Raw genomic sequence first — 144,179 nt, 5'->3', positions numbered from 1 at the left:
TTCCAGTTTTGTCTGGTCTCTCTACTTTGGAATGACCCTTGATCTTTTTCCAGTAGATGGTCATCCCATTCGAGGTGACCAGATCATCAATGTTTTGAATTAACTTCCCATGTTTCAAGGGTTTGTTATTAGCACATAATATGCCTCTGGTTTTCCAATTAACCAGGTGCTCCACGAACCCGTTCCGTACATAATCAGAATCTGTGATTATGACCAGTTCGTGGAGTTGATGTTGGACAGCAGTGAGGATGGCTTGATGCACAGCCATCAATTCTGCCACCTGACTACTTCGGGGACCAATTTTGTATCCAGCGGAGGGTTCTGGGAACTCCTTCACCCATGCATTCCCTACGCCAGCCACCAGTTCTTTCTCCCCGTCGTTGTCAACATGGTAAGAGCATCCATCCACATAGACAGTGGGCATTCCCTCACACTTGTCCTCTTCAAAGACTTTGTGTGGGGAATTAAGGTATGCCTCCGTGTTGTCCTTGATTTTTAGACTTTCGTCCTTGAGACAGTTTTCTCTGGCACAATCATGCGAGTCAGCCAGACCTTGCGCGAGGGGACTCTTCTTGTTTTGGCCATATCTGACCTCCACAGGAAAGCCTTGCATTGACAGAATCCAGGAAGTAATCCGGGAATTATTCACATTTCCGGCCCGGATTCTATCACTTTGGAGATATTGCAGAGGCTGGTGTGGAGTCTCCACTATGATGTGTTCCCCTTGGATAAACGGGCGGTAATTCTTCAATGCCCACACCGTTACCAGGAGTGCCTTCTCACAATCGTTGAATTTTTCCTCCACAGAGGATAAAGTTTTGCTCGCATAGGAGATTACTTTATTGACCTTGTCATGCTTTTGGTATAATACTGCCATCAAGCACGTATTAGAGAACCCCGTCTCCAGGAAGAACTCCTTGTTTCTGACAGGGTAAGCTAGGCAAGGCGCTTGTGAGAGGCTTCTTTTGAGTTGTTTTACTGCCTCGGCTTGTTCTGGACCCCATTCCCACTTGACCCCCCCCTTCAGGAGATGAATCAGGGGTCTGGTGATCTCTGCGTAGCCCTCAATGAACTTTCTGCTGTAATTAGTCAGTCCAAGGAGGCTCCTTAGTTCCCGCAGAGTTGTGGGGTCTTTCAGTTTCTGAAGTGCTTCCACTTTCTTTTCCTGGGACAGAGACCCTGAGGAGTAATCTCATGCCCCAAGAAATTAACACAGGTTCTACACCACTGTGCTTTCTGAAAGGAAAGTTTTGCTCCGGCGGCCCTCAACTGGGTCAGAACATAACGGATCTCCGCTATGTGTTCCTCCACAGATGAACTTTTGATGAGGACATCATCTACATAAGCCAGGTTACCCCTTGCACCCAGGTCGGGCATGGCCTTGTGTAGGAAAATGTTGAATTCATTGCCGGAGTTGAGGTATCCGAAGGGAGTCCGGGTCCATGTGTACTGCTGGCCCCCAAAGGTAAAAGCCAGCTTGTATTGGTCCTCCCTACTGACAGGCACAGTCCAGTATCCATTGGTCAGGTCTATTGCAGTGAATACCTGTGACCCCTGGATCTGGGCCAGCCCTTGGTCAATGTAGGGCAGAGGCCATCGGGAAGTATGGACCCGTTTGTTGAGCTCCCTGAGGTCGGCGCAGAGTCTCCACTGGCCGTTTGGCTTCAATATTCCCAGCACCGGATTATTGAAAGTGCTGTGGACTGGACGGATTATTCCCTGGGACTCAAGGTTCTTAATTATTTCAGTAAGGGACTCCATGGATGCGAGAGGCAAGCAATATTGCTTCACAAACACTGGAGTCAATCCAGGGTCCGTGGGGATTGTTGTTGTGTGGATGTCGGTGCGGCCACAGTCATATGAGTCTACCGCAAAGAGATCTTGGAAATCCAAGAAAACTTGTTTCAACTTTTGCTTCTGTTCCAGAGTCACACAGGCATCAGCTAGGTTGACTCTCTCTTCCACCATCTGCCTGAAGCCTGGAAAGACTTCTGGTTTGGCTATCTCAGCGGCCTCCTCCGGCTGGGTGGAGAAATCCCTGGTCAGAGTGCTGATTTGGACTGGAGGCCTCAGGTGGGAAAGGCAACACTCATGGACCTGGAAAATCACCTCATCCCTCCTGAAGTCACAAGTCACATCTTCCTTACCATAGGGGCAGGAAGTGTACACCAGGAAGTTCCCCCCATGCTGGGTAAAAATCCTGTCTGGTGTTGTATTGTCCTCACTGTCACTGTCAAAACAGTCCTTGGGGATTGGTCCTAACAGTTCATTTCCTAGATCAATGGAAAAATGTCGGTCATCAACCGCCATTCCAATAATGGTGCCTGCGGCTAGAGTAATACTCTTTAAGTCGCTGTTATCCACCTCTATTGGAATGGTGTCATGTTCTATGTTGACTAATGGAGTTGGGTTTACCCCCAACCCTTGCTGTTGGAGAGAAGCATTTAGATGTATATAAGCATCAGGGTTTTGCAAATATTGTCCTCTTAACTTTCACTTCCAAGGAGAATTATCGGGTCCTTTCTGGGATGGTGACTCCTCTTTAATCTGAATTTCAACTGCATAAGGTAGCAATTGAGCTGACCTAAATGCTTTTTCTGGATCATCAAAGCCCATGGGATTATCCGCTAATCGGGACCAAGCTTTGAAGTTTATTAGGTCCAAACTAATGGCAAAGCGATTGGGAATGTCACTGCCTAAGTAAAAAGCGGCAGTGACGTCTCGCACGATCCAACAATTGTGGACTATGCTCTTGTTGCCAATGGAGATTTTGAGCATACACCTGCTTGGCAGGAGATGTTTGGAATTGGGTGCTTCCAGGTCCATTTCCCATTTCTCTATCAGTTTGAATGTGGGAATGGCTGGATCTTTTGGGAGTTGGCGGAACATGGCTTCGCTGATGAAGCTCTTACCGTTGTTCACACACACTCGAGCGAGAACAGAGTCCTTCCCATCATTTAACTGAACAGGGATGAACAACTGCTCTCCAGTTTGCTGAATATCAGCCAGGCTCTGAGCTGATTTCACATCTTTCTGGACTATAGGAGTGGGAGTTTCTGATTGTGGATTGGTGAAGAATTTCAGAGTGTTTCCTTCCAGTGTGGAATACCACCTTAAACTGGAAGGAAGGTTGATTTTCAGAAATAGAGAGGACCCCCCATCACCAGTCTGTTGTCCTACTGCTATTACTGTCACGTCGGGAGTTTGGTTGTTCTGGAAGTGAAATTCTACTTGGTCAGATTTTTGTTCAACCATGTGGCAGGTGCCGTTTAAACTAACATGGTTGACACTCTGTTTTAATTTTATTGGTCGGCTAGTCTGGGTCCAGAGGACCTTGTTTACACAATCTATTAGGGGTGACAACCTTCTCAGGAGGTCATTCCCTAGTAAACAAGGGGTGCCCTCTGGAGTCACTACTATGACCGGGTGTTTCACCTTGTGTCGCCCAATTTTAATGTCCAGGTCTGCAGTCCCCTCAACGGGAATTTCCTTCCCGTCAAAGTTCTGCAGTTGTCCAGGAAGAGAGGTGAGAGGAATACAGTAATTCTCCCCCCTTCCTGCATTTAGTTCATCAAAGGCCCTTTTGGACAGAAGGGTAGCTTGGGATCCAGTGTCCACCAGTGCCAAAATTGTACCCTGCCCCTGTACTTGTACCGGGGCATAGTATCTTCCCTCCTTCTCCTCAAGGGGGCACAGATAATGCACATTTTTGGACAACTGGTGGGCTAACTTTCTGGTTTTGGACATGGCGAGAGAAGAGATTTGGGCAGAATTCTGTGGAGAGCCTTGGGAATCTGAAAGAAAAAGTTGGCAACTGGAGATCAGAGCCATTGTGGGTTCCCCTGGTTCCGGTTCTGGGCCGCCCCCCCCTTTTTGGAGGCAGTCACCAGGATGGGTTTGAACCAGGGGATTTTGGTATTGTGGGTTCTGGGATGAGATGATGGGCGGCGGTAGCTCAGTCTCCATATCTCCCCAGTCTGGATTGGAATCCCTTGGGTCCCATTTTTCTTTGGGAGGAGTTCCCCCATCTCTGAAGGAGAAGGTCCTTTCCCCAGGATCCTCTGAGGATCCCTCTCCCTCAAATTGGAAGATCTGTACCTCCTCCACAAAGTGGGTCTGTTTGGGTCCTTTGTTTCTCCTACCCCCCCCTCTGCTCCTTGGGAGGCAGGCTTTCAGGGGTAGGAGATTTTGTTTCCGGTTCCTGGTTTTCCAGAGGCTGTTTACAAGTTGGGAAGGAAGCTTCCTCCAAGGCTTTAGACCCCCCATCCCCTTGTGCCTCCTCCCTGGGAACCGGTGTGTTATCGGGGTGCTGCCCCTGTCATTGTTCTGGAGCACCAGGTCCAGAGTTTGGAGCATTCTGCGGTGGCATGCTCATCTGAGGGTTCTGTTGAGCCCTCAGTATGGTACCCAGATCCCGTGCCATATTTTGGACCTGGCGCTCTAACTGGGAAACCCGCTCAGGCTGATACGGGGCTCTATTTTCTCCCCTGGGCTGATCCCGGGAAGGGTAGCTATCCCTTCTCTGGTAGTACCCCTGGTTGGGAAGATTTTGGTACCCCTCCACCCTTGGCCTCTCCTCTCCCGGATTAGGTTGTCTGGGCTCAGGGAATTGGGGAAAGAAGGGTGGAGGATTTTGGGGCTGGAAATTGGGCGGATACCTGGGGAAAAAGTTCTGCCCAGGATTTGGAGAATTTCTGCCCTCCTGGGGGAAGTTAGGAGGGAAGTTCCCCGGGTCAGGTACTTGGCTGGACCCCCCCCCTTGGGCTGGGGGAGTCCACACATACCCAGGATTGGTCGGTTTCCCTTGTAGCGGGGACTTACATAGTCAGGGGAGCGGGGGACCCCATTTGTGGGACTACCTCCTCGATTCCCTGTCTGTGACTGGCCCGAGGGCCTTCTGGGCTGTGAATTATTAGGTGCAGGTAGGTTTTTAGGCCCCCCCATCTCCAAATCCAAAACGGGAGTGACCTTTACCTCTGCCACCTTGGCAGCAGCAGGGGTGCTGTTGGTTTTGGGATTTTTCTGGGTATTGCTTTTATTTTCTATGGGCTTCTGCACCTCATAGATCCGGGTAGCCTGTTCAATGACCCAGTCTAAAGATCTTTTCTCATGAAAATCTCTCACAAGCTGGGTCATTATATATTTGGGCAAGGCATGGAAAAATGTATTGACAAATTCTCTGCTGTCTGTGCGCACCCTTCTGGAGGTCTGCGCAAAGGCACGTTTCAGTTCTTGCACGAATTCTTGTGGGGCCTGATCCTCCCCACATTGCAAATTGTAGGCTGCCTTGCGAGCCTCTTGAGGAGTTCTGTGAACAGAAAAATGTTTCAAGATGGCCGCCTTATAGATGGACCATCTTAAATGATTTTGGTCCTCCAGCCCCGCAAAAAAAAACTGGAGTATTCTGGTGAGAAGGTCCACTTTACATATTGAATACAGCTTTGGCTGTCCTTCAAATGGAAAGTCTCCATCATTTGCTCGTAAAGCTCCAAGTGTTCCCAAACAGAATACTTGGCGTTCTTGTGATAAGCCTTGATGACACTCCTTATTGCCTTTATTTGCTCCAATGGGTCCTTAAGCAAGGCCCTTTTTGCCTTATTGGCCTTTTTGGTTCGGGTAACCCTGGTCCATTCTTCCTCTGACTCAGAGGCACTGCTTCCAGAGGTTCCTGTCTGATCTTCCAGGTTTTCCCGGATTCTGCGAGCCTGGGATTGGCTGGCAGAAGGTGGGGACCTGGTCTCCTGTGTCCTGCAATTGAATATCACACTTAATCTGAGCAGTAATCAATAATGGATAGTCTGGCACTAGCACACTTCTTTATAATCAATGATGAGTGGTTATAGGATGGATAAGATAGCAACAATACTTTTATGGTTTCAAATGGATGCAAGGTGGAATGAAAATGCAGTACAGAAAAAGAACTTGATAGGGTTTCAGCAAAAGACAATGTAATCACTTTCTTGGACAATTCACCCCCCCTTTTATGCAATGTAAGGAGATGAAGATGAAGATGACACAGTTCTTAGAAATGCAATCAAATGAAATTCAGTTCAATTCAGCAAGCTTAGACTACAGAAGTTTGAAACACAGGCAAAAGGCTTTGAATATGATGACAATGCAGTGAGAAATATGCTGAAAATGCTTTTAATTCCCTTCAGGAGGTTAAGGGTGAGTGGTATCTAGTTAATATGGGTTCAGGCTCAATCTAGCAATGATTCAGGGAATGTTCTTAAGAGGCAAACGAAATTTAGCAGTTCAGGCAAAAGGAGCTATCTTTTTACAAGTAAAGAAATCGGGCCACATCGCAAATCGCGGCAAAATTCGCGAGTGCGAGAATCGTGATTACGGCAGAAGTATAAGAAGTAGCAAGTCGGTTCTGAGCTTTTTGAAAAGCTGAGATTCTAAGCTTTCAGAGGAAAGTTAAACCAAGTTCCTAGCACAAACGGTTCCAGAGATACAGACGATTAAAAAAAGGTAGTTTTTCGGATTTGAAATTTTAAAAGTTCAAAGCGACAGGTTACAGCTTGCAGCTAGAAAATGACAGGTGACAGCTTTGCAAATGACAGGTGACAGTTAGGAGACAGTTCTGGTTAGATTAAAATAGATTGAATTATATTATTTTAACTAAGAGATTGGTTCTGCACAGTTCTGCTAGGTACTCACAATATATTTTGAAATAGGCCTCCCCACGGATCTGGTCAGGTTTTGGACTGGACTCCGGTTCTGGTCTCGGCACTTCACAGTGTTCTGGGTCAGCTCTCTGGTTCTGCTAACAGCGGTCTGGGTCACTCTGGATCTCTGGCCTCTGGTTCTGGATACTGCTCTGCTTTCTCTGGGTACAGCACTGCTTCTGGATCTTTCTGCACAGCTTTCTCTGGACCCAGCGCTGATCTGCACGGCTCCTGGATGCTGCTACCGCTGTTAGGTTTGCTGGATGCTGAGGCCTACTGAGAAGAGTTCTCAGTTTGTGGGTTTAGGCCCTTGCTTTGAGTTCTGAATCAAGTTCTTTGGAGTTTTAAAGTCTAAGTGTTGAATCTGGTATCTTCTGGATGTTGTATGTTCCGGCAGAGCGCGTTGCAGCAACTGGATTTGAATGTCCTCTCTAGCTTCCAGTGGCTCTTTTTATGTCTTTTGGAAGTGGGTGTGTGTGCAGCATCACTAGCCAGTCCCTCTTTCAACTGCCCATTGGTCAAGCTTTCCGCACTGCTTTGATTGGGGGAAGGAAATGTGTGTCATGGTGATGCTGTAGGTTTTATGGGTCAGAGGATCCTCTTCTGGTCAGTTTGCCCACAAATCTATATTTGACCTAAAGACATATTTCATAGATACACAGTGGTTTGAAATTACATGCACCCATCACGTATCACATGAGGTATACTCTGTTCAAACTCTGATGTTTCTAAGAGCTTGCATTCAGAAACGGCAACATTTTGCATTTTTTAACTGGTTTTGCAATATTGGTTTTTCATTAAAAAGTATACACATATACACGGCCTGTCCATACATACTCCAGTAAATTCCCATGTCTCTAGCTTAAACACAAAGTCTGTAGTATACATAAATAGCAGGGTTTTGCCCCAGAACATCACACAAATTGGAGTTTGGGCTTGAATCGAAGGTACATTTTTTTAAATGAAGGCTCTCAAAGTTATACATTCCTGTCATTTGATTACAAAGAGTTATCAGTGTTTCTGTAAAATAGATATTTTGCTTTCAATTCAGTTCTCAGAGTGTTGGAGTCCGCCTCCAAGACTTGGGTGGGTCAGTGATCACATGTGTCTTCTGGCAGGCAGGCCTTTGTTGACAGGAAACAGTCAAAATCAACATACTCTATTCAAGTGCAAGAGCCTATTGTGTGGTATCCAGGAGGCTCCCAGCCAGTCTGCCTTCTATCAATCAAGAGGTCATGTGAGATTCTAACTCCTGGTGTGAATCTCTGGAGGTGAGAGGTTTCCCAGCCTTTGGCCTGTTAATTAAATCAGATTGTCTTCTGGGAACAGCATGTGGTTAAGATTTTAATTAACTCCCAGCCTTTGATGTAAAGGCCTCTCCTGCAACTCCTGACATGCAGTTTCCCTGTCAGAGTTTAGACCGCTAGCGCCGCCCTCAGTCAAAAGCGGGTACTGCATGCAATTTTTTTTGGATCAGTCTTGAATTCAAGCATTTCAAACAAGAGATATTACATGGAAGTATATTGTCCAGGTTCAACAAATGGCATTGGTGTAGTTCTGCAGTAAAATAATTTTGTGCCCATAAATTAGCCATGTTTGACCTGAAGAAAACGAATTCCCACCAGTTATGGGTTGCTTTTGGCAATCAGCATTGCCCCTTTTACAATGGTTTTAGGCTCTGTGCCCTTCTGTGCTCACAACATAGGCAAAAATGGGTGGCAGCCTATTCTTCGTGCATTTCCCTGTGCATTTTCTGGGAAGTTCTGGCCATCATGATGTTTTCCATGCCAGTACTGCACAGTTTTTGTGGTAGGGCTCGGATGCATGGGTAAAAACATCCCACAATGTTGAAGGATTTTCCGAGAAACAAAATGTTTTTTTTTACTGCTGACAAAAGGTCAACAGTGAGGGAGCCAGCATTCAAGAGATAGGCGGGTTAGGACAAAATTACTGCACTGAAAGTTCTGACCTACTCAAAAAGTCTGAAAATGCATACCACCAAAGGTTCGAACACAGTATGGCGAGCGGAGGTTGCAGGGGACCCCCCTGCAGCTCAATGACTAACAGTAAAAAAAATAGAAAAGTAAAAAGGCTGCGGGGGCTGCAGGGGTGTCCCCCGCAACACTCTGCTCACCATACTGTACAGTATAGTGAGCGGGGGGAAGCGGGGGACACCCCTGCAGCTGCCCGACAAAAATAAAAAAAGGATGGTGAGTGGGGGTTGAAGGGACTCCCCCTGCAGCTCACCGACCAAAAGTAAAAAAAAAAAAAGAAAAACAAGAAAAGGAAAGGGCCCTGTGGCGCCGGTTCCCGATCACAGTGTGAAAGGGATCCAGCATTGCAGGGACACAGCGCGGCAGAAAGAAATGTAAGTAGGGGTGTGGGGTGTGGTGGGGGTGTGAGTGAGGCTGTGAGTGAGGAAATCTGTTAGATTTGTAATGGAAATGTTCACATGGGAAAGGTGCAAACATTTTGTAATGCGTACCTTTCCCATGCGAACATTTCCGTCGTGGGAAAATCAGCCACAGACAAATCACGCAGATCCAGATAGGCAATCTGTTCCAGAGCTGAGATAAGGAAACCAAGATAGTGGGCCTCATTACGAGTCAGCCAGTCCAGAAAAAATGGTAGTGGTAAATCCGCCACCACCATTCTTTCCGGACCAGCTGATCTCGAGTTCTGCAGGTGGGAGGTGACATTCCCGCCAGGACAGACCTGCGGGTTTAACACCACCCGCCTGCAGGCAGACGTGGAAACACCGGCACCATCACGAGATGGTGCCAGAGTTTCCACTTCCCCATTCCCATGGAGTCCTGTGGGACTCCATGGTAATGAGGATTTACTGAATTCCGCCTCCGGAATTACCGGGTCACCCGGGTTGTAATGCCCCAGTGATTCCGGGAATCACAGAGGCAGAATGGTAATACAAGTGCCGGAATTTCCAGCACGGTTACCGCTGGACTAGTAATGAGGCCCAGTTTGTTCGTTAGTTTGCACCTTATTGACACTGTTGATCACCACGAGTCATGCACCCCTACTGGGCAGAATACATAGTTTACAGGCTAGTTAGACAAGCTTGAACAGATCTAGTGCCTTTTACTTAATGCTATGTTATATTATTTAGATTTGTACTGAACACTGCTGTGGTTCACTTAGTCTCCAGACGCTCTGGTGGATCTGGTAGAGAGTGGTGGGTTTGTTTAATTGGAAGGACAAGAAATGTGAAGATTACAATGCTTTGTGCTCAGGATGCAGATCGGAAGTACCCTGAGCTCTGTGTGATTCTAAGCTTTCTAGGTGTAACGTGTAGGCGGCATCAATGTCTTTGACTCCCAAGGGGTGGCCGTGTGTCTGTAATGTAGGTTTGCATGAGCCAGGGGGTGAATATATCAGTTATAGTTAAAGGGTTTTATAGCTTTATGGAGGGATAGCTGGTAGGGCTTTTTGGGGGTTTTTGCAATATGGGTTTTAAAAGATAACTCAGCATCAGAGTAAATGTTAAGAGACTATGCACATAGAACCAAAGTAGGTGTCATCACAACATTGGCTAGAATCGGACGCCAAATCTTAAAGCGAATGACGGATTTGTCTGCACCAATTAAAGCAAATCTTGTGTTAATAGTGTTAAATTACCAGTTGGCTAATGCCACCCATTCCTCAATGGCAAAAAGGCATCTCCACAGACTATGGATGTCCGCCTAGGATGACACATGTAGATAAAGTAGTGTGATGTCCACATATTAATGCTTTTGATGGATGGAGACACTGTAATTGGCGATGGATTGCCCAGCAGCGGTGTCTTAGCATTGAAAAGAAGAGGATAAAGTATTAACCACTCGTACACATGCCAGTGACTAATAGAAAGGGGCAGCAGGGGTGATCTGCTTGTACTGATTGAACTTGTCCAAGCAGAAATGATTGAATCCACTCCAACACCATTGCTTATGCCTGGTCAGGCTAATACAATAGAAAGAAAGAAGTGTCTCCAATGGTCTGCTGTGTCAGATGTCATTGGGAGATACAGCAGCACAAGTAATCATGCACCCCAACTATTAAGAGCATAATGCATCACATAAAGAGATGGAGATGCTATGCCATGTTATGGGTGAAAATCAGATTTGTAGGATCTCAAAATGGCTTTTTCTTTTTAAGTAGTAGGCATTAGGTTGAATGCCAACTGCTTTTTGAGCAAATTCCCGAAAGAAAAAACAAGCTTTTTATAGGCTATTTTCTCAAAACTTACAAAAAAGGTAGCAGGCGGCCCTCTCTAGAAAGAACATGGCATGATTAACACTCTTAGGGTTGTTCTCACTTTGAGAGTCCGTAATCATGCAGACCAGGTTTTTTCAGCAAATAAATCCCAGTATGAGTAGTGTTGGAATTACGTTTTTACAATGATAGGCACTAGTAATACGTTTGGACTAGCCACCTCACAAAGCATTTGATGAAGAAATTAAAGCCATGAACTGTGACATTGCGTCGTGATTATCCAAGCTCTCAGTAACCAGATTACCTTGATATTATTCGCAGTGTTGTGGGGAATATTAGGAGACGCTAGTGGCTAGCTACAATTAAGGTACTGTAGCTTGGGCTAGTTGGTTATGGAGGATAAAGGGAGGGGCCGATGATCAGCACAATCAGTCAAGAGGTGGTTGGTCATTGCTTCTAAAAGAAATTAAAAAGAAAATTCCAAAATAGCATGCATAGGAATAATGTACAAATATTGGTATGTATTGCATATTTATTAAATATAAATTAAAGGGAAGATATCAATGGAAATTGGAGGGCCCAGCTTGCCCATTTAAACTGATAGAGATATTATCTTAAAGTGACTCAGCTATTGAAATGTGTAAATGGGTAGCAATTGAACTCAGCAAAATCCACATTAGAGATCTTGTCAACAATGTACACAGCATCTCCCTGTGCAAGGGCATTTCTTGTCATCTGCAGGACCTGACCTTCACAAATCACATCCAGACTGACAGATAGGGCTAACTGTCAGCCCAAGAGTGGTGCCCCTTTCCTTGCCACATATGCTTTAAGGGAGGCAGGCTGGTCTTTGAAACTCAAGGTGACATTATTTATTTATATGTATTGATATACAGGGAGGAACAATATTCACAAAATAGTGTACAATAGATAAGAAACTTAGATTTTAAATGAAACAGGGAGCTTCTAACAGTGGGGTGAGTTCCAGTGATATTCTGACCAGATTGTGGAGGGGATTAAATGGAACAGTCACTGGGAACAATGCATAAATGGACATTCATCAATTAAGGACAACCAACATTAAACATGTTTAAATGCAGGTAGGTGGCATGGCCAGCTGGGTAGGGATGTGACCATGATGGATGAAGTGCTAGAGTGGATGCAGAGGAAGTGAGGGACAGTGGTAGGCTAGAGGCGAGGGAAAAATAATAGCTAGAAGGTATATGAGAGGTAGGTTAAGATTGTAACTCTGAGGTGAGTATGTAGGCTTTTCGTTTGTTTTTTAACAGATCTGTGTGAGCTGATTCGTGAATGTATGAGTAAAGAGTATTCCATGCAAGTGGAGCAAGAAAAGAGAAAGAGCAGAAGCAAGAGGAAGCACTGGGAGGGCGAGGTGTCACAAGTGAAGTCGAAGAGGCAAAGCAGAGATTACGAGAAGGCTTGTAGAGTTGGATAGAGGAGGATAGATATGGTGGTGCCTTAACGTCAACAGATTTGTGAACCAGGAGAAGAAATGTAAAGCTGTCATCCAGCCTGGCCACGGTACGAGGAAGTAGGTGTGAAATGAGGGAGTTCAACCAGAGTCTTGTTAGCAAAGTTAATGGTGTTGTTGAGTGGACAGAAAGCATAGTTGGGTAGACCAGAGATGATGCTGGCACAGTAGTAAAGTACATTGAAGACAAGAGTGGTTAAAAGATGGTTGGATGTGTTGAAAAGAAGGAGGTGCCTGATATTCCAAATATTTAGGAGGTTGAGGTCAACCGCCATTACAGATGTATAGTTGAAAGTAGAGAAGGTGTGAGGAAGGTCATAGATGACTCTGAGGTATCTAGCTGAAGAATAATAGGGGAGGGTGCCAGGTGGGAACTGGATTGGCAGATGAAGTGATGAGGACAGAGAGTATTTGGCAGTGAAGGAGAGCACCTCGTTTTTGGTAGAGTTTAAAATCAGAGAGTATGAATCCAACCAATTGTTAATGTCAGAGAGACAGATGGAAATTTTGATAGAGCAATCAGAGGTGATTTAGGGAAAAGAGAATAAGATTTGGGTGTTTTCCACAAAGAGTTGGTATGAGACCCAATAGAGGAGGTGAGTGCCCCAAGAGCAGAGGTTTATAGTGTAAAGAGAAGAGTACACAAGACAGAGCCTTGTAGACCATCAACAGTTACAGGAGTGAGTTGAAGGGTGTTGTTGCTCCAGGAGACAGAGAATTTCTGAGGGGTCAGGTTGGATTCAATCTAGGCAAGGGCTCAATTGTGTACCTCAAGAAGAAAGTGTTTTAAGGAGATCAGAGTGATCAACAGTGTCAAAGGCAGTAGACAGGCCAATGTGAAATTAGGATAGAGGATAGGTTGGAGTGCTTAGTAGAGGCAATGAAGTTGGAGACATACATGAGAGCAGTTTTTGTGGAGTGACAGGAGCGGGTACATGCCTGTACAGGCTCTCAAAGAATGTGGATGTCTAAAAAAAGTGTAAGCCCATTGAACACAACCCTTTTGAGCACTTTAGAATAGTGCAGAAGGAAGAGACACGAGGCAGATGTTAGCCGGTAGGTTGGGGTCAGCCTTGATAGTGATGACTGTGTGGAAAGATTTTTATTTCTGGGTAATTTTTCCTCCAGTTGTGTACCCCCCAACTTTGTGCTGCAGTCTGAACACCATAGTCTGACTTTTGCCAGTGGAGCACAGCCTTCTGCTGCACTACACTGGGTTTTCGCTCACTTTATTATGGGGAAACTGACATGCTCTTAAAGACAGCCATTACTAGGAGACTTTGTTTCCCTTAGTCCTTTCCAATTTTGCAACTTTTCTGCAACATGTTACCAGTGCACAAAGGACCTTACAGTACAGTGCACTGGGGTCTTCCTTTCATTTCCAAAGGCCCTAGACTCCCTTAAAGGATTTTTTGGTAGAAGTACATATGTGCCTAGGACAGAGCTGGTGGCAGCTTAGCTTTTCGCATATTGTTAACCCTTGCTTGGCATACAAACTGCGTTTACTGCGGTTGGCACAAGCAGGTGGCCTGGCTCCAAAATGGCGATGTCAAGAGGTTCTTTTTTTCCTGTCCTTTGGCCATCTTGTCAATTTGCCTTCCCTAGGTCGAGCAGACCAGGATCAGTTCTTATTTGGTCATGCATTCTCCCGCACAACACCAAACTTTCGCAGACTTGTGCATGCCTTGTGTATGTGCCTCCAGGATGTGGGCTGGACTGTCTAGTTCCAATACACATCCTGGGTGCCAGAGAGTCTGGTGTGCTGGGAATGACTGGGACCACTGTGTTCCATGATTGGTCCACGTCTGGGCTGCCTGTATGTAAGCAGATCTCCAATTGGGTCCTCTTCGTTTTGGCATGAAGTAGATTCTGGATAAGAGAAGGCTCCAAACACCCATGCCAGTTCGATCTCATGAGTTCTCAATGAACCTTGGATAGGAGCCACGTCTCCTGAAACTACACAACAGAGTCGAGGAACCGCTGGTGAGCCATTGGAAGGATTGGCAACCTGAGCCTGCTTTTGTCCCACAGGACCCCCCCTTCTTTTCGGATCAAACAGAAGGTCTGCAAAGACGCTTTGACGCATTGGAATAGTGGGATCAACAATTCTCGGCACCTCTAATTTATCCTGAAAGCAAGCCATCGCAAAAGTGGTCCTGTGCCAACCAACAAACTGATCAGTTTGCACAGGACCATACCTCTGGAAACGTTGCTGTCTTCAGTAGACACTTGTGACTTTGCAGATCGCTAGCTCCTGGGTTCCTGGCACTGTCATGCCAAATTTCTTACACTTGGGGCCTCATTCCGAGGTGGGCGGTAAGGGATACTGGGCGCCGGTAAGGAGACCGGGGCTGATAATCCCTTACCGCCCAATTCCAAGGTCCCTTAGTGGGAACCGTAAAGGACATGTGGGGTAACCACACGTTCTTTACGGGACCCGTTAAGGGACCTTGGAGCTAATAACAGGCTCAAATGGGAATGGCATTTGGAATGGGGACTTACCGGGTCCGCCTAGGGCGGGATATCCGGTAAGTCCCCTCTCCACCAGACCCGGACACGATTTTGGAGGCAGCCATGGTGCTAATAGTGCCATGGCTACCTCCAAAGTCATAATGAGGCCCATGGCATTCCCATGTCTGGAATAAAGAGAGTTCGCCAGAGCCCAAGTACACACGGACCCTGTGTCACCTAGCCCTTGTGATGAACTTCGTGGGTGCACTGCTGCTGTGCCCCCCTTTGCCCTGAGACGTGCTGTAATGAAATCTAGTCAATCCCTTCAACAGGAGAGGAGAAATCAGCACTGTCCCGCCATGGAATCATCCCTGGAAGTCAGCCGCTGAAAGCCACAGAGACGCACAATTGGAGCATTTGAACCCACAACCAAAGTGGACTCGACTGGTGAAGTTTGGTCCAGAGTGTGCCTTTGGTCGGTGAATACTTGCAACCCTTACCGGTGGCCCCTGGTGCATCCATCCATCCATTTTTACGCACGATTACTTCTGTGTTAGATTTAAAAGGCCTTTAATAAATGTATATGTATTGTTGATATATACACCTGACTGAGAGTCATTTGTAGTTTCCTTGCTGTGTGTGCTCATTGTGGGCTTTCGATCGGCCTCAGCCCTCCTGAGACCAAGTCTTGACTGCCGCCAATGCTACCTTGTTTGGTCTGGCTTGGCTTGACCAGAAGGTTACCCTGTTCCAAGAAACTATGCTGGCCTTCAGAACCTCTGCCCACCAGGTCAGAGTTCAGAAGTTCATCTTAAGAATGACGGTTGCTGTTTTATAAATAGAGGGAATGCAACTGGAGTCCAAGGACAGGTTGAAGAGCTCTGAAAAGGGAGAAGCCACTAAATGGGCATTATGTTTGACTAGCTAAGGAGCAAGAGGGTCTGATGGGCACAAGAGAGGTAAGCCTTCACCAGTAGAGGTAGGACTTATTCAGGATTAGTGTAACTAAAGTGGCAGATAGAGGCAGAGGATGATGGGAGAGTAGGTGCAGCGTAGAATTTAGGAAGATGTAGTGTGAGGAAGGTCAATAGAGAGCCTCTAATTTTGGAAATGTTTGCAGCAAAGTATTCAGCTAAATTATTAACTGTGAGAGTGGAGTTGATAGTTATAGATTTAGGAGGAGTGAGGAGTGGGTTTAGGGTCCCCTGCAGTTGGCGTGGATGGTTGGAGTGAGAGTCAATGAGTGTAAGGCAGAATTCTGTACATGGATGACCACACCCTTCCCTTCAAACTGAATGTATAGGCAAGAGACCCCACACCCCTCAAACCGAATATAGATAGCTTATCAGGATGATCAACAATCCCGAATGTGTAAAATCAGATTTGAAGGGCTTAAAGGGGCAAGCAACACATTTTTAGGGTGACATATATTATTTGGGGTCATAATGTCTTATGAGATAGAAAGTATGTCAAGTAGTGCGTGCTTATTATAAATTACTAAAAATCTAGATTTAAATTGGAGCCCAGGGAAAGTTGGGAGTTGCAGATTGTTCTTCAGTATGCTGTATGCTGTATCCTGCTCTGCTGCAAAGAATAAACAGATAACTGTTGAACTCCAGTCTGAGTGTCCTGTTGTGCTTCAGCCTCCCTTTCCTGATCCCGGGGTGCCAAGACCTAGAGAAGGTGTTGGGATCTTCTGTTCATTTGGCGAGCCATAGCCATGAATCCTAAAATGATTTTTCTTCAGGACTACAAATCTGGAAATACAGGTACATGCTATCAGGACTGAGAAAGAGAGAGAGGGAGAGAGACATAGAGAGAGAGAGAGACAGAGAGAAAGAGAGAGAGAGAGAGAGAGAGAGAGAGAGAGAGAGAGAGAGAGAGAGAGAGAGAGAGAGAGAGAGAGGGAGAGAGATGGGGGGCAGACTGCAGGTGCCCACACATCACTAAAGGAGAGGGGTCTCACAGGCCAGATAGCATGGGAGGGTGCCTTGTCACCTGGGGATTGGAGGGGGCTATATTTTGGAAGTCTTCCAAGAACAATTATTTTACAGTTGTTTTTGGAAATCTTCAAGAAAACATATTTTAAGTCATTTTTCGAGGGTCTTCCAGAAATTATTTAATTAATTATTTAATTATTTTGGGGAACCCCTCTTACAATTTCTTTTTTTTAAGGATTGTTTTTGGTGGATCTTTAAGAAAAAATAATTTTGGCGGGGGAAATTAAGGGTTTAGAGTGTAATATAGTAGCTTTGAAGTACCAGGGTTTGGGGTAAAGTAACTGTTTAAGCAGGTGCTTAACACTTAATTATTTGCCAGCGATGCACTCACTTGTTGTGGTTTGTGAATTTACCCATTACACCTGAATATTTTTTCTCAGGAATCAGCTTTGACCTTCACAAGCTTTTCCTCAAGCCAGCACAGAAGCTGCAATATGTGCTGCATTCTTTTCTCACTGCTACCCCTACTTGTTCCCAAACTGCTTTCATATCTACTTCAAACAGTCTTTGCTTATGGCCACAGTGAAATATAATTACTGTTCCTGTTCTCACATTTTAAAATACAAAAACATCCTGTATGTGTGTGTTTATGTGTGTATGTGTGTGCATGCATGCAAGGATGCACTGTCTGTAGTGTAAAACTGCCATGCTTTGGAATTAACACAATGGCCCTCATTACGACCTTGGCGGAGAACCATGGTGCTATTAGCACCATGGTCCATGGCACTAAATTGCCAACTCCGCCATGGAGGTTGGCGGACTTACCGCCCCATTCCGACCTTGGCGGGGCGGTAAGTCCCCAATCCCCATTTACCCTTCCCCATTCCCATTTTTGCCCCATAGGGCATAATGGGAGTGGGGAAGGCGTTAATTACGGCACCGTAAATTACGGTGGCGTAATTAACAACAAGGTCCCTTAGCGCCATGGATTTTAACGCCTGCAAAAAGCAGGCGTTAAAATCACCATGGCGCTACGGGAACTCGTACTCAGGCGGTAAGGGTCGGCGAAGTTTACGCCGGCGTAAACCCCTTACCGCCTGGGTCGTAATGAGGGCCAATGTCCTGTCTGGATTGCACTGTATATTGTTGAAGAAATTGATATGTTTAATAAATAACCTAGAGTCAAAGAGTTTGTTGACCCAACAGTAAAAGTTTGTATTTTGTGGTTGTGTAGTAGCATATCAAAGGATTATATGTATGATCTCTCACCCTGATTATTTTTGATATAATACTGTATACCCACCTCGGCATATCAGGGCCTAGCCAGGAGCCCTATTTTGAAATTCACCCATGCAGATATGACAGAGCGCACATTGTACACAGGATGGACACATTTAAAATATAAGATGCTTGTTCTGCCTCCAGCATAGAGCCTTGTCTATGGACAGGTTCATTAAAAATAAAGACTAGAATGGTGAGAGTCACACGAGTTGTGGACAGGATATGTCAGATGAGGACAGGGAAACCTTCCATGAGGAGGAAGAAGGCAATGCATGTGGCCCTGAAGGGTGTTTTTCATTGGATAAGGAAGTAAGATGGTCGGCGCTAGACCTACCCAAATCTCGGGCGTCAGAATCATTGATGCAGCTAGCTCTACCTGGAGGGCAATCCCATAGTGAGATGGGGGACTCACCACCTTATGTCAACAGGTTAAGATCGCTGCCAGGAAGGAAGCGGTGCAGAACCATTGTCCCTGCTGTGGACAGACAAACAATATGGGATGAATGTGAGTTTGGGATCTCACAGTTTCCCTTGTTAGAGAAAGGAGGAGCCAGGCCACAGTATATATATATACCTTGACCACAGATTGATAAGGACAATTTAAGATGTAAAATGACAAAGTTTTATTTCTGGCACTGGGAAATGGATACATGAGTTAGAAAAATTCACAGGAGCAAACAGTGTTAACTATAGGAGACAGTAAAGGTCTTCTAACATCTATCCTGAGGGAGAGATCAGATGATGTTTGCTTGATAGTAGGATATTCGAGTGTAACTATGCAGAACATGGCTCATGATGGAGCACCATTTAATAATTGTAGAGTGGTAGTTTGGAAAGCGCTTAGAGTGCTGTACCCGGACACTTCAGACGTGGGAGCTATACTGATGGAAAAGATGCAGGAAGGGGATGATCCTCTTATTTACATTTAGAATTGTCAGGAGGAGTGTCGGCTGGAGACTTGTGAACATTGGAGAGAATCTATACCTGTGTTCTACCATGTATTACATCAAGGGTTGCCAGAGCTAGTACAGAAGCAGTGCAGGAAGTTAGTTGTTATGGAAGCAAAGCCATGGGCAGAAATTCAGCTGACCATTGCGTATTATTGCAGATTCTTGCAAGAGAAGAATCGGCAGAAGGATGATGTTTGGGAAGGTAAAGAAGCTAAATTAGTTCAGAAAGAATTGCCAAAATATACCAGAAAAGGGGTGAGGTTGACTAGTGACAAAGGGACAGGTTCGCAGCAAACTACATGCACGCCTCAGGTGAATACCCAAAGGCAGTGTGATCAAGGTAAAAAAGGATTCCTACCATGGGGTAAGGGGGGCTTCTGAGGTAGAGGCTTCCAGAATGATTAGCGAAATGTCCAGAGTAACTAGGAAGGGTTTCAAAGTATGCAGAATGATAGTTAAAACATGCAGGAGCAGCAAGTTAGGAGACCTCCTGTATGTTGGACATGCAGTATGTCAGGGCACCTTGCACGCATGTGTAGAAGCCAAGGAGTTGTGCAGAAGTGGACAATTCTCAAGAGGGGGGACAGCACACCCCCTAGTATATAGCGTACAAGTCAAGGAAGGATTTGCCCAAGATCAGACATGATATCAGACATGAGCGCTGGGAGTGCAGCTGGTACAGTAGCTTAGGAAAAGTTCATAATGGAATTCCTGCAGAGTGCAAGTGCAGACTCAGCAATATGCAAACATGGAATAAATAGTGACACACAGGAGTGAAGGTGTCATTTTGAAGGGAAGAAATTATCTTGCAAGAACAAGGTTATGCATGCACCCACAGTGGGAAAGCCTCATAGGGCGACTTGGTGTGTTCAGAATTGTTAGTGACACTAAGGGCCTCATTACACGGTAGGCAGAGAACCATGGCGCTATTAGCGCCATGGTTCATGCCGGTAAAATACCGGCACCGCCTTGGTGGAAAGGGGAATTACCGCCCCATTCCAAGGTTGGCGGGGCGGTAATTCCCCCTTCCACCATTGCCCTTCCCCATTCCCATTTTGCCCCATAGGGTACGGTACCATAATTAGCTCCCTGGGTCCCCTTGTGGGTTGGTTTTTAACGCCTGCAAAAAGCAGGCATTAAATTCCCCAACCCGCAAAGGGACCTCGTAGTAAGGCGGTAAGGATTTACCGGTACCGGTAAAATACCGGTACCGATAAACCCTTACCGCCTACCGTTTAATGAGGCCCTAAGCCTCAAGGAGTGCCAAAAATTAATATGGCAAAGGGAGAACAATTTTTGTTCTAGTGGTAGACATTAGGGCTGCATGACCATACAGCAAAGACTGAAAACTGTTGAATGATTATTAGAACAATTGAAGATTTTGTTGAAAACTATAAACACAGTCTTTTTGCCTAGTGATGAATTAGTAGTCTATGGAGGAGAGTGTATATGATTAATTTCTGTTACAATTGTCACAGGCAAATGATTGGGATTGGATGATAGAAACCTAAACATGATGATTTTGTTTAGGAGATTAAGGGAAAGTGTGTTTTGTTTTGGGAATGCACCATTTAAATATGGGTGAGTTCGTAGTGGCATGTACAGGGCAAGAGGCCCTATGAGACATTTCTGGTAGAAACCAGAGGTTTTTATTGTTGTAATGAAAGCGCAGTTTTGCAGATAGCTCTGTGACCTAGTGGAAAAGTTGTGAGAGTATTTCATGAATTAATCTCAGACCACGGATATTTACGAACAGAGAGGGGGGACAGATGACCCCCATACAATTAGAAACAGCCATAGCATAAGGGAACATGGCAAATGATCAGGGAATGAATAATAAAAATCGACCACAGAGGAGGACAGTGATGCTTCTCAAGAGAAAATTCCAGGTTGATTAAACATCACTAATGATGACATATTTAGATAGGGTTTACAGAGGGATGAAGTGGTGTTTCTTTAGGAACATCTCGCACTAAAAAGAAAGGAAACATTTTTTTTTACATATGGCAATAATGTAGTAGCATTCAGTATAATTTAAGGAGGATTTGGAGAGAGTGTCAAAATGTCAGGTGGACTATGGGCCTTTTTGGCGTGGGTCCAGAAAAATGAATTAGGAGAAGATGAAAATAAATAATTTACTTTAAACAGTATAGAAATAAAGAGCTCAGTTGAAAACATGTACGAATGAATGAACAGTAGAGTAACAGGGAGCATAAAATTAGCAAAGAAAAACAAATTTGGAAAATAAACAGCACCAATGAAGATAAAAGGCCAACATTGAAAATGTATGCATTGTATGTATGCATTGTAAAAAAAAAAAGAATGATGGGATAAATAAAGAACCAAAAGGGGTATGGTTGAGCAAAATTCAGTTAACCGTACAAGAAAAATGTTTTACAGAGCCAATTCAAGAAGAACATACAATGGTAAGTAAAATATCATTATTTAAGTGTATGTCGTGATATTGGTTTATTTTGTAGATGAAAACCATGGACCTTTAGTGAACATTGGAGGAATGTCTACATGGGATGATACAGTATATTATGACACAGGTAAGTGCTAGTGAATAGTGAGAAAAGGAAAAAAGAGGTAAGTATTGGTTCACACCACAGGGTGTGGACACACTGTTGATCATTATTAGGAGTAAGAGGACCCCGGTGAGTAACAGAAAAAGAGGCAGATAGAGACACAGGGCCTCATTATGGCCATGGTGCTCCCATAATGAAGGGTGCCGGTACGGGACCGGCACCCTTCATTACGGGACGCCCTATTACGAGGTTCCCTTGCGGGACCCGGTAAGGACGCCTGGTAAAACCAGGCATCCTTAGCAGGTCCCGCGAGCAGACCAGGGAGCTAATAACGGGCCCGTTTTTAACGGGCCCGTTATTAGCTCCCTCCCCATTCCCATTGAGCCCTATGGGGGCTCAAATGGGAATGGGGATGGGTTTTTACAATGAGGAATTACCGGGTCCTCCATGGTTGGAATAGCCCGGTAATCCTCATTGGAGGAAGCCGGTACTGGAACCCGGTATGGAGGCAGCCATGCCCTTGTTAAGGCCATGGCTTCCTCCATACTCATAAAGAGGCCCACAGTTTTTCAACTATGTAGCCATTTTTTCCCAAGATAGGTGCAAATAGGTGTAAACAGAGTAGCATATAGAATCAAGCATGGCCACCTCAGACAAACGCAGGACATAAAAGACGTCAAATAAAAGGTGGGTAACCTTTTTTAATTTTTGATAGTTGGCAGGATGCCAACAAGGGTAGATTTGACGAACATATAAGAAATGCTTAGAATAGGAAAACAATGTAGTTTCATGATAAAATAGGAAGGCATATAGTAGGAATTGGTGCCATATTCTAGAAAAACAAGGGAGGCTAGATTAGTGTAGTGGGGTAAGGAGGAGATAATGATAGCCATACCCCCAATCTTTACCATCTTCAGAAAAGACAGGGAAAGGCAGGGAAACTTCCAAAAGAGGAGGCATGGCTCTTATCTGCAGAGCCAACCTCACCATCAAAGAAATAGACAGCATCACTATGCCGTCAGCTGAACTACTCTCCCTAAAACTAGAAATCTCCGCCTCACGTACTATCACGGTACACCTTATCTACAGACCCCCCGGTCCATTAGGCACTTTTGAAGAAGACTTAACCACCCTCATTCTACTAGGCAACTTTAACTTAGGCTATAAAGACATGAAAGACTCCAATGCCTCCACCAAAGCCAACACTATTGTGGAAGCAGACCTCACTATACGGAATAACGGGCCCTCGCACTCTAAAGGCCACACATTGGACTGGGTCGCAGACATCAACTGCGTTTCCCTCATAAAGGCAATTGAACCTTGCATATGGACTGATCACTATCTGATTTCATTGACCATTTCAGACCCTCCCCAACCCAAATCTACTAAACCTCATGCTCCTCCTGCCCTCACCCGCTGCAAAAAAATATAACATTCTCGAACCTTCTCCCCCTGATCCAACCTATCACTAATCACCAGCCTGATCTCTAATCCTAATGATCTAGCTGACATGTACAATAACACCATCAACTCAGCGATTGACGCCACTGCGCCGCTGAAACTCACCAAATCTAAACCTATTGCCCATCTTAACACCTGGTTCACTCCCACGCTAAAAGCCTTACGCAAAGAGAAACGACACACAGAAGCCTGCTGGAGAAAAAACCCTTCTCCCCATAAGAAAAATCTCCTCACTGCCCTTACTAACAGCTACAAAAGACAAATCATTCAGGCAAAAAAGAGACCTTTAATGACAGAATCAAAAAAGCGAATTCGAATGCCAGGGAAATCTTCTCCATCCTGAGAGAACTAGAATCCCCAATCGCAACCATAGACTCTTGTACCAAAGACAAAGCCTGGTGCACAAACATTCAAAAGGCCTTATGCAACAAAATCACAATGTTACAAGACAAAATATTAGCCAAAAAATCTGCCCTCCACAACATTGCCCTCTCCACGCAAGAGACCATCCTTCAGGAACTTGCCGCCAACCAAACTAAACCCCCTAACCAATTTAGTTTTAGAGCCATTTCTATTGCGGAAACTAAGAACATCATCATGTCTCTTAAACCGTCTCGATGCCTTGGTGACACCTGCCTAGCCCCAATTATTAAAGAGGCTGCAAATGAACTAGCCCCTTTCATCACATCATTTATCAAATCATCGTTCAAAACATGCTCTGTGCCAACCAACCTTAAAGATGCCTGGATATTACCTCTCCTAAAAAAGGCAAACCTGGACCCCAATGTCCCAATGAACTATAGGCCCATAACAACGGTCCCGTTCCTCCTCAAAGTCTTAGATAAAGGTGCATATTTACAGATCCAATCTTATCTAGAGATCAATAATCTACTAGGAACAAGACAATCAGGATTTAGACCGAGACATGGAACCGAAACGGCTCTCCTTAGTCTTGAAAACCAACTAGACGAGCACAAAGATAGAGGAAACATCTCTATTCTCCTACTCCTAGACCTATCAGCTGCCTTCGACCTGGTAGATCACAAGGTACTTTGTAATCACCTCAAATCATCTGACACTGTAACATAAGAAATGCTTGATATATGATCCTGTAACATAAGAAATGTAACATATTTATGAATCTGTAACCCAAGATTTTATTTTTGCAAGTGCCCAGTTGCTTAACGGCCAGGTGCACTCTATAAATAAATAAACAATACAATACAATAATGCAGAGCAAGATGTTTATTGTGTCTCAAACAGGATAAAAATAGAGCACAGAAGAAAAATGACCATGGTCCAACGTGATTGGAAGGAAGGTGGTGAAGGAAAATCAGGAAGCCCATGCAGCAAAGCAGGAAGCAAATGTAGCAAAGCAGGTGGAGCTCATGCAGCGAAGCAGAATGAAGCATTTACAGCAGAGCAGACGAAGACCATTCATTAAAGCAGAGAAAAAGACTAAGGGCCTCATCACAAGTTTAGCGCTAACCCTGGAGGTATTGCCGCCGGGGCTCTTAGCCCTACTGCCAAACCCCCGGCGCTATTAGCGCCAGATCACGGGTTTGGCAGAACAGTAAGTCCCCAGTCCCCATTGGGCCAATTTGGAAATTTCCCATTTCCCATTGGACCCAATGGGGAATGTTCGGCACTATTACCGCTGGCGATAATAGTGCCGAAAATCTGCAAAATCGCAGCAGATTTGCCCCCAGCTGAGGTGGGGAAAATCCATCAAACCCATGATTTGGCGGACCCTTAAATGAGGCGGTAATAGCGTTACCACCATATATAAGGGTTACCGCCAAACTCGTGATGAGGCCCTAAGTATCAGCCCGAGCATTGTACAAGGTTAATGAGAAGTGTGATTATTTTGTGCACCAATGAGTCAGGGAAAGCTTATGAATTAAATGGACTGAAAAAAGCCAGAAACAAGTCTAGTAAACATGTTTTTGTTAGCAGCAAGATGAAAGGGTTTGGGTTAGGAAGAAACTTGACCCCCTTGCCAGTTCTCAAATGACTTTTGTCTCTATTTTGATTTTCTACAGACAACAGGTATCCCTGCCAGTGAAGTCCTCTTCTGCTATGGATGCGCCTAGGAGATGGAGAAGACGACAACATGTCTTTTTAAATATTGTTTTTAAAATTTGTTTGTTTGTCATTTATTAATTTTAGCACCTCTACATCTGAGAATTTCGATGTAGAGGGAAAATGTAAAAGCCCCCTGAAGGGATGAATACTTTTTGTAAAAAGAAGCCCATAAGATATAAGGGCAGAAACAAGACAGACAAACGTATTTATTGCTTAGAAAATAGACGCAGCTGAATATGTTTATTGTAAACAAACTAGGTCCCAGCAATCAGACAGCATACAGTAGGAAGAAAAGTAAATGTGTACGAAAAAGGGAGAGGATTAGTAGCTTTGGTATATAAAGAACCAAAATAAATGTTGAAGTTTTTTCTAGGCAGATAAACATGCGAATTTAGCTAATTGATTTTTTTCTCTATACCTACCAGGGTAATTTTCCATACACCCTGGAAGGCCCCATGCTGTAGGAACAATTGGTATCCTGCAAGGATTGTTTTATTCTTCTCATTAAATGCTCTTGAACAATCCATGTTTGTGATTTGATGAATATCTTGTTCTTTTGTACTTTATGTATTCATGATGAATGTTATGTCTTATGTTTTTCTTCAATTTCTTCCAATTGCTTTTATTCATTTTTGTCAAAAGTATAAACATTCTGATTCATTAAGAACTGTGCTTTCAACAATACATGTATTGTCAGTATACTCTAGACTTCTTCTTTGGTTTATCCTTAGTGACTAGCCTTTGCAAGCACTAGCCTAAAATTGATATGGAGATTTAATTCAAAAATTGTTTGACAGAATTTACGACTGTCTACAGTGTGAGTACCCGTTTGTCGGTTCTGTTTAAGAAGTATTTCTTGCTCCCACTCACGCTTGCACACAGGGGCACCCCATATTGTTTGTTATATATGAAGTTTTTTCTAGGAGGCAGGGATGTTCAAAAGGTGATATAATGGTGTTTGTTTAGAAGGCAGGAGGGCGTGAAAGACACACAAAAGTAGTTTTTTTTAAGGGTTAGGTAAAGAAGAAAAAAAGCATTGATGATAGAGATATACTTATTTTTCAAAGGAAACTCATTCCGTTTTTTATTACAGATGGATGAAAGAGGAGGTGTATACATTGGGAGATTGATGGCACTCAAACCTATGAGCAAAAAGACTGGTTGAGGAACCCAACCAAAACATGACCAGTTAGAATTTACCTATGTTAGAAAGAAATGTTTCTGCAAAGGCTCCCCAGAAAAAGAAAACAATTGCTGTCCGATCGACTGTTCCTTGGTAACATAAAGCAAACTAATTATTGCCATATAAAGACAGTGGAATTCTGGCCAAGGTATTTAAAGGGCCTGGGGGACTTGCGGCAAAGCAGCTCAAAGGACAAAAATTATCAGATCAGGAAAAAGATCTGTGGGCATGGAAGTTTCCAAACTAAGATGAATCGGTGGAAGACGTGGCAGTGGTAACTGTACTGGTAAAGAGGAAAAAATAAGAATGTGTGTGGGGTGGACAATGGAGAAACAAGGCACCAAATGTTGTTATGTGGTGGGAGTGATAAAGAAGTGTGCAGTAAAATCATATGTGATCAAACCTATGAAAATGGGCTTGTGGATTTCCTCAAATGAGATACTAACTTTGATTCTCATAGTGGCCATAAATGACCTAATGTATAATTAGAATAAAGATAAACTGGGTAATGGAGGTGGGACTCAGATAAGAGTAAATAAAGGTACTCTTTAGGGAGACATACATGTTTAGACTAGGAGAATATAATGTGTTAGTACTGACGTTGTATAAATGTTTTTAGGATACCTCTTAGATTAACAGAAAAGGTTGAGTAAGACAGAGATGTGTCGGTACACGGAACATTCAGGAGGGTGGACATGATTGCACTGGTATATACTGAGCAGATGACTAAATACAATCCAGAGGAGGGAGTGTACAGGGACGAGCCCCCCTTTGCCCTCAATCTGAATGTATAGGAAATAGACCCCACCCTCCTCAAACCAAATATAGATCGCTTATCAGGATGATCAACAGTCCCTAGTTGCAAAAATCAGATTTGTAGGGCTTAAAAGGGCAAAAAACTAATTTTTAGGGTGACATATGTTGTTTGGGGTCATAATGTCTTATGTGATCGAAGTATGTCAAGTGGTGCATGCTTATCTAAGTTACAAAAAATCTATAATTAAATTGGAGCAGGTAATAAGTCCTGATCAAAAATAGGTCAATCCACCATTTTGTGATAAGCCAGGCATGGTCAGGCAATTTATAAGATGGTGGATTTCTTTTTTTTGCTAGTCGTGATGAGGTCAGTGGATAACTTTTTTCATAGACGTTCATGAAGAGGCCACTGGTGTAGAATGAGTTAGATGAAAACTGTTCAGACTGGGTCTGAGTGGCAGGTAGGCCACCTAATCACAGGCAGGAAAAGGGGTTGTACATTGATCATTGCATTACCTCACCTTTCTTGATTTTGTAAAAGGGGCTGGGAGCCCAGGGAAAGTTGGGAGTTGCAGATTGTTCTTCAGTATGCTGTTTGCTGTGTCCTGCTCTGCTGCAAAGAATAAACAGATGACTTTTGAACTCCAGTCTGAGTGTCCTGATATGCTTCAGCCTCCCTTTCCTGATCTCGGGGTGCCAAGACCTAGAGAAGGTGTTGGGACATTCTGTTCAATTAACTTTTCACTCTGTCAAGAAGAGAGGACTTAAGAGAGTTGCCGGTCCTCATGCAAGTGGGAATGTCTCCTTTTGTTCAGCAGCCGATGCATTTCTGTATGGAGAGAGACTATGAATGGGGTAAACCATGCTTGAGGATGCTGAGACATAGGGGTGAACGTTAGCAGTGGGAAGTGAGAGGAGAATTAGCATATAGTATGGATTGGAAGCTGGAGGAGGCAGTGTTAGTGGAAGAGTGAGAACTACAGTTTGGGGAGAAAGTGAGGAATGGCAGAAGGTATACATTTCCATTTAGTAATAGGTGAGGCAAGTGATATGATATGATATGGCATTTATAATGCGCCTATACACAAGAGTTTCAAGGCGCGACGAGGCAACGGAGGGTAAACAGAGAGAAGACAGAGACAACAATCCAACTAGGCCAGGTGACATTGAGATCGCGCAAGTGCAGGGGAGGGGTGGGAAGGGGAAAAGTGAAATGGGGAAAGTATAACAGTGAAATAAAGAGAATAAATAAAAGTGTGACCAGCTGGTGGCAAGAGCAAGGGTAAGTTCAAATGTCAAGTGCTAGTGTGGGTTGTAGGGATACAGAAACAGCCCCCGAGTGCAAGGGTTGCCAGTGGAGAGAAGAGGTCAGAGGGTGGAAAGGAGAAGGTGGTGAAAGCAATGGAGTTATTAAAGTAGCCTTGAATGCCTTCGTTGCACAGAAGTATAACCATGGCTTGATGTCTGCAGGCTTGAGGATTCCCACTGAGTTTGAGATGAGGCATACAGCTCTCTTCTATTGATCATATATTGTGAACCTGAAACAAAGAGAGTGTGCACTGCTACTGCAGCAATGGGATTTGTTTCCTACAGGACAGGTACTTGGAGTTTGACACCTCATCTCTTTTTTCAGTCATCACCATTCTGCCTTCAGTCGGTGGGTCCAGATCTTTTTTACTGATGAGAGCTACTTTCAGCTTGCCACACTCTGGCTTCCTATTTTGATCTATAAACATTAATGAAATTATCTTTTTTTGCCACAGGCAGCACTTATTTTGCCAGTGGCTTGGCATGCCCTGGAGATGCCCAGGGGTTCAAGAGAACCACGTCTGAAGCATTCCACCCTTGCAACAGTGCAGACTTCATTCTCTGATATTTGATGGATTGTAGCACGGGTGGTGCAGGAAGTTGTTTGTATTTCCACTTCCACTCATATCCCACTTTCAAGGGTTTTTCTAAGGACAGGGCCTTTTCTGGTGGAGTTGGGTTTCACATCACGTAAAAGCCATAACTTCTTTCTGATTCGCTTGTCTCTCAACCTGACCATTAATGTCTCCCTGAGAACTTCATTGATTAAAGTGCCGAATTCACAAGCCATTGTGATTTCATGCTACGTATTGTTCTATGCTTTTGCATTGGTGCTCGTACAGTGTGTAAAATGTATCTCGCTCCATCACTACACTGATGTTGGGTGCATAGGATTTCTTCAGCTGTAGCATTGCCTCATAAAATTCACTGATGTCTTCATCAAAACCAACAAAAATGGGGAAAGTGACCAGAACATATGTTATCCCTCAAAGCCAAAGCAGTGAATTCTGTGACCCTTGAAGCATCGAAGTATGTGGGAAACTCTTGCCTCCAATGTTTCCACAGAACCGGAGCTTCTCAGAACTTGGATGGGTGTTTTGTGTCATGCATCCTGAGAAGAATGACAACAAAGGGATTGTTGACTTACAGTCTTTATAGAGTCACTTGCTAGTGAGGACTGACTTATACATCTCACGTTTTGTAGAACAGAAATATTTACGTAAAAGGACAGGTATGCCATAACAGCAGGGGAGTTGCTAGGTCTGGAAAAGACCTGGGGCTACGCTGATGTCGGAACTGTTGGGACTGGGGGCTAGCTAGTTTTTTGGCTGTAGCTCCTGAGATTCTATCCGGGGCTACAACCAAAAGATCAGGGGCTATAGCCCCCTTAGCCCCCCCCCTAGCAACGCCCCTGCATAACAGACCTCTAATTGCATAAGAGAGGAACTGTTGTACAGGTTTCTGGGATGGGGCAAACTTCTCAGTTATAACATGAAGACTGCAATTGCGAGCACAGGCTAGCTCAGTTCAATTGATGTAAAGTCTGCATTCTGCAGGAGGTACTGAGGCCATGGCATCTTCTGGCGCCTGCCTGCAATGGTTACTGTGCAGGGAAAACTGGGGAATGCGCATAGCCCTGCAACATTATTCCCAGGGCATGTATGCATGGACTCTTGTGCTGGCAAAGTGGCAATTAAGGGCCAGCATGGGCATGAAGGGGGCCCCGCAAGCAGGAAGAGGCTGGGCCAAGAGGGCGCCGCTGGTAGCTGTAGTTGAGTTCTCGTGGTGAGTCCGGATTCCTCAGAGTCACTGCAGTTGGTCGGAGTTGAGAGTCAGAGTGGGAAGGAGTGCTCATTGCCAACTTCCTGTGACACTTCTCACACACTTCCTGGTGGCGCGAAATGCACAGGAAGAAACAGATGCACACCGGAAATGAAGTGCACAGGTTTATTGAGATGGAGGCACTGGGAAAGCTCTCTCCCTGCAGCCTCTGCCAGTGCACTGACATGGTGAGAACGCTGCCAGGGAAAGCCTTTTTCATTTTGGATACATTTTACTTTGAGAAACAGCTGAGACGCCTGAGTAATCATTGAATAATTTAGTAGTTAGTCCTACATTGAATGAAGACTTATTTTCCCTGATGTATAATTGAAGCGAATCTATGCAGTCAAAGTGATAATGTGCATGGCTGAAGAGATGTACAACATTATAATGAGCCATGATGATCTTCTGTATGCCAGCCCTTCTGTATGCGTAATGATGTCATAAACGTCATGCTCTTTTTAGTTTTTTTTTAATTGTATAACGATGTGTTAATGTTTTAGTAATTTGTAATATTGCTGTTAATGGCATATCCAATATGTGTTAAGTAAGGTGTTATTGGGTAGTTTCAGATATATATTTCCAACACTGCAATACATATCTATGTTCTCAATGTTTTGATAACTTACAATTGCCAGGGCTTATTCATAAATAGTAGCTTGAAGGAGTGTCGTAATTGCCAAAAAAAGCAATGTTAACATTTTATGTTGACATTATCGATATATTAGTCACGAATTATACAATGACTTGTCTGTGGCATTTCTCATTGAAGTCAGAAAGGGGTAGAGCGGGCAGGGCTGCTTATGGGCGCCTATCATTCACCTTGCCCGCCCCCCGTGGACTCCACATGTCTGCTACGGGTACTCACTGGGCCCACACTGGTTTGATTTTGCGAGCCCCACTAAGCAGCATTTTCGGTGTAGGCTGTGCAGAAAGCGAGGAAGCACATAGGGTTGAGGGTGCCAGATTTCAGAGGAGGTGGGGGGACATGGGAGGCACTCACACTGATGAACCCTGTGCTCACACCTGGAAGGAGCTCAACACTTGTACGGTGACATCGAATAGCCTTCAAATAAATCACTATAGCTGAGCAGTAGGAATGCTCTTACCATGAGCGTTTTTTAAAGACACAAAAACAATCTTGAAATAAGAAAGCAATTACCAGATATGTATTGGGATATTATATCATCGCGTACATTTTAATACAGAACTAAGTAAAAGACAAGCCTTACTTCGGATAGTATACACATAGAAAATAAAATATATGTTCCGCATCACATATTACCTTTTGATGTCTAAAATGGCCACAATTAGGTTTTGGTGAAGAAGCCTGTTCTCTGTGAAGAGCACATTGAATTTTGGGGTAAATCTCCTGATGTAAATGGAGCCTTTTTTGTCAGAGTCTCTACTATAGAAAACGTACATGCTATCTTTTTGTGCACACATCATATTTTTCATTTCCTACACAAACTTGAACGACTGATGTAGACCTCTTCTGTTGACACATCTTTAACAATGTATATAAGGTAGACTGTTAGGGGACTTCAGGAAGTTCAGCAATCCGGGAGCTTAGACCATCAAAGCGATGCTACCCAATGAAAAACAAGGATGGAGGGATGTCCCATGAGACGATTGAGGAACAATATTATTGTATTAACATGTGTACTGGGGTTACACGCCTTTGCAAAGGTGCTGAACTCTTTAAGGCCTCAATTCCTAATGTGTTAGAAGAAACCTACTTCCTTCTTTCACCACTTCTCCTGCATTTTGTTTGATTTAGGGATAGAACAACCAACTATTGTGCTGGCACAAGGCCGCACCTGAGCCAGCCTCCACCTGCCCTCATCTAAGCAGGTGGCAACAACTATTGCTCTTTCTCTTGGTGCCTTTGGGTAGCTGGAGGGTTTCAGTAGGATTGCCACCACCACCAGCACCACCAGGATGGAGCTTGTGACTAGCCTCTCCGTTCCCTCTTTCCCCCACTCAACTCTGCATGTGTTGCAATGGGAATCCTCAAATAATTCCCCAAGTCTGGCAAAGTGACAAGAGAGTACCCACTGATGGGGAGGGTCCAAGCTCTGGGTATCCCCCTCTTGCCCTGCTAGCTTCCTCGTTATTGCCTGGCAGGTCAGAGAAACTGACTGGTGAAAGTGCTACTATTGGGCAGATTGCCACCTGAGCGTTGCGCATTCGTTTCCTGTTTTTTCGTGTACTGGTTTCCCTGTCTCCTGGCCTGCAAGGCAAAGGTCGAATGGGAGCACTTCTTCCTCTAGGTGTCTAAATAGGGCACTTGGCAACTGTGACTCGGTATTGAGACTTCAGGCCTGATCCATGGAATTTCTTTGCTAGGTGCAAAGTGACAAATACCCTGATTCATGGTACAGTGCAAAGTGACTTTTGCAAAGGGACTTTGCACTGCAAATATACACATTGCACTGTTCCATGAATCAGGGTTTTTGTTGGCAGTGCAAAGTCACTTTGCACCAGTGAAAAGTCACTTTGCACCGTGCAACAAAGTTCCATGAATCAGGCCTTTAATGTCAAATATAATTGTAGATTTGAACTTGGTGGAGTGGGTGTGCAATAACATGTAAGCACCTCACATGGCATAGAGGGCCTCATTAGGCCCCAAGACAGTTATAACTGAGAGGTAGACTGAAATGTTGTTTTCTTAAGATCTCTGGATCCCCTTTTGGTAAAGGGGGTGAGGGGGATTCTATTTCTGCAGGGCTTTTCAAATGTTCCATAATGTCCTACAATACTGGAGGAAGATCCCTTATTGTGCTGTTTTGTACCAGCGATCACTAGGATCGGCATTCTAAAATTACACAAGTTTCTGGGATTTCGTTTTACATTAACATTCCCTTAAAACCATAATTGGCAATGTAGGGCAGACTGACGTTGTGGAATGTGAACAAGTGTCTATGCTTAAGTTCCAAATGTGTTCGTGCTGCTCTAATTAGATGGACCTACTGCTCCACTGCCTGAGTTCAAAAATAAACTTGAGTTTTTTTTGTTAACAAATGTTGCTTACTGTTCATGCAACCACGCATCCTTCAGTATGACTGGCTTTGTCTTACACCTTGAAATATAACTTGCACGTTCACCCAAATCAAATGTAAAATGCTCAAGGATTTATTAAATATTGATGTATGTCTTTCAGTTACCAAGTGTTCTCTTTTTATGACCTAATGCTTTACCACGATACTACCTCGTTCACCACCAGCAACTGTGATGCTGTCCTCTGGCTGGCCTTAGGGTAGAAGGTGGGGTGGGCAAGGGGCTCAGTACCACCACACATTATTAAATGTTTGACCTGCTGGCAGTGTGTGGAGTATCCCTTGGCCTACCATATTATGATCCATGGTGCGCATCCAGGAGTGCACCGTGAGTGCTGGCCCGCTGTGGTCTACTGGAGGATTTCTGATACATTCTCGAGAGTATTTATTTCTTTCAGTTTGGACTTACCTGGATATTGCTTTAAACAATTTGATTAGTGTGAACTGTGACTCCGCCCACTTTCACCCAAAACATTAAAAAACAGAGGGCGCAAGCTTCTGCGTGTGCAAATCCAGCAGTGCACTGCAAGTGCTATTCCACTGTTGGCTACTGGAGGATTGCTGATCTCTTGTCAAGAGTATCTATTTATTTCAGTTTAGACTTACCTGGACATTCCTTTAAACAGTATTATTAGTGCGTGCTGTGACTCTGCCAACTTCCGCCCAAAACATTCAAAAACAGCACCCTCGCACTTCAGCATGCACACATACAGGAGTGCACCATGAGTGCTGTTCCGCTGTGGTCTATTAGAGGATTGCTGATCTCTTCTCGAGAGTATTTATTTCAGTTTGCACTTACCTGGATATTGCTTTAAACAATATTATTAGTGTAAACTATGCCTCCTCCCCCTTCCACCCAAAAGATTCAAACACAGAGTGCTTGCGCTTCTGCGTGCGCGCATCCGGGAGTGCACCTTGAGTGCTGTTCCGCTGTGGTCTAACGGAGGATTATTTATCTTTTCTCAAGAGTATTTATTTATTTCAGTTTGGGCTTACCTGGACATTGCTTTAAACAATATTATTAGTGTGAACCGTGACACTGCCCACTTCCGCACAAAACATTAAAAACAGTGTTCAGCGGTTAAGAGGAGAACAGGGTAGGATTATTTAATTATTATATCTGGTCTTGTTTTTTACAATAAATCTCATGCATGCTGTAAGGTGATACTAAAACGAATTGGCTTGCTGATAAGAATATTTCCATTTGTCTTCTGGGCATTCATAAAATATACTTGTCTTTCCTGGATATTTTTAACTCCATGAGCACGATGAACTCCATACCAGTCTGGGAACTGGCAATCATGTCGTACGCATACACATTAAAATCTACAATGCTGCAAAGAAACCCTGAAGGAGTGGGTGAACAGACCAATGGATCTCCTTTAAAGAAAAAATCCCTGGTGGAAAGAAAGTGTCCAATCCCTCGCTCACTCCCAGAACTTTCAGAGACTCACTCCAAATCTAGTGCTTCCGATATTAGAAGCTATTGCATAATGCCAGGGGAAGAGAAACATCATGTTCCTCGGCAAATGCTTAATCAATCACTACCCCCCATTATGCAATATCTCCAGTCTGATAAGGGGGAGCAGGAGATACTATTAATTAACTTCAAAGAAATGTGAAGAAAGCAGGGCAAATGGAGCAAGATGAGAACCCAATGATAATCAGGGGAGTTACGTTTACTGAGAAAACATTGGGAGAGCAGACTAGGGGGAGGATGGAAGAGCAGTTACAACCTCTCCTCACACTGGACACTACCCCTGTGGATCCTGTTCGGTCTGCAGGTTCACAAAGAAAATCCAATCTTTTCCCATTGGTGGAAGGCAATGGACTTTAAAACACCACTCAAACTGTAAAAGCAGCCAGGTGGTGTACTGCATCCAATGTCCATGTGGCTGCCGATATGTCGGCCAAACGATGCCGAAGGCAGGAACCAGGATCTCTGAACATCGATCCAGGATTCGCTGCAAACACTTAGCATCACCCATGGTAGCCCACTACATAGAGACCCGTCACACAGCTGACAATATTTTCTGGTGGTTCTTAGAAAAAGTCAATACTGGCCCCAATATCCAGACCAGACTTCTTAGGTTGGAAAGTAGGTGGATCCACAAACTGGATACCTTAGAGCACGGCCTCAATGAACTCCACAGTGCTCAGTACTAATACATTTTTACTTACATACACATACACACATCCGAGCCAGGACCCCATTAAGATCATCATGAGGTCCCCCTTCCGCTTGGACCATCTGGTTTGGCCCTGCCGGCTCCTCTGACTTTTTGCCTCCACCCCCTTTTTATTTGGGGGCTCCACCTGCGCCTTTCGGTCATTACGTTCAGAGTGCTCTACCAGCACTTTTGGGTTCTTTTCTGCCCAATCGGTAGACACCATGGCCCCACTATGATCCTGTGCCACCTTTGGATCATGATGCCAGTGCACGCACATTAAGTGTGAACCTCTATGAGGTATCTAATCTCATCACTTCCTCCCTTCTCTTCTTGTTTTTTCTCCCCCCTTTCTTCTACCCCCTTTCCTCCGTTTCAGCTCCCCAGTGCAGCACTTGCACTCACCCCTGTTTTTTTTTTACCCCCTTGGTCACTCATACATTGTGGCCATTAAAAGGGGTACGTTTAACGCACACTGACCTGAAGCCGGTGCGTGCAACATATTTGGACCCGCTTGGTCATCTAAACGGTGTTGCCATATAACGAGGCTTCCTTAAACCGCACGGATCCGAAACCGGTACGAGCATAAGATATCTCCCCATGGCTTTCGAGTACCGCTGGGGCTGCGCCCATCCGCATACTGTGTGGACCAATAGGGGCAAAGAATTTCTGCCGCCCCCCTCCATCCCTGCACATGATAAGCAGGAAGGGCTGGCAGCTCAACGTGATGCTGCACCAGCACATTTTGGAACCAATGAATGCGCGGCGTTTTAAGCCCCGTCCCCCTTCCTTCCTGACCAAGCAACTTCATGCTGCTTGGAGGTACCTCACTCCTGCAGCTACCTTTCTCGCAGCTGCATGACAGGAGCAACTATCACCCGCGAGCGGTAGCGTCTGCCTGAATGAGTGAGTGCACCTTGTGTACGGCACTGTTTCCTCTAACTATTCTAATACACTCTGAGATTACGTGACAACATCATGGCGGGATGCAATTTCTTTGACTATTTTTTTGGCCAGGATGTGTAGCCTGCTGGCACAACGCCAGTTTCAACAGTATCCTTTCTGAGCCCAAGCAACTTTCCGGCTGTATTCACATTACCATCACATGCCCCCAGGGCCTCCACACGCATTGATGTGAGAACTAACGTCTCAATCACCACACCAGTAAAGGTATTTTACACTCATCTATGATATTGTTACCCTTACCTCTGGACGCTGTATGGGCCTTTTTCAGCTTTCCGAACACATACTTTGTCTCAATCAAGTGGTTTCCAAATAACTTCCTTCCTCTGTTTCCTTTCCTTTCCCCTTCTTCTTTCTACCCCTCCTTTCTCCACAGCTAATCCATGCCTGAGTGGCCTAAACCCGGCAGCCACTCCTGAGTGTCCGCACGGCTCCCACTACTGGCTGGCCCCCCCTCTTTTGCTGCAATTTCTTTTGCTCACCAATGACCTCTGATGTTGAGGCATATAGGTACCATAAATGTACATTTCCTATTTCGACCTTATACTAAAAACCGCCCAATATGTTGCACGGCCGGGTGAAATCGTGCAGGTCATGAGACACCGATGCATGCGATACTGGATAGAATACCTTTACCACCTCTTCTATCCCTCTCACTGGTGACGTAGAGGTCACAGTAGAGCATTTTTTTTTAAATCAACGCACACACAAATATCTTTATGTGGCGGTTCTTTCCGTTTCTCTTTTAATATTTAAACAGTTCACATCTAATCTTTGACAAAGCTCACCAGTTATTGATAACGCTGGCATTCACTGCCTTCTCTTTCTTTTTCTTTCACCTTTTTTTATTTCCATGCTCTGCAGGACCTTGTTACTACTGCCCTGAGGAAGGCGGAATATTTTACGTTTTATGTTAATCTGTTTGTTAACTGCCGAATTGAAATACAAGGGAGGAGCGTGTAGGTTTTCATTGTATTCCAACATAAGAAATCCTGCTTTGAACCTAGTTCCCCCACTGCATTGGCAAATCTGATTCCAGAAAAAGAAGCTATTCCCGGGATAAAAACCATTTTATCGTTTGCACCTTTTGAATTTATTTTCAGATTTGAATTGTGTTCACCAAAGTGATGATTAAAAACGTGAGCAGCATAAGTAACGCTCAGTGCAATGAATTTTCCTGTCCACCTTTGTTTTAGCCTACTGTCTTTTGGTGTCTTCCCACATCCTTGCTACATTTCTTTTTCACTTCCTTTCTGTGTATTTCCCCTTCTTCTCTTTTTTGTCTAGTACCTTAGTCAATATTTTGATCCTTGTGATTATTGGGCACGCATTTTGAGTTGTTTTTGCTTTGATCCTCAAACTATTCGTAAACATTACCTGTTTGGCGTTTTGCCTTTTTTTTCACACAACTCAGTTATCAGTTGTATTCAATTTACTGTATGTCTTGTTTGAATATCACCAATTGTAGCTGTTTTACGTTTATGTACAACCAAATACAGAACCACTTCCGTATTTTTCAGTATTTCTGGTTTTTCATTCTCCTTTGTCAAAGAGATAGATGTGATGTGCTTTAATATATTTTCTGCAAAAGTAGAGGGGTAGCAGGAAGATATCACAAAACTGTACGAACCCGCTTGCTCTACAAACCCCTGGCACAGCAACACTTTGTTTTTATGATTTATACAACCTCTCCTCACTACTGACGTACAGGTTCACTTCAATGAGAGTCTTGAAAGACCGTCACTATGCTCCCAAGTTCTGCAGGAACTGGACACTTTAATGAGGGCAGAACAGAGCAATCAAGTATCGACTATTCAGGAATATGATTCGGGCTCATTGAATAGAGAGTCTGGTTCCAGGGCCCTGTCTCAAGGCAAGGCAATTCTAGTACAATAAACTCAGCCTCTGGAAATCCTGTTGGCTACCAAGACAACCCCTCTAAATGTATCGGGTTCACCAATGTTATATACATAGTCATTAAATTCTACATTAAGCGATTCATCGACCTCATCGATTTCTTTTGCTAACCCAACACCAAGGTGACACTTCAATCTGAATCTACAGCCCACCCCATTATTGGAAATTACATTAACAGCAATGAATAATGGTAAAATGGCCCTGACAAAATGATTCAAAACAATGGAGAAGAAATCTGATAAACAAAGAATACTGCTGAATACGCTTTCAGATAAAATGGCAGCAATGGAAAGGTATTTTACGCATGTGAACCATACCAAAACATGGAAATCAATGATCTCCAGGAAGGTAATCATTCTATAGCTATATTAAATAATTCTACACCTGACAAGATTCTGTAATTCAGGCTAAGGGACAAGAGGATAATATCCCCTATGTGAGTCATGACTCAGATATTTCTCAGAAAAAACAGAACTCATTGCTCCAAAAGTAATCAAACGACCCTAATCTGGATGTGCTAGATCAAGAAGAACCTTTGTTTGATACATTTACAATGCAAATAAAAGGGGAAAAGACAAGGTTCGCCTTAATACACTGTTTTTGAAAAAAAAACTTTTTTAACAAAATCATCAATCTTTGGTTCAATTAAGTTTCTAGGAGCACTGACTACTCCCCTACCCCCTACCCCCCGCAAGATCAGGGAATTGAAAAAAAGAACATCCAAACATCAGATTATGAAGCTTAAAGGTCATTCAACTGAAATATACACTTCGCTGAAAGGGATGAGGGAGAGGCAGGACACTGACCTGGGACCCCTATTGTCCATAACTCATATTGTACACAATTCATCACATGAAGAGGATTTGTTAAATTTTGCAACATATTCAATATCAAGTCAATTATGACAGTTCATTCTTACTATGCCAATGCACTCTTACCCAATCACACTTACACTCACTCAGAATGTATGGGGAAGAAAAGTTTAAATCACCCTACTCAGAAAGATTCTGAACCCTAGAACAAACAAGACTTTGGGCCTCATTACATGGTAGGCGGTAAGGTATTACCGGCACCGGTAAGGGCACCGGTGCCGGTAATCCCTTACCGCCCTACTACGAGGTCCTTTAGCGGGTCCCTTCCATAACGCCTGGTTTTACCTGGCTTAATGGAAGGGACCCGTTGAGGGACTTCAAAGCTAATAATGGGCCCGCTAATAGCGGTCCCGTTATTAGCACCATCCCCATTCCCGTTGAGCCCTATGGGGGCTCAAATGGGAATGGGGAATGGTTCCCAGAATGGGGACTTACCCGGTCCTCCAAGGTCGGAATGACCCGGTAAGTCCCTATTCCGGGAACACGGACCCGGAATGCGTTAAGGGGGTAGCCATGGCGCTAATAGCGCCATGGCTACCGCCTACCGCGTAATGAGGCCCTTTGTATATAACGAGACCAGGGTGAAACCATACAACATAGAGATATGGGTACTTATAGGATGAAAAATAGGGTTAGGCCCTACATAGACTTCGGAGGATCTCCTACTAAAAAGAAGGGTCTGAGTTTGGCTGGGGGGTCATTAATTGATGAAAATACTGCCTATATCTGCATATGAAAGATAGGCGAAGACAAGACCCGTCTGCAAATAGAACTAATGTTCTGACATTTATGGAGACAATGCCTGGTTTAAGGGCAATTCAGTCTATAGATATTGTACAAATAGAATTTATTGATCACAATGTGTTAGATAAAGAAATATTGGTGATCTAATCTAAATGAGTACCCGGCAAGGGACAATCAGAATGTTACAATCAATCTGATTGGCCCTCACCAGGGCTTTACCCGACGGGAATCCCTCTCCGGATGTTCCTTTCCTTTGTGTCCTAGGCCGGGGTGTGGCACCACCTCAGCCAATAAGGAGGCTCGGAATGGGGTAATCCCCACTCCGAGCCACTCCCCGGCTGGAGGCTGCCATCCTCCCCCACCGGGGAGTGAGACAAGTGTTTTCCTTTTCCCTCCCCCTCCCAAATCCTAACAATCCCCTCCCCACCCTCCCAACCCCACTTACCTTTTTTGTGGTCAATTTCGGGAGCGAATGTGCTGGGAACACTTCTGTCCCCAGCGCGTCCGGTCCCGATCCGCGAGAGGCTGCCATGGCGGGCATTTTTTTAAATTACTTTTTCCAATTGTTTTCCAATTTTATTTGTTTACCTTTTTCTATTCATTTTGACATTTTGAATGGCCGCATTGGAAAGGAAAAATGGACTCCATTTTCCCTTCCCTGGCAGCCATTTAAAAAAAAAAAAAATGTCTGTTCCGAAACTACAGACCGTTTCGGAACAGAAAAACAATGCTAGTACCCTGGTCTTGTGGGCCGGGGTACTTATAGAAATAAGCCCCTCGACACGGGCACATTACCAAGTCCGGTAAAGCCCAGAGGCCTTCATTAAGTAATGCCCCCGTGTCTCGGGGCTTATTGTTTAATTAGAGAAAATTTGTTGGGAGAAAAAGATCATTTTAAACAAAGAGAGTTTAGGCTATAGAAGGATACTAATGAATGCATATCGAAATGATGACACTGGCACAGTGAAGAATCCTCAGCCATGATGAATCCCTCCTATTTTTTTCCCTTAAGAACCTCTTGCCAAGGGGATGAAGGCAAACTTGTGAGGGAAGTTGTCATCTCATATCCCCAAAAGACCGAGGAAGAAACAAACTGCTCATGGCTCAACGGTGTCTTAAGGGGGAATAGAAAGAAGTCTCAAGATCAATGCTTAGCTGGTAGTCGAAAAAAGGACCATAAATTGGCCTCATGGAACACCAGAGTCTTTACCCACCTACAGTCAAACAAAAAAACAATTTACTTACAGACTTTGAAATTGTACTACTCTAGGAAGCCTGGCTCCTTAAATCACCAGTATGGGAGGACCATTCCGTCTGCTGGATTTCGGCTATTATTATTTGGCTATTAAGGGACAAAAAGCATTCAAACTAGACGCGATATGAACCTAAAAACCATGGGCGTCTCCTAACCCATTTAACCAGCTGAGGAAGCTCCTTACTCTTAAAATAAAGGACCACCCGCTAAAACACTTTGGGCCTCATTACGACCCAGGCGGTAAGTTACCGCCTGGGCCGTGACTTTAACACCGTGGCGTAAACTACGTTTACGCCATGGTGGTTGGCGGACTTACCGCCCCATTCCGAGGTTGGCGGGGCGGTAAGTCCCTAATCCCCATTTACCCTTCCCCATTCCCATTTTTGCCCCATAGGGCATAATGGGAGTGGGGAAGGCGTTAATTACGCCACCGTAAATTACGGTGGCGTAATTAACTCCATGGTCCCTTAGCGCCATGGATTTTAACACCTGCTAAAAGCAGGTGTTAAATACGCCATGGCGCTAAGGGACCTCGTACTCAGGCGGTAAGGGTCGGCGCTGTTTACGCCGCCGTAAAACCCTTACCGCCTGAGTCGTAATGAGGCCCCTTGGCATGTTAAATGTATATGAAATCCATTTATCCACATGAGGAAGCTCCTTACTCTTAAAATAAAGGACCACCCACTAAAACACTGTGGCGTCTTAAATGTATATGGAATCCCCAAGCAATTATCGATGATAATTTTATACGTGTAGTGGAGGCAATGCTGGACCTTTGTCAAAGTGACAGGAGCATTGGCACAACCTTGTCCTCTAGTTCTTGGAGGACAATCACATCCTAGGGATGCGTCAATCCGGTTTCAGTCCTAGGCATGGCACATAATCTGCCCTGCTCAATTTAAAAAATCAATTAGATATAATCAGGGACAAAGGCAAGTCGGTCACGCTCCTGCTCCTAGACTTATCTGCAGCATTTGACCTGGTCAACCACCAGATTCTCTGCCAACACCTCACTACTCCCGCTCATTTTTCACCATCAGCTACTGCCTGGATAGCATCTTTCCTGAATGGAAGAGTTATGAGGGTTTTCCCTGAGATCGCCAATGCCTCCCCCTCGCCATCACCTGTGTGGTGCCACAAGGCTCCTGCATCGCTCCCACACTTTACAATATCTTCACCCGGACCATTTTCCACATCCTAGATACTCTTGGCATACACTAACTATGCCGATGACACGCAAATCCTGATCCCACTCTCAGGTAACTACCTAGAAGACTCCAACACCTTGAACTCAATTTACTCCACAATTCAGACTTTGATGGCTGCCAATCACCTCTGTCTCAACAGCGACAAAACAGAAATCCTGATTGTTGGCCCAGCAAGTGCCCTAAAGAACCTCAGCAATCAATATTCTGCATTCACAATCGATAACTGATCAATTCCAGTCTCTAACACTGTAAAGACTTTAGGGGTCTACCTAGACATGTCACTCACCATGACCAGACAAGTCAATGCCATTGCCTCCTCGGCAGCCTACGTTACCAAGGCCAGACCCTTGCTTTCTAAAAAATAACTGCCTAACAATTGCCTGTGATATCACTGGCTCTAAGTTAGACTATTGCAACGTCCTATTCAATGGCACATCTTCCAAAAACATCTCTAAACTTCAAGTCATCCAGAATAATGCCCTCAGAGCAGCCTTCAACATTTCGAAAAGAGAGCACATCTCGAGTACTAGAGGAGACACACTTTGGTTCCTCATTCAGAAGCAGATTATTTTCAAAACATTATCTATTACCCACAAGTGCCTGTCCAACACTGCACCACCATACCTTTCCAAAGGAATTGCCAAAGTACAGTCCTCAAGACCTACAAGGACCCCCTACACCGACAAGCTTAGAGTTCCCAAAGTGTAAAGATGCAAAGCCGGAGGTTCCAGCTTCCCTTACCTTGCTGCCAAGCTCTGGAACGATTTCCCACCCTCCCTAAGGGCAGAGAAATCCTACTGCATATTCAGCAAAGCTTTACAAACTCAGTTTCTTACCTAAACCTGGGCTCCTCACCTCAGGCCAGTCGATCATGTTTCTCTGTATGTAACCATGCCTGTTCAACTCTAGCCTAAGATGTTATGCTGTAGGAGTACGGCCAGTGGTCATGATTCTGTATATTTACATTATACCTGCCATTAGGTCACACCTACTGTTCCTTTTATCTGTATGTGACTATACATGCGCCACACTAGCTTGTCTAGTGCTTCAGACCTGCAACAGCGCCTCAATGCCTTTGGGTTTTATGTGCACTTTACAAATTAAATAAATAAATAAAGTGGGTGATTTAAATATCAAGGGCCGGATTCATGGAATCTGGTGCAGGAATGGCGCAAGGGTTGGGCGCCGGGCCGGACCATGTGTGAGCCATGGCGCAGAAAAAATAATGCGTGCCACACGTATTCATGGATTTCAAGACACATTACTAGCCATCGCAAAAGTAACAACAAGCTTCACGAGGAACGCCCACAACATGTCCCCATACACACCAAAAAGCAAGCTAAATAACTAACGTGGCGCAACCCTCTGTGCCACCTCTGGCCCAGCATCCAGTACCCCAGCGAAATTGTGCGCCTCACCTTGCAATCCGCAGCCACACCCCAGAGAAAATGCGTGCCCTCCTTCGCAAGACAAGGCCACACCTCAGCAAAATCAGGTGCCTCACCTCAAAATCCCCAGCCACACCCGAGGGAAAATGCCTGCCCCTAATCGCAAGCCCAGGCTGCACCCGAGCAAAATTGCGGCCCTCACCTCGCAATCCCGGGCTGCACCCGAGAGAAAATGCATGCCCTACCTAACCAGCCCAGACCACACCCCAGCAAAATTATGCACCTCAACTCGCAAACCCAGGCCGCACGACAGAAAAAATGTGTGCCCTCCCTCCTAAGCCCAGGCCACACCCCAGCAAAATTGCGTGCCTCACCACGCAATCCCAGGCTGTACACCAGCGATAAGTCGGGCCCCCTCATAAATAGGTGCTACACCCCTTACAAATGTGAATCTCCCCCTACACCCTTGGCACCCATCCTGTCCACATACCCCCCTACTGCACATCAACCACTGTAGTTCAGACACCACCCACCGTCCCCCCTCACCTTTGACAACCCCACAGAGAGCCCCCTCCAGACTGGACACCCCCACAGGCAGCTTCCTCCAGACTGGACACCACCCACAGGAGGCCCCCTCAAGACTGGACACCACCCAGCCCCCTCACCTGTGACAACCCCCCAGGCAGCACCCTGACAGTCTCACACAATGCCAGTGCAATGCATGTCTGCAGCTGACTTGAACTTCCATGGTCTGACACCACCATGAATTGCAACACCAACATGTAGTCTGCAAATCTGACCAAGTGGAATAACCGGAGGTCCTTCCATGAGTGGAGCATCTACTCACACACCCTTCCAGGCCTTAATCATCCCCCACCATACACATGTGACAAGTGAATGCAAACACATATGCATGTTGCCCATGGCACATTGCCAAGGCATCAAAGCACAGTGATAGAATGTGTGCGCACGACAGAAGCAAACCTCCCAAAAGTTGTTGCAAGATCCACAAACAATGGGCATTTGTTTCACTGCCCGAGCATGAATGACTGGTGTGGCAAAATACCTGTCAGGGAATAATCACATGACAGGGCCATGCACGGGTGATGGTAGGTCAGTCAGAGAGAGCATGACTCACAGAGTCTGGAAAAGTGTGCTGCCACTCTGGAAGAGCAAACATGGCACACTACTGCATTCCAGTGGCAGAGGTTGCGCATTACATGAGAGAAGGCATTGTGTGACTGTACATGTTGGTGAACGTGTCTGCATGATATGGGTTTTACACAGCAATGATAAACTAATTTGCTATGAACGTGACCATGGAACACTCCCACAAGGAGCCCATCTCCCTCCACCCCAACCACACAGATGCCAAACACAGAGTGATGCTGCACAGGTTAATGCTAATGGAAAAATACTGTGCAGACCCAGTCATCTGATGGACCCAGCCCCACATGTCATGCACATGTGCATCCTGCCATCCTCAACCATCCCAGAAACAACAACACACAAGCATGCACACCACAAGACAAATGACTTGCAATGGAGAGATGCACTGGCTGAAAATAGAACTATCAAAGAGGCAGACACACAAATGAAGTGCACGAAGCATGGAATGTAACAAACAGAACAATGTAGTCGAAAGAAATATGTACAAAAATAAACTTGGAATGAAGTGCAAAGTAGTACATGGTAAGTATGTAATGAAATGAATATCTCATGCCTAAACAACTATAAATAATAAAAACGGGGAAGGGATGTCTTAAATGTCTGGGGAAAATAATAAATAAAGAAAGGAAACCTACACCTAAAGAACTATGTAACCAGGCAGCGGGCTAGTCCAACTCCTCCTCTCCAATCTCACTTAGCCTTTCAACCAGGGCTGAGCTCCGCGCTACATCCTCACTCCTCATGCAGGCCTCCATTCTTGCCAGGAGGACTTGCAGGGTCTCCAGCATTTGTGTCTCTATCACCTCAGACTCCTGCAAGTGGCCTCCAGGATGGCAGCCCGCATCCCAGCCGATGCAGTGCAATCTCAGCCCTGGCCAACACAATCCTTGCTTCCCGAGCACGCTGCCTCTCTGCTCCGATCTGCTGCCCATATCCTCGGAAGACATCCTGTCCCTCAAGTCCACGTGTACCTCCAGCCTAACACCTCACACCACACACCTGCCCCCTTTGGATGTTCTGCCCTGAAAATGTATCCCCCTCCTTGTTGCCACCTGCTGCCATTGTGCCCAGTGCCTGCTATGTCCGTATCTGGGCCGGAAGGCACCCTGGGGACGACTGGCGTACAGAGGAGGAAGACGAGGAGGGGGTTGCAGCAGTGAACATCCCTTGGAGCACAACACGGAACAGGCATGTTGCAATCCAGCTGATGAAGCAACATACCTCACTGTGATGATGTGCAAGCAGACTACATGTAGCCTGCACATCATCATGAATGATGGCGGTCCACCTCACCACACCCGTCTGCAGGGGTATCACATAGTCCCGGATGGCAACAGCAGATGGTAAGGGGGTGTAAGTCTGGGTGGGCACATCAGTTGACACCGGGTGTTGGGTCTGGGTGGAGGCATATTGGCAGGCGCATACTGCTGCATCCGATGGCCCAGGGACTACATTTTGAACACGCACCTCCCTGGTGCACATCCCCTGGGACAGGACTGCAGTAGGTACATCCACCTCAACACTCCCACCTGACCCCATGGGCTGTGCTGCAACAGCCACCTCCTTCTCTCCCCTTCGGCCAACCTGGATTTCTCCTGGGCATCTTCCATCATGGATGGCCCCTGTGTGGCATCACCTGTCCCCACCACTGCTGAGGAGTCCACTCCCATCTTCACCGAATTGAACATACCCCCAGCAGCCATGCCCGATGTCACAGGCGCTGTCACAGCCACATCACTCCTCGAAGATGTGCTTTCATGCGGGTGTGGCTGGACCCTGTACCTCTGCCTGGTGGAGACATACCTGCTGCCATGTTCCACAGCACCGTCCCACCCTCTTCATCAGATGCAACTGTGGAAAAGGAGACACAGAACGGAAACATCAGTGTACTGCACCAATTTGTGCGTGTCAACACCAACATTCACATGAACATGACTAGTCAAGAAAACAACCATCAACCTCCACACCCACACACATGGACATGCAATCCACATCCATGCAAACACATCCCTGGCCATCACTCCAGAAATTCACATCACGCTACTTGCCACTGTCACAAACAATCAATTGTGCATGCTCCAAACACATGAATCATTTCAACATGCTCATGTCAGCATGCCACAGCAACAGAAACATATTCATGTCATGCACACATCAACTGAGAGGCCCCAAACAGTGTAATGACCAATCACAAGAGAGTCCCGTGAACTGTAATCCCTCTACGTGACTAAGCCAGACATCCAAATGTGGGTGTAGCTTCGAGGCGCGAGTGATGCCCAGTCACACAGTTCCATCTTTGGCACATACACATGAACATCATGCATGCACATGTCGTGGGCAACACTACCTCAACTGTCACACTTGTCACACTGGCACATCTCAGACACAAGTAACATTGCATGTGCACAGTCTGAAAAGCAGCACTACAACACGCAATGCATATGATAGCTCATTCAAAATACATATCGTCTGAATGTGCACATGGAGAGCAATGTCTGTTGCAAGCATGCAGACATGGTTGCTGCAAGCCTAAGGGGTTCAACATGCAGCCATAGAACATTGCACCACATGGATACTCACAATTCGACTGCAAACGTTCACGTAACTCGCAGACCTTGGTTTGCAGTGCCGGGTAGAACTTCTCCAGGACCCACACGTTGGTATTTGACATCCAGCACCTGCGCGCACGGTGCCCCTCTGGGGTGGCACTGGGCTGGATTTAGCACAGGGCCTTTCTGTGGGTCCTGTATTTCAGGTCCCCCCAGCACTTGTGCATGGTCTTGAAGGTGCGAGATGCTTCCCCCTCCACTTTGATGGCATCTGCTATCTCATTCCAGATCTGCTGACGTCCTTCCTTGCCGCGTGGCATGACAGGATTGAAGAGGGCATCATAATGCTTCAGTACATTCTCCACCAGGATATCAACTTCCCAGGCGGTGAAGTTGACACTCCTCTGCCTCTCTTCCATGGGGTTGCCGCTCTGGTCTGAAGGTGATGGTGCAGACATGGCAACCCCTGAGACAAGTGTGGGTGGGCAAGATGGTCCTGGTGCTGGGTTGTGGAGCAGTGTTGATGCTATGGCACGGTGGGAGTCCGATGAAGCAACTGAGGTGGTCACAGGGCCAGGGACATGAGCAATGGCTGGACAGCAGGCACTCCAAACTCAGTGCAGGTGGGCAGCAGGTGCACACACTGGACAAGAAGCAGCAGACACGCTAAGTAGGAGGCAGCACAGGGCAGTAGGAGGCAGGTAAAAGGGCACAGAGGCAAGAGCATTGGTCTTACGTGTATTTCAGAGTGACAGGACTTTGCGTGTAAAAAATGAGGGTGGACACTTTACGTGACACGCTTTGCGCGCTGGCGTTCAGCACGCCCTAGTCACAGATACATAAGTACTTGTAGAAGCAACTCTTCCCGTGTATGTGAAGGGTAGGAGAACGACGAGTGGATTACTGTGGATTGTGGGGTGCCGCGCAATCTGTTCACTTCAGGGACCATGCAAACTTCTCATTTTGGTGGGGGATTTGCCTCTGCGCATACACGCATTTACTTTTGTATTTTTTTAGGCTAACAGTGAGTCGAATATGCATTTTTCCAACTCTAGGTGCCCCTGTGTATCACATACCTTGATTCTTACCTTTAGTGTAGCTTTCCGTGATCTGGGTATGCATTTTCTGTGCCGCTTTTTTTCTGTTTACAGAAGCTATCCTGGTCTTGCGTATGCATTTTTGTCATGTTGTGGGGTGCCTGTGCGTTACACATCCCGTACTTTTGACACCTGGGGTACTTTTGAGCCTTGCTGGACTACAGAAGTATGTCTTCCATCAAGTAGACTGCCCCCTCAATCTAACTGCCCAAGACAATTGCTTGGTGCACCTTCCATTTTTCACCTGGAACATGAGTGGGAAGGCCCCATGAGGGAAAGCGGGCATAGGTGGCCGGGGTTAGGGAACTCCTTTGGAAGCAGCTGTCCCAGCACCAAGGGACAAGGAACCTCCTGCAGAAGCAGCTGTCCGAGTCTCGAGGGTCCTGGGACGTGCAGCTGAAGCAGCTGTCCAAACCCCGAAGGGTAATGGACATGCAGCTGAAACAGCTGTCGCAGCCCCAAAGGGTAAGGGACATGCAGCAGAAGCAGCTGTCCTAGCCCCAGGGGGTAATGCCATGCCCCAGGCCACTAGTGGTCCAGCATCTGGAGCCCAGAGTGGTCCCAGCCACACAGGGTCAACACCAACACCACGTGGCAAGAAAGCAAAGCCTGCACATCATGAACAGGCTCAACCCCATGGCACGGCACAGGACACTGATACATTGAGGAAGAGGAACTTCCATGATGAAGAATTCCAGATCCTCATGGACTATGTGAACAGGCACCACCATGACATGTGCCAGCAACCGGGGAGCACACATACACCTGCTCATCGTATGGTGCTTTGGCAGCATGTCATGGATGAGATGAAAATATATAATAAAGGGCGCCTGGCAGTGCCCTGATATGCCATGGGGTGTAAATAGTAAAAATGAAAAAAATCAGGATTGAAGATCCAAACAGCAAGATTTTGGATTCATTTATTAAATCTCAAAAAAATAGCATATTGATAAGTATTTACTTTTTTTTTAAGTACAAAAAGACAGTGAACGGACAGGTTTTGCACTTTATCAATAGGGGGTACTTCTGAGTACCAACCTCTTCAATATGGAAGTTATATTCCTCATATTAGTGCACATTCTCTAGTGAACAAATGGAAATTTCAATACAAAGCCGAGTAAGTGCTGCCCATGACTCATAATGGTCCAAGGGTTTTGAAAAACATAACACAAAACAATGTGTATGCGGCAGTGAGAGTCAGACGCTCGCAAACCTGTCCGTTCACTGTCTTTTTGTACTTAAAAAAGTAAATACTTATCAGTATGCTATTCTTTTGAGATTTAATAAATTAATCCAAAATCTTGCTGTTTTGATATCCCATCCTGATTTGTTTCATGTTTACTATGGATGAGATCAATGCCTTAGGATTTGAGAAGCGCACTGCTGCTCAGGTAGTGAAGCGCTGGAATGACCTCACCCATCCCACCAAGTCCAAGCTGGGTGCCATCCTCGCCTTTGCTCTGGCAACTGGAGGGGGGTAACTAGAGGAGAAAGAGCTGACCCAGCATGAAGAGGCTATGAGCCAAATAATTCTACTGGAGCAGGTGCAAGGCTGGCCAAATTACAAGGGCACGTCCGGTGAGTGACCAAGATTGTGCATCCTGGGTCCGTGTAGTGAAGCATCACCAAGATGTATGATTGTGGTGTGCATCTGGCTGCATTTGAATGACTGCCATGGGTGAACCATGTCATGGTGTACTGACTCATGTCCAGAGTGGATACAACCTATGTGTTGTACATCAGTTTAACATGGCCGTGTGACAGTACTCATCCCCCACTAGCATACCCACCCAACATCTGCAACATGATACCACAACGTGCCCTCTTGTTAGTTGCATCCTTGATGTCAGTGACTCTGATCTGCTAGACATGTGCTTGTGTCTGAAAAATGAGTTACACTGCATGCCCTGCAGGGTTCAGATGATTATCTCTCACATGTATGGAGGTGCTTCCATGCTGCATAGAACATCCAAGATATGATATGATATTATTTTGTTATTTATAACGCGCATAATACCCAACGGTTTCTAAGCGCGGACCCGGGGATCGAACCTGTATTGCTGTCTGTCGTCTTGCTTCCAAGGCGAGCACATTGCCCCTGAGCTATTCTCCCGAGACAACCAACATACCTTACGGCATGTCCTGAGTGAGTGTTCATATGTCTAGACTGTGCACATCCCCGCTGCTGCTATGGCCATGAATCCTGAGTCAAATGGTTGTGAGGCCTGATCTCTGTTACCCTCCCACACTCAGAACACACTCCATGGGTTCATGCCTCTGTCCCTCTTGTGGGTCACTGTACATTGTTCCTATATCCAACTTCATTTTCTTACTCTCTCCACTTCACAGGCCTTGGCTAGCTGGTACTCTTACAGTCATACATCAACTGGGACTGATTCCCTTTTCCCACACTTACGGCATGTTCCCATTGTGTACAGTCCTTGTGCCAGGTCAACACTGGTGTGGCATGTGATGGATGCAAACTTGGATGTGAATATGTGTGTCCGCCTTTTGACATGTCATTTAAATTCAAGTCACAGAGCCACATGACCATGCCCATTTCATTGGTATTAGGCAACAGTTTATTGTGCCATGTGCCAGAATGTGCATGCTAATGACCCTGGTTGTTGGCAATGTGTCCACTGGCAGCATGGCCATAAGCATGGAATGTTGTTGCCAGTCTGCATATGCCATGATAATATAGCTTTGTGTACATAGTGTGTGGATGCTGTTTCTCTTGTGGTGACATGCCCTGCATTTTGTTGCCATGACAGCAATGTGATACTCATGTTTTCTGTAGACAGTTGCACATAACTCATCATGTCTTTTTCTGTCCATGTGCAGGTGAGGATGCATCAGATGCAGAGGAGGAGGAGGAAGAGGAGGAAGAAGAGCCTGTGGCACTTTAGACCACCAGTGGAGGACATGGCGTGGCAGGCCGTGAGAATCCACTGGTGCTACAGACCATCCTGAGGCTTGCTGCATTCAATTGTGACTCTTTGGACTCCAGTAGCTCTGATGCTGTGCAGTCCTCAATGCTGGCGGAGGTGAGTGCACCAATTGTTGGAGCATTTGGGGCCCGTGAGTCTGCAGGAGGTCAGGTGCCACCACAAGGCCAGTGAGTGGTGTCAGGGCCGTCTGTGGTGGTTAAGGATGCATGCCCATGCTCCCATGTATTGGTTTCTGGTCCTGGGGCAGATGTCCAAGGGAGGGTTGCAGTGCTGCAACCAGAGACAGTGGCATCAGAGCAAGGGCCATGCTCCCTTGGGTCAGGCAGGCATGGGTCCCGCACACATGGGGGACGTGTGCAGACTGGGCAGACAGAGTGGGAGCAGCAGATGTTACATTCCGCACACCGACAGGATGCTGCCTATGAGAGTTTGGCTGAGCGAATGGATAGGGTGGCCTGTTCCATGAACCCACCAGTAACACTGGTGGAGCAACAGCTGCAGGTCACACAGTCCACACGCTGCTCCCACAGTCTGCGCATGGAGGCCAACATCAGGGCCCAATGGGCAGATCTGAGGTCTCTGCATGCCTTGCTTGCAGAGGGTCAGGCACAAAGTGAAACCCTGACACGTAAGTTGTTGCCCCATAGAGCTGCAATCCGTGAGGAAGAGGAAGCCAGCAGAAGACTGTTCCAACAGGAGATGATATCATTGAGGAAGACTAGCTCGCAGGAACTCTGTGTAAACGGTGAGGCTGTGCATGGTGACCTCCAAGCCCTTAGTCTGCCAGTGAATTCATCAGTGTCACTCATGGCTGCTGCTACTGAGGACCAGGCCAGGGCACTACGTGGTGAGCCTCCAGCACCACTTCCACCTTGTGCTTCAGTGCAGGATGTTGGTGCCAGCAGAGACATGCCTCCCGGTCCACCATAGCTGTGCGGTCCATGAGCCCATGGAGGGGAAGAAGTTGAAATGCACCCTGCTCCTCCCCACTCCTTGGTGGACCATCCCTCCCCCAGTGCATGATGGACATTTTCAATTTTTCTTCTTTTTTTTTTGTTGATACTTTATTTCAACCCAGGCCCAGATGTTGGCATTTTATTTTTGAGTTGTCCTTTTCAGGTTTTATTTGTATCATTTGTATTATTTCTTTCCTTGAGGTGTGCTGTTGACATCTCAAGGCCAGGACATTTGCAGTGGTGGACATGCAGGCATGCATAGTGAGGTCAACTTGCATGTTTGTATGGTGGTGCACAGTATGGCATGTGCAGGTAACTATGGGTTTTGTGTTTCCTCGCACATGTGTGCTGTGTGAATGGTACTTCACTATGCCTGTTGTAATGTCTTCTCCCATGTTGTTTCAGTAATCTGTGATCTGGAAGTGACTGCTGTCCAGGGGGAGACACCTTGCACCCTCTGAGGTACATGCTCCCCATGCCCTCGACCAGGCACTGTCCCTCCTGTACCTAATTTGGAGACACAGTTCTTGGAGAAGGTAATGTGGGATTCACACTATACTGACGCAGTGAGCGGGTAAGCATAAGCAATGTCTTGCATGTTGTACATGCGTGATTGGTCACCATGTTTGCTGCATGTGTAACTTAACTAATATGTGCTTTGCATGATGCCATGCCGGTATGGTTATTTAAGTGGTACTTATGTCAATGTGTTACATACCTTGGTCATCTCATCTATGGCCGCACCTACTGTGGTGTTGTGCATGTCATTGGCCATCTCCAATCCAGGCAGTGTACTAGTTGATGCGGCATTTCCTTGGTCATCCCTCTCAGTGTCACTCTCGCTCCCTTTCTCTGTTGTCGTATGCTGCACTCATGGGTAGATCACAATCTATGCCGGGTCACCCTCTTACACCCTTTGGTGCTTCTGCAGTGGGTGCTCTCTGCATATTTTCTGTATCAAATCATGTGTTGTCATGGATGTACTTGTTGTTTATGTTTTTAAATTGCATGTGATTGCATTTAGGGGAATCATCTCCCGATGGTGTGCATCGTATGGAAGGCAAGTAGGTAAGGTGCAGGTAAGTGAAGGACATTAGAAGATGCTTGTGTGGTGTTTCCATGGGAGTCTTGCACTGTGTGTTATCACTTGGGAGTGGCTTGTATTGTGGGGCACCAGTACTTCTTCGTGGGTGCATATTTCACAGAGTGTGCTTCTGGTAAAAGGTCAGGGCATGTTGTTATTTCGATGGATTGGTGGTGCCATTGGTTTCATATTTACAATTGTGGGAGTTCAAACTGTGTGGGAATTTCATGGGTGTTTGGGAGTGGGTTGCATGGCCGGCTGTTTGTGGCCTGTGTTGATGGCTTTGCTGATGTGTGTCTCATAGCACTTTGAGCATGTGTAATAAGTGACACTTCACATCCCTTGCAATATTTGTAGGGTTATGGATTGATATGACATTTGGGCTCTCTTGCTTAGGGATCAACAATTATGGTGTGCCACACCAGTAACACGCCACAAACATGTGAACATTGATGCACATTTTTGGGATGCTATGTTGTGTACCAGCACATTATGTTTAGTGGTGTTGGTGCTTTCACATGCATTTACCATGCATGCTGCACCATGGTGTTTGCAGCTTCAAGTTGACCTCAGCTGGGTGCATGGTACTGCTGCTTTCAATTTAATGCAGTATTTGACCAACTGTATGCTGTCACAATGAAGTCTGAGTTGACCATGCACTTTTTGTTTGCATCCTACATTTAGCATGCATTTATCCTTGCTTGTTGTATCACATAGCTCTGTGTTGTCTGCCTATGTCTTCCATGGCAGTTGCCTCGGTGGCCAGCCTTCCATTCTGATCTCGGCCTCTGTGAATTGATGCATGAGCCTGCCGGGAGTGCAAGAGGTGAGTATTTGTGTACTTGCATTCTTGTGGTTTGCATCACAGCTGCACTTTACAAAATGTGCAGGGAACTTGCCAACCCATCCACACTATATTCTTACCCTACTCCTTCAAAATCCCTTTGTAATACACTTGGCTCTCACTTCTTTTCAAAAAGCCTGGACATACTGAGCATCATTGTCACATGCTCTTACAACACAACCCACCCCCTTCCACCTCCCCACCACCCACCTCCCCCTTCCTCCTTCTCCTCCTTCACTCCTGTTTCCCCTAAAGAAGTCACCTTAGTTGTGAACTCCATGAAGGTCTCTTCCAAAGAGGTTGGCCCATGCTCATCCAGAAACATCAAGGGCAACATCTCCTCTCTCGCTCCTGCTCTTTCTGATCTCTGCAGCCAATCGTTTGCTACTGGTTCTTTTCCATCCTCCCACAAGCACTCCCTTGTGCGCCTCATCCTTACAATACCATCTGCAGACAATTCCTGCCAAGCCAACTACCGCCCCTTTTCAATCACCCCTTCCTGGGGAAAATTCTAGAGAAGTTGGCCCTCCCCCAACTCAATGCCCATATCGAACTTGTTGCTGGTCTACATGAACACCAATGTGGATTCCAAGCTTCCTGAAATACAGACACTGCTCTCCTGAACACCCGTGAAGAACTGTCTGCATCCCTCAATTCCTAATCCGCTGCTGTCCTCATCCTCCTTGATCAATCTCTCATCTGCATTTGGCCCAGTGTACCATTCGATCTTCATTAAAAGGCTCCATGATACACTTGGTATCTCAGAGTGGGCAGTGGACTGGCTTTGTTCATTCCTAACCAACCATTCCTCCAAAACCATTCTGGGCCCTTGCTCTTCCGCTACTTCCTCCTCCACCTGTGGCATCCCCCAGGGCTCCATTCTTTTGCTCTGCCTCTTTAACATATACTTTTCCCTGCTGGAACGTGTCATTGCCTCATTCTCCCCCAAATTCTAGTGCTATGCTGACAACACACAACTCTTCTTCATAGTTCCTACTGACACACTTGTACCTTCCTTCATCCCTGACTGCCTCTCTGCCATCATGACCTTGTGCACTGCAAATGACATCAACTTCTATGCCAGCAAAACCTAGAGTCTGCCTATTGGATCCCCTGCAGCCTACTTCTTCCCATCAGTCTGGCCCTCTGGCCCTCATACAGGGCTTACTCTCTGCCCCCTCGTCTAAAGTTAGGAATCTTTGAGTGATCTTTGACTCCACCCTTTCCTTCATCCCTCATATTCTGGACATCAGCTCTTCCTTCTCAAATTAACTGTACCCTTCCACACGTTCCCCCAGAGACTCAATGTTATCTGAGTGCTCTGGTACTCTTCAGGCTACACTACTGCAACAGCCACCTCCTTAATCTTCTTTGGTCCACCCTGTGACCCCTCCAATTTACCCAGAATAGGGCAGCAAGATGTTTCCTTGGACCCAATCTCTCCTGCCCTACAAAGCCTTCACTGGCTCATGGTCTCAGCACAGATTAAATTGTAATCCCTCTGTATCATCCACAATGCTCCTGATCAAATACTCCCCTTTGAGACTCCTGCATTCCTCTTGCACCGGCTCCCTGCGTGTGAAAGGGTTTGCTATACAGATAACTGGTGGTCGATCAGTGTCTTCGGCGGACTCTCCTTCTGTGTAATAGCCCCACTCTCCCTGTGCATCTTCAGCAGGACCTCCTTGAATTCCCAATAAGCCTCAATACCTTTCTCTACTCCTCTTCCTTCTCCTCGATTCTTGCTTGTTAATCATACAGTAGTGTGACTGATGTGTGTGCAGGGCCCTTATGTATCCTCTGAGCCCTGACCCCCCACATCTCTCATCCAATCTGCCATCCATATACTGCACTTGCTCATGCTCAGCCTCACCACAGGAGGTTGCACTTACATTTTTCTTTTATTTTCTTAGCACTTCACCCCAAGCACTTCTCCATGAACACCTCAATACCATTTCCGTTTCCCCCTCCTCTCTACACTTGCATATTCTGAACACTCACAAGGCATAGTAGTTGGGTCTCCCCTCCCAGTTATTCTAATGATTTGTTTGTAATATCAATCATGTATCTCTGTTGTAATTCATAGTATACCTTCCCATGTCCCCACCCTGTTGCCCTGTGTGCATTTTGAAACGGTTTGGCTAATTGTATATGTGCCTAACAAGTGACCAATATATAACTTAATAAATAAATGTGCTCCCATCACGGTGTTCAGTGCATTGTCCAAATACTATGCATGTGATGGCATGCATTGTCATGTCATTGGTAGTCTTCCAGGGGTTGTCTGCTTTTTTGTGGTCTCAATTATCTGCATATGTGATGTATTCTCATTTTCATGCAGCATGTTGACTGATGTGTGTGTTGTGTATGTGCCATTGTCTAGTGAATGGGAATATGTGACATGCATATTTGCTGCATGTAATTGAGGGAGACATGCAGTGTGGGGATGTTGTTGTTTGTGGTTGAGTGTGTTTTGTGTGTTTGATTTGTATGCAGTGTGCAGGTGTTGCTGCATGTGTGGTGGGGCACATGTTGATGGTTGTCTTCTGAGTTGTTTTTTGCATGCTTTGTATGTCAGTGGGTGGTGCCTGTGGGATTTTAATTTGTGGGTGCATGGGTGTGTTATCTGCACTATGTTTCATTGTGTTCTTTGTCTGAAAATCCTTCCATCTGGGAATGATGGCTATTTCATGGGATGAAATGTGACTGCCGACTGCATGTTAAGGGGACAGGTAAGATATTAATTTATCTTGTTCATTATGCAATGGCTAAATTAGTTTACGCATGTCTGGATTTGGTCATTCTTGTGGGTCTCACTGCTTGTCACAATTGTTTAATACCTCTTGTTAACAGTTTTATTGTGGAAGGGGTTTTTTGTAGTCATGTTGCCATGTTGAGTAACATGTGGGTCAATACTGCACTGCTTTTCTACACCCCACAATAGGGTCATGTTTGTGCGCATCATGCACAATCTAGGACATGTGTGCAGATATTTGCAAGCAGTTGTTCTTGTCGTATTTTGTGTCCATGTAAATTGTTGAGGCCATATATGGCTTGCAGCTCAGACATGATGTGCCAGGATTTATCGATGCTTACACATTTGACCGATATGTTAGTCAGATCCGCCAGAACACAAGGGGACCACTACAGTGGGGATAGTGCACACTATAAATATACTTTTACATTACATATGGGATGGTTTTGGTGACAATGTGGTGATTTAATTAAATGGTTGGCATGGTGGTAGTGGTGTCCTCCCTCTTCAATGTGTTTCTTTTGGAAACACAAAATGAAATCTTTTAAGTTCTAATGGATACACACAATTTAGCACTTCCAAGGGCACTTTTTCACTGTGTTTTTGTGGGCACAGTGGATTGGCCCAGTGTCATACTTTAATGGCAACTGAGATTTAACGGAATTGTGTGCACTCCACAGGGGAGGAATTTGAGGTGAAATACGATTGCACAAGCTGGGTACTTGCAGCCTCCCCATGTGTCCTTTGCCCAGCCATACACAAGTGGTGGGCATGTAGGTGTGGATGGGGTGCTACCACCATGTCCACCGGGACGCCACCCTGTGTTGCAACATTGTGCAGGACACATGCTGCCACAATGATCCTGCAGACTACTGGTGGTGCATATAGCAACACACCACCAGAGTGGTCAAGGGAGCGGAAATGTGACTTGAGCATTCTGAATGAGCGCTCCATTATGCCCCGAGTTGCACTATGGGCAGTGTTGTATCTTACCTCGGCAGGTGTGATGGGGTTGTGTATGCCCGTCATCATGTACGTGTTCAGAGGGTAGACACTGTACCCTGTAGAGGTGAAAATGGTTGTCAATTTGATGACATTGTCTATTGGTCTGTGTGCAACATGCATGCATGTGCATGGCCATTAATACTCACCAATGAGCCATGTGTTACCATGCATCCCAGCTTTCAGGGCCCGGTGAAGTAGGGACATCCTGAAGATGTAATTATCATGTGTGCTGCAGGACATTTGGCAAACACTTCAGTAATGATGTCCTTGACATCACAAACAACCTGAACATTGATGGAGTCCCAGTGTTTCCGGTTGCCATAGATGTGCTCTGTTGCTCGAGGTGGACGTAGAGCAACATGTGTGGTATCAATGGTACCTAGCACTTTTGGGAAGTGTGCCACCCCATAAAAATCCTGGACCACTGCTTGCCTTTCTGCTGGTGTTCTGGGAATATAGGTATGCCAGTGGACAGAAGGACGTGCAGTTATTATTGATAACACCTGGTGTAGGCAGAGTGACTGCATGGCATGGGAGATGCCATTGACTATGACGGTGGTCCGCTGGAATGAGCCAGTGGCCAACAAATGCAGAACAGTGAGCACCTTTTGCAAGGGGCTCAGTGCTTGTGAGCACATGGTGGGTGATGTAAGGTCATCTTCCCACTCCGTGACCGGGTCTAGGATGATATGGATGGGGGCTATATCTGCCATAGACCTGGTCATCAGGCATCCCAAAAAGGCTGGTCCTTGGGTGGAAGATCTGGTCCCTCGCCCTCCTACTCTTCCAGTGGTGTCCTAGGTGGACTGCTGCAACAAATGGTGCATTCATCATCGCTGTATTGGTGCGTTTGTTGATCGGGTGTGCTTTTTATGCATTTGTTTTTGTGTGCACATTGATGTTTAGGCCTGCTATCATGTGGCATATGTGTTTGAGGATGTGCACGCAATTTTTTGGCGCACCGGCGTTCCCTGTTCAATTCCATGAATACGCTAGTTTTGCGTGCGTATGGGCGGTGCAATTGTTTGACGTGGAATGTCCATCGTAATGCCCACATTTTCGCTTCTTCTTCCTCATTCCACGTGTTTCACCCCCTTTTAGGTGGCTGCGCAGGCCAGGCCGGCCCTTCCCTTGGAGTATTGTGCAAGGCGTTCGTCAGGTCGCAATGACGTGTTCGACCAGCGAGGATTCCCGCAAGTCCCGGGTAAACCCAGAGCATTGTGTTCCATGTATCAACTAGTGGGGACATGAGCGTGATATTCTGTGCGAGTCCTGTTTTTGCGGGACACATTATTCCATAAATCGTGCCCCAAGTGTCAACAGATTAAAGGCACTCTTTTAACACCTAGAGCATGGCGATGGCTACAGCTATTGAAAGATAGAGGCTTTGTAATGCTAAATGGGGTTCCTAAATGAGATATCACCCTGCATCCAACGTGGAGGCGCCTCCCACAGATAGACATAATTGACTATGGGCTATTAGCACCATGGATACCCCCTTACCGCATTCCAGTTCCAGGTTCTCGAAATAGGGACTTACTGGGTCATTCCAACCTTGGAGGACCCGGTAAGTCCCCATTCCGAGAACCATTCCCCATTCCCATTTCGAGCTCCCCGTAGGGCTCAATGGGAATGGGGATGGAGCTAATAACGGGCCTGCTAATAGCGGGCCCGTTATTAGCTCCCTGGTCCCTTAGCGGCTCCCACTAAGGGCGCCTGGTAAAACCAGGCGCCCAAAGCGGGACGCAGTAAGGGACCTTGGATTAGGGCAGTAAGGGTATAGCGGCACCGGTCAACTTACCGGTGACCATTAACCCTTCCCGCCCACCTCGTAATGAGGCCCAATGTATTTGTCTGGTGGGCAGTCATAATTTCGAAAAAAAAATGTCGACAGACAAAAATGTCGACAAAAAAATGTCGAAAAAAAAAATGTCGACTTTTGTTTTTTTTAATTATATATTTATTTTAGGGTTTCGGGAGTAAAAAAAAGGGAAACATTTTAAAAAAAATTAAAAAAGAGGGGTTGGGGGGAACCCCCCCATTTCGAAAAAAAATGCATTGAAAAAAAAGTCGACATTTTTTTTTCGACATTTTTTTTTCGAAATTTTGACTTTCGACATTTTTGTTGTCGAAATTATCACTATGATCCTATTTGTATCAATATGTGCTTTCAATGAAATTATTGAATTTCGAGTTTCACCTCAGCAGACTAGCGGTCACAATATCTTTGTATTATCTTGGATATCACCAGTCACCCCTCTCCTGAGAGACACTTATCAGCATAAAGTGGAAAGTGAAGGTGGGAGAAACAGATTGAAGTGAAAGGAACAAAGATTAGAAAGGTTGAAGATGTGTTCTTGAGAGGAAATAGCAAACGGGTAGTGCTGGATCAAAGGAGGAATATGGGACGGTTTTTAACCTATTTAAGGACAAAAACTACAAGGGGGTCTCAGATTTTATTTAAACATAGACATGTCTTTGATGTGGACCTAAATCAAATGAAAGTAGGACACAGAAAAGAACAAAGAGCCCTGTTCCCAGGGCTATCTAAATTTATTTAAAGGGCATGTGATAAAAATAAATAAAACAAAAATATAAAAATTGCACAAAGTAAAAATTCTGCATTGTGATGGAGAAGCAATTCTTCTTGCAATACCCCTACCGCTAATGATTAACTTCATTCAGGAAGAAGACAGGAGGTCCAATTTTGGTAAATAGTTTGCCAGACAGGATAAACAAGACTCTCTGATACACAGTGCCAGTGATGATTTAGGAGATTATATACCTCTATCTTGGAAATATGCTGTAATTATGCCGATCTTTAAAAAGGGAGATGAAGAGAATCCAGGAAACTATCGCCCAATTGCTCTACTGGATTCCCCGGGCAAATTGTTTGCTCGTTTGTTATTAAAAGATCTGAAGAATTGGGCAAGAAAGTATTTGCATTTTGATGTATGTCAGTCCAGTTTTGTGTCAGGAATGGGGACAGCAGTACATTTATTGATATTGTCATCAATAAAAAAAACATGTTATCCAGGCAAACTAATCGGTTTACTTGGCATTTATAGATTTTAAGATGGCTTTTGATTCAATTACAAGGGACTTATTGTGGAAGCAGTTGAGAGAGGCAGGCTGTCCGAATTATATTTTGAGTTTAATTATTCAATTGTACTCCGAGATGTTTATACAGGCTAAGTTAAATTGTGAACGTCTACTATCAAGGCCAATTCCTACCCATCGAGGCCTGAAGCAAGGCTTTATATTAGCCCCAGCACTTTTCATTTTTTTCATTAAAAACCTTGGGGTACACTTGAACGGAACAAATTAGTTACACTGAAGGTGGGGAAGATTCCAATCTCGTGGCTCCTATATGCAGATGATTTAGTGCTATTGGATAAAACTCTGCTTGGCCTTCAGAAGAAACTACTTGCTTGAGAGCAGTATGCTGTGAAAAATGATTTAATAATTCATGTGGAAAAATCAAAAATGTGAATGCTGTTGCAAAAGAGAATGCATAGGAGGTCCTTATGCAGATGGCATACATCTCAGCTGCATCTCCAGATTGTTTCAGAATATCGTTACTTGGGATTGAAGATAAATGCAAACAGCCATGAAACCCCTTATAAACTGGAAGCAAGATTCAAGATGGAGCCAATGGCGGCTCAAGCCATTGTTGTCCATTAGAGATACAGGAAATGTTCAACTATCCCACTGATTACATTCTACAAACAAAAAGCAATCCCTATGGTAATCTATGGGGCAGAGACAAAATTAAGTGACAAGAGACCTAATTGGGAGAGATTGGAGGGATCGTATTGGAAAAGGGTATTGTTGCTCCTTAAAACCTTACACTTGCACATTATTTATTTTGAACTGAGTCTCCTATCTTTATGAATTGTAGTAACTTGGTGTATCTTAACATTTTACAGGAAATGTCTCATGAATGACCACTCCACCACTTCTTTATTGCCAACGCTCGCTCAGATTTTGAAAGATCAGTCAGACAAATCCTTTGAATCCTGGAAGAATGAATGTGTGGAAGTGATGTTAATGGCAGATATTGTTTTAGAATTGCTAATAACTAATCCAGATTGACACAAAAGGAAATTGTGGTATTTTAATTGGGGAAAGGCACGAGAACACTGTAATAAATACAAGCTGTCAGTAGGGGTACGTTTTTAATCAAATGGTCAATATGTGACATTGATTTTAATAGTTGTGAATTATTTGTTGTTTTTAAATATTCTACCAAGTGAAAGTAAGGAATGAGTTGTAATTTGGTGTAGAGAAATGTTTTAGATGTTTAGGAATTTTGAAGGGTTATTTTTATGTAACTGATGTAATTGTGTTTTATAAAATGTATAATAGAAGTGTTGAAAGGTTGAAATTGTCAGCCAAATCAATAATAACAAAACAAAAAAGTTTTAAGTTCAGCTATTTGGTATGGGTTAGTCACATTGAAACACCATATTCCCCTCATCCCTTCATGAGGACTCCAAGTGTAAGTGAGCTCATCTACCCACTTGAGGGTCTATGGTCCCATGGCCTTCAGAATACAGTCCAGGGAATTGCCACAGACTTCCATGTCCTGTGAAACATAATAGCGCAACAGGATATAGAATAATTAGTATATTGTCTGGACCAACAAGAAAGAAGGGTGTAGTGTTTCCAATTGTAAAATAACATGTTTCTTTCAGAATGCTATAGCTAATAAACCATGTAATGCACATCGAACAGTCTTCCTCCCACACTGTGATGGTAGATATGAGTGACAGATATGAGTGACAGTTTATCAATGAACCTGTGCTTGAGTTCACCATGGAGCACTGTTGGTTGCAGAGCTAAACTTGAAACTCTGAAGTAATCCTTCACCAGACTTCAAACAAATGCAGATTTCAGATGGAGGACAGCCTTAATAAAGGCGTTGACCCTATATCTCTAGGTCAAGAGGTGTGGTGGTGGGAGCGGCAAAGAGCCTTCGAACAAGAGGCATTCAACCAATCAGAGCCACATGGCCAAGTCCTTATAAAACTTAGAATCGTAGGGAGAGTGGTGTGGGTGGTTTTGGGAAGTAGAGAGAGCACTGCAGTGGGTTGTAGAGGACAGAGTAGAAGGAGGTGTTTGGAGAGTGGCAGCAAGGAGAAGGCAGAGAAAGAGTCCGGATGAGAAGAAGAGAATATGGTAATCAGCAACTGTAGGGGAAAGGTGGTGGCAGGAGTAAGAACTTATGGAGCAGGGGAAGCAAGGTATATTGGGGGATTGCAATATAGTACACGGTGGATCGATACAACACCAGGTGATAGAAGGAGGAGACTATTGGAGAGAAAGAGACCCAGGAGGGAGGTGAAGCCAATGCAGATAAAGATGAGTGGAAAGGCAAAGATGGGATAAAGGGTGAAGATGATATTGAGGGAGAGAAGGAAAAGGCACAGGCCCAATAACAGCCTCTCGGACTATAGCTGAGAAGGGTCATAGTTAATAATAAGTGGTGGAGAGTGAGGAGGTGCAGGATGAGGAGGAGGAGAGAAATATTTAGGAGGAGAGAACAGGAGATCCCCTTAGGCAGGAGATAATTTCAAATCTGTGAGCAGGCAGAAGACATTTGGCTGTTTAGGATTAGAGCTAGGCTCTTGAACCAATGAATCTCCACTTACTCACACCTGGCCAGAAACCTGGAGAACATTTGGGGGCTTGTCTAGCCTGCAGGTGTAGTAGGATCCTGAGGTCCAGGAAAACAGTTTTCTCCAGTAGGCAATGATGAGAAGGAGAAGTCCTGAGGCACCCAAAAGAAGGGTCAATCTAGAAGGGTGGGTGCTTACAATTCGAAGACAGAAACTGATCAAAAAACATTTCGAGAATGGGTCAACCAGACTGAGAACTGAAAATGCCACAAACGTTTCTTTTAATGAATAAGTAAGAGACAATCCCGTTGTTACATTTTTTCTGATTGTCGCTTAAATTGGCCCACTTGTGTACATAAATTCCTGTGTCTCACTCTACTATTGATCCTACTCTGCTCCACGGCATAGAAGAATCACTGAAACTATGTAAAGGCACCCAAAAATATCACTCTGTGTATTTCTGCTTTTTGCGTAACGTGGCCCTCTTCTGGTAGAACAGTCTGACCAATCAACCAAATGTATGCCAATACAAATAGAAAATGTACCGACAGATCCACGGCCGTCGGTGTCCATATAGTTCACCATTGTCAATGAACAGATTTAAAGTGTTGAGACCAAAAAAAAGGACACTCTGAGAAGTAAATCTTACAGTTAATTGTACAGAAGCTCTGTCATTCCAAAACAAATGTATAAAGACCTTTCAGTGGGTTACATTTATAAATACACAGAGAGCCTGCAAAATAGAGACTTGCATGCTGCTGAACGCTTTTTGTATGGAGTAAATTGCATTTACTTAATGAAGAGATAAACATTGCAAGCCTGAACTTAATATTCGTTGTGAATCCATAATGAGGTTAAAATGGAAAATGTAATTGTAAATTTCTTCTGAGTAAACACTAGAGGGAATTTTGCCAACCGCAGAGCTGATTATTTCATTTTCATTTGTTTCGTACAGCTATAAGCCCAATTGAACAGAGCTACTTATGGGATTTACATTTCGTTATACAAATCAAGATGCTTAAAGTCTGACTTAAAGTAACTACTGTGTCCTCAAGAAATGTTGTAACACATTTATGATGTCAGGTTGTGTCAACATGGGCCAGCCATATTTTTTCCTACTCCCATTTCTATTTCAACTGCTGGAAAATTACTTTTTGGTAAGCAATCTAAGGAGCACAATTGATAATGCAGGCACTGTTGTAAATTAAGAAGCACATAATGTACCTCACAGGAATATCCACAGTTGCAATAGCCTGTCCAGTTTATTCAATGTCCCCCAGTGTAAACAAGGCAAAACCACATCAAGTTATAAAATTAACAACGATTACAAAACACAACAATACATTTTCAATATTAATGGACTAGCTAGTAAAATTGTGTGCTCAAATGAGACTCTATTTTGCGTGTGATATTGCCATACCGTGGACGGTGTTGGCTACCTTGTTTCCTAAACTTGGAGATCGTTGCAAAATGGCACAGACAGCAAAACAGTGTTAAATGCTAGATCTGAAGGGCATCTAAAAGTATTATTCATCAGTTAGAGAAAGGGGTCAAGTCAAAAAAATAAAAGAGGGGGACTCATCAACAATCTCAATGGGATGCGACGTTACCAGAAATTAGCATATCAAGGTGACATATGCACATTTCATTACATTTTGCATAACCACCCAAATTGCACAGAATGAATGGCATTTGCCTTTCATAAAATTAACACACACAAAACCAAGAGAGAATATTTTCTTCTAATAGTGTTTATGAAAACGTTAAAAGGTGGGCATGTTTTAAACTCCATGGACCAATACAATTGTTTTCCTTGGAACTTGCAGTTTCATCCCCAAGGTCGGCTTTAATTCATAAATTCAAAGAGGGCGCTCAATGATTCTCATTTTAGCTGGGGGGGGGGACTGAGGCTGTATCCTCGACTTGAGCCGTGGTTATAGGTCAGGGTAGCCTTGACTGATACTTCAATAGGACTAGCTTACACTTCCATAGCACTGAAATCCATGGGCAAAGGTGTGGGTAAGCTCTCAAACTTTTCATCAATCTGCATCAAAATGGTCTAACACCCAATTATGGCTTTCATGAAAACCATTTGATTGTTTCAATTGGAATGTACTTAGTAAAATCATATAATTGGTAGGGAGAATTCTCATAAATGTGCTAATTCCCTTCCCATTAGAGACACCCAGAAAAGTTGCTGGATTTTTAGGATTTTTTTTCCTGGAAAGAATGTGAGGCTTTTTTCCCACTCTTGTATTTTGATGTGTATTTTACATTTGTGTTCTTCGACTTTGGAGTTTTAAGATAACTCAATAGGCATCTTTTCATGTGTGTTACACAGCACCCTCAATGCAGTGACACTGGGATGTCTTTTTTAGACTTCCCAAATGTTGAAATACCTTCTCTGGGATAAACTACTGTTTCCCAGAGAATATAAAGTGAAATTGACTTTACTAGTCTTTCCAAATTCCTAGGCCCAGCACACACCATCTTAATTTGGAGTGCTAGCGAGGTTATATAGTATCCTCTGTGTCTAAATACTCATGTAGCAGTCAAATGCTACCCTTTCCTATTGAAAAGGCTGGTGGCAGGGGTTTTACAACAAACTACCATGATTTTTCCCGACCGCGAACACCGGTAGCTAAAAATCACAGGAGCCATGTTTTTCAAGATGGCGCCTTAAGCCCCTTTGTTTAAACAGGTCCTGGTCATCTTTTTTCGCCCTTTCTTTTTGGAAAGGTCCTTCTAGTGTTTGTCTCTGCGTGCCAAACCAGGTTTGGTCCATTTGTTCATGTGCCTTTGGCGGGCTTCAGGACTGAAGACTGCCTCTGGCGTCTAAGTGCCTGGGGTGGGCAGAAAGTGAGGGAGGTGCCCGAAACTCCCTATGCTTAGTCCCCTAGGAGACCCAAATGCACTCTGGCGTGATTGGCTGGCTGATTGTCGGGCAAGGACAGCCACCCTGCTAGGTGAGTGACAGCTAGGCTGGAATGAATGGGAGACAACTGTTTAAAAGGCGCATCTCCTGGACTGAAAATCAGAGTCGACCAATGGAACGAAAGAACCAAAGACAAGCTGGAAGAGGATGGCTCTTCTCCTGGACCTTTGGTTTGCCCGGTGAAGCCCTGCTGCAGGTCTGAATTGTCAAAACTCCATTTCGACAGAGAAGCTCCTTCAAGGACGGCATCTTCCTTTGAGTTGGTGGGACCAATCAACTTGTAAGACACCTGGATACCATTCTCAAGGCTACTTAGGATTAACCAGGGAGAGGGACACCAGCTTGTGTTCTTGAATCTACAGCTACTGGAAACTGAAGTGACTCCATCTTGTTTGCTTTCTTCGACGATCCTGTGCAGTGCAGGAGTCTCCCTCTATGACTGAAGCTCAGGAACAGTGAGACCTGCAGGAACTGCCAGGAAACCATGACTTCAGCAGCATTTGTTTCTTCAAAATAAGGTACTGTGCCCATTTGATTGCGAAAACCTCTCTCTCGCGGTGAAAGGTTGTGGAACTCTCCCAACTTTCAGGCCTAATCAGCTTGTGACAATGATTATTTTTCGACAAAACTACTTCTAAGAACTTTTGCAAAGACTTTACTGTTTGATAGCAGAACATTCTCTTTCCCATCCAGAACACTAGCCCATTGACTTTGGCCTAGTCTATTGACTTGAATTGAACTCTTCTGGTGAACTGAAACCATTTTCAATGTCTACCAAGTATATGTAATCTATTCTACTACTTTATACCTTTTTACTTTTTTTGAAAGTTACTGAAGTGCCATTTTGCTCCCACTTCACGGGAGCCAAACTTGTTTAGAAACTTATTGGTTTAGTACTGAAGTATATCTGTGTATATTATTAACTTGCCTAACACTAGTTTCATAAATGATTGTGTAAATAAATAATAAGTGTTTTACCAAGAAACCTTGAGTATAAGTGTCCACTTGAACCACTGTGATTGTAAGTCCTCTGTGTAATATCTTGTACTGCTCACATTCCCTCTTAAGATAAGCCTGACTGCTCAGCCCTGCTACCACTAAACTGTGTAGTACAGACTTATACCAAAGGTTGGTTTTTGCTTACACCTGTAGCCCTAATTGTATGTTGTGGTCCCATAGGGAACTGCATGCAATTCTGTCTAACACTCATTACAAGTCCGCCAGTAACTGTGCCGGTGAAACTGGCAGGTTGCCACCGGACTTGCACATCATTCTGGCGCCTGACTTGCCAGAAACACTGGGGCATTATAGCACTGTCAGTCCGTGAAGTCAGACACCGGAAAATGTAAATGCCCATTCCCATTGAGTCCTATAGGAGACCACAGGGACCATGGAAGCACCGGCACCGTTAATAACGGTGCCGGTGCTTCCGTGAAACTCTGTGGGCAGGTGCCATTCCCCCCACCAGGTCTGACCCTGGCGGGCACGATGGCTCCACCCGCAGACTTGTAGTGTGCTGGTCCAGTAACAATGGTGGGGTAAGCTTACCAGCACTGTTGTTACCAGACCGGCACAGTTGTCTTGAGGCCCATTGACTTAAACAAGAAAGGCAATCCAAATTACACTTACAGAAATTGGACATTGATGAGCTTTCATGTGCTGGGAAGTTGGTATAGGGTAACCAAGCAGACTCTTTGCCCTTAACCTTCCATCAGCCTATGCAACTGCAGCCAGTGGTGAGGCATCATGGGATTTGTAGGCCTAAACGTTTAAACGGCAGAAAGCATCCCTGCAAAGCTATGCAAGACTGTAAAAGGGTTTGGGGTTAGGGTATAGTGAATCATTTAGTAGGGATGTTGGTGCTGCAGTAGTAGGAGCATGTGTGGGTGGAGGGGTAAATCCCTTAGCAAACACCATTTGACAAACTGTTTTTTAAACAGCAGAATCTGCAGTCCATTTTGCTTGAGAAGAATAATAACCGCAGATTCAGCAGGTTATATTGTCCAACAATTATAAATCATGTGCATTTTTAACAGTAAGTACCCTTGTGTCCAACTGGTCACAATCCTCAATTGGGGCGACCACGCACTGCATTATTTATTCTCATACAGTTGGGAACATGATCCCCAGCCCTCCGTCATGATGAATGACAGCATTATTTTCCAAATTGCACTCTATCTAATGCAGAACTTGCATTAGATAGTCTATCAAATGTGTCAAACTGTCGCCTGGTCTACTGGCTAACGGAAGAAGGGAAGCATACAATTTTGATTATTATTGGCAATATATCAGTTGTTTTAACTATCCCTCCATCTTTGGTACAGTGTATCCCCCAACAGATGTTAGGTTCAGAAATCCAGTCTCATCAATGGACTTCTCCGTGAACATCCCGAGAATAGCTTGGTATCTAGCAGTAGATCATATTCCATTCATGTTCATACTTTTACTCTCACCTTGAAGCAGAATGTGCGGATCTCATCCCACATCCACACTAAGGGAAGACAACCTGCTTGTACTTATCCACACCTAGCACATTAATCTCATGGATGTGAGAGTGTAGTCCTTGTGGTGTGTTATAAAGCTAGTGTAGAACCTCAAAATGTATTACACTGTGACCATAATTCAATGATATTTTATGATTTTGTGCACCCGCCCACTTCCATTCAGCGTTGGCATTTGTTGCACTAGTAGAGAATCTCACCTCTTTCTTGCAACTTCCGTTGTGTGCGACATAACATTTAACACTTTCTTATAGATCTTAGAAACCATCATAACCGAGCAGATGTGAATAGAAGGTGCATGTTGTAGGGGTTTATGAGGGATATTAATAAGGCTTGCAAGGTTATTTGTCTGGGCTGCTTTGGGCACTTGGCTGTGCAATCTCTGAAGAGGATGGAAACGGGTTATGGTTGGTGGAGAAACATGGTGATATTTACCTGGTGTACCACAGGCAGACTAACTGGCCCTTGGTCTGTTCCAGGCCCAAACAGGATCAAACAGGTGTTACCCTTTTCTTTGACTGTCGTTCACTTCATACACCCCTAGGAGGGATGCCCTTTGAACTAACAGCTAAGATGAGAGAAGAAGGGGCAGGCCTAAGCAGTGGGGGTTAAGTCATGTGACTTAGATTCACTTGCACAAGCTCACCAAGATACTTGCTTATTTGATGATCAAGCTTACTTCCAATCCCAGGAGTAGAGGTTTCAACAAGTTCCATCCTGCTCTTCTCCATTCCAAATTGGTTCCTGATGTGTTGGTGACTAAGGCCTTTGAATTGTTATTCAAAATAGTATTAAGGTTTCAGACTCACACCCAACAGGCTTTGTGTAAACTTGTATGTGCATGTGTATGTGTGTAAAGTGCTTCATTTATTGTCAATTGCTGATACCTGTATTCTGTGTTTTTATTACCTGTGTATTAGAATGTTTTACTGTTTATAATAGGTAAAGAAAGGGGAGACCAGTACCCAGGCAGCACGGCCTATCTACTTTTTGAAGAGGAGTCAGGATGGCCTACTCTTGCAGGCCACCTGTCTTCCTGGAATCAAAACATCCTTTCCAGCCAAAAGGTCCGTGGTAAGCAGTTGGAACCCCTACATTGCACACCTGGAAGGACCAGCTCTGGTCATCCTGACAGAGACTTCAGAGGACCTTTGAGAAATCTGGTAAACAGACCCTAGCATAAGCATCAAGACAAGGTGAATTAACTTGACCCAAATAGTGACCAAGCCATGACTTTGGAAGAAATCCATGCAGCAAGAGCAGCAAAATACAGGGTTGGACAATGTCATCCTGTGCCTTTCCATATCCAATTCTAAGCACATGCACCACTTTGTTCAGAATCCAATCAATAATCAACCCCTCAGTGTTTCTGCAAAATGTTTTTATTCCACTCACTAAAATGATAGTTCACTACACTTATATGGTATTCTTCATAAATATGTATTAAAGAAGGGTTTGCAGGAGAAAATCAACAGCCAAACATATTTGCAGTTAAACACATGGACATAATTTCAAAAGCAATGATACAATTAGAGAGGTTACATCATATTGATTCAATATAATGGTACATAAAAAGCTTCTTGTTTTCAGAGAGAACATTACTATTATATGAAGCCCCTGTAAATACCACATGCTAGTGCTACATTTCGTTAACGCTTCTGTTAAAATAAATGTGTCAACGCACTGTGTTTCAGCCTTCAGGTGGTGCAGCTGATGGTTCTGTCCCACAAAAAAATCATAATGCTCTTCATCAAGACAACTCATATCAAATACAATTCTTAATGGACTATCTTGTAAGCTCAACCTGAATTATAATTAGAGAAAAAACAAATGCAGATGGATATGGATTACTTATATACCCTGCATACTGTAGGAGAGAGTAGGAGGGATGCTGTAGAAGTAGGGATACTGTGTATGAGGGGCAGTAAGTGAGCCATGACATTATATGCAGAGGAGGCAATAAACATTATGTAGGCATCCAATAGTTAGCCCACAATGCAGATGGAAATGCACTTTCTTTTAGTAAGAACAATATAAAATGATCCACTTCAGGGTGCATAGGTCATCTGTCCAGTTTGCACTATTTATATATTAACCCAAACTAACCTCTAACACCTCTTCTCATTAATCTTTAACAAAGCAGTGCAAAATGCTTCAGATGACATGTCAAAATAAGATGTTTTTGCAGTGAAGTTAAAACATACAGGCAGAGTGCATTAGCTGTGATTTCATTACACAAGCTGCGAGGAAGAAGCAATTTGGAGAAGGTGCTATTTTGTGATGCAGGATCCAATTGTTACAAACATCTTTGGGAGGTTATTCTCTTAGGGAAGAAATGCCAACCAGCTCGGGTGTTGAGGATACGTCAGGAAAAAGGCAGGTTTTAGTGAGATTGACAGGGTTAGCATATACATTCAGGAGAAAGAAGGGGTGGAGGGAGTTCCACTGACAGATGAGCAAGTGACTGACTGGGATCATGCAATGCAGAGAGGCAAGATTTTCCCAGGCAGTAGACTGAGAAGACGAGCCGTAGTCGGAGAGAGGTTGTGGCCTTCTTCTGGATTGCCTGAGGGCGGCAGTTGCAATACTGCTGCATGCTGGCAGGACAACAAAGAAGGGTTGCCTGTGATAACAGCGCAGAAAGCATGCTCATATTTAATGTGAGTATATCTTTGATAAGTGAGGCGCACATGTGCAGATGTATTCTGAGACAGCCAGGGAAGTTTTATTTTTATGTAAAAGAATTCAGCACCTTTCAAATGTCATTTGGAGAAATTGCATTTTTATACGAAGCATGGTTCTTGCCAAATATTCATAACCCAAGGTTGAAGTGGGTGAAACTCACATTGTTTCATTGAGCTGAGTTCATGTTGACATTTCTCTCTTGCTGCTTATTTTTACTGAATTATATTCACATGATTATTTGTATAGCTATTCAATGTTGCTGTTTTACAATAAGTAAGTTCATTTATAAATGCACATTCTAAAAGTTACCGTGTGTCTTGATACATTATTCATGGTGCTCAGGTTGTGCCATTTGATTTACTGTGGGTTTTATAGATAGACAGATTGTGTGAGTGTGGTGGCTCGGCTGTGCATGCTTATAGCTGAGAAGATCTGTCAAAGACAGTAGTCCAGCCTTGTAAATAAGTTGCTGGAGAGACAGTTAGCTCTGTCAACAGTTCACGTGTGTAAGGCCCAGAAATCTGTATTTAGAGTTGAACCCAAATAGAATACAGGTAGCAGAGGAAAGTCTTGTCACATCATAGAGGGTATCATCAGAATAACACAATACCACTATAATAAAAAATAATAATTTGGCATTTATATAGCGCTACTTATTACCACCCATTGTGTGTGGTGCTCATTTATCGACCTCAGAAGGATGAAAGGCTGAGTTTGGCCGGCCGGGATTCGAACCTGCGTTAGCAGGCTCTGCACGGAGCGCTCTACTCACTGTGCCACTTGACCAGCTCACTGTGCCGCTTGAAAGTCCACTGTTGCCTACCTGATATTGCTCCCGATGGAAAATGCACATTTCTTCTAGATAGCAAACAACATGGTTATCAGGGGATCTATGTCCTGCCTATGTTCCTGCATTGAAACCTCACAGGTATCTGCAAACAATAGTGTCATTACTTTGTATAAGCCTGAAAGTCTACCATTTAAATTCATGGAAATTCACTCAGACCTTCATTTCATGTGGAAGTTTGTGTCATGAGCACTACTCCCGAGGAGCCAGGACTGGCCCAGCGCCCCCGGAAGCACACCCTTCTTCCACATCTCCAGACCCAGCAGACCCCTACAGGGGCCCTTTGGACTGTGTCTTGGCGCCTTTGGCGCCAGGCTCATAAAGGACTTCAGTCCCGGGCTCATATTGATAAACTGTGTAATAATGCTTGGGTGGACTTACCTGAGGCAGACCATGCTGCATACTTACCCAGAACAATCCAGTCTGGCTGAAGTCCCCAGCCATCAGGGCTGGGAGGAACTATTTCCTCTTTTCAGGAACTCTTTTCTTACCTGGGTGGGGCCAGTGGAAGAACACACACCTGAAGCACTTCTCTGCTATTTAAACCACGCCCGATGGAATACACGTGCTTCGCGTTATTCTGCATCAGCAGCAGGATGCTCACTGAGTCGGCTCCTGCATCCTGGCTCCTGACACGCCCGCCAGCACCCGGAACACCTGCAAACAGACAAGAAAAGAGAAGGCGAGCATTAGAAATTACTTACCGACATCCTGCCTCAGCTATCCTACCTCTGACGATCCTGCAAAGGAAAGGTACAAGATTAGCAGCGCTCTAAAACGCTCGCAGCCGCGCCGCCTTGCCTTACCCATCCGTGGCCTCGCCGAACTCCACCGCGGCCACGACGCCGGCAGCATCTCGGCACCTGAAAAACAGAAAAAGACAGTCATTAGAGGTGCCCGCTCTAAAGCGGCCACATTTCTTCCACTTACGTGCCTCATCACGCGTGACAGCGGCTGTGTCGCCGGCAGCATCTCGGCACCTGTAAGCAGAAAAAGACAATCATTAGAAGTAAGCAGTCGCTTTCCTTTCACTTACCTTCCTCCACCACGGCTACGACGCCAGCTACATCCCAGCACCTGCATAAGAGGAATACATGGTGAGCACTAACTAAGCACGGAGAACAAATACTCACCAAGAGACTTACCAGCTTTAGGTTTCTGGGCCCCGGCTCCTGTGGAGAAAAGACACTCATACTTACGGCTACCGTAGGAGAGACGAAGGACACAGTCTCCGCAACTATTTCCCATCCAGTGACGTAACTGGATTCTACGCACCCCTGCACCTGAAGCAGGATGGAGAGCTCATCTTTACAATACCTAAGGTGAGAGCTCGCAGAAACCAAGTTGGGGGTCAAGAAGAGTGAGAAACGGAGATTGGTGGGAACACATATCCACCCCAGCTGGTAATCAATCCCTTTTCTTCCACCTGCAGAAAACATACTCTACAAGCCAGGCAATCCAAATTCGGAGGCCCCGTCCAGAGCATCTTCCGGGCCCTGCGCCTCACGATAGAAGAAACGGTAGCAGTCCAGTTCGGGTCAGCGTCTTTGTGGGAATCAGGTGAGCGTTACAGAACGTGAAGCCTACCAATAATCTCCTACCCAGGCGCTATGGAAACTTCTGATACAGATCAACTGGCCCAGCTACTGGGGGAATTAAGGGCTGAAGTTCATGCTGCTCGCCAGGAGACGAACGCTCTCAGGAGAGAGTTAATAGTGTCAAAGGAACGAACTGACGACCTTGCCAGACAGTTATTACAGAGCCAAGCGGGGCAAACCCCTCTGCCTAATCCAGGGGGGAATTTTACCCCAGTTACTTCAACCAATCCCGTTCAAATCAACCTACCTGGAAATGTGCCACTGGCACCACCTGAACGTTTTGCTGGAGACCCTAAAAGATTTGCAGTGTTCATAAATCAATGCCGATTGCACTTTCTCTGCAGGCCCGCAGCCTTCCCGAATGACCAGACAAAGGTAGCATTTGTACTTTCGTATCTTAGCGGCAGTGCCGCCGATTGGTCAATTCCACTGGTTACACAAGATGATCCAATCCTTTGGAATTTCCAAGCCTTCCAGACGAGTATGGACAGACTTTTTGCAAGGCACTCCCAGGGGCAGGCCCTGGACAATGAACTCCTTTCTCTACAACAGGGCAACCAGGATCTCTTAGCCTACATTGCATCCTTCAATAGGTTAGTTGTGGAAACTGGATGGCCCGAGGAGAAAAGAATCACGCTATTTCACCGAGGTCTACGCAGCGAACTCAAAGATGTCCTGGCCCAGGTCGTAAATCCACCTCAGGACTGTTCGGATTATATTGATTTGGTGGTCCAATTAGATCACAGGCTTCAAAACAGGAAGGCGGATCGATCCAGGTTTGAAACCCGAATCTTCACTAAGACTCAGAGCAACTCCAAAAGTGTCGATGGCACCGAACCTATGCAGATTGGGTTTGTAAAGGGCCCCTTAACCCAGAAAGAGCGTGACAGAAGACGGCAAATGCAACTGTGTCTCTATTGTGGGAACTCGGGACATTTCCTTCGAGACTGCCCTGTAAAACCACCTAAGAAGATCGTAGGAGCTTCCGACAAGAATTCCGAAAAGTCTGAGCCGGGAAACGACCTTGCCCGACAAGCGTAGAGGTCCGCTTGCCGAGCTTAAAAACCAGTTCTTTGACCTCTCACTTCATTATGCCAATGGTCCTCGTAAATCCGAAGCAGCCAGAAAGATTGCATGCAATTAAGGCATACGTGGACAGTGGAGCTATAGGAAATTACGTGGACCGCGAGTTGGCTTCCAGGATGAACCTACCTCTTTGCCCAAAAGCTGTTAAAGATGTCATCACCACTGTGGATGGGACTGAGATTGCCTCCGGGCCGGTAACCCATACCACTACTGAAGTGACATTACTAGGCCAAGACGGGCATCGGGAGGCAATAGTGTTCAACGTGATCAAGGCTCCGCAATTTCAAATAATTCTGGGAATCCCTTGGTTGGAAAAACACAATCCTCAGATTGATTGGCGAGCAAAGACGATAATGTTCCCAGAGTGTGCACAAACCTGCTATCTACGATCAGACATTGGCTTGCGTCAGTAACGGCCGACAGTTTGCAATTACCGCTAGAGTATCGAGAGTTTCAAGATGTTTTCCAAAAGGAACAGGCTAACACCTTACCGCCCCACAGGTCATACGATTGCCAGATAGATCTACTACCCGGTGCAACTCCTCCTTGCAGCAGGATCTACGCCCTTACCGAGCCCGAGAACCTTCACCTGCGACAGTACCTGGACCAGTACTTGGCCAATGGTTTTATTCGTCCATCGAGGTCCCCTGCATCCTCGGCTCTGTTCTTCGTGCCAAAAAAAGAAGGTGACCTCAGAACCTGTATAGACTACCGCGCTCTGAATCAGATAACGGTAAAAACAGATACCCTTTACCTCTGATCCCGGAACTCCTTGACCAGGTGAAGGATGCTTGCATATATACAAAACTAGACCTACGGGGGCTTATCACTTGGTACGGATCAAGGAAGGCGATGAATGGAAGACAGCGTTTCGCACTAAATATGGGTTATTTGAGTACCAAGTGATGCCTTTCGGACTATGTAATGCACCGGCCGCCTTCCAATATTTTATAAATGATGTCCTCAGGGAGCTCATTGACGTCTGTGTTGTCGTCTACATAGATGACTTTCTTGTTTACTCCTCTTCGGAAGCAGATCACCGAAATCATGTTAGAACAGTACTTGAAAAACTTCGCCAACACAAGCTATTTGCCAAACTTGAAAAACGTGTTTTCCATGCCACTGAAGTCGAATTTCTGGGTTTTAATCTGACACCCAAAGGCGTCCACATAGACTCGCGAAAGGTGGACGCTATTCTCAAATGGCCATCACCTACTTCTGCAAAAGGCGTTCAGAGCATGTTAGGCTTTGCCAATTTTTATCGCAGATTCATTCCAGAGTTTTCACGAGTGGTACAACCCATCCCGGCTCTCTTAAGAAAGAATAAACGTTTTGAGTGGTCTGAAGAAGCTGAACAAGCCTTCCAAGAGCTAAAAGCCAAGTTTACTTCTGCCCCAATACTGAAGCACCCACGCCCAGATCTCCCTTATATCGTTGAAACCGACGCATCCAGCTTAGCAATGGGAGTGGTCCTCTCACAAAGAGACCCAGAGACTAACCAATTACATCCCGTGGCGTTCTGGTCTCGAAAACTCTTGGCGCCTGAGGTTAACTACACCATCACAGACAAGGAACTGTTAGCTATTAAATCCGCCTTTAAGGCCTGGTGTCATTATCTCCTTGGGGCCAGACACACCATCATGGTGATCACCGATCATCGGAATTTACAGTATCTGAAAACCGTCAAGGCTCAATCCTCTCGACAGCTCCGCTGGGCCCTGTTCTTTGCCGAATTTGACTTTGTGATCACTTACCGCCCCGGCAGCAAAAATGGCAAAGCAGATGCTCTTTCCCGGATTGGAATGGGAGACACCATTGTCAACCCAGAGCCTGTACCAATAATTCCTGAACAAAGGATCTTGGGCCTGATTTCTTCACAATACATCGAGGACATTGAGGCAAAAGTTAAACAATTTCTGAACCCAACAGACTTGCAGAACTGGCTACAAAAAGGAATGGATTTCACTTTAAACAATGACTTGCCTTATTTCCGAGGACGATTATTCCTACCACACGCCGATTTGCAAAGGCAAGTAATCTCCTGCTATCACGTTTCATTGATAGAGGGCCACCCTGGCATTGCCAAAACAGAAGAGAAAGTGAGAAGACAATTCTGGTGGCCTTCGTGGAGAAAAGACATAAAAGAATTTGTGATGTCCTGTGGTGTGTGCGCTCAAAACAAGGGTCAAAAGAAAAGACCAGCTGGTCTTCTCTAACCATTAGACATTCCACCGTCTCCATGGCACACCCTTTCTATGAATTTTTTCACAGACTTACCCTCCTGCTCCGGGTACAACACTATTCTCGTTATTGTGGATTTGTTTTCCAAGATGGCCCACTTCATTCCGTTAAAAGGCTTACCCTCAGCTTCGGTACTAGCCAGAGAATTCCTTGAAAACATTGTCCGGTTACACGGATTCCCATCGGTACTAATCTCAGATAGAGGAAGCCAGTTTATTTCCCATTTTTGGCATAGTTGCTGTCAATTGGCTCAAATCGATGTAAGACTCTCAACCAGCCATCACCCCCAGACCGATGGTCAAACTGAAAGAACTAACCAGACTCTCGAACAATATTTAGGATGCATGCTACAACAGTCAGAGAGCAACTGGAAGGACATCCTTTGGATAGCTGAGTATGCATACAATAATTCCGTTCACTCTGGAACCGGGCAAAGCCCCTTCTACACTTTGTATGGAATTCATCCTCGAACTTCCAACCTCGATCCACCTCAAGATCTTGGAACACCCGCCGTGGATCAGTTACACACTGCTATTACCAAAGCCTTCAAAGAAGCTGCTGCACATTTACAACAAGCTAAAGAAAGGTACAAGAGAGGAGCAGATCAACACCGAAGCAAGGCCCCTCAATACCAGATTGGGGACCAGGTCTGGTTGTCCACCAAACACTTATCACTCAAAGGACCTCGCACTTTTAATCCCAAATATCTGGGGCCATATCCAGTTACGGCCATAATAAACCCAGTGGCCGTTAAACTAGGATTGCCAGCTCATATGCGAATACTTCCTGTTTTTCACGTATCGCTTTTGAAACCCATGCAATCTGGAACCAGACTAACCAAACCTCCAGAACCAATTCAAGTGAATGGAGAACCTGAATTCGAGATTAAAAACATTTTGGACTCTAAGATCATCAGATCAAAGCTGTTCTACCTGATTGACTGGAAGGGTTACGGGCCTCAAGAGAGGTCATGGGAACCCTATGACCACGTCCATGGTCCTCGTCTGATCAAGAAATGTCACTGAACCTTTCCGGATAAACCAAAACCCCCGGGGAAGACAATTTTGGGAGAGGCCTTGAGGGGGGGTGCTGTCATGAGCACTACTCCCGAGGAGCGAGGACTGGCCCAGCAGCCCCCGGAAGCAGACCTTTCTTCCACATCTCCGGACCCAGCAGACCCCTACAGGGGCCCTTTGGACCGTGTCCTGGCGCCTTTGGCGCCAGGCTCATAAAGGACTTCAGTCCCGGCGCCATAGGCGCCGGGCTCATATTGATAAACTGTGTAATAATGCTTGGGTGGACTTACCTGAGGCAGACCATGCTGCATACTTACCCAGAACAATCCAGTCTGGCTGAAGTCCCCAGCCATCAGGGCTGGGAGGAACTATTTCCTCTATTCAGGAACTCTTTTCTTACCTGGGTGGGGCCGGTGGAAGAACACACACCTGAAGCACTTCACTGCTATTTAAACCACGCCCGATGGAATACACGTGCTTCGCGTTATTCTGCATCAGCAGCAGGACGCTCACCGAGTCGGCTCCTGCATCCTGGCTCCTGACATGCCCGCCAGCACCCGGAACACCTGCAAACAGACAAGAAAAGAGAAGGCGAGCATTAGAAATTACTTACCGGAATCCTGCCTCAGCAATCCTACCTCCGACGATCCTGCAAAGGAAAGGTACAAGATTAGCAGCGCTCTAAAACGCTCGCAGCCGCACCGCCTTGCCTCACCCATCCGTGGCCTCGCCGAACTCCACCGCGGCCACGACGCCGGCAGCATCTCGGCATCTGAAAAACAGAAAAAGACAGTCATTAGAGGTGCCCGCTCTAAAGCGGCCACATTTCTTCCACTTACTTACGTGCCTCATCACGCGTGACAGCGGCTGTGTCGCCGGCAGCATCTCGGCACCTGTAAGCAGAAAAAGACAATCATTAGAAGTAAGCAGTCGCTTTTCTTTCACTTACCTTCCTCCACCACGGCTACGACGCCAGCTACATCCCAGCACCTGCATAAGAGGAATACATGGTGAGCACTAACTAAGCACGGAGAACAAATACTCACCAAGAGACTTACCAGCTTTAGGTTTCTGGGCCCCGGCTCCTGTGGAGAAAAGACACTCATACTTACGGCTACCGTAGGAGAGACGAAGGACACAGTGTCCGCAACTATTTCCCATCCAGTGACGTAACTGGATTCTACGCACCCCTGCAGCTGAAGCAGGATGGAGACCTCATCTTTGCAATACCTAAGGTGAGAGCTCGCAGAAACCAAGTTGGGGGTCAAGAAGAGTGAGAAACGGGAGATTGGTGGGAACACATATCCACCCCAGCTGGTAATCAATCCCTTTTCTTCCACCTGCAGAAAACTTACTCTACAAGCCAGGCAATCCAAATTCGGAGGCCCCGTCCAGAGCATCTTCCGGGCCCTGCGCCTCACGATAGAAGAAACGGTAGCAGTCCAGTTCGGGTCAGCGTCTCTGTGGGAATCAGGTGAGTGTTACAGATTGACTTGCATATTAAACATTCATCCATTTTGTTAAGTCAGGAGTCCCTCTAGGTATCTTCAGTTAAATCTGTTCTACAAATATGCATATACAAATTATTGTTAGTCACATTTCCTCCAGATTATAGAACTGTATCAAATTTCACATTAGATTAAATAATTTCCACGTAATTGGTGGTCAAACTCACCAACTGGCAGGGTCTTCTCGCTCAAATGACTACAGTGTGCTTTTCTCATCGGTGTAGCTAGCGTGCAGTCTGAAAGAGGATTAGTCTTGTACCATATCATTATGTAACTACGTCTGACTTTTCACTTTTGGCATGACCTTCAACACCTTAACAAACTAGCTGAATACACTGGCTATAAAGTTAAATACCTATCATCTGGACCATTATTATTAACTTAGTTACAACCATGGTCTTATGTTGACTTATACTGTGCAATGCTATCACCCAGGGCATTTTCCAGGTGCTCAAGTGGCTCTGCAAGAAAGAAGGCGGGTTGTTTAGTGAGGATAGAGGGATATATAGGTCCAGAACCAGGAGAAACTGGTGTCAGTGTGTGTTGGGTTGCAAGTGGGTTGATTGCATGCACTGGCTGGCTGTATCCATAAGGTGAGGCCCAAATCTTGGGATGTTTGTTGTAAGTGAATTAGTGTTATGTTGGGTGTGTGTTTGCGTATTTAATTGGCTGGTATTTAAGATTATGGATGTGCGCACTGGCTTGTTGTGTCAGTAGGGTTATGGTCCAGTGCCTGGGATTGTTGTTGTATGCGAGTATGCACATGTTAGTTAGGTTGGTTGTGTGTTTGTATGCAGTTTAACTGGCCTATGGGCGTGTATAGTGGACTGTCCCTAATTTAATGACATATATAGATAGCTACATCTTCTACATTGAAAAGACAAACTGGTCAAAACTCTAACTGATAGCGTATCATTTAATGCCTAAAATATTCCTTACATTCCATTACATAACTTCCATCAAAACCAGAAGTGGTTATAAGAAGTCGCACTGCTCTTCATCTTTGAAGTGACTCACCACACATACTGAACCAGTCATACAGTCACTTGTTGCACATTTAAACTGATCCCTTTATATAATCCAAAACAAAAGAACAGCAGAAGTGAAGACCTGGATAGTTGAGAAGGTGCTGAAGCTTTGGAGTGCAGAGGAGTAAGCAGAATAGAAAGGCAATGGACGCAGACCATGGGACACCTGTGGAAGTATAGAAAGAAATTGAAGGACGTGGCATGACACAGAAACATCGAGAGAAACCTACATATAATGAACCAGAAAACAGAACATGATATGATATGATGTATCATTTATAATGCGCCTGAACACAAGTGTTCCTAGGCACGACAAGAAAAGGGAGGGAAGACAAAACAAACAATCGTACTAGGCCTTGCGTCAATCACATCATGCAAGTGTGATGGAGGGGAGAAAGGGGAAGTGCCAGGGAGAGGGAAAGTGGAAGTACAATCAGGACAGCGTGGCTCTGGGTAAGTGCAAGGAGGCAGGGGACAGAAGGGTTGCAGTTTCAGCCCCTAACTGTGTGGTAGGCCCAGAGCCAGTGCAGGGGAGACTGATCAGGAGGAGCCTGGTACCCAGTGAGACTCTGAGGGTTTACCAAGCAACTAGTCGGTGCAGCAGCCAGGTAGTTCAGCAAGGGCGAGAGAGCAAGAAAGCAGAGTAGAAAAGGAAGGTCTTGAGCTGCTTCTGGAACTTCAGTTGGTTCAGCTCAAGTTCCAAAGGGGCAGGGAGGCCATTCCAAAGGGAGACACCTGCAGAGGAGAGAGATCTACGCCCACTTTCTGCCTGGAGAAGCGTCAGGCAATCTGAGAGTTTGAAGTAGCTGAGCGAAGGGCTTGAGAAGGAAGGTATTTTGGAAGAGAGAGTTGGATGTAGTGCAGGCTCCAGACTCAGAAAGACTTGTGGACGATGCAGAGGGTCTTGAACTTGATCCTTGCAGACACCGGAAACAGCTAGAGAGAATTCAGGGCTGTAGATATACGGTCCCTGGGATTGAGGCCAAGGACAAGTCTCGCAGTCCTGTTCTGGATTAGTTGCAGAGGGCGGAGAGTAAAGGAAGGTAGTTTGAGAAAGAGGCTGTTGCAGTAGTCCAGCCTAGAGAGAACCAGAGCTCTGAAGACAGTTTGCTTCTGGGAGAAATCAAGAAAAGGAAGAATACCTCTGAGGAGGTGCTACTGGTAGTGGGCCTTCTTGGCAAGGTATGTGATGTGAGCAGAGAACGAGAGAATGGCGTTGATGATGACACCAAGGTTTTTTACAGCACAGGAAGACCAAAGAAGAGGTCCCAAGGAGGGCAGCCTGAGTGAACGAGGAAAAGCAGGAGCAGGAGTCCCAATGAGAAAAATGTCTGTCTTACTGGCAATAAGGCAGAGATCGTTGGAGATTCAGCCAGCCTGAATCACGGATAGACAGTCAGGAATGAGTGAATGAGAAGAGTAGGCTGAGGATAACCTGAAAGAGAGCTGAGTGTCATTCACATAACACTGAAAGTTAGAGGAGAAGGTAGAGATCAGGTGAGCCAAAGGGGCCAAATAGACATTTGAGCGAGGATGAGAGGTTAGAACCCTGGGGAAAACCACATGTGAAGAGAAAGGTGGTTGAGAGAAAGGACCCAAGTTGGACCTAACACAAAAGGAGGGGGTAAGTGTCCCGTAAGCAGTAAAGGAGAGGGACTAAGAACTACACTAAACCAATGGGGTCCATACTGCTGTAAATTCAATTAACGGTTTGTTCGAATAGTGAGTTATTTGTAATGAGTGTACCACAAGGGTATCACTAAACCAATAAATTGTAGGCTGTTACAGACTCAGAAAGCAATCAGGGTAGTCCCGACGGGTACTCTGCGTCCTTCTACAAGACCTTTGCAGGGGTGCTGGTGCCGCAGTTGACTTACCTCTTCAACTCCTTTAAAGGTAGTGGGCAAATCTCCCCATCTATGAAGGAAGCTAAGATCTCCCTGATTCTGAAGGCGGGCAAGGACCCTCTCGAGAGATCCTCCTATTGGCCTATAGCGCTTATGAATGTAGACGCGAAAATATACACCAAAATCTTAGCGAATAGGCTGGAGGGGCTTCTCCCGGACCTGATCCATCAGGACCAGGCGGGATTTGTGAAGGGGAGGCAGACAGCGGACAATATCAGAAGGGTAGCCCACTTAGTGGAAAAAGCGGAAAAGACTAGTACCCCGGCAGCGCTTCTATCCTTAGACGCTGAAAAAGCGTTTGACCGGGTAGAATGGTCCTTCCTCTTCAAGACTATGGAAAAAATGGGACTGGGAGGCACTTATCTGCAGATGGTTAAGGCAAATTACGAGGGCCCTCGAGCGAGGGTGGCAGTAAACGGAACCTTATCCAGATCGTTTCAACTTCAAAGAGGTACAAAGCAGGGGTGTCCCTTATCAGCCCTGCTCTATGCAATATACTTAGAGCCCCTCTTGCAGGCAATTCGGGAATCGGAAAGGATAAAGGGAATACCGTTTGGGGGTAGGCAGCATAAAGTGGCGGCCTTCACGGATGATATGCTGCTCGCCCTGACCAACCCCATAGAATCGAGTAGGCAATGCAGGCTAGTGTTAGAGGACTTTGGGGAAGCGTCCGGTCTGCGCATTAATATGCATATGTCCGAATTAATGGATCTGACGTTGGCAAGGGAGGAAAGGGAAGAACTAAGGGGATCAATGCCTTTCGCCTGGCGCCCGGGGGTTATCACGTACCTGGGGGTGAGAATTACTCCGGCCCTAAAAGGGTGGTATGGGGCGAACTACCCCCCACTATTGCAAAAAATCAAAAAGGACCTCCTCAAGTGCGGAATCTCTGGATTTCCTGGTTGGGGAGGCTGGAGGCAATAAAAATGGTCACCCTCCCGAGGCTGCTCTACCTCTTCCAGGCTATTCCCCAGGCGGTCCCGGCCAGCTTCTTCAAGGAGCTCCAGGCGATAACAAATGAGTTTATATGGGAGGGGAAAAGAGCAAGGATCAGTAGGCAGCTGCTTACGGCCCCGAGGAGAAGCGGTGGGCTAGCACTCCCCAACTTCCGTCACTACTACGAGGCGGCCCAGCTAAGGGTGATCAGGGAATGGCTTCGGGAGGGGAAGCACTGGGTTGCAATGGACAGAGCGGTTACGCAGCACGAAGTGGGGGAGGTCCTGTGGCTGCCCAGACAACATCGGCCAGGCCATATGTACCTGAGTTCCATCACCAAGTTAGTCGCGGACAACTGGGACAGGCTGGTCCAACGTAAGGAAATCACAACCTACCCATCCGCATTCACCCCCATCTTTAATAACAAAGACTTCCCCCCAAGAGATGGAAGGAGGGGCATTTAGGAACTGGCGGGAGGGAGGCTGCCGGTGGATCCGAGACATGTTCATAGGAGGTGAGATCAGCACTTACGTAGAATGTAAAAGGGACTTCGCATTGGGGGAGGGTGAGAGGCTGAGATACTCCCAACTGCGGCATTGGCTCCTGCACCCCACACACAAGGAAGCGGCCACTAGACCGCCGACCCCTTTTGAGAAATTCTTGATGACCAATGATGGTTCGAAGGGCCTCATTTCTCAACTTTATAAGATCCTAGACGAAGCTACTCAGAGGCCGCAATGGACGTACATGGGGAGGTGGGAAAGCATCTTGGGCAGGGAAATAGAGAAGACGGAGTGGGAAAGATTATGGAGGAAGATCCCTAAACTGGCGAGAGCCTCACAAACCTGGGAAGCCTGGTACAAGATATTGTACGGGTGGCACTATACCCCAGCCCGTCTTTGTAGAATTTACGCAGGGTCATCAGGAACTTGCTGGAGGGGATGCGGTCAGGAGGGCACGGCGGAACATATTTGGTGGGGTTGCCCGAAAATAGCTCCGTTCTGGGAAGACATTAGACGAGCGATGGAACAAGTGTTTGGATCAGAAGGAGGCATGCCCCCGGAATGGACTCTATTAGGTTTGAAGACAGCAACAGCGATAGGCGGCCCAAGGGGTACAGAAAGAGCGAGGGTGATGCTCACCTTGGCAGCAATGACAATTATTGCTCAGAGATGGAAAAGCTCAAACGTACCGATGTTCCAAGACTGGCTACGTAAAGTCTGGGAGGCAGTGGCGATGGAATGGGCCTCCTATGCTATGAACAATGCAATTCAGAACTTTGCAAGTGAGTGGGGTGAGGTCCTTGTCTTTCTCAGAGGTGACTTCAGGATAGGCGCCCACAACGCCTGAGACTCCTGGACCTGGAATGATCCCGATCGAACACTTTGAAGGCACGATAAGGCACGCAAACCATGCGGCAGCACCAACGGGGAAAGGGGAGGATAGGGAGGGGGGAGTTGTGGGACATGTTATATCTGTTGAAAAATGAAATAAAGAATATTTAAAAAAAAAAAAAAACAATACAAATATTTATTTAGCAAAAAGATATAAATAATACATGAACAACTAAAGAAAAGCAATGTGATAAACATATAGATGCATTTGTCTATTAATTAGAGAGTTAGTTGTTGAAAACGCAAAAACACAAATATTGGTTTTCCTTCAATTTTCCTTCAAACTTTCCTTCAAAAGTCTGTTACAGCCTACAATTTATTGGTTTAGTGACACCCTTGCAGTTACAAATAACTCACTATTTGAACAAACCGTTAATTGAATTTACAGCAGTATGGAGCCCGTTGGTTTACCCAAGTTGGACATGGCAGGGTCAGTCCAGGATGAAGGAGGTCAACCACTCCAGCACCTGACCCGTAATCGCCTGGGTCAATTTATTAGGATGACATGATTGACTGTGTCAAAAGCAGAGGACCGATAAAGGAGGATGAGGACAGAAGGAAGACGGGAGTCAAGATTAGCAAGCAAATCTTCACAGGTGTTCAGGAGAGCAGTTTCCATACCCCTGCCTGCTCTGAAGCCAGACAGATGGTCATGGAGACAACCATCAGATTCATTTATTTTTATTTAATTTATTTATTGCATTTATTTTACGACGCCCAACCCGGAGTTGCCACCGCATAGTCACAGACATCTTGTACATATAAACACAATGGAGATAATAACATTTACAAACAGTCAAATACAGTGTCGGGGGGAAATTCTGCCGGGGTCGGCCGGACCGTCCGCAGACCTCCAGGCAGGGAGGCCCCAACTCCTCCCGTGTGTATCCCAGATAAGATGAGATAGAGTATGAGACGCACATAAGGAGCAAGGTGACTCTGCTGTTTATTAGACAAAACGGCAGGGATGGGTCAAGGAGCGCACGCGTTCGTCCTGACACACACTCAATTGTGGGGCTCGCAGGCCCTTTTTACTGTATTATGACGCGCTACTTGCGTCACTTCAGAAAGTTAACAAAAAACCTATCGCCACTCTTAATTGGATGTTCGAGTGGTAGGGTTAGTATAGCACACATATAGAGAAAGATATTAGTGGACAAGGTGTAGTCAGGTGGTATATCTGGGTTGTCCCTACAATTAGATACATGAAAATTGTTACATGAAGGCTCCTGAGGATTGGCTAAATGTGCTGGCGTCAGTGATAAGAGCCCCATGTTCTGATTGGTGCACCCGTGAGCTTCCCAGCCTGGGACCACCGTCGTTCCCAGCTCTCGGTGTACCTGTAAGTGGCAACAATGTTTCACTATGGGTACATGCAGACAATGTGAGGACTTATTCATAGCTAGACGGGGTACCGTTCCCACTGTTGCAGATGTCCATTGAGCCTTTCAAGTGTATCTGCCAGTGTCTCGTAGCGAGGGATCCAGACGCCTCTGTTCTCCCGGGTTTGGCATCTCGTCAGGTTCGGCTTGATCACGTGGGGAGGGACCGTGAAAGAGGCATAATTCTGCACAATTAATATTGTTTTTCTACTATGCGTCTGGTTTAATTTGTCGGTGTGACTTTAACGTTGGTGCGCGGAGTGCGAGGTTGCAACATCGTGCCTTTGATGATTTGCTCTTGGAACGTGGGTTTGCAACATTGCGACCTTGGCTGGTTGCTTCGCCAAGCTCATTCTGTAGGATCAGCAACTGACTCTTGTCTTGTTGATGTCCACGGGAGCTCTTGTTTGAGGCCTACTTTGGCCCGGTGCATAAGTTGTTCGTTTGGTGCACAGGTGCTTTAGGTTATAGGAGCATATAATTCCATAATCGGTATTGTCTTTATTATATTTCTCATCGTTGTACCTGATTTCAAAGAGAAGCGTGAGCAAGCTAGTAAAAGTTCATGACGCGTCTTGCGTTTCTGCATTCTGAAAGCCTATATAAAAATAATAAAGATGCACGTCCGTGAATATGCCTGTCGCCTACGTCATAGCACTGAGTATATTCTTCGTGTAGGTTGGTGTGGGAATGTCCAGTGTGTATATTTGTACAGATGTGCTTCCCGTTGTCTAGGTCGTCATGGCATCTCTAACGACGTGTAGATTTTAGTCTAGTTGATCCGTGCCGCAGGTGTCGGCATGGCCAGTGCGGGCTGTTGGGCAAGCAGATGGACACATCCGTATGTTCCTGTACCAGGGTATCTGGTCGTCTGGTAAATGGGCAAACTCTTCTCGTGGCGGGTGTTTGGGTCGTGACCCTCTAGGCCAAGCGCGAGAGGTGAAGGACGGGAGCCTGGTTTTCCATTCTCCCACTTCAGTCCCCCCTCTGGTCGACTTGTCGACCACAAACATATCCTTCTCGTTATCTCCTCTTACTCGCCATATCTTGGTTATTCCTCCGAGATGTCCATAGTGGTTTACATGATCTTCAAATGACCAATACATATATTCACAGGTACCCCCAGGAGTACAATATACCCATCTTCCTATGTAGCTCCTGGGGTTTCTTGGGTTCTCGGTCTTTACTGACGGTGGGTCTAGATGGTTGGTAATTATTTGGGTGCGCAGCTTCTCCCTTTCCTGTATAATTACACCTGTATGCTGGCCGTCATCTGCTGGCATCAAGGGGTGCATTCCCACCATTTCCAGCAATTCGTCAGTAGTGCGTGCCTTTCGTGCCTTCCAAAATCTAATTATGATCAGGGTAGCTCCAGCCAATATGGTACAGCCCACTATTATTTTCAGTCCATCTGACAGCCAGGATGGCATCCATGACCATAATAGTGAAAACCAGCTCTCATCCTTGTTCACACCATTGCTTTCATCCGTCATTTTGGAGTGCATCTGGGCTAATTGTGAAACTGCTTCTGTCAGTGTACCATTGTCAGCATCATTGGCAGGTATGAACGTGCAGCATGATTGTCCTATCTTTGCACAAACTCCTCCTTCCATTGCTGTGAGAAGGTCCAATACATATCTGTTCTGTAGTGCTACCATCCTTACAGCTCGCAGCTCCTCTTTTATTGCGTTGAACCCATTTACGTTAGAATTGATGGTCATCATCAGTTCCCATCTAGTTATTTGGAGCCATTTTGCGTTTGCGTAAGCCTGTTATCCCGGGTGTATTATTGAGGAGAAGAACATTGCTGCTCTGCTGAATAGTCTGTGTTCTGGCGGTATTGATGTTAGTGCCGTTTCCGACCTTCCCCATAGGTAATTTCCTGTCAGCGGCTCTCCTTGTCTTTTTCTTCTATTTAGGACAGTGTCATTACTGTTGGTCCTGTTCCCTTGCTCCTCCTGGAGTGGTGCAGATCTCTTTCTTCTCTTATCCCCTTCATTCATTCTAGGAAATTTCGCCACATCGACGTGCTCCTTAGGTACCACTAGTGATGGTACATTGACGTGTACCATTGTGCACACACCATTCCACAGGGGAGGCAGTGTATGGTATGCCTTTTCTCCACAGGCCCAATAATGATCCATTATTACTGCTGTTCCTGCTCCCCCCTCAGGTAACTCTGTCACACTTGCGCAATTGGTGTTATATCCTACGTCCACCTCTCCTTTATGCTGGTAACATACCTTGGGCGCAGTCAACGGTAGAATCGTTATTGGGTCTTCATCTTCTTCTACCCATGTGAGCATTGGTACATACTTGATCCACGTCGTCCAACATCGGTGATTGTGTGTCTCGATGGTTGAGATAGTTTCTTTTGTTACCATGTTGCTGCCAATCACTCCTATCTCCCAGCTGTTATCCAGATACACCTTTCCTGTTATCGTCAGTAGCGGCCTCTCCCAGCATCCTTGTTTACCCGGAATTTCAGTGGCGTACCAATCACATGGTAGATACTTCAGTGTTACTTTCTGTGTTTCTCCTTTTGCAGGGCCACTTGTTATATATTTGAATGCTTCAGCATGTAAACTGGTCTTGTGATAACTCAAGTAGGTCTTGAGGAAGTTGTTTTCATATGGGTATGAGTCTCGTGTTTTCCATGTCATGTGCACTACAGTTCCTTGAAATCTTCCTTTCGTCTGGAACAGTGCCAAGTATATTATGCACTGTGCTATCTTCTCATTTATTTCTGTGGCAACAAATGTTCGTGAAGCACTCATGGCGTATGGTATTAATGAGCAGACGTAGCAGCTATCCTCAGTTGTCTGCTTACCAATGCGGGTCATGTGTTGGTACCATATATTGTTTGTGACATGTGCTGAATCTTGTACATAACTATCAATACCTTTATTGTCTGAGTATGTGCTGCGTTTAATTCTATTTTTCTTTGGTGCAATATTACTACTACCACCTGACGTAACACCTGTTGCAGCAAGGAACGGGGGTATATTAGGTTTGGGTGCAGCAACAAAATTGATAGCACAGCTATACTGCCATACAGAAGCAGCCAAAAATCCGGTGATTATCAAAATCCCTATTATTTTTATTACAATTGCTAATCTCACCGGCATTTTGCTCTTACCTTGCTGCAGTCCTGGCAGCTTATTCTTGCGACGTTAAAGTTGCCCGCCTAAAAATTCTCAGAAATGCTCGTTTTTAAATGTTAGTTTTGTTTTGTTTAAGCTCTCCCTATCAAATAGTCATTCAGTGCCCAGGCGAAGAGCTGCTCCCACGCTACTCTAAGTGATTGGTCTCTTAAGACCGGCAAGTATGGGCGGAGGTGGGGCATGTAATATTCTATGGCCAGGAGGAAGGCTGTGTAGTAAACACGTACCCTTCTTCTTTTTAGGTATGTTGGCCTTTTTATTTCGTATACAAATTGGTGTGACAATTCTTCTGGGTAGTTATCGTCTGGGAGTACCATCTACGCCTGGACAGTGGACTTTGTTAGTTAGCTTTATACTTAATAATACAATAATACGCAGTTCCTGTATGTGCGAGAGAAAAAAGAGAACATTCACGTGTTTACATGTGTATTTGTGCGGCCAATGTCTTTCAGTTTATGTTACAACTGTCCTGGGGGGGGGATGGCGTAATTATTTTTACTCTTTGAACGTGTGACCATGGGGTGGGCAGTGTAGTGATCACCCCTTTCTTCGTCAGTTGTTGTCTCTGGGGTGTCTGGGTAGTGAGGAGGTAAGGGAACAATTGGGTCGTTGTCTGTGGTAGAACTTCCTTCCGCTGTCAGGGATGTTGTTGCTGTTGTTCCAATGGACCTGTCGTTGGCGCTGGGGCGGGTCTGCAGTTTGTATATCTTTACATCATGTAGGTGGTTCCAAGCACGCTTATCCTTTAGTTTTACTGCTCTTGTTGATACGTCTTCTACCAGATGTGGACCGGTGAACCTTTTGTCGTTCCACCTTCTATTGAAATTGCGAAGTAGCACGTGGTCACCTTTGGCAAGTTTGCACAAGTTCTCTTTTTCTAATTCTGTACTGGCGCCTTCTTCTTTATCTCTGGTGGACCCGCCCCGCGTGCGCTCGAGCTGTTGAGACACAAACACAACACTAGTAATCAAAGATGACACATATTGATACATTTCATCACCTAGTATACTCGCTGAACTTTCGTGGTCAGTGAATGCCCTTGACGTTGGCGTTAGAGGAAGGCGCATTTGACGTCCAGTAACCACCTCGTGTGGGGTGAGGTGGTGGTCGGACCCTGGCCTGTTCCTCAGCTCGAACAATGCTAACGGAAGGCAATACAACCAACTTTTCTTTGTTGTTTGTTGTATCTTTGCAATTGCCTCCTTCAATAAGCCATTTAGGCGTTCACATACGCCATTAGCCTGTGGGTGATATGCACATGCAAATTTGTGCTTTATGCTCAGCAGGGCTGTGATATGTTGGAACATTTCGTTTGCGAAATGTGGGCCATTATCTGATCTTAATACTTCGCACACTCCCCACCTGGGGAAGACCTCCCTTACTATGAATTTGGCTGCTCTAAATGCATCTGGGTGTGAACAGGGCCCTGCTTCAATCCATCTAGAAAATGGGCATACTACTACAATCATGTATCTATTACCTTGACATATGTTGATCATATCAACATAGTCAATGTGGAGGTGCCGAAAGGGTCCTTCTGGCCGGGGTATGGTACCTCTTATCACTTTTAGGGTATGACCGGCTGTAAACTGTTGGCATGTGAGACAATTGCTGATAAAATTTGAAACATGAGAATTTAACTCGGGACAGAACCAATCATCTCTAATTCGTGCTGCAATTATTTCCTTGCCTGTATGGGCTGGGTGATGTAATTGGCTCAGGGCGGTATTTAAAAGTGCCAATGGTATTACAACTTTCCCAGTACCACTCTGGCGCCATAGTGCGTCGGTTGGTGACATTGTACATCCTCTTTTTACCCATATTTCCTTTTCGGCCATTGGTGCTGCTGCTTGTAATTCCATAATCTGTGTGGCTGGGAGATGGGTATACCCTCCTCTTATTAACATCTCCCTAGCCATTCCCCTCCCTCTCCCTCTCTGTGAGTCTGTGGGGTCCCATATCTCACCAAAGTATGCAGCATATTTCGCATGTGCGTCTGCTGCTGCATTCCCTTTTGAGACATGGTCTTCACCATTGGTGTGTGCGGTGCATTTTACTAGGGCTAGCTCTTGGGGGTCGTTTATTACTTCAATTAATTCAGCCAACAAGAGGGCATGTTGCACTGGAGTGCCGTCAGCTCTCCTAAACCCTCTTCTCCTCCATTTTGTTAGCCCTGAGTGGACAGTGGATGTAACATATGCACTGTCGGAATATATTGTTACACGTTTGTTAAAACTTTCTTTCAATGCCAATATTAGTGCAACTAGTTCAGCGGCTTGAGCAGAGTAATGCTGTGGTAACTGTACACATTTCATAGCCACACACACCGGAGCCTCCATCATTTTTACCACTGCTGCCCCAGTTCTCCGTATCCCATCTCCTTGATCAATAGTTGATGACCCATCAATAAACAAAAGCTCACCTCCCTCTAGTGCATTCTCTTCAACTTTTCTAGTACATGAATATATTTCATTTAGTTGGGTGCAGTCGTGGGCGTAATCTCCCTCCTCAATTATTTCTGCTAGAAATCTTGCAGGGTTAACAGTGCTACATCTAATAATCGCTAGTTCAGCCCTAGACAAAATGATCTCATAGCCTGATGCCCTTTGTGTCGTTAGTGTGGACTTGGGTTTATTCAATATTGCAAATAATGCATGTTCCACAAACAGTGTAGTTGGACACCCCATGGTTATTGCTGATGCCTTTTCTACTGCAAAAGCAGCTGCAGCGAGGCCTTGTTCGCAAGGGAAATGCCCTAACATCACGGGGTCTAAGTGGCCGCTATAAAATGCTACTGGTTTATAGCCCATGCTTGTTTTTTGGGCCAATACTGCTTTCATTACTGCTGAGTCGCAATGTGAAAATATAAAAAATCGTCGCTCATAGTCTGGGGATGCCAGTACTGGAGCTGTTGATATCGCGTCCTTCAATTCGTCAAATGCCTCCCTCATTTCGATAGTCCACCCCAACCTTTTCTCCCCTTTATTTGCTTCCTTCAACCCCTCAAGCAGGGGTCCTATGTATGAGCTGTAATCAAATACCCATGCTCTACAGTAGTTGCATAGCCCCAGAAATTGCTGCAGTTCTCTCACAGTCTGTGGCATGGGAGTGCTTGAGATGGCCTGTGCTCTTTGTGGTGCAATCTTTCTTCCATATTGGGATATCAGTTGGCCAATGTAGAGTACCTGTTCCTGACAGTATTGAATTTTTTCCATGTCTACCTTATACCCCTTTTCAGCCAATATAGTCAACATTTTTAACGAGTCCTCTCTGCATTTACTTTCGTTTATACTGCAAATTATTATGTCATCCACATATTGTAACACTGTGCTTTCCACCTCAACGTTACCCAAATCCATCTGTATCACTCTATTGAAAACTGAGGGTGATTCACAATACCCTTGTGGTAACCTGGTATGTTTCCATTTAGTATTTCGGTAAGTGAAACTTGTTAGATCTTGTGAGTCGGGGTGTAATGGTATTGAGAAAAATGCATTTTTAAGATCTATTACTGTAAATCGTGATGCCTCTGCTGGAATGCCACACAATATTGTGGCCGGGTTTGCTGTTACTGGATATTCTGCTTCCACTATGTTGTTCAAGGGCCTTAGGTCCTGTATGAAGCGCCAAGACCCCCCTTTAGCCTTGCGCACTGGGTACACAGCCGTGTTACATGGTGATTCTGAGGGGACCAATATGCCATTGTTTATAAGGGCCGTTATAGTTTCATATATGCCCTCATCTGCCTCTTTTGACAATGGGTACTGTTTTACTCTTGGTAGTATTGCTCCTTTTTTCAATTTTATCCGTACACCCCCTATGCTTTTAATGCATCCTACGTCATAAGGGCTAATGGTCCATAATGATTTGGGCACTTTTGACATATCCTCCTTAAAGAAGGGGACTGGGGTGCATGCAGGTGCCTCAAGTGCCATAGCAATTTTCTGCGCTATATGTTTGTGAGCCACTCGTAACCATATTTCTACACTCATCATGAACACCATTTCCCCCTCCTCTTTTTCTTCTGAAAACAGTTCCTCATCTGACACCTGGGTCAACCTACATCCTTCTGCTAGTGCTATCACTGCCCTCCATGCTCTTCCTTCTTTGTCTTGGGCGTGCACAGCAATATACTCAGCTGTTGTAATAATGCTTTCAATATCTATTGCAAACACCTTTCCTTCTTGTTCATTAACAGGTGTTTCTGGTCGGAACAGGTAAGCTGCTGGCCTCCTCCATATTTTCCCTTCTATCCCTGGCATCCATGCAATTGCCATGTCTGTTCCATACTGGAATATCTCGCCATCTACTGGTTCCGCCCTAATCGCTGTCTGCCCACAGTATGCTTGCATAATCTGTCGTGCTGCTAGCATGTTAATCCCTGGAGTAGAGCAAATTATACCATCCTCTGTAAAGGAGATTGTCATATTTAACCTATTCATTATGTCCCTCCCCAGTATATTTACTGGTGAGGCACTATAATACAAGAGTGGAACTGACAGATCGTAATCTCCGATAGATAAGGGAACGTTATCAGTAAAAGGAACCAATCCTTTAGCCCCAGAAAATCCTTGGGTGTTCATGGCTTCGCCTGACATCTTAAATTTACCTTCCCTTATGCAAGACCGGGTTGCCCCGGTGTCAACAAGGAATGATAACTTTTTGTCACCTATCGTTACCTCTATGCGTGGCTCCTCCGCACTATTAGGTGTTACTGACAGGATGGGACACACCAAGGCCGTCTGTGGGCTGTCCTATTGGGGGTACAATGATTGGCCATTTCCTGTGTAAGGGTTGTGTCCCAATGCCGTCACCCTACCCAATTGCGTTTGTTCAGTTTGGGGTTGTTGTGTTATCACTACTTGTTGTTGTGGCAGTGGCTGTTGTTGTGTTAATTGCTGTTGCTGCAGTGGCTGTTGTTGTGTTAATTGCTGTTGCTGCAGTGGCTGTTGTTGTGTTAATTGCTGTTGCTGCATGCCCTGCTGTTCTTGTGGTGGCCTAGGTTGTGCCTGCTCATTCCATGCTGGTGTTCCTGGCCTGACCCTACACGTGCGTGACATGTGTCCTAGTAGTCCACAACTCCAACACACGGGTGGTTCTCTGTTTTGCCATGGAAAGCTCCCTGTGTTGTCCTGGTATACCGGTTGCCCTGTGGGGTATGAACTTCCAACTCCCCCCACCTGCTGTTGGGTGTTATATCCGTATCCTCTCCCTCTCATAAATCCTCCTCTCCCTCTGTTATAACCATAATACCCAGCTCCTTGCATCTGGTACCCTCCTCCCACGTTTTGTGCATGTAATTGTAGTGGCGGCATTTGCTGTATCATACTTTGTTGAGGTGCTATTAGAGCTGGGTCTTGTGCAGCCACTATTTGCGTGGGGCTTTGGGCCATTGTTGTGGGCGCAGTTATTAGTGCCCCCTCCATTGTATATTTAATTAGTTTTTTCTGTACTAGTTTGGCCTCTTCCGTTTTCCTGTCCTCTTCCTTTTGTTTCATTTTACCTTGCCATATCCTGCAGTGATGTACTATTGTCAGCTGTATTTCAGGCCATGGTTTTACTTCCATTCCCACTACTTTCTTTAGTTGTTTCTGGACTCCTTCTGGGAGCCCTTGTACTAGTATATGATAAAATATGGCTGGTGTTTTATCCCATTGTTCTCTAGTTTCCATGCGCCACTTCTCTTGAATATCCTGTATATAATCAACGGGATCTTCATTCTCACGCATCTTACGGGAAGTAATTGCTCCTATATCTGATGTGTCTGGGTACTGTACTCTCAGTGCCTGCCATAGCGCATGTCTGCAGTTTGCAAATGGCGCCCCATCATGCGATGTGTTCGTTATTGTTATCCCATGGAATCCCGCTCTCTTCCAGATGTCGTCCGCTCTATCCCCTAATATTGATATTAACAGGCCTTTCACATCTCCTACTGCTAGTTTCTGCCCTGCGGTGTGTTTTTCCATTTCATATATCCACTTACCCGCACCTCCACTTAGTGATGGGAGCCTACATTTTATATTTTCTTTATCCGTATGCTTCCATGGTACATACTGCGGTCTAACCCCTCCTCTCTCCAACAGTGGCATTAAGTTGTGTCTTGTGTCACCCTTTATGTTCCATAATATTGAGTCCTCACACCCCTCCTCCTCCCCTGTTTCCCTTACCACTTCAAATTCTTCCTTGCTACCCCTCCTCCTACCTACCTCTCCGTCCCTTCCCCTTGTTTCGTCATCCCCTGTGTTTAATATGGGTATGTTTATCTGTCTGTCTTGCCTGCGGCTAGGGAGGTCTCTAAGCCGGCACGCATAGGGAGTCACTTCGTCCATGAATGGCGCAAGCTTTATTTTGCGCAGCGTGCGTGTGGTGGTTGAGCATGTAGGGTGCGATGGGGGAGGGCGTGATGGAGATGGCGATGGTGTGGCTTCATGGGTTTGTTTTTCCACTAGTTGTTGCACCCTCTCCTCACTTTGTTCCAGCTCCTCCCTTCTCTTACGGATCCATGGCGAGTCTATGTTGGTTCTAGTGAGGTACAGCTTATCTAAGCTTTCCCTTTCACTCTTTCTTCCTACTCTTTCTACTCCTTCTTCCTCCTCACTGCAAAAATCATTCATAGATGGTATCCCCCACTCTGTTCTTTTCCCCTTTACTGTTACTGTTTCTAAGTCTATTAGCTCCATTTCTCCTCTTCCTTTGTTACCAACTGTTCCCCCTGGTGTTGATGTTGTTGCTACTTCTCTACTTCTATATACATCCCCCCATTTTTCACTCTCCTTATTTCTCCCTCCTCTTTCCTCTTCACTCCTCTCCTCCACTTCCCTACTATTTTCCTCCCTTTTCCTTTTTAATTCCTCCATCACTTCGTTGCTCATCTGTTCCAATATTCTTTCATCTTCTTTCTTCCTTTCCCATTTCACCCTTTCTCTTTCTATTTCTTTCTCTTCTTCATATTTCTTAGCTGCCTCTGATACTACCCTCCTCCTCCATATTTCCAATTCCCTTTCCTTGTCCTCTTCTTCCTTCTTTTTTTCTCTCAATACTACTCTTGACACCCTTTCTGCTGCTGCTCTTACCCTTCCATCTTCTATCCTTTGCTCCTCATTTCGTTCCCTTAATTTGTCCAATTCGTTTTTACCCTCTTTCCTTTTCCTCACTCTCTCTTTTTCCCCCTTCTCAAGCTGTGTTAGTAATTCATTCTGCTCATCCCTTAGTTTTGCCAATTTTTCCTCCAAAATCTCTTCTCTTTGTATTAGTAGCTCCTCCCCCTTCATCTCACTCTCCCTTCTACTATCCTCGCCTGTTCTCTTTACAGCCTCCCTTTCTTCTCCCGTTAGTGAACCCCGTAATTTTAATAATATCTGTGCAGCTACCCACTCATCATGTCCTATCTCTACAATCTGCTCTTCTCCAATCCTCCCCTCCCCCACTATCTTCCTGTGAGCCACATATGGTGGAGGGCTGTATGCCGGGTTCGAGTATCCTTCAGCCGCCCTTAACTGTCCTTCCATTTCTCCTAGTTCTCTTAAAGGGTACAACCCTTCTCCCTCTGTTTTCACTCCCGGTGTTATGGGTATCTCGTTGTTCGGTTCCTTTTTTATGTCTTCTAATTTGTCAATCTTTTCTCTTCCCTCTCCTTCATTCTCCGCATTCTTTTTCCTTTCACACCCCTTTTCCCCATCCGTTCCCTCTTTCATAATTTCCTTTACTTCCGGTGTTTCTCCCATAGAAAACATTCCATTTGGTCCTGGTCGGGATCCCTGGAACATCCTCCATAAGTTAAACACCTCCATATGGCTCGCCAACTTCTTCCCCTTGTATGTATTGTGCAGATGGTTTAGCAATGAATGTTGGGCATATGGATCGAAACTACCATTAGGCGGCCATGGTGTTAACATTTTGTTATCCGTCCCCTGGGTCCACTCTATGCTGTACTTAATTAATTTCTCCCTATGGGGTGGCAGTGTTGTGCATATGTGTTGTAGTGGGGTAGTGAGGGTGTTCCCCCACCCTCCCGACCCTGTCCCATATGACATAGTTGTGCCCTACTTGTTACTCCTCCCTTCGTTATCAGTTTGCAATTTACAACCTTATATTGTTTACCTGGCCCCGTAAGTGTGGGGACTTACGACAATCCTTTACAAAGTATGCAATAATAATAAAAATAAAAAAAACAAGAAATAATAAAACACAAATATATATATATATGTATAATTTTGTATTGTATATTCCTTCCCCTACGGCCCCCTGCGGCCGAAGCGCACGCAGCCCCCTGTGACTGCGTACCCCTTACGACGATCTTATACAGTCGTCCTTATTCCTCGTTCTCCTCCCCCTTTTACATTTGCCGTGGCTGGCGTTCTCCGTGCTCAGCCACGCCCCTCTCCCCTTCTCCTCTTCCAATCCACTCGTTTATTGTTTATCTTCTTATCCGCTCCCTCATCATTTTTCTCTTCCCCACCACTTTCAAAACTCAATGTTCCTTGTGCTCGTGATATCCTATAAAATCCCTACTGGTGACGTCACCGATGTCTCTACGCTACTAGTACAGTCTCATTATTAGTTTCAAAATACACTTGCAATTTATCCCCGCTAACCCTACAGCTGTCTTCCTGTCTCTCCTGGAACAAGGTAATCTCATCAATAATATAATTGGACTGCACACGCTGCGTCGCCTCGCGTGTGATACGCCCCTCAACAGGAGGGCTTAACCAGCCAATTATCTTCCGTATTTGGCAACTATGCAACTAGCTACCCCCTACAGGGAAACGTCATCTACCTATCGAGTTTCTTGCTCGAACAATAGGAAACCTCATCTACCTATCGAGTTTCTTGCTCGACCAATAGGAAACCTCATCTACCTATCGAGTTTCTTGCTCGAACAATAGGGAACCTCATCTACTCATTGATCAATAAATGCCAAATCGTAGGAAACCACACACGCCCACCCCTACACGTTAGTCGCGATTTAGGCCAATCAGTGTCTACGAGCGACCACACGTGATGTTTCGTGCTCCGCCCCCCTCTTTCACGTCACTGCTCTCGCACTCTTTTCACTCCCTTTCATTCCATTGCCAACACTATATTGTCAAACCTTCGCCGCGCACCTGTGCAACACCTCCCTCCTCCCTTGTTTAATCCTTCCCCCCTCCCTCACAATTTCGCATTGCTCGTTGTGTGTGTCATGCTCACCAAGTTCTCTCGATGCAGGGCCGCTCGACTGCGTGCACCCCTCCAAGCGGCTCGCCACCTCCCCTCGTCTGGACCACGTCTGGACACTCGCCAACCGCGGGCGGGATACTTCTCAACCGGCTCCCGAGGGCCAATATCCGGATTGCGCTGTCCGGTCTTCTCGCAGCTCCGCGATGGTCCTGTAGTCCTCAGAAGGGGGCAACGGCAGAGGGGGCCGCGCCGCCGGGCCTCCTCGCAACGGGAGTGCCTGGAAAAAGTAAAAATAAAAGTCGATCTTAAACAGATCTCAGCAGTGCCTCCAACTTGTCGGGGGGAAATTCTGCCGGGGTTGGCCGGACCGTCCGCAGACCTCCAGGCAGGGAGGCCCCAACTCCTCCCGTGTGTATCCCAGATAAGATGAGATAGAGTATGAGACGCACACAAGGAGCAAGGTGACTCTGCTGTTTATTAGACAAAACGGCAGGGATGGGTCAAGGAGCGCACGCGTTCGTCCTGACACACACTCAATTGTGGGGCTCGCAGGCCCTTTTTACTGTATTATGACGCGCTACTTGCGTCACTTCAGAAAGTTAACAAAAAACCTATCGCCACTCTTAATTGGATGTTCGAGTGGTAGGGTTAGTATAGCACACATATAGAGAAAGATATTAGTGGACAAGGTGTAGTCAGGTGGTATATCTGGGTTGTCCCTACAATTAGATACATGAAAATTGTTACATGAAGGCTCCTGAGGATTGGCTAAATGTGCTGGCGTCAGTGATAAGAGCCCCATGTTCTGATTGGTGCACCCGTGAGCTTCCCAGCCTGGGACCACCGTCGTTCCCAGCTCTCGGTGTACCTGTAAGTGGCAACAATGTTTCACTATGGGTACATGCAGACAATGTGAGGACTTATTCATAGCTAGACGGGGTACCGTTCCCACTGTTGCAGATGTCCATTGAGCCTTTCAAGTGTATCTGCCAGTGTCTCGTAGCGAGGGATCCAGACGCCTCTGTTCTCCCGGGTTTGGCATCTCGTCAGGTTCGGCTTGATCACGTGGGGAGGGACCGTGAAAGAGGCATAATTCTGCACAATTAATATTGTTTTTCTACTATGCGTCTGGTTTAATTTGTCGGTGTGACTTTAACGTTGGTGCGCGGAGTGCGAGGTTGCAACATCGTGCCTTTGATGATTTGCTCTTGGAACGTGGGTTTGCAACATTGCGACCTTGGCTGGTTGCTTCGCCAAGCTCATTCTGTAGGATCAGCAACTGACTCTTGTCTTGTTGATGTCCACGGGAGCTCTTGTTTGAGGCCTACTTTGGCCCGGTGCATAAGTTGTTCGTTTGGTGCACAGGTGCTTTAGGTTATAGGAGCATATAATTCCATAATCGGTATTGTCTTTATTATATTTCTCATCGTTGTACCTGATTTCAAAGAGAAGCGTGAGCAAGCTAGTAAAAGTTCATGACGCGTCTTGCGTTTCTGCATTCTGAAAGCCTATATAAAAATAATAAAGATGCACGTCCGTGAATATGCCTGTCGCCTACGTCATAGCACTGAGTATATTCTTCGTGTAGGTTGGTGTGGGAATGTCCAGTGTGTATATTTGTACAGATGTGCTTCCCGTTGTCTAGGTCGTCATGGCATCTCTAACGACGTGTAGATTTTAGTCTAGTTGATCCGTGCCGCAGGTGTCGGCATGGCCAGTGCGGGCTGTTGGGCAAGCAGATGGACACATCCGTATGTTCCTGTACCAGGGTATCTGGTCGTCTGGTAAATGGGCAAACTCTTCTCGTGGCGGGTGTTTGGGTCGTGACCCTCTAGGCCAAGCGCGAGAGGTGAAGGACGGGAGCCTGGTTTTCCATTCTCCCACTTCAACAGGGTTAGAACTTCATAATCAATTTACTGGATACAGATAGTTGAACAGGACTAAAATGGAGACTGGAAGGGGCTGGCGCTAGAGAAACTGTAGCAGTGGATAGGATGCGGGTAGGATGTTACCTGGTCCTAATCTGTGGTTGATGATGCAGAGGCCTAGAATTTGTTGAAAAGACTGATTTTTTGGGAATTCTTGAAGCATTGGTGAGATTTTTGGGAGCATTACTGTGAAGTTGCTTCCGCCAGCTCTGGAACATTTGTAACGTGGGACAGAGAGATGAGCATTCTTGTTTGATCTAAGAGCCCTTACTGTCATGTTCAAGGTGACAGTATTGTTGAGATATATGGGAGCCTTCGAGACCTTTATGAGTAACACAGAGTGTTTTGAATATGATTCTGGCTTTTATGGGTAGTGAGTGGCATTCCTTCTTGGTGGTGGATATATGATCAGATTGTTTTTAATCCAAGGGCTGCTTGCAGAGCTTTGTTTTGTAACAATTTTAATTTGGACAAGTTGACATTTGAGGTGCCTAGCAATAGTACATTGCAGTAATCTAACTTCGATAAAATGAGTGCCCTCGCTAGGGTGGTGCAGTTTTGTGGTGTGAGGAATTGTCGACATAAGGCAATCAGTTTGGATGTGTAAGAGGTGGCTGAGGCGAGTGCGTTCATGTGTTTAGCCATTGCTAGGTTCCCAATAGGGACTCGGGATGTACTATCTGCCAGGAAGGATTTGACCCATAGGGTGGCTTCTTGCGAGAATTGGAAGTCATTAGCCATAGTGGCACATAATTTATCCTGATCGACTAGGTCGAATACAGCAGACAGATCTAGTAGCAATAGCATGCAGAGCTTGCAGGCGTCTTTTATAGAGTCCATCTGGAAATTAAGGTCTAGAAGTGCTGTTTCGGTGCTGTGGTTAGGCCAAAAATTGGATTTTCAGGCTCAGAGGAGATGTTTTTGTTCAAGGTGAGCTTGAATTTGAGTATAGGCTATTTTTTGTCAATTATTATCAACAGGAAGGGGACAGCAGATATGGGGTGGTAGTTTGTGAGGATTGTTAAGTCCAGTGTGGGTTTTTTAAGGAGCGGGGTCAACCAGGCTTCTTTAACTCTGTTAGGGACGGTGTTGGTACTGAAGGAGGCGTTAACACATTTTGTGATGATGGGCGTGAGCGTGGTGGCACACAGTTTGACTAAGTGAGCTGGGAAACTGTCTCCTTTACAATTGAAGGGCTTTAATTTTGAGATGGTATCTAGCAATTGGTCTTGGCTTACCAGGGTGAAATGGAATTGGGTCTTTGTGTTATCACTGGTTCGGCCTAAAGTAGGTGGGAGGTGTTTTCTTTGGCCAAGAGTTTTCTTTTGGAGGAGATTTTGCCTTGAGGTACTTGTATTTTAGAGGATAGAGCATTCTGTATGGTGGTACACCAATCTTTACTAGAGTTAACCGGTGTCGAGGATGTGATAGGATTTTCCACTTCTCTAGTATTGTGAAGAGCTCTTTGGAGTTTGAGGTGGCAATCCTGATACGGGTCTTCAAGGCACTGGGCCTCATTACGAGTCTGGCAGTAGCCGTGCCTGTAGTACAGGCACGGCTGCCGCCGATATACATGTTTTTCCGGCACGCAGAAAAGGGCAATTCCTGGGTCAATACAACCTTGCCAGACCCGGTAATTGCCCTTTTTTGGCAAAAATTCCTCCCCATTCGCATTTGAGCCCCATAGGGTTCAATGGGAATGGGGAAGGTGCTACAGTCCTGTACTGTACTGCTCGCGGGTGCCGGTACGCCCACCAGGTCAGGCACCGGCGAGCAGAACTTGTAGTATGGCGGTATGGTAGCAACGGTGCCGGTAGTGCTACCAGCACTGTTGTTCCTTACCGCCATACTTGTAATGAGGCCCATTTGCTTTGTGTGCTATGATAGCTGCTTTGGAGGTTTGATTGGCTTCTAGGAAAGCTTTGGCGGAGTCATCAGTAAGAGTTTTTTGCGGATGTGTTCCATGGATCTTTTGTTGCACCTGAGTAACACTAGTTCTTCATTAAACCAAAAATTAGAGCGTTTATCTGGGCATCGTGATTTGGTTGGAAGGAATCAATGGTGTTTTTAAGGCAGTTATGGCAGAGATCTCAAAGACAACTATGGTTGTCACTAGAGAGGGTTTTCCAGGAAAGGGCTTCCTTAAGAATGGGGGTAAGGCTGTCTATTGTCAAATTCCGAATGTTTCTTGTCTCGACAGTGTCCATTATGATTGGAGTAGTGTGGCATTTCTCATTAGTATTTAGTGTGAAGCTGATAAGATAGTGGTCCGTCCAGTCATCTGGTGCAATGGAGTCTATTGAGATATGAGTCTTTAGTGAAATTATCCAGTCTACTATTCTGCCCTTATTATGAGTGGGGGCATGGACTAAGTTCATATCTGGGACAGCAGCATGGAGAGCCTTAGCTTTGTGATCAGGTTTATCGTTGAAAGCTTGATTAATGTCACCAAGGATTATAAATCTGTTATTAGGTTTGAGGGAGGGTGTTAGGAGAAGTGGTATGTCCGATTCAGGGTGGTTGTTATTATTAGGAGCTCTATAGACAACAGGGGGGCATGGCCTGCGCGCATGCTGTGAAGACAGGATCCTGCGGAGCTTCGTCCATGATCCTTCCATATGACAAGAATATCGCTGTAATGGGTCGGTAATCCAGGAACGGACCGGACGGAACGGAAGGGGAACCACTTCCCGATACTCGCCCTGACTCCCGGCCTGAATCAGAGAAGCAAAGCCAGAAAACGTGAAGCCCAAACTTGAGCCCCTGGGGCCCGCAAGATGGCGGCACCCGTTGCGCGCCAAGACTAGAGCTGCGACGAAGTGCGAGGTACAGCAGGGCGAGACGTACGCCAGCACCGAGGCTGCTGGGGCTAACTGATCGCGCTCCGGCTCCGCCTCAACCCTGGTGACTGCGTGGAGGAGCGGCGAAGTCTGGGATTGCACCCCTCCGGGCCTACGGAGCGATTGCGGTTGCCGGAGGGGGAGCTGACCGGGGCCTCGGGCCTCCAGCGGCTTCGGTGTCCCCCGCTGGAAGGACCGAGGCAGAAGCGGAGAAACTCGCCCCGCGGAGCGGGAACGGACCGGGAGGAGCGTGGCTGGCGCAGCAGGTGAGGAGGAGGGAGCCGAGCCCGCCTGATAGACCCGTGAGTGGGAGTTCGTGCTAGACTGCCGCCCACGGTTCCTCCATCGATGCTCCTAGAAAAGGAGCGGACAATAAGCCCCTGGGAACTAATCCTACAGAGGGCCGGGAACACCGAACCCCGCAGGCAGTCCACTGACAACATAGGTGGGGGACCCCTGCCACCCCTTCAAATCCCAAATAAGCTTCTGAGAGAACACCATCTTGGATCCAAAACTCCCAGAACTAAACTCACTGGCCGAAAGTCTGCAGACCGGCCCTTGGGAAGCTCCTTGCTAGACACAGTGGCAAAGGCGGGGTTGAGACCCTGAAACTAGCGGGCAGCAAGGGCCTACGGCCGGCCGGATCGACGGTCCGAACAACAGCGACAGCACCCCACCCAACTGCCCTGGGAGCAAGAGAGGGGTGTTTGCGAAACCGCAACTGGGCCGCCAGATACGGAGCTGCTAAGGGCTACTCGATATCTAAAACACATTAGCCGAGAAAAAGGGGCCGCTAGGCCAACCTGCACACTGCGCAGAAACGAACCCACAGCCCCAAAAACAAGAGATGTCTCCCCCAAGGGCAAGCTGAAACTGGTCACAATGGATTCCTTCACGACAGTTAGACCCCAGAGACAGTCATAACAAGACCCAGAACCTGTCGATGAACTGCCTCAACAAGGAGAGGATCTCAAACAGCGCAAGTCTTACAAGCAATAGCTGTCCTCCGTACATCACTCGAAGGAAGACTGGAAGAGGTGAAATCAGACATTCAGCTCATGCGTCAGGACGCCCGCAACCTAACGGAAAGGGTCACGGTGGCAGAGACTACTCTCCAGGAAAATGTAGAGGACACCAGAGACCTGAAGAGGACGGTCCAGGATCTGGAACAGAAAGTGGTTAGACTGGAGGCCCGCTCTGAGGAGGCCGAAGGGCGAGCCCGCCAAAACAATTTCCACATACTAAGGGTCCCTGAGGACTTGGAGGGCCCAGACCCGACAGACTTCATCGAAACACTGTTGCTACAGGAAATTGGACTGGGTAACCTCTCCCAAGGGTTCTCCGTGGAAAGGGCCCATAGATCCCTTCAGAAACGTCCTCCGCCCGGATCCCATCCACGCCCAATTATAGCTAAGATCTTAAATTTCCGAGATCGAGAAACCATATTGAGATACTCCAGAGAAGGAGGGGAGATAAAGAGGAAAGATTCAACAATAGTTATATACCCCGACTATACCCCTGCAGTGCAACGTGCAAGGAACTCCTTTATCCCAATAAAAGCCCGGCTAAGGAATCTTAATTTAAAATACATGCTGCTCTACCCATAAAGCCTCAAGGTTCTCTATAATGGAAAAGCGATATTTCTAGAGACTCCAGCCGCAGCCAACATATGGCTTGAACATAACAACCTGGCAGATGATGGAACAGGACTATCAAAGTCAGACCGGGGCTTAATGGGAACCTGCCAGAAAGAGAAGGAAACGGGTACTCCCCACATAATGACCGACCCCAACCATGCACTGTCCAATGCAAGCCTTCAGTAAAGTAAGCTATACCGGACGAGAGCTCAAAGGACCAAACGAGCGAAGTTAAGCAACCCACCCCACTGAAAACTGTGTGAGCAGCCTTCCCACACACAACCTGATCCGGAAGGCCAGGAGTGGCCTGGAAGGCTCGGGACCCCCTGAGTGTTGCAAGTTGGGAGCAACTGCTAGGGACTGTTCATCTTGTTTTGTTTGTTTTTCCCCATTCAAGGCAATGGGAGTTACTCAAGTTACTGAATTTCCTACGAGTGAAACGAGCGACGCTGGAGAAGGTGGACGGGAGGGGAGATGGCATGGATCAGGGGACACCGCAGAAGACACTGGTAGGTGCCGGACTGATTCAGAGACAATTCGATTGATTCGACATGGCATCTAATGCTAAAATAAAGATAATGACTTGGAATGTGAGGGGCCTGGGAACCTACTTACGCCGAAACAGAATCAAGTCTTACTTGAACAGAAAAAGAGTGCAGATAGCGCTGCTGCAGGAGACACACTGCACGGCGGACTCCCTGGCTAGACTGGGAGACATTGGGGGGGACAGGGCGTGGGCACTACCTACTCCAAATATGCAAGAGCTGTGTACACCTGGATCCATCCCCAACTCCCTTTCCACTTAATCAGGTCTGAGACAGACCCTGAGGGCAGGTTTGTAATTCTCTGGGGCAGCTTGGAACAGGATGAAATATGCATAGTGAACTCTTACCTCCCCAATACTAACATTCCAGCACACTTGAACTCCATGTACGCTAAAATCGCACCTTACAGACATGGTATTTTTTTCTGGGGGGGAGACTTTAATTGTGTCCATGATGCGAGCCTTGATAGGTCCCAGCCCCACCTGAAAGGACCCTCAGCGGCAACCACAGCCTTGTCCTTATTATCAGATAGATTGAACCTAGCCGACATTTGGAGAGAGCGTCATCCTGACTCTCAGGGGTACTCATACTTCTCCCCTCATGATCTTCATGCGAGGATAGACTACATCTTCATAGGCAAAGAACACCTGTCACAAATAGAAGAAGCGCAATATTTGGGAAGGACCATTTCAGACCACTCGCCGCTCTTAATAGAATGGAATCAAACTGGCCCCAGACCCCCTATCCCTATGTGGAGAATGCCGACAGACGCCCTAAGTGACCCGGTGTTCAGGGAAGAACTGCATGAATTTATAGATAGTTTTATTGAGAGGAACACGGGGAGCGTTACCCACCTGAGCACGATGTGGGACGCTCTTAAACTAGTGGCGAGGGGAAAAATCATCGCGAAAGCAGGGGGCATCAGGAAACAATTGAGGGGTGAATTGGATCAGTGGGAACGACAGGTTGAGCAGCTCGAATCTACCTCGGTGAATACTCACCAAAGAGAAGATAACCTTGAGGAACCTAGAGTTAAATGTGCCCTGGCATGGGAAAGACTAGCCAAGTTTGATTATGCCACCAAAACAAACAGAACGCACAGAGAAGCCGATAGACCTAGCAGAATGCTGGCCTTGTTATGTAGGAAAGAACACCTCAAACACACAATCACCATGATACAGACTGAATAAGGTAAGGTAGTACAGACACAGCAAGTTATAAACGAAACCTTTAAGGGCTTCTATGAACACCTTTACTCTCACAGGGATCAGGTTCCCCGAGAGCAAATCATAGACACCCTGGAGGAAATAGAGCTCCCCAAATTCACCCCTGAACAGGCTGAAGCTCTTGACGCAAATATCACAGCGGAGGTTATAGCAGAGGCAATCAAGTCACTGGCCACCGCTAAGACCCCCGGGAGTGACGGACTGCCCACTGAGTTTTATAAGGCATATGAGACCTCCCTAACACCCTTGTTACATGAGGTCTTTCAGGAGGCACATGAGAGAGGGATACTTCCTGGCAGTATGAGGGAAACCTTGTTAATTCCAATCATCAAGCCTAATAAGCCCGCCGACAAATGTGACTCCTACCGCCCAATAGCCATGCTTAACTACGATGTGAAAATATTGACCACGGTATTAGCCGACAGACTGGACAAAATCATAGGAGACATAGTGCACGAGGATCAGTGTGGCTTCATACCAAGCCAGAACATGACCATGAACCTACGTAGAGTTCAACAGGTTATTGCTCAGACGGAGGCTAATACGGTAACATATGCGTTGCTGTCCCTTGATGCCATTAAGGCGTTCGATTCTATATTTTGGGAGTGGCTAGTGGAGGTTCTTGTGGGTTTCGGCTTTGGCCCAGGGTTCATTAGATGGATCAAGATACTTTATACCAAACCTACGGCCAGAGTAAAAACAGGACAATACATATCAGAGGCCTGGGACATACGCAGAGGCACTAGGCAGGGATGCCCGCTCTCCCCATGCTTTACGTACTAGGACTGGAACCCATTGCTATATACTTCCGAAGACAATTCTTTGATGCTGGGATACGGCTGGGGGGTATTGACCATATTATCTCTCTTTACGCAGACGACGTACTATTGTACGTCAGAGACCCACAAAACAACGTGCCCACGATGTTAGACGTCTTGGACAACTTTGCGAGGTTTTCTGGTATACAATTTAGTAGGGCAGGCCTCAGGGGGAAAGACATAGCAGAACTTCCTGCGGTAGGAATACACTGGGAGCTGACCTCATTTAAGTATTTAGTTATACACATAATGCATACCCCTACATTGATGCATGAGCACAATACGAAGACTGCGATCCCAGCCCTGAGAAAATCTATGCAATTTTGGGCGAAACTCCCCCTATCCATGATGGGAAGAGCTGCCATAATTAAAATGATTGTCCTTCCCAGATTCTTGTACGGGTTCCAGAATATACATTTTTACATTAATGCGCCTTTTTTCTGTCTGCTAGAAAGGATAACCCGGGACTTCTTGTGGGGGTCAGGGAGACGCAAAATAGCACTTTCCACCCTGATGCTACCGTACACCCAAGGGGGAATCCAACTCCCGAACTTTGAAAAGTACTACCTGGCAGCACAGCTTAGTTTTGTCACCAAATGGCTAGCAGATGAAGCCACATCCGAGACCCCCCTGCTGCAGACCCTAGTATCCCCGTTACATATGAAAGAACTCATCTGGGCCCCCTCCCACCTGATGCGAAATGCCCCTTTCATGGCCATCCTGGGACAAAAAATATGGCGCAGGACAGTAACCCTTACCTGCACTAAGCGCCACTACTCCCCGGACATACCACTACTCTCGGACCTATGTGGCTCCGTCGCAGAATTGCACCACCTCAGACACTGGGAAAGGAATGGGATATACTCATGGGGGGACCTGTTTGTGGATGGGGCTTTTAAAGACTTTGAAACACTTCAGGAAGTAGATGGAGTCCATGCGGGCCAGTTCCTGTGGTATCAGAAGATGAGAACCACAGCAAGAACCAAATGGACGTCATGACCGGAAGAACCGGAATCAAACCCCCTGATTACACTGCTTTATGCTCTGGGCGAAGGCTGGAAGCCGGTGTCCCAGATCTATGCCCACCTAAGCGACATCCCCACCCACAGAGTGCCGTTTTGAGAGGCAAATGGGAAGCGGACATGGGCCGGGAACTGTCAGATGGAGAATGGGAAAGGGCCTTGACATTCCCCAAGTCTGTCTCCAGGAACCACAGATTCAGACAAATACAACTCAACCTGCTACACCGAACATACTTAACCCCATCCAGGCTGGCAAAAATCAATAATATGTCGCCCTCTAATTGCACACGGTGTGGACAGAGCAATGCGGACTTGATCCACGTGTTCTGGAAGTGCATTAGGACACAATCCTTGTGTACCGCCACACAGCAGACAAGCGACAATCTGGGGGTGACTAGATACAAATGGACCCCGGAGGAATGCCTATTGGGCACATACACTAGACTGGCCAAACTCAAGCACCTCACCAGACTAATGGACATTATGTGTATACTGGCAAAGAGGACTATGGCAATGTCTTGGAAGAAAACGACTGGGCCCCAACAGAAAAGCTGGCACTCTGAGCTGAAGCGCTGGGTACGAGCAGAAACAATGGCTTGGGAGGACAGTGTAGCCAGATCCACAGATGACTTTAGTACGACCCTTGAGGCCTGGAAAGAACTCACAGACTCCCTGTTTTACCCCTCAGATGACAAGCCCCCATAAACTGGTATGAATCCACTAGAAACAGAACCATGAACTGAGTTGGCAAGACCTGTGACCATTACGCTGCCACCTCACTGGGCTCTCACAGGCATGGGCTCCCCCCTTTCCCCCCCCTCCAGACCATCAGGACCCCCCCCCCCCTTGCTCCACCAAGCGACATCACCTCAACAGGAAAATACTGGGAGATAGTTAAATGTTGTAATGTTAATTTGTTAAATGTTTTATTCTGAAATGCTCATTATCCTCAAAACACGGACATGCTTGGTGTCCTGTAAATGTACTAAATAATACATGCCAATAAACAAATTTGAAAATAAATATAGACAACCAGGATGTTAATTGTGGTTTTGAGGTTTGTAGTCATTTTGATAAGGGGTAGTTTGTACCCTTCTATAGCGTCTACTGGGCAGGTTCTTAGTTGCAGGTTGGATTTGGCTGTTATGGCCACTCCACCTCCCTTTGCATTTGGTCTGTCAGTCCTAAGGATGTCAAATCCTGGTGGGATGGCCAGTGCTAGTAGAGGGCCTGAGGCTTGGTGCAACCAAGTTTCAGTTACAATTAGTAGATACAGTTATTGATCTACAATGAGCTTGCGGGTCTCGGTGGTTTGCGCTCCCAGTGAACGTACATTTAGGAGAGCACTTTTAATGCTATGAGGAAACTCTGGAATAACCTGGTGGAAGGCGATGGGCTGTGGCTGTAGGTTCGTCCTGGTAGTTTGTTGATCAGGCACAGTGGTGTGTTGTAGTGTTGATTTATTTGGTAGAGGTGGGGGTATGGCTAAGATCGTATTTTTCAGTGGCTTGGATGGATATTGGGTGGAAGTTCGAGTTCACAGTCTGTTTAGCCTAGTGGTACCTAGAATGGGGATCGTGGTGATGGGGGAGGGAAGTATATGTCTGTAGCTACGTTTTGCATAGTGGTCTGCATTATTATTGGGGACAGTGTGACCTGCTGGGGTAGGTCAGGTCCTAAGGATGGTGGCTGTGTTTGGCACTATCCTGTTGTTAATGTTGGTACCTTGCTGGCTCCTATGATCCAGGATGAGCTGGAAAGTGGAGGTTTTGGGTAGAAAAGGAGTGGGGCAAGGTAGGGATGGTGTCAAAGGCAGCCACGTCTAGCAAGGCCATAATTCATTGGGATAAATGCACCTCCTGTGCAAGGTAAGGCATCATCTATGATACGGTATGGATACATAATAATGAGTGGCAACGCTTGGTGCCTCCTAGCATGAAGTTGATTTGGAGCAGGGTCAGTTGTTAATCACCATGGTATTGATATACAGGCGGCGTGAGGAGTGGCTGGGAGATAACAGGTGGGATATTTATGCAGTATTCATACGCTGACACACATACAAGTAATGGGTGTGAGGGAAAATCACTATAAGGTCAGTCTCAGGCACAAGTCAGAGCAACTCAGTACACCGTAGCTAATGTTTGCGTATTAGGTTGAAATGAGATACCACATGTGAGAAGTGTTAGTTCAAATGAGGGTGCTTTGTACAATATACTCAAATGGGGGTCGTTAGTAAATACATCAGTTCAGCTGAGATGGTTACTGGGGCAGTAGTCATGCAAGCTTTTGTTAACAGGTTATAGACATTTATGTGCAGGAGAAGTGAGAGCAGGCTAGCACAATGCAGATAGTGAGAATTAATATCTAGTACAGTGTAGAAGGCAACATAATTGACACGATAATGGTGGGGTCTACTCTAGTACAATGCAATTAGTCGTACTTGCAACAAAGGCAGGTGAAAATGACTATACATGAATCTGTATGCAGGTGGGGTGAAGTCCAACACAATGCAGTTAGCAGTAAACGTAGCACATTTGTGGGTCTAGTGCAGTAGGCAACATATTTTAGGGAGATGCATGAAGGGGGCGGATCTAACAGAATGCGAATGGCGATACGTGTGCCTGGATTCCTGGATGCAAATGGAAAAGCACTAGTGACTAGCGTTAGTTTTAATTGCAGATACACAATTGGAGGCCCAGAAGTCATTGTGGAGAGTAAGCAGGAAAGGAGTGATGGAGTTCGGCGATAGTTTGCTGGAAAGGTGGGATCGGCAGGAGGCTTTTGAAGGAGGGGGGGCTCAAGGGAGTGCTTGAGAAGAGAGGGGAAAGATCCAGTGGCAAAAGAGTGATTGCAGAAATCGGCCAAGGCTGGAGTGAGGGTGTCAATGTGGTCCTTGATGGTTCTGGAGGAGCCGGGGGGCACCTGTTTGGATGACACTTTTATAGATTGGACTTGTCTGGAAACATCATCAGGTGTTGTCAGAGAGAAAGAAGAGAAGGGAGGAGGAGAGGGAGAGACGGCCATAGGGGGGGCCAAGAGAGCTAGAGAGAGAGGAAGAGAAGAGAGAGGACAGGATGTCCTGATGTTTAGTGGTGAAGTGAGAAGCCAGAGCCGTATAGAGGGACTGTGAGGGAACAGAAGAGGTGGATACTGCAGGTGGATTGTCCAGCTTCTTGCAGATTTTAAAGAGTTTGGCTGTGTTATTAAAGGGCACAGAGAAGCAGGGTTGGATGTGGGCTCTCTTCTTGGACAGGACAGATAGTCTGTATGGCCATTGCAGCAGGTGGCAGGCCAGTTTGTCAGAGGGTGCACTGAAATCCCTCCACTTCCCCTCAGCCACCCTGCACTTGCATTTCAGGGTGGTGAGGTCAGAGTCATACCAAGAGTTTAACTTGGAGGTAGGCTTCAGGCAGATTATCCTGACAGGGGCAAGGATGTCCAGTGTGTTGGAGATAGAAAGATGCAGGTCAGAGAGGGTTGAGTCAGAGTGTGAGTCAGCCGTAGTCGTAGGAGGAGAAGGAAAAGTAGCGGTAACAGCATCCACTGACACATGTTTCATGGGCCGAATGACCAAGAAGGTAGGTGACAGTTCTGGGATAGGCTTAGCTTGAGGGATGGAGAGTTTCAGGTGAGAGGAGAGCAGAAAGTGGTCAGTTAAAGAGAGAGGAACTGTGAGAGGGTTAGAGAGGGGGATGTCTGAGAAGATGACAACATCCAAGGTGTCTCTGGCAGAGTGTGTCAGACCGGAAGGTAGAATGGAAAGACAGGGAGTGTCTTAGAGTTTTCAGACGAGGGGAGTTGCCCACAGGAGGGACTAGAAGCATAAAGGTGGATGTTGAGGTCTCAGAGTAGGAGAAGTTGAGAGGTAAAGGCAAGGAGAGAAGAGGAGAGGTCAGCACACTCTGAGAGGAAGAGAGTGACCTGTCCAGGTGGCCTCTATATGTTGACCACAGTCAGAGAGAGACCAGTAGAGATAGAGAGCCTGCAGACCAGGCATTCAAAGGAAGATGAGGCCTGTGTATGAATGACAGAAGCAGGGACCCACTCTAGAAACATCAGAGCTATTCCACCTCCGAGTTGATTGGTTCTGGGTTCGGAGAGGATCTTGTAGCCATCAGGGAGGAGGGTGTAAAAACTTGCGAGAGAGCTGGCCATGAACCTTGTCTCAGTGAGAGCAAGGACATCCAGGTCAAGTTCTTCGAGGAGGTGGCAGATGTATGAGGAGTGTTTGACAGCAAACCAAGAGTTTAGAGTAGCAATGTGGAGCAGGTTGCCACATTTGAAAGACGGGGTGGGGTACAGGCTTGAGGTACGCCCAGCGGAAGTGGTAGAGGGGCTTGAGAGTGGGCAGAGGTAGTATCAGGAGGTGGTATAGTAGCCAGGGAGGAAGGGGAAGCTATCAGAGAGGCAACAGAAGATGGAGGTGTCAGAGAGGCAACAGAAGATGGAGGTGGCAGAGGAGCCTGAGAGGTGCTACAAGGAGTAGCAGGAGAAGGAAGAAGGTTGAAAAGACGCGGAAGACACCTATCAAAAAGGAGGAGATTGGGCTGAAGGCCCTGGACCAAGACTGTGCCATTCAGAAAGACATTCATGATGGTCTTGGAGGAGTGGAAGGAGGACAGGGGGGCTCCCACAGATTGCCACCATCAACTGGAGAGGAGGAGATAGGAGGGAGAGCGGAGACCATATAGGAGGTCCATAGGTCTAGTGAGGGAACAACAAAGAGGATGTTGGTGAGAGTCTGTCTGGAGGAAGCACTGATGTAAGTATCAGCGATAGGGAGGCCTGGGTTGGAGAACAGGATTTCTCTCTTGAACATTTTCCTTACGGACTTAGTAAGAGGGACAGGATATGAGATAGAATATCAGAGAAGATGGGAGAAACCAAGAGCATCATAGGGGTTGTGCAGAGGAAAGTAGGAGGCGAGAGGAGCAGACAGAGAAGGAGAGATGGGCAGCCCAGCACCGCACAGCGCTGAATGTGCATGGGGTCACACAGTACAGAACACACAGGAGGAGCAGACAGGTGACAGCAACAGTACAATGATACCCCAAGCGGGGTGGGGACCTAAAGAGTAGGAGAAATCCTAATGGGACACAGTTCACAGTACAGCAGTAGCCACAGCAGAAGGGAACCTAGAGAGTTGGAGGGGCCTATGGGACACAGTTCACAGTACAAACAGTAACCGCAGATGAATGGGGACCCAACAGTTCACAGTACAACAGTTGCCGCAATAGAATAGGGACCAAGACAGTTAGGTGGAAGTACATGCAAAGGCTGGGAAGTTAAATAGAGAGCAGTCGTGGCTGCTCCCAATTCTCGCACCTTTCTTACCTTTTGGTCGCTAAAGGCTGATGAATGCGCTGCGTATTCGCAGTCTGCACCACTACCCCTTCGCCGCCAAATACCTGCATCGGACAACACTGCGGCCTTGTCCTGCGAGGGCTTTGCCACAGAGGATACAATCATTGGCTGTTAAAGGTTTGGCTGTGTGGACGTAGGTGCAATCTATTACATATCGACTGGCAGCAGCTCCAGCGCACCTGTGTCACACAACACCACGGCCTTGTCCTGCAAGGGTTTTGTCGCAGAGGGTCCAATCCTCGGTTCTTAAAGTTTTGGATGTGTGGATGTAGGTGCAATGTATTATTTCCCAACATGTCTCCTGCACACCTGTGTCCCACAACACTGTGGCCTTGTCCAGAGAGTTTTGCAGCAAAGGGTTCGATCCTTGGTTCGTAAAGGTTTGGATGCATGGATGCAGGTGCAACACATTACGTATCAATGGCCAGAGTCTCCTGCACACCTGCATTGCACAACACTGCGGCCTTGTCTGTCGCAGAATATTTCAAAGAAGGCAGAATATATTTTTAAAAAGTGTGAAAAACCTGATGGTGTCTCACCTGCTAGTTCCTGGGGATCTGTCATCCAAGTGGCCAGGACACGGCCATCGCTTTTGGATAAAGTTCGTGGGGGTAGACCAGTGCACAAGGATCACCTGGATTAGGGGTCTTCGGGGAGTGGAAGTGGGACACTGGATGGCGAGGCACGGCCTCCCCCTTCCTGTAACATCTTTACCCATTCCTACCAGATAGGATACCTACGAACCCAATCCCCCCCTCCCAATACACTTTCTCACAGACAGCTCACAATGACAGAAAACTAACTAACACCTGAGCCATATACTTGATGTGTCCCAAAACAATGGTCAGGAAGGGTCAGGCAGTTACTGACCATTACACACATCTGACTTCCATCACACTTTCCCACAAGGATAAAAGGTAGAGCATGAAAGCACACTCTGAACAAGACAAAGCACACGAGGAAGCAGCAGTTGCAAGACGGCAGTTTAATACAAGGCGCAAGATGGCAAAACCAAAGAGGATCGCAAGGAGGGAAGTGACCTTGACCTTTTCACCAAAAGATTGTATCTTTCTTTAGCCTTCGAGAATAGGAACCGCAAGACCTGGAATCGAAGCTGAAGAATCCTGCATTGTGTGTCAGAGGTACCTGGGGCTCTCTTGCGTTGATATTCAAGGCGGGGAAAATTGTTTGCCGCCGTGGTACTGTCATGGGCTCCTACAACAAAGCAGCACCAGTGAAGTCAGCACAGTCGGTGAGTTGGAGAAACTGATACCTGACCGTTCTGTGTGGAAACCAAGGTTGAAGCAGCAACATTGCATAAAGAAAATTGAAGAGAACAGTGTATGAAGCATATGTGACAAGTGATGCTTATATAATTAAAACAGCAGATGAATGACTGAACATTGAAGCTCAGATATGATACCATAGACAGAGTGGTCTAGCATCACGTGGGTGCTCATTCGAAAGTCTCTGTTAGGTATCCAACTGAAAAGTGACAAATGTTAAAACAAAAGGCATTGTGAAATTGAGGTGGTTCTGCAACAGGTAAAGCCAAACCCTGTGCACATTCAAAAGTTTTAATACTTAAAGTAAATTGAAATTGGTCCGAGTCCATTAGAGGGAGACTAATTGTGTTAAAGGGATCTCAGCCTGGCTAAGGGGTATCCGGGGTAAACCGTTAATCACCTGAAAGAGAATGTCTTACGAACATTGTGTTAAAGGGATCTGAGCCTGAATGAGGGGGATCCAAAGTGACGAGTATTGTGTTAAAGAGATCTGAGCCAGGTTGAGGGGGATATGGGGTTAATAGTGAATCACCCAAAGTGAATACTTGTGAACATCTAAAGAGGAAAATAACTTGTTGTTTATCTGGTTGCATCAGGCCCTTGGGATGAAGAGACTTTGAGAAGCAAGGAGACTTGTGCACCGAAGGCCCTGTTGCCAATGTTTGAACTGTATCCTCATGCTAAAGAAGCCAGAGACTGTGCTACGCTCGAGTGAACCACCTTGCCCCATGCTGAAAACATGATGAAGGGATGCCAATGGCCTGAACACCCTGACATATCATTTTGAACACTTCTTTCTTATTTCATAACATTATTCCCCACACTAGTTGTATTTAGAGATAAGGATTGGCTATATTTATTTTTAGTATAGGCCCTTTTATTTTGACAGGACACCACTAGGACTGTATTATTATTTGATGGTCGTAGCTTGCTCCCATCTGTAGATTTAGGTTTAGGTAAGCATTTATCATACCCTTGTTGAAGTCCAATAAACACCCTTGAACTTTGGTCACTTGTGTCTGTCTTACTGATGATACCATGCCTTCCTTACAAAAGGTACTGAGAACAAATGTAGGAATAGGACAAAAAGAGGAGATAATGCAGAAGAGCCAAATACAACAGAGAAGGAAAGTCAGGAGGCGAGATGAAATGTGTTCCATTATTTTCAGCATTGAAGAGGAAGAGAAAGAAGATAAATCAGCCAGGTGTTCAGTTTAGAATGTTGGGAAGGGAAGATGAAAGGGGCTGACAAGGGAGAGTCTGTTTAACCTGAGCTGTCAACATAGGTACCACTGTTGACTTCTAGAACTCAACTGAGGAGTTCAGAAGAGATCCCCTGCCTAAATCCTTTTTTTCAGGTTTAACACTGGGCCTCAATATTCCCTATACCCACCAGATTATGATAAACTTCTTGGCCCAGTTCTTAAGGTTTGCTCCCCTTTGCTCTACAAACTATCCGTGGCCTTGCAACACTATTTGTCTATGTTCTCCTCTCTGGCTCTACCTTACCCAAACCATTTATTTCCATTTCTTCCTTCCTAGCCTTCAGGTCTCTCCTACTTCTTTTCCTCTAGATGTTCTTCGCCTACCTACTTTCATTCCTGAATCATGATCTGCTTTCCCCCTCTTCCCTTGATGAGTCTCTTCATCTACCCCCCTTTCTTCTGTTATTTTTAGTTGTTTTGCATTCCTCCTCTCTTCTCAATATGTTTCTCCATCTGCTTTTCCATCTTAGATGCTTCACCTCCTCCTCTCCTTCCCTACTCATTAGATGTTTTTCCTTCACTTCCTGTTCTTCCCTCCTCCTTAAATGTTGCTCCTTCATCTCCTCCGATTCCCTTCTTCTTAAAAGTTGTACCTTTCCCTCTCTTCTTCCCCTCTACTGATATTTTACTTTTTCCATCTTTCGATTGTAACTTCTTAGATGGGTTTCTTCTCTTCAACTGCTTCTGCCTTGCTGTGCTCTGCCTCTCTCATTGTTTTCTCCTCCTGCTTGCATCCCTTCATATTCTCAATGTATCTGTTAATTCCCACCCCTTCCTCAATCTGAGATGCACTTGTATACGTTCTGTCTGTGTAATTGAAATTGTAAATGGGAAACCTGCAGAAACTGCTCTTTAAGTATGAAAAGGCTTTCAGATTAGCTTGGAACAAGAAAATCATTTTTCAGATGATTCTCATTATGCGGCAGGTGCCACACATCTCTGCATACTGAAGCCATAAAGAAGACTTCCACCATATTTGATTTGCATCATCCCACTGTTTTCATGGCTGCAGGATGGCACCACCGAGGTAATCCATTGTTACAATCCACTCTTGGTGGGATCTGTCAACTTGTGAAGCAGAAGACCAAGTGGGATACAGGGTCACACAGCCGCTCTCTAAAAAACCCAATCAGGTTATATAAGTAGTTTAAACTTTCCAAAAAATTGATTGAATCCAAGGGATGAAATCTTTTTATGTTCAAAAAAATAATAATAACAACCATTGAAGTTCAGTTGTTTTTCCAAAATCCTTTTATCAACAAACAGTTTCGTCAAAGAAAAATGAGTCTCATAATATGAGAAGTCACTAATACTTTCTTAGCGAGGAAGAAAGCGCCACTTACATTTTACATCAGACCAAAAATTGCCAGTGCATTTTGGAATTACAGTTCCTTCATCAGGGCAAGTCTGTAAATAACGTGTGCAAATTTATAACGTAAAGAAAATAAATTAAAGAAAATAGTACATCATAGTGCACAGTCACATCAATATCAAAATATAAGGGACATACCAATCCATTGTAGTAGCAGAAGTAGTCGAGATTGGGTGATGGATAGATATAGAAAAGGAAAACAAAACAATAAGGATCTGTTCGCTATGAGTTTAAAGATAACAAAAAATGCTGTGTGCATTTTACCTGACAATGGTAGATTACATGCATGGGAAGTGGCGTGGTCCACGGGAACAATGTGGTGGACAGAAGCTGCCTTATATAAATCCTCCGGAGGCTCAAATGGGAATGGGGATGTACAGGGTCCGGGTCCCGAGAATGGGAATTACCGGGCCCGCCATAGTCAGCATGGCCCGCTAATTCCCTATTCTTGGAACCCGGACCCGGTAACCGGTTTGGGGGTAGCCATGCCTACCCCCAAACTTGTAATGATGCCCTATGTATTATTGTGTGTGTTGAACACTTGGTATGAGAGCAGCTTCAGTTCTAGATAGTTGACATGTCCTAGTATGCATGAGTATTTGGAATTGCCCAGTAAGGAAAATGAAATTCTAGGCTGATTGCCTGGCTCCAACTTTTCATGAATCCATCAGTAGTAGAAGTGGTCCCATATTGCACAAGTCTAAATGTGGACAGGTGGTTACTCCCCCTGCTTCCAGTTATAGTCCCTCACCCTTTCATGCACTTTGATATAAACGTAATATACATTTGATATAAAAATTGTATCAAAAATGTTTGGGATCGATTTTATATCAAATGTATATTGATATAAAGTGTTTTCTAATTTATATCAGTTTTGATATAAAGTGAATATACATTTCATATCAAATCTATATATAGATGTGAGTGGCTGGGAGCAGAGCTCGACAATGTTGCTTGGTTGAGCACCAAGAGCGAAGTGAGCTCTGAAGACAGGGACTGAGAATCTAGGGTTTCACAGAGTGACAGAGTGATGACGTCACAGAGGGGTTCCCCCTGCTGTGATAGGAAGCGGATATGCATTTTATTTCAAATTGATAACCCCCCAAATATTTTCATAGCAGTTCTATTGGACCTCAATCTTTTTATATACATTTTATATATTTCAAGAATCCCAAGAATGCTTGCTATACATGATCTAAAGGGACGCCCCTAAGGCTATGATAGCATGGGGGGAGGGGCTTACAACCTGGATATATAGCCTTTACGGTAGTCCTGGGAAACATGGGTGCTCTTTCAGCTTTTCAGGGGCTATTCAGGAAATGATGATTATGAACAGCTATAGTTATGACGAGTGGAAAACACCCCCTGGATGCCCCAGGATTGCTATACCCCATATTGTGTAAGGCTTGTGTTTTGCTAATGGAGACGGGCAGCGTTAAAGATGATATGGTCACATCTGTTGTGACATTGATTGATATTCTGTCCATACACGGATTTATGGCCATAGTGGTTAAAACTTGTTTAAAACAATACTTTCACAGATGATGCTCAGGAAATAACATTGATGACCCCGACAGGATGCTCATGAGTGTTTTGGAAATATCTTATACAGATAATTTGCGATGTAAAATATTCCACATGTTGAGCTCTAAACGCCTTGTAGATATGATGCAAGTGGCACAGTCGCTAACACAGCTAAGGGTTGGCTTAAGGACTGAACAATGCACATCTAAAACATTATGGGCAATACAATCGGCTAGTAACCCCCTTTTGAAAATGAAGCAGTTTAGGTGGGGTGGCAGATGTGTGTTAGAAGGATCGTTGAGAAAACAGCTTGCAAGTGAGGGGATAAAGTATATCAAGAACAGTATGGTAGAGCAACGTGCATAGGGCCCCATAAACTGACCATAAACTGACTAAAAAGGATTGAGACTGTAGATGTGTTCATATGTATTTGCACTTATTTGCAGGAAATAAAAAAATAATACCTGTTGGAAAGCAATCAATGTAATGTGAAATCCACCGTTGGATGTGTGCAACGATTATTGATGGATTTGCTTAAGGAGCATTTGAGTACTACGTGTCCAAGGATGCTGTGCTATCTGGAAGCACCAACAGATATATACAGAAGGGAATGAAATAATAATTTATGTATTGCAAACATGTGTGTCAACACCAGCCATCCGCTAATGGACAACTACTGCCAAAAGCACCACAAAGTTTATTTTTTCAATGTAAGGTCATTGGTGGGCCCCTCATTGCGACTGAAGGCAGCCAACCTGCAACAGAGTTTTCAATGCATTAAAGGACACTGGCTGTTTGACAGGGACTTCATAAATTTTTGTAAACCATTTATTATGTATGTTTGTTTATCGACACATTGAAAGACAGTGGGCCTCGTTACGGGGCTGGCGGCAGCCGTGTCTGTAGTACAGGGACAGCTGCCGTCGGTATCCATTTTTTTCCAGTACCTGCCAATGGGCAGTTACCGGGTCATGCCGAGTTTGGCAGACCTGTTAATTGCCCATTCGTGGGTGCCGGTAATAAGGGACTCCCCATCCCCATTCAGCCGCATAGGGCTGAATGGGAATGGGGAAGGTGGTAGCACCGGTACCGTTAATAATGGCACCGGTGCTACAGTCCTGTTGTGCTCGCGGGTTCCAGTGCAGCCACCAGGTTAGACCTGGTGCCACACACGAGTCACCTGTAAATTCCCAAATGCTGTCACTAGTTAGATGTCTGGCATAGATATAAGTTGGTTGGTAGGTTCCATTCTCTTGAAAGGCCTCCATGTCATACACCATGTAGTTCTCTGTTTTATCTTGAGGTCTACCAGCCGACATGTAACACAGGTGTTCATCCGTGTTGACAACAGAAACTTTACACACCCAACGGATTACCCCGTTGTGACTCTAGGGGAGACATTTTTTGCAAGCAAGGCAGTCAATGTGCAGTTTTCACATGACCAACCCCAGCACCGCTTTCTGAATGTGTGTGTCTAGACAGACGAGACCTCACGAACGCGTGACACTTGGAACACTTTTCAGGTTCTTCGTTAAGTGTCTTAAATTCCTCTCTTAAACATAGGCGACAGTGATACTGACAACTGTGTCTATGTTTGTTTTTATAAATATGGTGACATTGCGATCAACGATGTTTAGCTCCTAGGAAACCTTTTAGATTGATTACACTGTAGAAATGGTTGCTGTGGTGTAAAACATTCGAAGTGATTCTGACTGTGTTAGCCGTTAGTGGAAAATATCGCCACACTCCATTGCTAAAGTAGAGTATCTTGATGGGTCGATCAAAATATTCGGCAAAGAGAGACAGCTGTCCAAACCTTACTAGTGTGTCCGTTAGGACCACCAGCTCTTTGTGTACTTGCAAAGCTTTCACATGTATATCGGCATCTGTTATGCTCCGTGGCTCGATTAAACCTATGAGACTAGACACCAGGCAGAGATTTAAGGGCCTGTGTTAAAAATTGAACAACAATCTATCTTTAGATTTTATGATGTGGCTGTACAGAAAGTATCACATGGGGATCGTCTTGTAAACAAGGATCTGTTTAAACCCTCGGCCTCCATTCTTATTTGGACAAAATCATTGGGGCCAGCAGTATCCAAAATCTGGCAAACCAGTGTTTCCACAGCCTCTGTTATGACCGTTATTCCGTTCCCCAGAGGGTGCAACTGGTTTAAGTTCATGAATCTAAGGCTCCACGGCCGAAAATGTTTTATAACTTCATTGATAGGTCTGCAACCTCTCCAAATAAATCAGAGCCTCTAGTGTATGTGGGGTTGGTGCCAGTGGTGCACTAGGCCGATCACTTCTGGATATAGTCAAACTATAAAATTAAAGATTTTAAATAGCTGCCACCTCTGGAACTGGCCCATTTCAAGTTTCGAGCGCTGAAACGAGTATCTGCCCCCACACTGAGCAATCAGTTTGTCTGTGACAATGTCTGTGATAATAGTTGTATTTATAATTTCACCAGCACCTCTGGGGCACAGGCGGATGTGTGACTGGTCATGATTTGTTTTATGCTTTCTAATAACACTGGTTTGAGGGGGTCATTATTTGATAGTCATAACTCTGTGTGGCTTGATAACAGGGATATTCCATGAGCGGTTATTGACATGGGGGTTTTCTGAGTTAAGACCCACTATCACTGTTGTAGACCCACTGGATCTCTGTGGGATATTGGTTCTGTTGTGAATTTCCAAATGTGTGGGATCCTCGAGGGCTATTGCGCTATTGTCCACCTGTCGAGAAGTGTCAAACACAGTGTCAGGCTGCACCCCTGTGGATGTTTCACAAAACGTATTACGAGACAAACCGGTGACTGTTGTGTTGGTCTCAACAACTGCCCAGTTGGCTAGCGGAGTATCTGACCACGATCCTATGGCTGTTCCAAAAGTACACACTGACAAGGCGATAGTAGCACCCCTCAAATTTTTTATTAGTGTAAAAAACACCCCTTCCACATCTTCAAAAGTGCCCCAAACCATAGATTTCACAGTCTCCTTCTTTGTGCACCACGATACCCTCATGCGCTCTCAGCATCATCTATGATAATAACACTAGCAACCAAGTCATTTCAAATGTTAATGTCACCAACATTGTGACCTGGCCCCATAGCATGACCATCTCCATTTTCAGTGTCTGCATTGCCGCCCATACATACACCAGTTTCACAACCAATATTACTGACACCAGGCTCATGAACATCAAACACTGGCACTGAAATATCACCACCTTGTTCAGTTGTACCAACAGTATCACTAGCCAGAACAGTGAGGGGAGCAATAAGATGTGTTTTAACGGCTGTATCGCTGCTAGTGTGCAATGTTGATGCAAGCTCAGATGGGGCATCGGCATGAGGCTGAACGCATACAAATCAGTCATTTGCAGTGTTAACACTCCCAACACTGCATTCCTGGAAAAGTGTGCATTTCCACCATATAAGCTGGTGGTTGCCGCAAGAGAATATTTTGCCCTATGTATTCTTGGGGAGAAGCTTCACTTCTCTACTAAGATCAAGAATCTAGGATGCATGTGGAATGAGAATCTGGGTATTGAGGCATAGGTAGGGGCAAAGGTGCAAGCTGTATACTAATTGTTACGGATGCTGCGACGAGTTATACCCTACATCTCTGAAGAAGACGGTGCAGTAGTGATTGGAGCCATGACAAATACTGATCTATACTATTGTAATAGTCTTTGATGGGTGTACCAGCCAAGCAACTACATAGGCTCCAGAAGGCCCAAAATGCAGCAGTGAGATTGATTGGTAGTCTGAGGAGAGTAGATCATGTCTCTCCCTTACGAAGGTCACTTCACTGGCTAACGGTCGATGACCGTATTAAATTTAAAGTCAATTGCATGATCTTTAAGTGTTTAAAGGGATTGGCCCCGGATTACCTAAGCCACAAAATCTCGCTTTACGATCCAGCGAGGACCCTGAAATCAAAAGACCAACTATTGCTAAGTAGCACCTGGTCAGCATTTGTCACTAGAGGTGACAGGAGATTTGCAGTTTTTGGACCTAAACTGTGGAAAAGCTTACCGCAAAAGATCAGGGAATGTGAGGCACTTGCCAGTTCCAGAAGGCTCTGTTTTTGTTTAAATAATCACCTAGTTATCTGACAACACTTAAGGACACAGTAACGTCCCAACAATTCTAGCGACCTCTCTGTATCCTCTTTCTATATTGATAATTCCAACTGCGCCCCAATATGGTTAAGCCTGTCGTGGGCACGTTACAAATATAAAAAATCAAAAATAATTTCCCCCACAATCGCTGCACACCGAACGATAATGACCGACCCTTTTTGCATAATAAAAAATGCGTGTCCCATGTATTCATGGAATCTACTGCGCAAAGTAACCGTATTCGCAAGTCGTGCCTAGAACGTCCCTCATATGCCCCCACGCAAAGCATAAACAGCCAGAACAGATACATTTGTGTGGGATTGCACACACCCTTCAAACAGTGTGTGGGGTCCCTTGCAAGCAGGCCTGCATATCGGTGACCCTGCAGAGTGTCCCTCGTAAGTGTTGCTGGCACCGGGACAACATGCATATGATACTTCATAACTCGGTTAAAACTCGGAAAATCTGCATGCGTAACCCCATAAAATGTTCCTGCAACCTGCCACACTGTGTACGCGCACCCCTAAGATAGATAGGAATCCCGTCTGCGTGCACGCACCCCTAAATCCAACATGCAATCCCACCTCTGTATGTTGATTCCTATATGCAAGTCTCTGTATGCCTCCCTATGGGTGGCGTAGAGATTGAGGGATTTGCGTATGCATTTTGCAAGTGAGAGGTTGTGTGGTCACATCCATGAATGTGCTTTGCTGTGCACATTTGTGGGTGTGCTATGGACTGCCTGTGGCCTGTCCCATATAACGCCCACTTTTTCTCTTTTTCTTCCTCATTTTTTGAGTTCCGCCACCTACTCCACCCTCTCTGCAGGCCTTGCCACGCTTTGCATGGATTCTCATGCAAGGCACTCTGCCTTTTGCAGAGCCGTGCTGAGCATGCGTGAAACCCACACAGGTTCTGGGAATATCCCGTGCATTCCAATACATTAATTGACGAACGGGATTATGCACCCAGTTTGGCGCGCAAGTACCCCATTTTCTGCGCAAGTACTTCCATGAATCAGGCTCATAGTGTCTGAAAACTCCAAGGGTGGTGGTGTGCCACTAGCTTGCACCCCATACTCCTGCAAAGCAGTTATTAATGCATCTAACTCCTTCAATGTGTTAATATGTATAACAGATCCTACGGCCCCCTCACCCACCATCATCACCAAGTGTCTTCCTGCAGAGACAGTGAAAGCTCGCCCTGTCGGATAGATGGAGAATGAAGAGCTGAGTTGTCAACAGGGTTCAATGATACATTAGCTAAATTATCTAAAATTTTGACAACGGCAGAGCTGTCAGTATTATTCCCGCCTTCAAAACTAGCAAAACTAGCAACAGCTACATTCTCAGAAATAGTTAATGGTGCCTTCATCATCACTAATCACAACCATGCTGCTCATGACACCCCCCAGCTGTAGACAGTTGCTTGCAGAGAACACCCCTTCTGCTCAGGTGTAACACCCCGGGTCCCTCCCCTGTGACCATTTTCCTGAGCAGCAATCGGCGCTCACAACCCTGTGGCTGTCTTGCGACATCGGACTCATTCTCAACATTGTGTGGTAACTTTTGCCGCTTGGAGAATCCAGAATTTATATTGGCACACCCTCTTCCGTTTCAACACTAGTCTGGCCTGCGCTTGTACACTTTCAAAGCGGGTTTTCACCCTCAAACCAGCAGTAGGTGGAGCCGCTGGTAATACAGGGTCCCTGCCCGCTAATATCCACTAGGGCCCTTGATCGTGCCGGGGTGGAGGGGCAACTCCATGGATAGGGTTTAAATCAGACTGCCCCCTGTGCTGCTTCAAGGTTAGTTAAATGTTAAATGTGCTACTCCCGTTGCCTGGCCCCTGGCACTGGTAAAACAAATGGGGGCCACTTGCCCCAGAAGAACACCTGTTAGGCTTCCATTTTTCATACCATTTCCAAGGTATTGGTTGTCATGGGCCAATGCGGGTACAGCACAGGGACAACAATTGCCCTCCTGGATCTCAGACACTCTTCTCCCACTCATTGGGGTCCCTAATCCAGCTGTGCCCGTTCCAGCATGTCAAGAAAAAAGTTGTTGCGTCAAGCCCGTCAATCCTTCGGGCCTGGCAAGAGGCTGCACCTGAGCACTGCTCATTGCTGATTGGGCAGAAACACGTGCCTCCTTCCTCGGATCCCCAGAACATCTGTGATTTGTTGAACCAGCTGCACAAATCTCCATAGATCCAACCGGTACCTGCTGCCGGATTTAACAATCCACATCCAGAGAGACTGCCTTCTGTGCCATCCATAGGACATTCTGAAACTGCGGCAGACCCCCATTCTTTGAGCCTTGGGGGCCCCTAAGGCAGATGGGGAGCATTGCGTTAGATGCAGCAATCACCATAAATCAAATTGCTGCCAGTTGTCGGTTGCCACAGTCCACATACAGAGACTCTGCCCGCTGCACCATCCAGTTATTGGAAGACATGTTGGTTCTTAATAGAAAAAATGTAGATTTAGAATAGGTAATCTTTTACACAGAAACAGTGCGCCGTCAATACATGACACAACCCCAAACATCTCAAGCCTGGTGTAACACCTTGGCACATGCCCCTTGAAAAAACTTTCATCAACTCTAGTACTTTGTTCCAATAAAATCCTGGCTGTATCATTTGCTCAAGATGTGTCATCTTTGGCAGAACCTCAAATTGATTGTGTGAGTGTCTGCTTGGTTGTCCGAGTGTCTGGTTGGTTGATAGTGCAAGTGTCTGAATGATTTTTCAAATGTCTAAATGATTGCCTGAGTGTCTAAATGATTGTCTGTGTGTCTGATTGATTGTGCAAGTGTCTACTTGATTGTGCGTGCTTCTGGACGATTGCCACCCTTACAAATTCATCAACTCTAGTACTGTGTATCACTAAATCACGGCTGTATCATTTGCACAACCTGTGTGATTGTTGTCAGAAACTCATATAGCAATGTCACATTGCACGCATTTGAAATATTTCATCAACTTTATTAGTGCTGTGAAGCTGAGAGAAAGCATTGTGTGTGTGCAAATATGCTGCATCACAAAATGACAAGGCCACCAGAAGTGCAGACAGTGTTTATTTAATTTTAATGTTTAATTTAATGTTTGCAACGGCAATAAGGGCGGTGGGTTCCAAGCTTTAATATTGAAGTGTCCGAATGATTGTGCGAGTGTCTGATTGATTGTGCAAGTGTCTGAATGATTGTGCGCATGTCTGACGATAGCTCAGCAGGTTGGGCGCTCGCTGCTGCGATCTGAGTGTGATCTGCAGGCCGCAGGTTTGAATCCCGGCAAGGCCAACGCAGCCTTTCATCCTTCTGAGGTCAATAAATGAGTACCAATTTCCGTTGGGTGATATTGTAGGTAAATATGTACTCTGTAAAGCGCTTTGGATTAAGGCGCTATATAAATAACACATCATTATCATTATCATTGTGTAGTGGTGCCATAAACACTAAACACTTACAAATCTTCTAAACACATTTGCAAAGTATTCCAAAGCATTGTAGTCAAAATCTCAAAAACAGTTCTAGAAACTAAGCTCTACGCATAGAAACAGAATCCGACATGTACCAACATATGTGCGCTATCCTGGCCGGCATGCAAAACCACAGAGCATTCTAAGTAAACTGTACATTTAAAAACATGTCATTAAAAGCACATAGCTGTTTAATTTAACAATGTGCTGCTTTTCTCAGAAAGGGCATGCCTCATGGCATCACTCAAAAAGGGCCTGTCTATCATTAAATACAGTTAAAAAGCCCTATCAAGCTTGAATAAAACTGCATAAATTGTACAAACCACAAAAACAATACATCAAAGTTTTGAAATCCCCCCCAAACTCACCTTTTTGCTGTTGTTGAAATACAACTCTAAATAAACTGGAGACCCATTTTCCAATCATTAGGTTTTGCAGGGGTTCTCTCAGTGTCTTGAGACCCACAATTAAATCCAGCCAAAAAGCAAGGCCTCCACAAGCAGAGCTGCAATAAAGTGTCCTATGTCAATTAGTTGACACTGCAGGGGATCATCAGGCAGGCATTCTGATTTCCTGAACTCATGTTCAGGGTTTGTAACAAATCTAATTTTAGCTGTTTACTGTGTCCAAGCTATTTCCTGGGCCTGGGGCTACTTTTACTTATCAACACACACACACAGGTTTCATGCATACCATATATTGCGAATAGTTAGACTCGCTTATATGTGATGTTACCGACCACAATTCCAGAGTGGTTAATTTCATTGTGGGAAAAAATACCCAAATCCCCCTGTGTTTTAACCCTTAAAACGCAAACCCCAACCCCATCCCGACCCATTTCAACCCCTTTACCCCACTACCCTTTATTTCTTTAATTAATGGTCAGGAGTTTTTCTGTGTTTTTTTCCACTCTGAAATGTACCACTCGGTTTTGTTTCAGATATTTTGACTGTATGCAGGTAGCTTCCTGTATCCTTATAGCAACATTCAAAATTAAACAATGTCTGTGTGTATTTTCATGGACGGTGTGTTTATATAGTTGACATAGAACATCCTGTATTCCGGCAATCAAAATAATGAGACCATATGTGTTTTCTGCTGATGTGGCTTGAATACCTCTCTATGAATCACCACATTCCTGTGACTCCCCAGGCCTTGTCGTAGATAAATACCCCCAGCAGTGTTGCTCTGCAGCTGTTTATTGGGTCGCATAGGGGTAGAGGGCCACACGTAGGTTGCCACATTGTCAAGGCAATACTTGAACTTTTAAACAGTGTCTGGGGAACATACTTTACTTATAATGTAAACTGCTTTAGTTTGAATAGTTTGAACTTACAGACCCTGGTAAGCACATTTTACTGATAAAACAAACTGCTTTTCATGAATTATACTCTGTATCAAAGCCAGTTCATATACGATGGATATACATTTTTATAACAAAATAGATTGTGTTAGGAAGGAGAGAAGGTCTTCCCACCCCCCTACCCGATAGCGAACAAGAACTAGACACTAATAGAGCACATCCAGAGAGCATTGGGGAGAGGGGTTCAAAAATAGGGGGATGCGCAATCATCTTAGTGCATGCGTTATAAGTTATAAGGTAGATGTGGGTGTGAACACCATCTTGGCCCACGGCAGCCATCGTAGAAGTTAGGCCCAAGCATGGTAAACAGTATCTTGTGCTTTAACCCCTCCCATGATTGCGAACACCATCCCCACTCTGACCAGGTTTGAGAGCTCCACAATCTCCTCAATTGTTCAGAAAGTTACAGGCTCTCGCATCTTGTGAAGAATGCATACTGCAAAGGCATGAGAAGGTGGATAAGCACCTCTTGGCAGTACCATCCCACGGAAAAGATAGCAAGGCCCTCCTGCCCCCAACAATCCCCACATGACAAATACAGCTTTGCCATACTTTCATCCCAAGAGCCTCACATGCCACAGCACCATTCAAACCCAGACCACCGACCATAAAACTTTAACACCCCCCAATCGATCACTAAGATCAGAAGGCAAGGCTATCGTGCCTTCAGGAGTGGGTCACTTGCTTTGTGCTGCAAGGTGCAGGGTGTCATCAGAATTATAGCCTAAAACTAAGGTGGGGACTTTAGGGGTTGCTGAGCTGTCTGGGAGCGAGTGAAGTGTGAGTGAGTTAGTCTGACCTCTACATTCCCCCGACCCCATCCCTGCTTCTGCCAGGTGCATTGTTACAATCATAAGAATAACATGGTGTGTCAGAGTATCTAATTTATTGGTGGGTCAGCTCACCGCAGATGATGAGCCCAGCAGCACGCACATGAACAATGATGGACATCCCATAGGGAAAAGTGCTACATCTATAGACCTGCGCCAATCCACATTGTAGATTTGTAATATATATGATGATGTCATTAGTGATGTTGTTTGCACTTATAATGTACCGCACATGCTAAAAGGTCTCTGGATATTCTGCAGCAGCAGAGTTATTTGTTAATGCTTCCTACTTTTGTGCAGATAAACACTTGTTATCCTTGCAAGAGTGTATTGGGCCTTTTTCCTTAGCAGGCTGTATTTCTTCTGTTGTGAGCATGCAGGAGCATGCCTTCATTTATTGACCCCAATGTGATCCCAGCGACCCCCGCACTAATGGAGGCATCCAGGCTGCTCCTCCCAAGGTGTCATGCCCACCTGCAGCGACCATTCCCAAACGTGTAAAATTCCAGTGGTTTGCAGGAGCCGTATTTGCAGAATTCCTGTCTGCTGTTTGAAGTGGAGCGCGGCTCCAGAGTGCAGGCCAGTGTTGGAACCTCGTGACAGAGGAGTTTGGGTTGGCACACTTATGTGAATATACCCTTGCAAGGGATAAAAAGTAGGGGATGGGTATATGGGTGTAAAGAGTGGGTTGTAAGCAAGTGGAGGTCAGTTGTGTAGTGTGGGTGTGATTTTTTGATTTTTATTATTATTGAATTCTTAAGGAGTATATTATGGAAAAGTAAAACAGGAGTGTCAGGAACCTCCAGATTGAGGAGAGAAGGAGGTACCACCTTTATTGTGAAACAGAGAAAAAGGAAAGAAATAGGGGCCCTGCATAATTAGTGGGCTTGGCAATAGTAGTGATTGTTATTTTAGCCTGTTATTTTAGCTTATTGTTTCCTTGTTTTTATTGTGCAGGGTGGAGACCCAAGAATAATACTGTAAATAATAGTGTGCTTCTAGTGTGTGGAGTCTGAGAGTGGGGCATGTGAGGGGGAGGAAAGACAACGTGGGCTGGAGGGGAGGAGGAAACAACAAATGGATTTTTTGGTTGTAATTTTTGCAGCATCCGCCAGGCGCGATTAGAAGCGTAGGGACGCCTTACAGCGCATACATCAATGTAATGGGAGGGAGGCACCTTTAGAATACATGTACAAGGTCTTGTCCTTGTACTGGGAGAAGATTGAGAAGTATCACAAACAGTGGGGCAAAGAAACACAGGGGGATGCCACGCTCCTGGCCAGAGAAAGACACCCAAAATAAGGGAATCCTGGAACACATGACTACATTTCTAGCAGCAGAATTCAAGGGTAAACAGTTGCTGAACAGAAAGGAGTTTCTTGACTTGAGGAAGATAATTGAGGACATGGGGGACTCTAATGAGGGAGGGGCAGAGAACACCCATGAAGGGGGCAAGCAAGCAGAGGTGGGCGAGACATGGACAGAGCACAAAGGGGTATATCCATTGGCAGTGCTCCCACTCCAGCAACTGCTCCACCGCCAGAGTGCGCAGGACAGAGGGAATTAGAAGAGATACTGTGGATGATATGAAGAGTTTACTAGTGGCAATAGTGAGGGAGCAAGCAGGAAACATGTGTATTAAAGCAGGGTACCCAGGAGTGAGGTTGGATGGCGATACGCACAACGGCGCACTATTCAATAACATTAGAGCGCAGGTGTGGGGCGCACTTCGGCACATCAACGCTGACATGCCAGACATACAGTCGATCACCCAATATGTTATGGGTGAAGACGGAGACCATGCAGTACATTATTAAGTTTCAGGAACTGTGGAGATTGGACACAGGGGACCAATGGGACCGATCAGTTCCTCTTTTTTATTTTGTTGTCAAAAAGGACTTACCGAAGGAAGTGCAGAAGGCACTAAGCAAAATTGTGGCTTTGAGGCAAAGTGGTGGCTGGAAATTCAGAATATAATAGTACACCACTGCAAGAAAATAAAATAACATGAGAAGGAGACAGCACAACAATTACAAACAAATGAGGCAAAACTAGTACAAGAGAAAGTTGGCTAAAATAGGAGTAGAAGGGGCAGTGTCCACACCTGCACAAACAGCTGTGACAGGGAATGTGCTGGGGACTGAATATGTCTGAATGGCAGTGTTTCGGCCAGAAGGAGTGGTAACAAGGTGGTCAGCAGTGCAGGAGGAGCTGTTTTAGGGGGGAAGCAGGAGCTTTGGAGGTTTGGGAATGAGAGGGGCGGGTATGGATTCCTCACAGTGTTGGAACTGCAGGATGTGGGGACATTTTTCCCGAGAATGTAGAAGCATGCCTGGGCTCGGGTACAAAACCTGCAATAATTATCACCCACCACCGCAGAATAAACAAAAAATGCTGTGAGATGCACCAGGCACATACACAGCTTCCAGCCCAGCTCCCGGGAGCTCATCCTCAGCAGCAGCACCCACAAAAACAGTACACACAGCCACAGCAGCAACAGCAGTAAACAGGGCTAACACTGCCCCAAAATGGAAACAGTAACATTCACACCTGCCCCAAAATACTGAATGGCACCATAGTGCCATACAGAGGGGTGAACTTGATAGGAAACAACCTGTTCACTTTCCCCAGGTCAAACACTTACCTGGATTAGGACAGCCAACATAGAAGGTTTGAATGCCCAGTCCTGCCTATGACAGTCCACCATGATGAGGAACGATGAGGAACCCTTGGTGGGCGCAAAGATAAGGAAGAAGCATTTCATTGTTGTGGTCACCACAGGTTTCACAGAATCATGCATCAGTGAGGGAGACTTCCTGCTATCGGGTTACACTCTTGACATGAAGGACTTCTCTGGGGCTGTCGACATGGTTCCATACACTAAAGAAGTTGACATCAAAATAGGGAGGAAGGTGGCCCATGCCCCCTTACTATATTCGGAAAGCTCGCCAGTGAATTTGCTGGGAAGGGATCTGCTCAGCAAGCTCAAAATGACAAGATCACTCACAGACAGTGGCATAGTTTGTGCAATGCCAGGGATGTGCGCCTTGAGAGCAATGTTGATTAATCATGCAATGGGAAGAGAAGTAGTGGTTCGTGGAATTCCCATAGATCCACAACTTTTTCTGCATGGAATCACAGTGTTGTGGAGGCAGTACCTCAGATTGGCAAAGGGTGTTGGTGAGTGCCCACAGATTTCATTTTCCGCCCTTTTGTGTCCCCTGAAATGGCCGCAGGTACAATACTGTTCCGAGATTTACAAGGATTAGTGGCTTCAGCAAAGAGGATTGTTGTGATAGGGACTAACCATGATGGGTGTGAGTGGTGCACGGTACTTTGCATTGACCCTACAATACCTCTGAAGGAGGTAACTGATGCAGAATTGTTTGAAGACAGGCTAGATGACGGAGAGATTGTACTAGCAATATGTATACACTGTGACATAATGGTACAGTACAGAACATTTCAGTGATCGTTGAGGCAGATTTGGAGCAAGTGCTTGAGAAACTGTGGACAACATACCACAATGACGTAGGGCTCCTACATGGAATGACTCCAGTACAAATCACATTGAAACCAGGAGCAATACTATCCTGAGTTAAACAATATCCACTTTCTAGGAAGCCACAGGATGTAATTTAAAGACACCATCAATGCCCTACTCAACCACGGGATAGTTGTACCATCCACCTCCCCATGCAAAATGGCTATTTACCTTTGTAAAAAAAAAGGCAACAGGGGGCAATTGGAGAATGATTCAGGATTTGCGCCCCCAAATGATGTTGTACAGCAGGAATTTCCTGTAGGTCCCAACCCTGCCACAATCTTATTTATTTATTTACTTATTTATTTATTTATGAAGTGCCGGAAGCCTGCAGGCATCAGGGAGCTAATGATAACACAATAAGGATGAACACAAAGTCTGGCCAAGGAGAATTCTCAGTAAGGGAGGGGTACATTATTTTAAATGCAAGGTTTTCAGGGATTTCCTGAAAGTTCTTAGCTTGGGTTCTGCTCTCACGGCACAGGGCCATGAGTTCCATAGGCTGGCTGCTTTTACTGGGAATGTTCTTCTCATGCCACTAGCGTGCTTGTAGTTCTGGCTGGTGACATGTGTTTTGTTAGATGATCTCAAGGTTCTGGATGGGTGGTAATAAGGCATTAGTAATCTGAGGTAGGCTGGGGCAGAGCCATAAATGCATTTGTGGACCACTGTTCCTATTTCAATATTGATGTGCTCCTGAATCGGCAGCCAATGTAAATTTTGTCTGTGGGTAGAGATGTTTTCCCATTTAGTAATCTTCTTGACAACATGTACTGTGTTGTGTTGCAGTGCCTGGCATTTTTTAATGTTAGAAGCTGAAGCTCCGATACATAGTGAGTTACAGTAATCGAGTCTCAAGAGAATGGTGGCTTGAGCAATAATAGTACAGTTGTTTTCGTGGATGTACGGGTGTATATTCTTGATGAGGAGAAGATAGCAGTTACAACTTTTACTCAGTTGGTTAATATGGGCGTCTGAGTTTAGATAAGCTTCCAACTGGATAGCCAGGGTGTTAACCTCATTCTATACCAGGATTATATTGGTTCCAATGTGAAAGCTCGAAAAGATAACATTCAGTTTGGCTCAGGCATGTTTAGACCTGAAAACAAGAAGCTCTGTTTTGTTTCCATTTGGACAGAGCCAATTTTCCGCCATCCAGGTTTCAATTTGGTTGTAGATGTGAGAGAATGATGCAGAGTCTGTGGCATAGTGACCAGTAATTGGTATAATTAACTGGGTGTCATCTGCATAGTGTTAAGGACTTCAGTCGGGCAATAGACCCGGGTCTCAGCCTAGCATGCAATGCACAAATGAAATACTTTTTCATTGTGTCTATAGGTTCAATATTCTGAGTGATATACCACTCATATCACACCCCTTCTCAAAATACCCCCAGGTCACAATGGACCAGGAATCAGGATGGTCGGTAAAGGTAATATTTATTTATTTATTTAAAATTCAAATCAAACATGTTTTAATATATGGGGCAGCAATCACCAATGTGGTGAAAATATAAATCAGAAAGTAGGTAAGGCAGTTGAATTCACTTATAGCAATACAGAAGATAAAAAACATGGAAATGAACAGTTTTGGCTTGTTGAAAAGATAGCGCTTAAGTTAAGATTTCCCCCTGCAGATTTCTCAACTCACAAAGAAGCAATTCTACACAGATGTACATAAGCAGCAGGTATTCAGGAATATAGAACAGTGTACAGGGTTTGAATTCAATCTTCCCTCCCCAAACAAGAGAGAAAAATGTTTTGGAAATTTTACACTTTTAAAATGACATTCGAAAATGGCTGAGCAAAACAATGAAAAGTGTGTAAAAATCCTTAAATCAGTATGAATTCCTATGGGAGCAACACTGAAAAGATCCTAACAATCATAAACTGTAGAATGAGCAACAGTACACACTTTGAATCAGAATGGAAGTTTGGAATTAATAGAAATTAAAATCACATGTGTAAAACTTTGCAGACATGCGAATTCCCGCCTACTTTTCACTAAACGGTTTTTAATAAAAACGGGTCAAATACACTATTTTAGATGAGGTTTTTGGTTTGGGATGTAGCTAAAGGTCTTAGGTTTAAGTCGGGTGAAATTAAGTCTCTAACTATTAAATTGAGGAAGTTATGGAAGTTTGAATGGGAGGTGTTTTTGGAGAATAAAGGCGCGAAAAAGAAAACAGAACTCAATTTTTACAATGACAATTATGCTCTACACTAGGGCATTCAGACTGGTTACCAGTTTGAAACACAGTCCGCTGTAAAGTTTGAAGGGGCCCCTGAGGCACTCTCGCATATGGAAACAAGGCACAATCACCACACACGAACTGATACTCCAGACACAAGGTTGCATTCCCAAAAGCTATAGTTTATTGCAAAGCAAATAGTCTCAGTTGGCCAACTGGGTCCCATGCCCCGCGACGGGTGTTTCCAGACCTCGGGGGACGCAAGAGCCAGAGAAACGTACAACAGTCACATATATGCAAAACAAGCATCATATAATCAGTAGTGTCACGTCCAATACCGCCCCTAATACATTTCCTTTGAATTGGGCATGATGATTGACATTGGTGACAAGTATGTCACTTTCAAATATTCATTTAGCAACAGTTTGCAATTCTGCGAATCTACAGACATAAGTCTTTGTTTTAAAGAACACAATGCTTCTGTTTTTACAAGCAAGCTGTGCGTAGGGGAGAGACACATTCCAGGCCTTGCTATTTCCTAGTTTCTATTTGTGCACTGGGGTCAACTTGCTCCCCAGGGCTCTACAGGGCTCAGGAAAGGGGGGGCTGCAAAGAAGAGCATAATTCAAACCATTTGATGCTCGCTTCTAACATTTCTACTGTATTAACGAGACTGACTGGCACCTGTGTTCTGATTAGGATGCCTCGCTGCTTACTTTCCAAGGATTTGTGACGGAGGAGACCGGGCATTTCTGTCTGGGTTGCTGCATAATGTTTCAACATGTCCCTCGCGGCCTTGCGTTATGCACTAGTGGAGCAGAATACGCTTTCAGCAAAGCACTTTTAACAGAAGGAAAAAGGCAAACATTAGAGAAAACAAAATGGCGATTTTAGTCACCTTAAAATGGCCACACTTTAGTCAAGCTTATGGCTATATAATTCTGGTACTGAACAAATGAGGCGGTTGGTCTTCGGCCAATAAATTACAGTGCCTCACTATTGAGGGGTGTCTACTTTTTCTGGACTGACAAACCCTCCTTTTGGCCGTATGCCAAATTCCTCATCCATACATTGCACCCTCTTCCGACCAAGTATCTGAGTCTGAATCATGCATACTACTGGTCTCTTCCTCATTGTCATCAATATAGATTGCCATCAATTCTCTCACTGTCTTCAATTCATTGTTACCGTGAGTACTTGATTTAGTAGCGCTCTTTATCCCTACCCCCTGTACGCACTCTTCGCTTAATTCAGTACATACTATAGGTAGGCAGTGTATGCAACAACAACATGTCATGAATATTCCTAGCACTGCTACCAGGATCGCAAATAATTTCCATCCCCATGAGCGTAATACCTCCCAGAACCAGGAGGTTATGTTTAATTCCCAGCTCCCTTCAGGGGGGTGAAGGTCAGAACTAAAAACATGCAGTTTTCTTATCGCCTCGAAAATCGTGGGGGAGGAGTTGCTTACAAATATGCATCACACTGACCCCAGCGATTTTGCAAACTCCGCCAAGATCAACCAGGATTATATCAAGAGCCATTCTATTTTGAAGTGTCATTAATCTAACTCCTTTTTCCTCTAATGTCATATTGTATAATATATCTGTTGTCCCATTTATTGTTTTCTCTAATATTCTGGACAGTTGTCTTATTTTATACGAGTTTATTGCTTGGCCCCAGAATGGTATAAATGATTTTGCTATGACCTCTGCGATCAAACCTCCTTCCTCATTCCGCCGTGGTCTTGACCTGGACAATTTTGCTATATTGCTATATCTGTTGTTCTTGAAAGGAATACCCCTGGGAACAAGAATCCCAAGTAACAAGTACCTCCCCAGTTTCTAGGTAACCAGGGATACGCTTTTTCTCCACAGATAAAATAAACAGGATCACCTACATAAACTGGCTCTACCTCCTTATAAAGGGATGCTATATTCATGCATCTATTGTATGTCCCCATCGAATAGGAACCTTTTTTCCTCAGGCAAAAAGGGACAGAGCATGGACTGTAATTTACTGTATAGGAGGGGGTACTGTATCTTCATTCCCTTCTGGGTTCATATGAAACGTGATTACAGATGACTTATAAGGCATAGATAATCTGTCTTGTGGCATCATTACTGGTGTAATCAGTCGTGCTTTGCTGAATATAGAGCAACCTACATGTTTCATAATGATCTCTTCGAATTCATTCATATTTGTTCCATCTAATTGGCCAGTTTCACTTTCGTTCCATTTCCCATAATATAATGCACTCAAGGAAGCGTAACATGCAGAACTCAATAGCAGGGGCTGCACATACGAACCAATTCCCTTACCACCATGCTGTGGCAAGTGGGCACAGACCCAGCAATTATTTTTTCTTAATATTGAGTGTGTCATATTCATTATTAGCACTAATGTGTTATTCCCATAAACTTCCCTGTGTCTTTCTTCCATTGGGGATAAAGTGTAAGTAATCACATGAATCGGGCATTCAGTAGTGGAGATGTTTCTTACAGGCAAGGGCATTTCTAATGGGTGTATTTCTTCCAAGTATCATAATACCAGGACGGTCATTATTGGGGCTATTTTACTCATCACACATGACTATTGTTATAATCAGCATACAATTTTACGGCAATCCTTTTTATGTAACCTTCCAGTCTCTATGTTTACTTCATTATCAACAGTGGTGCAGGAGGGGGCAAAAGCTTGTTTCGGCATTTTTCTCTCTCTATCTTCTTTTCCTTCAGCAATGTTCGTCGTGAAGGGGGCGTGGCTTGGAAGCCATGTGAGAGGACGCGCTCTTGGGAGAGCTCCCGGAGATCCTACATTTATCCTGTGCAATAGTGCATTGGCACTAACTCCCGCGGGCCAGAAACGAGAGTACCTGTCCATGAATATGAGCTGCACAACTATGGAAGAGCTGAAACCTCCACAAGCCCGGCAACGGTAGATAAATGCCATCGAAGTTCCTGGAGTCGCGGACCGGACGGAGTGAAAATGGCGGCCACACCGGACAATGGAGGGGACACAAACGCGCTGAAAGGAACACCCTTGCGGTGATCGGCGGCGACGTGGGCGGTGCAGGCCGTGAAGATACAGATAAGCCTTTGGGAGAGCGTCAGCGCGTCTCTGTGGGCACCGATGACCTAACGCGGGCCTGGGAAACGGTCGGCGACGGTCGGCGGTCGGCACTAGGACCCGCCTGAGCTGACTGGTGCAACGGACTACGTGCTTTGGCCCTGACCTTTGAGGGATACTCGGATAGTGGCTGATCCTACGACGGGGTCGCGTGTACGGGCCCACGGCTTACAGCGGCTGTGGAATGGCGAACAAGGCCGTCAGACAGAGAGCAAAACAGCCCACATTGGACGAGTTTACCAAGACACCGACGGGCCCAGAGAGTGCTCGGACCAAGGAGAAACCACCCATGGCCGCGGCTAGCCCAAATCAGGATGTGCTGGCTGCTCTTGCTGAACTGAAGGCGGACTTGAAAAGCGCTTGGGAGGCCAAGCTTGAAATGGTGGTGGCGGACCTGAAAACTGCGCTCGACCTCAAAGTCGGAGAAGTTCGGGAGGAGGTGAACCTACTTCGACAGGATGTGAAGGCCCTTTCGGAGCGCACAGAGAGTCTAGAAAAGGAGGGCAGCGCCAATACGGCAGATTGCGCCTCACACAAGGCCGATCTGCATATTTTGGAACAGAAAGTACGCAACTTGGAGAACAGGGCCGAAGAAGCGGAGGGGCGCGCCCGAAGGAACAATATCCGTGTTGTGGGCATCCCGGAAGGATTGGAGGGTCATAACCCCACAGACTTCATTGAAAATATGTTGCTCCAAGAGATCACCGGGGGTGCGCTGTCGCAGGGTTTTGCGGTGGAGCGAGCACATAGAGCATTGGCTAGGAGGCCTCCACCGGGCGGTCCGCCCAGGCCAATCATAGCCAAAATCCTTAACTACCGTGACCGGGAAAGGATCTTAGAGCATTTTCGTAAAGGAGGAACCATCAAAAGGGGGGAGGCCACTATAACGGCCTACCCAGACTACACCATGATGGTGCAGAGGAGTCGGATGAACTTCGGGGCGGTCAAGAGAAGATTGAGAGAGGCAGGGAAGAAATATATGCTCCTCTACCCGGCCAAATTAAAGGTGATCCACAATAATAGATCCCTGTTTTTTGAGTCACCGGAGGAAGCCATGGGTTGGCTGGACATGCAGGGCAGCCCCCAGGAGTCGGAGGTCCGGGCGGATGAAGGTGGCAATGAGAGATAAGTGCTCTACGACGAGAGAGGGTGTTGCCGGAGACTATGGGACTTGATTATAGTTATTCCTATGGCCTGGGGAGGTCGGGCCTGGAACTGGATGTTAAATGCACTGTTTGCACTGTAATTGTTGTCATACATGGGAGCCTTTCGGGGCTGGTCCATTCACCCCCGTTTAGTATTTCTTAGTTAAGTGGCCGCTAGGGCGACTTTACCCTACTGGGCTCTGTGTGTAACAGCCGGAACTAGATGTGGGGGGGCCTGAGTTCCCGGGATGGAGCTGGGCAACAGTTGGGGAGGGAGTTGGGGGGGAGGGGATGGGCAGGGGGAAGGGGGGGTGTGGGGGCAGTTGGGGTGTACATAGTGTTGGGAGGTTTGAATGGGATCGCGAGCCCTGAGGGAAGATTTTGGATGAGACTTCTGGATAGCATGAACGAACAGGGATGGTCGGGGGGGAGAGTGCAAGATATCAGTACATCATGGGGGAGCTTAAATTGTTAACATGGAACGTCAGGGGCCTCAATAGCTACCTTAAACGGAACAAAGTTATGTTGTACTTGAGGCGACAAAAGATAGACGTCGCATTACTGCAAGAGACGCATTTGACCCGAGACAAATTAGAGCTGGTGAAGAAAAAGTGGGGGGGAACGGTGGTAGGATCCGCGTACTCAGCTTATGCTAGAGGCGTGCTGATCTGGGTGGCGCCACATGTCCCGTTTCAACTGCAGCGGGAACGTGTGGATACTGAGGGTCGTCTGGCTATGGTGAGAGGAGTAGTCGAGAACAGAGAGATGTGTGTAGTGAACACGTATGCCCCGAACCAGGGCACGGCAGAGTACTTCCGGACCATGAGTGCCAACTTGAGTTGGTGTGTGGGGAGTGTGGTGTTCTGGGGAGGGGATTTTAACTGTGTGTTGGACCCGGGGATGGATAGATCCGACGATAAGGTGATTAGGCCCGCCCCGGCAGCCCGGGTGCTGCGGACACTGCTGCGGGACTTTGAGCTCGATGACGTGTGGAGGACTAAGCACCCCACTGAGAGACAGTACTCGCATTACTCGGCCCCGCAGCGGTTGCACACTAGGCTAGACTATATTTTTGCCACGTCGGACGTCTTGGGGGATGTGTCTAGTGCGGAATATAGAGCGAGGGTCCTCTCGGACCACTCGCCTATGGTGGTGGGATGGCAATATGGCCGCCCCAGAGCGCGGATCCCGACGTGGCGCCTGCGCGCAGAGGCGCTTAAAGACCAGGCCTTTAGGGAAGACATGCGGGAGGAAATAGTTAGCTATTTCGATACCAACACTGGCAGCGTTGACTCGGCGGGAACTCTGTGGGAGGCCTTTAAGGTTGTGGTACGCGGGGTGGCGATTGCTAAATCGAAAGGTTTGCAGAATGGGGCCCTGGTCGATTTACAGAAGGCGGAGAGAGAGCTGGAAAAGGTGCTGAAGAGCGAGCATATAGATGACGAACTGGTGCTTAAACTGCAGCAGCAGTGTACAGAACATTGGGGGAGGCTCTGTAATCTAAATTACAAAAAGTATATTGAAAGGCAACATGCGGGAGGAGATAAAACGGGTCGTCTTTTGGCATGGTTATATAAAAGAGAAACCCCGAGGCCCCCGATTAGGACAATAATTAGAGAGGATGGGGAGCAGATAGATACCCAGGAGGGTGTCAATGAGGAATTCGTAAATTACTACAAAGCATTGTACCGGGATCCGGGTGGCGGCGACCGGGAGGAAATGTTGGAGACCCTGCAAGATATCGGGCTGCCCAGGTTGAGCACGGAGGAGAGAGAGGAACTAGATGCCCCAATAACACTAGAGGAGTTGGAGGCGGTCGTCCGGCAGCTACCCACTAGCAAGACCCCAGGAACGGACGGCCTGCCCAGTGAATTTTATAAAACTTTTGGAGCGGAAGTACTCCCCCCGATGCTTGATATGCTTAATGAGGCGTTCGAGAAGGGGAGGTTGCCGGAATCGCTCAGGGAAGCGACTATTATACCGCTCCCTAAGCCTAATAAACCCGGGCACAGTTGTGGGTCGTACAGACCAATATCTATGCTGAATCAGGACAGCAAAATACTAACGGCTGTCCTGGCCAACAGACTGCGAAGGGTGATAGGCAAACTGGTACACCCAGACCAAACGGGATATGTCCCGGGGAGAAACATTGCCCAAAACCATAGACGACTCCACCGGGTGATTGAAATGGGATCTGACAGTGATGGGGAAATGGTGATAGTGTCGTTGGACGCTGTTAAAGCCTTCGACTCGGTTAATTGGAAGTGGCTGCTGGCGGCCTTGAGAGAATACGGACTGGGACCAGGATATATTAGATGGGCGGAGCTGCTGTACAGCGCTCCGCTGGCTAGAGTGCGGACGGGCATGATTATATCCGAGAGATGGCAGCTTAGTAGAGGCACTAGACAGGGGTGTCCTTGGTCCCCGATGTTGTACATCCTGGCCCTGGAGCCTCTGGCACTGTACTTGCGGCAGCAGTATGATAGCGTGGGCATTGAGGTGGGGGGAGAAAACCAGCTGATATCCCTGTATGCGGACGACTTGTTATTGTACTTGAGTCATCCGGAGGAGAATTTACAATATATCCTGGACGTGATGGGGAGATATGCGAGGTTGTCGGGCATAGCGGTCAACCCCCAGAAATCGTACATCTTCCCGCTGGGCTGTTATAGGGGTGTTCCCACGGAGCGGTTGCCGGTGCTCCAGGTGCCCTGGTCAGTCAATACATTCCGTTACCTGGGAATAGATATCTACCACACGGTTGAGGAAGAATACAAGCATAATACAGAGATGGCTGTTGAGAAGATACGCACATGTATGAGCTTTTGGCAGAGGTTGCCCCTAGCGATGATGGGGCGTGGGGCGATGATCAAGATGGTAGTTCTGCCTAGGCTGCTACATTACTTTAGCAACATCCCATACATGATCCCTAGGGGTTTTTTCGCTAAAATAAATGGGGTTTGCAGAGAGTTTCTGTGGCATGGTACTCGTAATAGAGTAGCGCTCTGGAAGTTACAGAACTTTCATGAAAAAGGGGGAGTCAAACTCCCAAACTTTGAGGCGTATTACATAGCGAGCCAACTACAGTTTGTGTCTAAATGGCTGTCCGACGAAGAGACCCCAGAACTCAGACTATTCGGGCAAGATTGTGCCCCATTTTTCTTGAAGGAGGTCATTTGGTTGCCCGAGGCTGTCACGAGAAGGTACCCGGCGATGGTGAAGCTGGGGTGGAAGGTGTGGAGACGGGCATGTACAATGATGGGTGACCCACTTCCGTGTTCTCCGCAAATTCCACTGGTTGCCCTGGCGGGGGTGGATGGACAGCTGAGGGAGATTATTAGGACTTACTGGGAATCGGTGGGGTTGGTGACATTGGGCGATGTGTGGCAGGAGGGTGCTATTAAGGGGTTTGTGGAACTTAGCGAGGAGATTGGATTGCACGAAGGCCAATATGTTACATACCACAGATTGGGGAAGAAAATTCGGGAACTGTGGCCTGAGAATATCATGGCAGATGAATCGGAGGTTACGATGGCGGGGATATATGATACAACGGAAGGAGGACATGAAATTTCTAGGCTGTATGAGATGGTGATGTTGAAAGTTGGGAAGGAACTGACATGCTTACGATTGGAATGGGAGAGTGAGGTGGGGATCGAAATGGGAGATGGGATGTGGGAACGGGCTTTGGGGTACCACAGGAAAGTGTCTCGAAATGCCAGACTGCAGCAAATACAACTGTACATCACGCATAGAGCGTACATGACCCCTCTGAGGATATCCAAATTTCGGAATGCAGGCAGACAGGCGTGCCCCAAATGCGGCGAGGAAAATGCGGACATGACGCATATGTTTTGGGCGTGCCCAGTGATTGAGGGGTTCTGGAGGGAGGCGGCGCGCAAGCTGAGAGAGAGAGGGGTCACGTTTGCCATAGACACCGCCTGGGCATGCCTTCTGGGTGGGTTTCCCAGACCTCGGCAGCAGAAACATGTAAGCAAACTGAAAGACTTAGCGTATGTGCTGGCCAAACGACGAATAGCCATGGGCTGGAAAAAATGTAGCAAGCCACGGGTTGAGGTGTGGTGGAATGACCTACAGAAATGGGCGGAGGCTGAGACAGCGGTGTGGCAAGAGGCGAGTTGTATGTCTTGGGAGGAGGAACTGGGCTCTTTGATGGCATGGAAGACATTGATATCCTGCATATTCGGGACAGGGGTTTTGGGAGATCCAGATGATGACGATGCTCGCTCATGTGCTACAGAAGCGGAACAAGACATGGAAAATGGCTCGCGAGGGGGGAGGGATCAGGGGAGTAGTGCGCACTAATGGTTAAATGTTTATTGGAATAATGTTTATTGCACTGCTGTTTGGTTTGTATTGTTGTTTGTGGTGAAAAATCAATAAAAATC

The sequence above is a fragment of the Ambystoma mexicanum genome, chromosome 3p (assembly GCF_040938575.1).
Source record: "Ambystoma mexicanum isolate Mex_15411 chromosome 3p, UKY_AmexF1_1, whole genome shotgun sequence".
NCBI lineage: Eukaryota > Metazoa > Chordata > Amphibia > Caudata > Ambystomatidae > Ambystoma > Ambystoma mexicanum.
The sequence above is the reverse complement of the archived record's forward strand: the minus strand, read 5'-3'. Positions refer to the sequence as shown.